This window comes from Salvelinus alpinus, chromosome 20, assembly GCF_045679555.1.
Source record: "Salvelinus alpinus chromosome 20, SLU_Salpinus.1, whole genome shotgun sequence".
Classification (NCBI taxonomy): Eukaryota; Metazoa; Chordata; class Actinopteri; order Salmoniformes; family Salmonidae; genus Salvelinus; species Salvelinus alpinus.
In genome coordinates this window covers 35,681,014-35,825,192 of record NC_092105.1, presented here as the reverse complement: position 1 = coordinate 35,825,192, position 144,179 = coordinate 35,681,014, and the positions used below count along the sequence as shown (strand labels likewise).

Sequence of the window (144,179 nt, the reverse complement as noted above, 5' to 3'; positions counted from 1 at the left end):
TACACCTCCTCTTCAGACGAAGAGGAGGAAGGCTGCCGTTACAAAAACAAACAGAACCAAGAGCATATACAGAAACTGATTTGTATCATCTGACCAAGGAATACTGCAGAAGAAAATCTGAAAATAAGAAAATATATAATATGAAATATGACATTTTGGACCTGAAAAGAAGCTGGGGAATTAATTATACCCCTTTAATAAATTCTCTATTCAGAGGAGGCACGATTATCTTGTATAGTTCAATTATGTCATTGTCACCAGATGGGATCCTCTGTCGTCCTTTCGGGGATGCTTGTGCTCCAGGCCCTTGTGGGTTTGGAAGATAACATTTAGGAGTTCTGCATGTTGCTGTCAGGCAACCTTCACCTAGGATGCCGTGCTGTTTGGAGCGTGAGCCCCTGAGTAGACACAGATGATTAATGCTCGGCGAGGCAGGAGGCACCTGACTGAGTCTTATCCATTGTGTGTGGAGGCAGGCCAAGAGGGAGCCCCAGCAATTAAAAAAGGACACCACTGGCTATGATGATATTACTCAAATAGCTTCAACTAACTTCAAATAAACCCCAGTGTCTGCGATAGATAGGCCTAATCAGGGTAGTTTTCTTATTCCTCAAATCAGCACTAATGCCAGTTGTGTCTGGGACTTTTCGGCTTTGTTTATAAAGGCGACACAATTCTGATATTTTTTTTTCAGTAGTCTTTTAAATAATCAGATCACCTCTGAAAAGATCTGATGTGATTGGTCAAAAGACCAATTAGTGGGAAAAAACATCAGAATTGGGCTGCCTGTCTAAACGCAGCCTTAGAGACACAATTGGTGAATAAGAGGATAATAAAATAGACCGTCGTTATAACCTAGACAACAGAAGTCAACAACACCATCAGCGTCGATTTGCACAGCTCTGCCAGATACATAATTGCAGCACTGTAAGGGGGAAAATATAGGGTTAGAAACAAATAATGATGAAAATGATCATCTATAGTTTGCAGAGAGATTTTCATGAATGGCAAAGTGTTAATTAGATACCCCCGGCCTCAAACTGTTGGAGCCAAGCATCACATTATACATCCATTCGCAGATGGGTCTTTGATGAGCAATCAGGTCAGATATTTCAATTGACGCACGTATCTCATGGTGTATTCAAAGTGTTAATTGTTACACTGAAGAGGAAGTGATAATTAAGAGATCTCTTGCTTTTCTTAATGGTGTCAGGATGCGACCGAGAGAGGAGGGAAAAAGGGATGGGGGTGTTTCAAAGAAAACAATTCTTATCATCATTTATTTGGAGATGAGTTGAGAACATGCCCAGCAGCTCACTGTTATGTCTGTCTCTGACTGCTGTTTAGGAGTTTGTGTTTGGTAGAGGCATTGTCAGAAGGTTGGCTGGACCTTTCTTAAAGCTGCAATATGTCACTTTTTTGGCGAGCTGACCAAATTCACATAGAAATGTGTGTTATAGATCTGTCATTCTCATTGAAAGCAAGTCTAAGAAACGGTAGGTATGTTCTATGTGCGCTATTTTAATGCTTCCGTTCTTAAGTTTTGTTTTTGTGTCTTTTACTTTTGATTTTGTACACCAGCTTCAAATAGCCGAAAATACAATACTTTTGGTTATGGAAAATATGTTTCACATCGATGGTACAATGATTCTTTACACTACACTTGTTTGTTTTGTCACATAAACTAAAATCAAGCGAACTATTAGAATTTTAGCAACCAGGAAATGGCGGAGCGATTTCTACATATTGCATCTAGATCACTTCACTTCTCCCTTTTTGTTTACAAAGCTTTTCTGCAGAAGCTTCCAACATATCTCACTTCTCCATAAAAATAAGGGGCACCAAACCCCCTCACAGGGTTGGTTAACTCTTGAGGTCCCTATTCTCTCTTGAGGTCCCTATTCTCTACTACCAACCTAGGTAAATCAGCCTTTAGTTTTAATGCCCCTCCCACCCCATCCCTGGTGCCAATAGGGCAGTTTAGAACACTGATGAGGGATGAATTCAAATCAAATCAAAACAAATGTATATTTGTCACATGCACCAAATACAACAGGTGTAGTAGACCTTACAGTGAAATGCTTACTTACAAGTCCTTAACCAACAATGCAGTTTTAAGAAAAATACCACACAAAATTGTTTTTACAAATAATGTTTTGTTTTTATTTATATTTTTTACTTATTTTTTTATTTTAATAATTCACTGAGGTTTGCAAGTGTTTTGGTTGATTGTGGTGCTTTATTAGGGTTGTTGAGATGTTGTGTGCCTGTATCTGCTGTATCCTGTAGTTAATACAATTCTTTCTGTTTTATTGATTTATTTAATAATCATGTTGTGAGTTGTTTGTAATCAGGGCACCATCTGGGCACCATTGTTTTTGAGGCTGGAGTTGGTAATAAACTGTAACGTCTGCTTCCAACTCACACTCTCAAACACATAGATCCCCTGAACGCAGCTCACTCTCCAGATCCCAATCACCTGAATTCTGATTCTACTGTTCACACAGCTGTATGTCATTTACACACCCTATTTAGTTCAGTTCTTTGCACCCTATCATTGTGAGGTATTGTTTGTTTTGATACACATTTCTATTCGGAGTGCTGGTTTTCCCGTATTAGTCCTCCTGTGTATCATCGTATGGCCTGCATCAATAACGACGCCTTTTTGCCTATTCCCTGCCTGTACTTTTGCCTATTGGATTTCCTGTTACCAACCTCTTGCCTGATCTCCTGGAGCACGTTACTAGCCTTTTCCCTGCCTGTACTGTTGCCTTTTTGGACCCCCTGTGTATGACCTTCTGCCTGCCCCTGGACCCAGCTACCTGCCTCCTCCTGTGGTCCTGTACAAATAAACACCTGCTGCGCCCTGCGCTTGAAACCAGCTCTCTGTCTCCCATCGTATTCATTACAGAAACTTCTGTCGTTTTCTCATTAGGTTCATATGGATTATCGTCAAATTGCATGCCTGCGTCATACAGGCCGGTATTTCTGAGTTAATTTAGTTGTTACGTCCCACACTGACCGAATACGTTTCAATTGTTAGAATTATATGTTGAAAATGAAGCAAGAAATTCCATCCCAAATTAGACTTGAAGACACGTCCTCAGCTGTCAACTTTTGTAGCTGATCAATTTATATCAGTTTCTGCAGTCTTTAATGATGAGCAAGTGTCAGTGGAGTTGGCTGTCATATGTTAATAATCATTCCTTCACAGGCCCACATTCTGTAGATGTCCTGCTGTTGTTTGTTTGATTAATTTTGGAGGCGTCGCTCGCCTCTGAGGAAACCATAGAAGCACTGCATCCAGAAATAGTTTAACGCAACCCAGGCCTAATCTGTTCTCAATCCAAACTGATTCCTCCTCATTTGACAGGTTGCCGTATTCTCTGTAATTAAGTAAAATCATTCATTAATATTCGCTCACCATCAGAGTGTGAGTCTCATGAACGTGGACGTGTTCAGCTGCCAGCGGTGTCTTCTTCCATTACCTCATAAAGATCCCTGAAAAGTACAGCGTCTTGGAAGTTTAAGCGCCATCATGGACATATTGTGTCGACAATACAGCTCCTGCTCCTCCTAACTTTCTTCTTCTTGCAATTTATTGCTTATTGCTTTTCAAAAATGTTGTTCTGACGTTTGGCTTGAAACACTCTTATTTTGTCAATCCCACCACATTGTAGAGGACAAATCATTTGAGAAGACATTTGACTTTGTTCTCATACACTGACTTTATCAATATTGATCAATATACATCTGAACGGTGGTGGTGGAAGGACCCATCTCTTGGAAAATTGTCCTGGGGCTCTTGTGAGGAATGGGAAACTAAACACGCTTGAACTTATCCTTTGCAGAAAAAACTGTACTGTATCGAATTCCACAGGAGCGGGAAAGCATAAAGAATCAGAAAGAAACAGCTTCCCAGGGACAGAGTAAAAATGGTCATGTTAGTTTTAAGTAAAGATCAAGAACAAGTGATTCTCGTTAATGAGTATCTGAAATGTCGGGGGATTGGCAGAGGGTACACGAGCAAGGTGACATTTATTCTCTCATACTTAATAGCTCTAGTAACATAGCCATCCTTGACTCCTGTCTCCTTCTCTCTGTCATTTAATTAACCTTTGCACAGATTAAAATGTTATCCGGTGTTATCTGAAAGCAGAGGGTGCAAAGAACAGCTTCTCGCTGAGTTTTAAGCCTATATGAAGTGAGACGTTCGGTTCGCCACAATCTATTCCCTGCACACTAGGGATACCGGTATAATATGTGCTTTGATATTCGAAGGAATTATCATTGGGCGATGAAAAGGAGAGTGAACAGGTTGGCTGGTCTGTCTTTTCAGAAGCCAGCTGATTAGCATGGCAGCCCTGTGACAAATCACTGGGGCTAGATTAAACAACTCAGCTGCTGATCGTAAGTGTAACAGTATAACTTTAAATCGTCCCCTCGCCCCGACACGGGCGCGAACCAGGGACCCTCTGCACACATCAACAACTGACACCCACGAAGCATCGTTATCCATCGCTCCACAAAAGCCGCGGCCCTTGCAGAGCAAGGGGCAACACTACATATTGGTTTCAGAGCAAGTGACGTAACTGATTGAAATGCTACTAGCGCGTACCCGCTAACTAGCTAGCCATTTCACATCCGTTACACTCACCCCCCTTTCAACCTCCTCCTTTTCCGCAGCAACCAGTGATCCGGGTCACGGCACCAATGTAACAGTATAACTTTAAATCGTCCCCTCGCCCCGACACGGGCGCGAACCAGGGACCCTCTGCACACATCAACAACGGTTGCCCACGAAGCACGGTCGTTACCCATCGCTCCACAAAAGCCGCGGCCCTTGCAGAGCAAGGGGCAACACTACATATTGGTTTCAGAGCAAGTGACGTAACTGATTGAAATGCTACTAGCGCGTACCCGCTAACTAGCTATCCATTTCACATCCGTTACATAAGGCCACTGCCTGTTGTTTCTGTCCTGCTCCCATCGCGTGGTCTATGCAACACTGGCACATCTGAATGGGCCAATTGTCATCATAATGTGTGGGAAGAAAGTCCCACAGCATAGGAGGAAAATCAATGCAACAATGCTTGGTTGTCATGCTGTGAACTACACATTCAAATCCGAAACTGAACTATATTATTTTTATCATTCAGGAATTCATACTGTTTTCTGAAAAGATCCATCCACATAATTAAAGTTTTTAATTGTAATTTAACCTTTATTTAACTAGGCAAGTCAGTTAAGAACAAATTCTTATTTTACAATGACGGCCTACCCCGGCCAAACCCTCCCCTAACCCGGACAATCCTGGGCCAATTGTGTGCCGCCCTATGGGGCTCCCGATCACGGCCGGTTGTGATACAGCCCGGGATCGAACCAGGGTCTGTAGTGACGCCTCTAGCACTGAGATGCAGTGCTTTAGACCGCTGCGCAACTCGGGAGCCTCCAAATGACAAGTTGACAAGCTGATAAGATGACAAGTTATCCAGCCAATTTGCAAACTTACAAGAAAACCCTTTATTTCTGTGTCATAACGCATTTGTTACACATCTGTAATACAATACCCCATATCGGCTTGTGTGTCCGAAGGAGTTTCAATACCGAAGGGTGTAACAAACCCTCATCCAACTGATTTTTTTTATTAGAACATTTCATTTTTCTACCATGTTTACCACCCATGAGAGAGGATAGCAGAGGCTACGGTAGAGATGATTCGGCTCCAGGATTCACAGGCCTATAAAGTGGGTTTATTGTGATTCGTGAGCTCCACATCTCCTGATATCATGATTGCCAGGATGTGCCTGGGAATAGACAGACCAGGTGGATGTGACGGAAGCAATTTAGTCTAGTGAAACCATACAGCTACTGTAACTGCTTGCATTGTACTAACCATAATTGGCAATAAGGTGAGGGCTGATACCGCACCATCTCTTGTACCTCATCATTGTCCTTCCCTTCCCTGCGACTGATGGCTATAAGCTATAAGCTTGGGTTGTCAGGGAGCAAAAACAGAATCGGCTCTGAAACCGCTGACACTCAGGTTTATAAAAGATTGATGTGATGCCTCCCAGCCCTGCACACTTTCTGTGTTGTTTGTCGGCAAGGAAACAACCAGGTACAATCCCCATGTGATATCTGGCATGCTGAATGTTTTATGACTCCGGAGTGCATCGGGACAGAGGTGCTGCGACGTTTGGCTACTTCAGGAAATTGTCTTGTGTTGCCCCATGGGACGAAAAGGGAATCATGAAAGAGATGCCAGAAAAAGACAAGAGATAGCAGCCACTTCTGCGTTTCTTCTGTTTCTCAATTTCTGTGACACAAAAGCTTGCTTGCACATTGACTCTGTACCGGTACCACCTGTATGTAGCCTCGTTATTGTTATTTTATTGTGTTACTTTACATGTTTTACTTTAGTTTAACTCTATTTCTTGAACTGCATTGTTGGTTAAGGGCTCATAAGTAAGCATTTCACGGTAAGGTCTACACCTGTTGTATTCGGCGCATATGACAAATACAATTTGATTTGAACAACAGTAGCCTACTGTCTCACACTTATTCATTTTTAAGATGTTAACAATTGGACCCCTGCTAACAATGAATGATTCATAACTATAACAAATGTTTCTATACATTGACATAACCAATTCATATAGTTCATGACAGGAATATAACAGAAGTAATTGTCATAATGTTTCATTCAAAAGTGGGAAAATGCTGTTGGGAAGTTATTTTGTCAAGTTTTGGTGGACTGTCTGTCCTGAAATAGCAAAGAACAGTAAATATGTGACAAGTTCCTTTGTTCACGAGAGGATGAATTTATGTTGCTAAAGAAAGATTCTCACAAATGAAGGAGTTCTTGTTGTTCTGGCAGTAAACCGTCCCTGAGAATTCCAGCAGCACCAGTTTAGGTGGACCTGTGTTGCTGCCATGGTAACATTTAGAATACATCTCTGATGTTGCCTGCCAGGCAGTATGCATGCATGTTATTTATATTGTATGTCTCCATACCTTATGTTAAACTATTAACCTCTTCCAAGAACAGGATGTTTTTCTCCTTCAAGAGAAAATAAAAACATTAAACATGTCAATTACACACAATGAGATTTTAAAGAACCCCCACTGTGCATCACACGCCACCTACGTATGTGCAAAGAAATCATCTTAATCATTGGAAGTAAATTCAACATTTTATTGACTCAATTTAGTTTGTACAGAAATATGTGTATCTCTTTGTTACGTCACCTGAAGACTAACTCTCTACTTAAAGTTGTGTATAGAGAGCTTTACTCATACTAAGTGTTCTTGCTGTGAAAATGTGAATAATCTTTGCTTATTTAAAATAGTCACAAGCTACCCTGTTAGTCTCTTTATCAGGATATATTGTGCATCCAAGATTGTCATCGTTGTGTTCCTTTTGATTATTAACTTTAATACCCATCTTTTTTCCTAATCATTTGATGTTTGAGTTGACTTCTACTGACGAGCTGTCACTTTTTGAAACAAACATAGCAACCATAATTAATAACAAGCAAGAGTCTATCTGTCAAAGACACCATTCACAGTGTTGTTGTTTTTTTCTCACATTTATTGGTTATGCTTCTTGCTACACGCTCTTTTTTCCTAATTAACAGCGCATATGTTATAGCTTTAATTACAACAACAAAAAAGGCACATACACAACAACAAAATCTAAAGTATAATGTTACTTGATTACCATAAGCCGTGCTATGGTGTGTGGGATACTTCTCGAGTTCTCATTCGGAACGTTCACAATCAAATGATCATGTACAAATTAAGACAATCTCACACCTTAAAAGTGTTCACAGACTGTTTAAATGAACTCCCACACTAAGCTGAGGTGAGAAGAACAGCTCTGAGAATAGCTCCGGCTTTGTCAGATTGCCTTATGTTTGACTTTATTTCCACCAAACTTTTATATTTTATGAGCACATATATTCGTTTAACCTTTACCCTCCTACTGCAATGTCACAATCTAGAGAGGTGTTCATGGGCTTTTACAGTATGATTTAAAAAAAATGCTATGTACTTACATATGGTTTTTCAAAATCATTTAAACATGTTGCATGGTAGGATCCTATAGGACCAAAACAAGCCATTTTGTGACCAAATTTTTATTTAGTTTGTCATTTTTTCAGAAGGGGGGTTACAGGTACGTGTGAACTGAGTAGACAAAACATTAGGAACACCTTCCTAATATTGAGTTGCACTCCCTTTTGCCCTCAAAACAGCCTCAATTCATCGTGGTGTGTAGTCTACAAGGTGTCGAAAGAGTGCTGGCCTATGTTGATGCCAATGCTTCCCACAGTTGTGTCAAGTTGGCTAGATGTCCTTTGGGTGGTGGACCATTATTGATTCACACGGGAAACTGTGGTTGTCGAACATCTCATTCCAAAGTCATGTGCATTAATATGGAATTGGTACCCCCTTTGCTACTATAACAGCCTCCACTCTTCTGGGAAGGCTTTCCACTAGATGTTGGAACATTGCAGCAGGGACTTGGTTCCGTTCAGCCACGAGCATTAGTGTGGTCAGGCACTGATGTTGGGTGATTAGGCCTGGCTTGCAGTCGGCATTCCAATTCATCCCAAAGGTGTTCGATGGAGTTGAGGTCAGGGCTCTGTGCAGGCCAGTCAAGTTCTTCCACACCGATCTCGACAAATAATTTCTGTATGGACCGCGCTTTGTGCACAGGGGCATTGTCATGCTGAAACAGAAAAGGGCCTTCCCCAAACTTTTGCCACAAAGTTGGAAGCACAGAATCATCTATAATGTCATTGTAAGCTGTAGCATTAAGATTTCCCTTAACTGGAACAAAGGGGCCTGAACCATGAAAAACAGCTCCAGGCCATTATTACTCCTCCACCAAACTTTACATTTGGGGCAGCATTGGGGCAGGTAGCGATCTCCTGGCATCCACCTAACCCATTATTCATCACTCCAGAGAATGTGTTTCCACTTATTCAGAGTCTAATGGCGGCGAGCTTCACACCACTCCAGCCGACGCTTGGCATTGCGCATTGTGATCTTAGGCTTGTGTGTGGCTGTTGGGCCATGGAAACCCATTTCTTGAAGCTCCCGATGAACAGTTCTTGTGCTGACGTTGCTTCCAGAGGCAGTTTGGAACTCAGTAGTGAGTGTTGCAACCCGAGGACAGATGATTTTTACGCGCTACATGCTTCAGCACTCAGCATTCCCGTTCTGTGAGCTTGTGTGGTCTACCACTTTGCGGCTGAGCCGTTGTTGCACTTAGACGTTTGCACTTCACAATAACAGCACTTATAGTTGACCTGGGAAGCTATAGCAGGGCAGAAATTTGACGAACTGACTTGTTGGAAAGGTGGCATCCTATGACGGTGCCTCATTGAAAGTCACTGAGTTCTTCAGTAAGGCCATTCTACTGCCAATGTTTGTCTATGAAGATTGCATTGCTGTGTGCTCGATTTTATACACCTGTCAGCAACGGGTGTGGCTGAAATAGCCAAATCCACTCATTTGAAGGGATGTCCACATACTTTTGTAAATATAGTATATCTCTATGACTATCACCCCCACTTATAGATGTTGGAGTTTCTAATAGAGCTGTAATACTAGTGACAGGCAGTGGGTATGTGTGGTGATGCTGGGATCCTTTGATGAGTGCAATCAGGTCTCTCTGTTCTGCACGTGGGCAACACAAAAGTAGCGTCTCAGTAATTGCTAGTTATTAAAGCTGATAATCAGCCCCGGTGTGCAATGAAGTATAATGACCATCGTTGATGGACCTATCTCTGAGGATGTGAAAAGCCCTCATGCAGACGTACAGTATGGGGGTGAAAACATAGGGAGTGCGGTCGTGTGAGAATTAAACTTCAAACCGTTTCTCAGAACCACAACGACTGTTGTGATCGACTGTCATTTACTCAACAAGTGGGGACTTCAGTGGGGTCTTCAGAGATGGAGTACTGCATTAGGGAAATTACCTCTTTACTTTGTTATTCCAAATTATATTCCATATAGAAATTCTAGTGCTGTAAGACATACAGTGCCTTCGGAAAGTATTCAGATCCCATGACTTTTTCCACATTTTGTTACGTTTCAGCCTTATTCTAAATTTGATTAAATAGTTTTTCACATCATCAATAAACACAATATACCCCATAATGACAAATCAAAAACAGTTTTTTAGAAATGTTTGCTAATTTATAAAATACAAATAACTGAAATATCACATTTGCATAAGTTTTCAGACCCTTTACTCAGTACATTGATGAAGCACATTTTGCAGCGATTACAGCCTTGAGTCTTCTTGGGTATGACGTGACTATACTTTCATTCATCTGATGACTGTTATTTATTGAATCAACTAACTATGTGTAATTGTTACCCAATTTAAATGAATCATGTAACAATTAACTCATTAGTAATTTGGGGCACCACGAGAGCGGTTGTTTAAAGAGTTACCATCTCCTGAATTAAACTCCAAAGGTCTTTACCTATCACATCCATAAAACTGTCAAAGCATTAATCATAACTTCTTATCATATCATCATTTTGAACAGTCGTAACCTCCTGCAACTGCAAAATCCACCTTACTGATAATTCAGTACTACACAAATTGGTTTATTTACAAATGTATTTATTTACTAGCTAACTAAATGATAACACAGGATAGCATACACACTTAATACATTAGGAAAAGGTCCCAAGCGGACTGACACAAAATGGTGGCTTTTTACACAACGACATAGAGAGAAAAGAGAGAGAGAGACACTTATCATTGATACATTTTAAAAACTATTCTCACAGTAATCATATACTTTGCACATGAACCACCGTCCGTTAGGAGTAAGAAATCATTCATGTATTTACGTGTGAATGCCTTCGTTCACCGTTTATCTCTGTCGGAACCAGCCATCCTTAGGAAGGGTGATGGGTCTTTTAGCGGCATGCGTGTAAGGCTCTGATTGTCCGAAAGGGTCCAGACCCATCTCTTCTACTGTTGTTCACTCTGGACGATGCTCCTGTCGTAGAAATTCTTACACAGGGACACTCAAAGTCAATCTTAAATGAATCATTGTTTATTGTCAGCGCTGGAGAGGTTCCAACCAACTCAATGCACCATAGTACAGATGTTAATCAGGAGCTCTGCCTGGCTGTCCCAGCAGTTGTCTTATATACAGCTATACACAGACAAGTTATATTTGCATGATTTAGCATCATTAATGAATCATTACCGTTTTGTTTCATTTGTGTGACAGACCAATACTGGTTCATAACATGTGACAGACCAATACCTCACAAGGCTTCTTCTCTCTAAACTGAGACCATGAAACTGAGATATCTTTTGTTCGTTCTCAAAACAAGGTCTGGGCGTACTGCCAAATTGCAGCTAAGCTACTGATAGTGAGGATTTGGGGAGTCAATCACATGCATGAACACAGACATTGATTTACAGAACAGCACATGAATAGAACACAGACATGAGTTATAAGAAAAACATAAACATTAAAATTCCCATTACACTCATTTGAAGATAGGCTAGCCAGCCATGCTGATGGTTCCCATGGGGTGATGAGAGTAGTGTACTACGGTGATTTGAGAAGAGTAGTACAGTGGTCCCACTTAAATTTAGTTTTCAACATGCTTATCTTGGGACAGCTAATCCGCTGTACCAGTGATTGTCTGAGAGGGGAGTTTTCTTCTACAAATCGTGTTGGTATTCAGGGTTCAAACCTCTTTGTACATGAGCTGCAACTCCCCGTCTTTCCTGGTCTAAATGTTAATTTATTTACGAATCCTTTTATGCACTCTGGTAGAAGGGGACGGTTCCGTCAGGCTGACACACTCTCTGACCTCACTCGGGAAACAAAGCACATTCCTCTAAACAGGGTGTGAACTGTCAACCCCCCAGCAGCTCCCTCCTCCCCTCTGTGGGTGAGAGAGGGTCTTTTTACTGTCATCCATTGCCAAGCTGATCTGACCCATTCGCATTCTCACAGGACAGTCATGACAGGTATGACACTTGGCACACCTGTATTTGGGGAGTTTCTCCCATTCTCCCACTCTGCAGATCCTCTCAAGCTGTGTCAGGTTGGATGGGGAGCATTGCTGCACAGCTATTTTCAGGCCTCTCCAGAGATGTTCGAGCAGGTTCAAATCTGGGCTCTGACTGGGCCTCTCAAGGGCATTCAGAGACTTGTCCTGAAGCCACTCCTGTGTTGTCTTGGCTGTGTGCTTAGGGTCATTGTCCTGTTGAAAGGTGAACCGTCGCCCCCACAGTCTGAGGATCTCTCTGTCTTTGCTCTGTTCATCTTTGCCTCGATCCTGATTAGTCTCTCAGTCCCTGCTGCTGAAAAACATCCCCATGGCGAGATGCTGCCACTACCATGCTTCACCGAAGGGATGGTGCAAGGTTTTCTCCAGACGTGACACTTGGCATTCAAGCCAAAGAGTTTGATCTTGGTTTCATCAGACCAGAGAATCTTGTTTCTCATGGTCTGAGAGTCTTTAGGTGCCTTTTGGCAAACTCCATGTGTGCTGTCATGTGCCTTTTACTGAGTAGTGGCTTCCATCTGGCCGTTCTACCATAAAGGCCTGATTGGTGGAGTGCTGCAGAGATGGTTGTCCTTCTGGAAGGTTCTCCCAGCTCCACAGAGGAACTCTAGAGCTCTGTCAGAGTGACCATCGGGTTCTTGGTCACCTCCCTGACCAAGGCCCTTCTCCCCCGATTGCTCAGTTTGGCCAGGCGGCCAGCTCTAGGAAGAGTCCTGGTGGTTCCAAACTTCTTCCGTTTAAACATGATGGACTGGGGGTCCTCCAGAGTGGCGCAGAGGTCTAAGGCACTGCATCGCACAGCTTGAAGCGTCACTACAGACCCGGGTTTGATCCCAGGCTGTGGCACAGCCAGCCGTGACTGGGAGACCCATGAGGAGGCACAAAATTGGCCCAGCGTCATCCAGGTTAGGGGAGGGTTTGGCCGTCCGGGATTGTCTTGTCCCATCTTGCTCAAGCGGGTCAGGCGCCTTCAAGCTGACTTCGGTCGCCAGCTGAATGGTGTTTTCTCTGACACATTGGTGCGGCTAGCTTCCGGGTTTAGCGGGCAGTGTGTCAAGAAGCATTGCGGCTTGGCAGGGTCGTGTTTCGGAGGACACATGGCGCTCGACCTTCGCCTCTCCTGAGTCCGTAGGGGAGTTGCAGTGATGAGACAAGACTCAGTACGACAAAAGAATGATGGAGGCCACTGTGTTCTTGGGGACCTTCAATGCTGCAGAATTCTGTTGGTACCTTTCCCCAGATCTGTGCCTTGACACAATCTTGTCTTGGAGCTCTATGTACAATTCCTTCGATTTCATGGCTTGGATTTTACTCTGGCATGCACTGTCAGCTGTGGGACCTTTATAGACAGGTGTGTGCCTTTCCAAATCATGTCCAATCAATTGAATATACCACAGTTGGACTCCAATCAAATTGTATAAACATCTCAAGGATAGTCAATAGAAACAGGATGCACCTGAGCTCAAAGTCTCTTAGCAAAGGTTCTGAATACTTATGTATATAAGGTATTTAATTTTTTTGGCAAAAATGTCTAAAAACTTGTTTTCGCTTTGTCATTATGGGGTATTGTGTGTAGATTGCTGAGGATTTGTATTTATTTAATCCATTTTAGATTAAGGCTGTAATGTAACTGTCACGTTGTGTATGTAGGTGGCAGGGAAGTCAAGCGCAGGAGAATTAAACTTGGTATAAATGGAGTATTTTAATAACTTAAAACATAAACTCCAAAACCAAAGTCCATAATAAAATAAATGTCGGTACAAGAACCTGTCGCACACCAATCCATAAAACATGAACATAACAATAAACAATCTCTGACAAGGACATGAGGGGAAACAGAGGGTTAAATACACAACAATTAATGAATGGGATTGGAACCAGGTGTGTAAGAAGACCAGACAAAACCAATGGAAAATGAAACATAGATCAATGATGGCTAGAAGACCGGTGACGTCGATCGCCGAGCACCGCCCGAAACAAGGAGAGGCATCGACTTCGGCAGAAGTCGTGACAGTAACAAATTGTGGAAAAAGTCAAGGAGTTTGAATACTTTCTGAAGGCCCTTTTTTATGTAGACACCCACACACAGATAAAGCTGAAAATGCTTATATGTCTCTAGGAATGGTATGTTTTATTCCTCTCAGAAAGGAGAGAAAAATAACCAGGGGCCTGTTGCACAAAACTAGGATAAGGGATTAAGCCAGGATATCTTGGTGATCCTGGCTCAATTGATCCGTAATCCGGTTGCACTAAAGATGGATAGGGGGCAGGAGGATATGTTATGGTATAAATTACCATGGAGATTTATTCTGTGGAGCTAGCCTGCTCCAGACCAGGCTAAATTCCAGGATCTATTTAATCTCATCCCTAATGTCAGTCAGCAGTCACCACAAATGGAAACCAATAGTTATTTCACTGCTCACTATACATTGTTATCACATATAACTAGACCCACTGTTATTATTTAAACGTTTGTGATCATTAATTTCAATGATTTTGGATAAAAAATGATTTTTAGATGATGTTGCTATCATTAGATAATTTACAGTTTCCCATAGACTATAAGGCTATATATAAAATGATAGAATATTAGGGCCACAGAGGGGAAAAAAACACAAGTCATAATATTGTAACCAGTTGTTTTAAAGGAGGACAGTTGTTAAAATGACAGATGTGGGGCATTTCGTGAAATTGTACTTCAGTATGGTTTCATAAACAAAGACATGCTGATGTGCCAGAATATTAAGTATCACATTGTCATAAGTATCAAAACTGTAAAAACAATATGTAGCTTTTCTGCAGAAAGAACCAGCCTCATAAATTTATGACTTTATCCTTTTTCTTCAGTGTGGCCCTAGTACTCTGTCATATAAACAAATACACATTCCATATGAATATAAAAACACAATGTGTAACATTATGTTCCTTTATTGAATAAGGACAAAACAAAGCAGGTAAACCATCAGCTCCTTTCGAAACTGAAGTCACAGTGACTCTACAAGATGGAAAGCACAGAATCCAAGCATATTATACAAAATGATACATACACATTCAAAGGTCTGTATATAACACACCCTGCATGTCTGCACACTAAAATAAATGCAGGACAAATCCATACACATCAACTGAACAGACAAATGAATGGATGCAGTAGCCTCCCTGCAGCCTTGTATTACACACAGTATACCGCACAAACATCATAAGAGGCCAAATTCGTCAAAAAACGAACCCCAAAAAACCCAAATTCCTCTGCCACCGCAGGACATATTTAACCAAAATTGAAAGCACACATACTAACTAAAATAATTCAACACATATTGGTCCCTCAGCAGCCGACCACTGTCGTCATCAGGGAAGATTGCCAGATTGTCCCAGTCCATGGCTGGTGGCACTCTGGGGGCCCTCTCCTTCCTCAGGCAGGCCACATTGTGGAGGACAGCACAAGCCACAGTAATATCACATGCCCTAACAGGGCTGACCCTTAATTTGTGAAGGCAGTGAAAGCGTGCCTTCAGGAGGCCAAAGGTCATTTCAACTCTGGCCCTGGTCCTGGCATGGGCATGGTTGTAGGCCTGCTGTGCTTCCTGGGGGTCTGTGAAAGGTGTCAGGAGAAAAGGCTGGCAGCCATACCCCCTGTCTCCCAGCAACACACCAGAGAATTCACCTGTCAACACAAAATCTCATCATTACTACCTCATAAACACAGTGATATTCTTGACACAGCCATGATGGTTATAAATAGGGGTTGTGTGGCTTACCTTGTGATAGGCACTGATAGATTTCAGAGGCCCGAAAGATTCTGGAGTCATGGACTGAGCCAGGCCATTTTGCCACAACATTGCTGATCACACAGTCAGCATTGCAGACCATCTGAAATCATAAGATGAGGAATATTACACCAATCAATGCACATCACTGGCAATGCAGAGTGTTCGTCAATGGACAATATCAAAAAGTTATGTTCACCTGAACATTAATGCTGTGAAAGGATTTCCTATTCACAAAATCGGCCTCATGGGCACCTGAGGGGGCTTTTATCCTTATGTGTGTGCAGTCCACTGCACCAATGACATTGGGGAAACCTGTCACACAAAGTAATGAGTATCCTACTATGTGTTAACAGTTGTCCTGTAATTTGTAGATCCTCTTACCTGCAATCCTATAGAACTCCTCTTTGATGTCACAGAGTCTTCTGTGGCCAGGGAAGGAGATGAAGACATCTGCTAATGCTTTGATAGCCAGACACACACTCCTTATTGTGCGGCAAATTGTGGCCTTGTTCAGCTGTTCTGCATCCCCCACTGAGTACAGGAAGGCTCCACTAGCAAAAAAGCGCAAGGCCACACAAACCATTTGCTCCACACTCAGTGCATGGCTCCGTGCAGTGCGGTGCTTAATCCTGGGACCCAGTAGTCTGCATAGATACCTGATGCCATCTGCAGAAAACCTGTATCTTTCATATAGATGGTCATCAGGGAAGGCCAGTGGGTCCAACCGGTCCCTGAAGACCCTTTCTCGCCTGAAGGCTCTCCTCAGCACAAGTGCTTCTTCATCCACCACATCTCGCACGAATGGGCATGCCATTGTCAGAGCAGAAAGGAACACACAATTTTGGGCCTTCATATAGGCTAGTGGCCACACCTGGTGCTGGGGGGGTGGGCAAAAGAGGGCGATGCCTTATAACGATGACTTGGTTGTACTGATTGCTGGGAAAATAAAAAAAAACTTAGAAAGATGCCACCGTCCTGTGTGCTCACAATAAGAGCTCATATGTCATGGCTCACTTGACTTTACGAGAATATACCTAATTTTTATTTTGAGCTGTGTCATCTTCTTGGAGCTGGGGGAGGAAAGAAAAATAATGATTAATACATTTGTGTTACAGTTAGCATACAGTGTACATTGAAGGCATATCTCACCTCCCTCTCAAGTTTTTTTATTTCAAGGTCCAGTTTCCTAATTGTCCTCTTTTTTATTTCGGACTCCAGTGCAAGATTTTCCATCTTTTTCTTCTTGTACTGAATGTCTATGTCTGCCAGTTCTATTTGGCGCCGGAGGTGGTTGCCATACAACTTTCTGATAGCTTGTGAGCTCTGTGAACACAATACAATTAGCGCAGCTGGAATTTGGCAGGATGTGGTGTCCTTTTATTAATACGCACTATGTTGCCAGGCTGGTTTTCCCACTGTATAGCATCTGGGTCCTGTAAAAGAAATTAGATTTTTTGATTTTGATGAGGACTCCTCACCATTGTAGAGTAAATAGTACTTTCACAGTCTTAACATGATACCTCATGCCTTCTGGAATCCAGAGAGATGGTCTCCTCCTCATCATCGTCTCCATCATGTGCTGTTGCTGCTGCACTGGGGCCTTCACCCTATCACATTTAATCGGATTCATATTGAAGCTAGTAGACAAGACATGCCAGGCCTACAGTATGCCTTTGATGGAGTACTCACTGGATCAGCATCGTCTGGTGCTTGTGCTGGTGGCTCTAACAGGAACACAGTGCTGCCAGACACTGCAAGGCAATAGGTAAACCAAAGTCAGACAGTCCAAATTGATTCAATATGAATGTGGTTGTATCCCATGTAGAGATGGAAGGACATACCTTGAATGAAGCGGGTGGCATCTTGGGAGGAACCTATGCTCGTCTCTTTCCCCCCAGGGATCCCCTCTAAGACGGGCCTGCCTTTATTTAGCTCCAAGGCCATGTCCTCTGCTGGGGTAAGGTCAGCCTTTGGTGACCCACCACCCGTGCCTTGTCTGTGGGTATTCTTTTTCACTGCTAAAACAGTACAGACAATGTGTGAGCAGGCACCTTCTGGGTACAATATATGCTTGTGCTTTGTTAAATATTAGTCAGGGACCATACCATTCTGCAGAATGTTCTTGTATTTGATTTTGACCTGCTGCCATGTCCGTTTTGGCCCGTTCATGTTTAATCTACACACACACACACACACACACACACACACATTTAATGGAGTCACACTGCAAAAAATTACTTGGTATTTTTGTCTTGTTTTCAGTAAAAATATCAAAAAATGTATCATAGCTTTATACAGTGTGATGGAGTTACTTTACACAATTTCACTCATATCTGCAGTGCATTTCAATTAAAAATTTAACCGTTTCATAATTACAGTACAACTGCATTTTTGGAGATGTGAATTAAATATTTGAATTGTAATTGTGATGTTTCAGCGGAGCGGTGAGTGTGTAATTGTGCACTACTTACGCATTCAGGCGGTCTGCAATACTTTGCCACGCTTTTTCTCTTTGCTTTATCACTGTGGCGGTGTTGCCTTTCTTCTTAATTATATCTTTTACCTCCTCGTATGCCTCCATGAGGATTTGTGCTTCCGACGGGGGAAAGTACGCGGCTCTAGTTGCCATGGTAAATCAGTTAATCTGTGATCTGTGGCGGGGTCTATTTGAGTGAGCCGTGAGCGCGCACCTATCCAGGATTGGTTTCACCTGGCTTAATGAATCCGTGTCTGCTCATCCTGGCTTGGTCTTTGTGCAACCAATTAAGCCTGGACGCACATGTTTTGGCTTCATTGAGCTCAGCTGAGTCATTTATCCCGGATGTCTTAATTCTACTTTTGTGCAACAGGCCCCAGTCTGATTGATTGGAGTTTGGACACACCTACTCATTCAAGGGTTTTTTCATTATTGTTTGTATATTCTACATTGTAGAATAATAGTAAAGACATCAAAACTATGAATTAACACATATAGAATCATGTAGTAACCAGAAAAGTGTTAAACAAATCAAAATATATTTTATATTTGACATTCTTCAAAGTAGCCACCCTTTGCCTTGATGACAGCTTTGCACACTCTTGGCATTCTCTCAGCCAGATTCATGAGGTAGTCACCTGGAATGCATTTCAATTAACAGGTGTGCGTTGTTAAAAGTTAATTTGTGGAATTTCTTTCCTTAATGCGTTATTTAAAAAAATATATATTGGCATTATCTTTATGTGTACTTTATATCTGGTTTAAGTTTTAAGTTTACACCAAAAATGGTTTATCATCCCAAATTATTATTTTTATTATTATTATTTTTATTATATAGTATACAGTACAAGTCAAAAGTTTGGACACACATACTCATTATATATATATATATTCTGGCATCCTCCAAGTTACCAACTAGTGAATAAATGATAGCTGGGAAGGTAAAGAACTTGAAAGGAACTTTGTTTCATGGGGATGCTATTTGAAAGTTCCTCTGTGGTTGCTGAAATTGTAGGAACGGTTTTAGGCAAGTGCAGACTATAACGCTACACTTAAAGTGGAAATGTAAGATTTTGCCACTGTTACCATAAACAATCCATATTAATTCTGTGTGATTTGAATAGTATGTACATTCAATTCAGTTTGAAAGATGTAAATTGTGTGCTGTCACCTGTACTAGGGATTGATACAATCTCACCAGGGATGTCAGTAGGTGTCACGCCCTGACCTTAGAGATCCTTTTTATGTCTCTATTTTGGTTGGTTAGGGCGTGAGTTGGGGTGGGCATTCTATGTTTTGTTCTATGTTGTCCTTTTCTATGTGTTTGGCCTGGTATGGTTCCCAATCAGAGGCAGCTGTCAATCGTTGTCTCTGATTGAGAACCATACTTAGGTAGCCTGTTCCCACCTGTGTTTGTGGGTAGTTGTTTCCTGTTTTGTGTTTTTTCACCTTACAGGACTGGTTCGTGTCGTTCACTCTCTTTGTTGTTTTTTGTCATTCAGTGTTCAGTTTATTTGATTAAATTTACTATGAACACTTACCACGCTGCGTGTTGGTCCGATGAGTCCTATTCCTCATCATCAGACGAAGAGAAGGAGTGTTGCAGTAGGCCTATGGATAAACATTCAGAACATTAAAACTTTGCTCATCAGAACCGGTAATATTCTGTTGCAGTGTGTAGCCTTGTAGAGAACTTTGCCCATCACTACAGAATATTTATGTTTGCAACATTTCTGGGCATTTTCTGCAACATTCCCTATGATATACAGTCAGGTCCAAAGTTATTGGCACCCTTGAGAAAGGAGCAAAAAATACTGTATAAAATAAATAATACAAATACTACATTTTTCTCCACAATTTTTTAAAATTATATTATTTTATACTAGTACCATTTCTCAGAGAAAGAGTGCCAAGAATATGTTAATGTTTTTTGTTGTTATATTAGACTGTTACAACACAGATTAAAATGCTTTAGTTCCATTGCATTTATTAGGTTTTCTAACGACCATACAACATCACACACTGATGGCTTTCTATTCATTATTGATTTATAATTCATTATCAAATAAGTTACACTCATTTCATTCCAGCTAGGATAATTGATTTGGTAATGTTGTCTTTGTGAAGTGTTTAATTGATAGATCCTATTTTTTTCTGTGGTTGGGTCTCTCCTTTTTATATGAATGATTAAAGAGAGAAAATGTAATCAGTCTCAGAACCCTGCAGTAGTTTTGCGTACAGTACTTCCATCTGACTAACCAAGTGGAGCGAGTGACGGCATCCCAATGGCCCCATATTCCATACATAGTTCACTACTTTTTACCAGAGCCCTATGAGGAATAAGGTGCCATTTGGGACACAGCCAGTGGCTTTGACCAAATGGCCAACTAATCGCCTCCCTCCCTCCTCCCTGTTTCAGATGACCCAATTGACATATCACACTTGGCACCTCACAGTATTAATGAACGTGTTTCATCATCTGTGATTAAATTGGATGCTTTATGATTCATCAGCAACATTTTTTGTGGGAATTAGAGTCTCTCCGAGGGGATTGACCATTTTAATTGCAGGTATGTGCACGGCACAACAGAAAAGAGAACGCGGGAGTTGCCTGCTGCCCACATAAATTCACCTGTGCATCAGCATTTTCACCAAAACCTGCTAGCAGAGGTGATACTACTGTAGCAAAAAATATTATTTTCAACATTACCAGCACTTCAATATCAGCATAATTTTGAACCCACGTACGATGGCTCCCTCCTTCAAAGCAGTTGTTGAGTGTGGCTGCATGGAGAGAGACAATCTGTTTTGTTCTTCTAAGTACTTTAATGGCTCTTCAACAAGCACACATGCTTCCTAATTCAATCTCTATGGAAATGGAGAATCACATTTTAATTTATGTAATACTCAACTGCCTTGCGAACATGCACAGCAATTTATGGAAATCAGACCCTTCTATTGAGCCAAAATTAAGAAATGATTATCCTTAGCTCCGAAGTGTGTTTTTCTAATAACCCGGTGTGGATTACACATTAGTAATCCATGTTAGTGTCATTTAGAAAACGATAGGCAGCTGAGCTTTTTATATTTCTCTACATATTTATGGAACGTCACTACGGTGAGTGCTGCTGACATCAGGGTTTCCGAATCAAAATATAGCTGTTACTTTGTGAAAGAACAAAATGTTCTGAGTCCATACAGATTCTTTTGATGTGATAATATGGCTTTGGGGTAAAAATTTTTAATGAGGCGTGGATTTCCTTTTAGAATGAGATCTGAGGCAGCAGCCCTGTCTGTCTGTCTGTCTGTCTGTCAGTCACACACACACACACACACACACACACACACACACACACACACACACACACACACACACACACACACACACAGAGAGAGGCAGGAAGGCAGTACTGCCACTCTGGCCTTTCCTGTGCTGCCCGAGCCTGGCTATGGGACGACAGGTGACTGGCATTGCCTCCTCTTCCTTTGCCTCCCCTCATAAGAGTTTTGAGCTGCACCTGAATGAAATAATAAAATCCACCTCTAGCTAGATATGAGGAAAAAGTCTGATTGACCCACAGCTTAAAGGCAGTTTTGCAAACCTCTTCTTTACTCTTTGAATCCGCCTGTGGTTCGCCTGAGAGGTAGTGGCGTGGCCAAATCCTTCTCCGGTACTGAGGGTGGGGGCAGAGGGAGAGACGGAGGAGATAAAAATAGAGCCTCATTACTCCATTATTGCAGCCCATTGTCTGTTGCTAGGCAATGGTATCAGATTAACACTAATTATCATTTTATCACACTTTTCTTTCCCCTGTCATTTTTTCTTATTTTTTTACTCTATCTCCCTCTCGCTCACTCTCTCTCTGTCTCTCTGCTGTAAAGTTGAAAATGTGATTTTGATCATTTGCACTGAGGAGTTACTTTAGGAATTCACATTAAGATATTTACATTCGGAAGCATTTAATTTTCTGATATTATGAGAAAATAATCAATAAGAGCGATCCAATATTGGTGAAGGGCTGATATAACGTTAGTCCCTTTCAGAAATACCAGTCATTTGGCACATCACATTAAAACACCACTGATATATCTAGTTTGAGAAGTGCAGGACATGAGTAGAATCCAGAGAGTAATACAATTGTCTTAATCTTTTAGTCTGGAATAACTCAATTCAAGGTCACCCACTGGGCAAAAACTGGTTGAATCAACCTTGTTTCCACATCATTTCAACACAAAATAAAAATATGTGATGATGTTGAATTAACATAGAAAATTGATTGGACTGGCAAAAGTTGTCAACGTGAAATCAAGGTCATTTAATCTTTTTTTTCACCCAACTGTTAACCTAAATCCAATGACATGGTGACATTTGTTGTTGATTTCATGTTGAATGTACGTTGGTTGACAACTAAACCAAATGTACAGTACCAGTCAAAAGATTGGACACACCTACTAATTCAAAGGTTTTTCTTTATTTTTACTATTTTCTACATTGTAGAATAATACTGAAGACATCAAAACTATGAAATAATACATATGGAATCATGTAGTAACCAAAAAAGTGTTAAACTAATATAAATATATTTAACATTTTTGATTCTTCAAAGTAGCCACCCTTTGCCTTGTTGACAACTTTGTACACTCTTGGCATTCTCTCAACCAGCTTCACATGGAATGCTTTTCTAACAGTCTTGAAGGAGTTCCCACATATGCTGAGCACTTGTTGGCTGCTTTTCTTTCGCTCTGCGGTCCAACTCATCCCAAACCATCTCAATTGGGTTGAGGTCGGGTGACAGTGGAGGCCAGGTCATCTGATGCAGCACTCCATCACTCTATTTCTTGGTCAAATAGCCCTTACACAGCCTGGATGTGTGTTGGGTCATTGTTCTGTTGAAAAACAAATGATAGTCCCAGTAAGCGCAAACCAGATGGGATGGCGTATCGCTGCAGAATGCTGTGGTAGTCATGCTGGTTAAGTTTGCCTTGAATTCAAAATAAATCACAGACAGTGTCACCAGCAAAGCACCCCACCCCAAAACAGATAAGCCATTCTAGTTAAATTTGTCTTTTGTTTCTGTTAGTCTTTAGTGACATGGATAGAAGTACAGTCTGCTGTCATTCTGATCTAAGAATATTACTCCTGCTTATTATGAAGAAAAAATACATCTGTTTAACTTTGTAAACTAAAGGTGTGTTTAGAATTATTTTTGTTGTATTAATGCTATTTAATCTCTCCTCAGCCTAATATTATTCTGTTTGTCCTGCGGGTACCTTTGCCACTGTTCCACACCTTGTGTATTGCGCTGTCATGGTGTATTTGTGTCGGTGTCACGCCCTGACCTTAGAGAACCTTTTTATGTCTCTATTTGGTTTGGTCAGGGTGTGATTTGGGGTGGGTATTCTATGTTCTTTCGTTCTATTATTTGTATTTCTATGTTTTGGCCGGGTAGGGTTCTCAATCAGGGACAGCTGTCTATCGTTGTCTCTGATTGAGAACCATACTTAGGTAGCCCTTTTCCCCACCTGTCTTTGTGGGAAGTTGACTTTGTTTGTGGCACTATAGCCTTTAGCTTCACGATTTTTGGATTGTTTATTGTTTTTGTCGGCATCATATAAATAAAGTAATATGTACGCTCACCACGCTGCACCTTGGTCCTCTTCATTCAACGGCCGTGACAGAACTTCCCATCACCAAGGGACCAAGCAGCGTGGTAAGGGGGACCAGCGCTATCTGGAGAAATGGACATGGGAGGAGATACTGGACGGTAAGGGACCCTGGAGGCAGGCTGGGGAGTGTCGCCATCCACGGGAGGAACTGGAGGCAGCAAAAGCAGAGTGGTAGCGTTACGAGGGAACATGGCCAGCAAGGAAGCCCGAGAGGCAGCCCCCCCAAAAATGTTTTTCGAGGCACACGGGGAGTTTGGCTGAGTCAGGTTGGATACCTGAGCCAACTCCCCGCACTTACCGTGGCGAGCGTCGTACTGGTCAGGCACCGTGTTATGCGGTGGAACGCACGGTGTCTCCAGTACGCGTTCTTAGCCCGGTGCGCTACATTCCAGCTCCCCGCATCTGCCGGGCTAGGGTGAGCATCCAGCCAGGACGTGTTGTGCCAGCCCTGCTCTCCAGACCTCCAGTGCGCCTCCTCGGCCCAGTATATCCTGTGCCGGCTCTGCGCACTGTGTCTCCGGTACGTCTGCACAGCCCAGTGCGTCCTGTGCCAGCGCAGTCTCCAGCGACGGTCTCAAGTCCGGGGCCTCCAGCGACGGTCTCCAGTCCGGGGCCTCCAGCGAGGGTCTCCAGTCCGGGGCCCCCAGCGACGGTACCCAGTCCGGGGCCCGCAACAAGGGCACTTGAAGAAACTTTCAAAGTTCTTGAAATGTTCCGTATTGACTGACCTTCATGTCTTAAAGTAATGATGGACTGTTATTTCTCTTTGCTTATTTGAACTGTTCTTACCATAATATGGACTTGGTCTTTTACCAAATAGAGCTATCTTCTGTATACCACCCCTACCTTGTCACAACACACGTGATTGGCTCAAATGCATTAAGAAGGAAATAAATTCTACAAATGAGCTTTTAACATGGCACACCTGTTAATTGAAATCCATTCCAGGTGACTACCTCATGACGCTGGTTAAGAGAATGCCAAGAGTGTGCAATGCTGTCATCAAGGAAAAGTGTGGCTACTTTTAAGAACCTCAAATATATCATATATTTTGATTTGTTTAACACATTTTTTTGGTTACTACATGATTCCATGTGTTATTTCATAGTTTTGATGTCTTCCCTATTATTATACAATGTATAAAATAGTAAAAATAAAGAAAAACCCTTGAATTAGTAGGTGTGTCCAAACTTTTGACTGGTACTGTAAATCAAAACTAAACGTTGGACTGGCATCTGTGCTCAGTGTGAAGGCACCAATTTTCCGGTTAACATCCCAGAACCTACAGTAAGCTAATAGTGTACTCTGACTGCAGGTTTTTCTCTGAGACGGAACCCATCCAGAGGACTGAAGAAAAAACTTTCCACCTGTACACGGAGTTCCTCCTCTGTTCTTTGAAAATGTGTTTTCCTGCTTAGGAACTAGAATGGGAGGTGTATGTAATGTAAGCTGTGTTTTTGTGTTAAAAAGAGAATCCTGCTGCTCACCCTAGTCATAGTGATTTATTCCTGTGGATCTCTGGCACCCGTGTAGGCCACAGCTCGGGGGCACACAGCATTCTTCCAGACCTGCCCATTGTTTCTCTATGCTGGCAGTAATGAGAGCTTCCATAGGAACAGAGCCCATCTTTCCTGTCAGGGTGAAGAATGCAGGCGGTGTGCTGTGTGCAAAAAGCCCACACACAGATGCACACAAACACACATGCACGAGCAAACACAAATACACTACAGAGAGGCAAACAAGTAACACATGCACATACATACACACAACAACACAAAGACAGATTTGCCGGAAAATGTAGACACACGCACGCATGCACGCACGTACACACATACACACCTTCCAGCGACACAGACACTGTTCAAACACCTCAACAGCCCATAAATCACAGTGTCATTTCACACTAGCCTCCTGCAGTTAAGGCAATTAGGAGGAGGAAAATGCACTTATTTTCCCCTACATTTAGCATGCAAGAACATAATAAATATAACATTATGCATATGTAAGGTCTACATTTCCTGAAATATAATGTGGCTATCTGTATATGTACAGTACCAGTCAAAAGTTTAGAGACGCCTACTCATTCAAGGGTTTTTCTTTATTTTTACTATTTTTGACATTGTAGAATAATAGTGAAGACATCAAAACTATGAAATAACATAATAATGGAATCATGTAGTAACCAAAAAAGTGTTAAATCTAAATATATTTTATATTTGAGATTCTTCAAAGTAGCCTCCCTTGTTGACAGCTTTGCACACTCTTGGCATTTTCTCAACCAGCTTCATGAGGTAGTCACCTGGAATGCATTTCAATTAACAGGTGTGCCTTGTTAATTTGTGGAATTTCTTTCCTTCTTGATGCGTTTCAACCAATCAGTTGTGCTGTCACAAGGTAGGGGTGGTATACAGAAGATAGCCCTATTTGGTAAAAGACCAAGTCCATATTATGGCAAGAACAGCTCAAATAAGCAAACAGAAACGACAGTCCATCATTACTTTAAGACATGAAGATCAGTCAATGAGGAAAATTTCAAGAACTTTGAAACTTTGAAAGTTCCTTCAAGTGCAGTCACATAAACCATCAAGCGCTATGATGAAACTGGCTCTCATGAGGACCGCCACAGGAAAGGAAGACCCAGAGTTACCTCTGCTGCAGGAGATAAGTTCACTAGAGTTACCAGCCTCAGAACTTGCAGCCCAAATAAATGCTTCTCAGAGTTTAAGTAACAGACATCTCAACATCAACTGTTCAGAGGAGACTGTGTGAATCAGGCCTTCATGGTTGAATTGCTGCAAAGAAAGACACCAATAAGAAGAAGAGACTTGCTTGGGCCAACAAACACGAGCAATGGAGATTAGACCGGTGAAAACATGTGCTTTGGTCTCATAGGTCCAAATTTGAGATTTTTTGTTCCAACCGCCGTGTCTGTGTGACGCAGAGTAGGTGAACGGATGATCTCCGTATGTGTGGTTCCCACCGTGAAGCATGGAGGAGGAGGTGTGAGGGTGTGGGGGGGCTTTGCTGGTGACACTGTTGTGATTTATTTAGAATTCAAGGCACACTTAACCAGCATGGCTACCATAGCTTTCTGCAGCGATACGCCATCCCATCTGGTTTGTGCTTAGTGGGACTATCATTTGTTTTTCAACAGGACAATGACCCAACACACCTCCAGGTTGTGTAAGGGCTATTTGACCAAGAAGGAGAGTGATGGAGTGCTGCATCAGATGACCTGGCCTCCACAATCACCCGACCTCAACCCAATTGAGATGGTTTGGGATGAGTTGGACCGCAGAGTGAAGGAAAGGCAGCCAACAAGTGCTCAGCATATGTGGGAACTCCTTCAAGACTGTTGGAAAAGCATTCCAGGTGTAGCTGGATGAGAGAATGCCAAGAGTGTGCAAAGCTGTCATCGAGGCAAAGGGTGGCTACTTTGAAGAATCTCACTTTTTTGGTTACTACATGATGCCATATGTGTTATTTCATGGTTTTGATGTCTTCACTATTCTATAATGTCGAAAATAGTAAAAATAAAGAAAAACCCTTGAATTAGTAGTGTGTCCAAACTTTTGACTGGTACTGTATATTAATTGAGAACAAGCTGGATTTGGGGCAGAATGAGAGTATTGCTATTCCAATTAAGAACATTCTAATAATTTGTGGCACAAACTGTTCAGGACAAAATGATGGGAACTTACAACATGCAATTTTTCAAGTCAACCATATTCTACTGTAGGTGTTTCCTTTTCACTGTAAGAGTTTCACTGTACGTGAGATGTGTAACGGTCAATAAACTCTCATCCATTCAGTGATTTCAGAACTTCTGTTCTTCCTTCTCTCTCCAACGCTCTAGAAATCCCTGGTTCTCCTTCCGTAATGTAATTCTCTGACTTTCCAACTCCCTAAATGTGGATGGCTCTTCACCTTAAGAGGAGCTATCCATCTATGATTTATTACGGTGAAGCACTGAGTTTCCATCTTCGCCCCTGGGTTGTCACTGCTGTTCTATAATTGGGCGAGCCGCATGACTGACCTAGCCAGTGTTGATGCTTCAGCCACGCGATAGCTAGTGCCAGCACCGACGCTGTCTTTCTTTGGGAGATTGCCTCCCTTTCTCCCTCCCTTGTCTTCTTTCGTTTTATTTTTCACCAACAGAGAGTGAAAGTAGGACGCCATTTGCGTCTCCTTCATTAATTGCTCTGCCCTTTCTAGCTCAACCACAAAACAACCCCCTATAAAAGTGACGAAGTAAAAGGAAAGCAACAAACAAACGAAAAAAGAAATAAAGAACCGCAGCCAGTGCTGGACCCAGCTTTGAGGAATGGGTCAAATTAATGAGGCTGTTGTATCTTGTGAGCTGGAGGGAGGTGGAGGCAGCTCACTCCTGCTCGCCCTTTGAGAAAGTCATAATGATGGTGCTCTGTCTCCCTCACTGTTCCCGGTTCAAGGGGGGATGCTGCTACAGGCTCTGGACTTGACCTGACCCCTATGACTGGCCTCAAAATGTAATTTGCCCTTGTGACCCTGTTATGTCTCCTGCATCCTCCAACCATCCTTCCAACCTCAGCGTGTCATCCCTTCCTTTTTTTACCTGGCTGAGAAGACCTCTAGAAAGCTGGGGTGGAAACCATCGATCTCTCCCCTCTACCTCTCCCATCTCTCCCCCTTTTCTCCCATAGCTGTGTATGTCTCTGTCAGGGGAGGAAGTCTGCTTCCAGGCAGGCAGGCCAGTTTGTTTCTCACCAACTCCACCCCTCATTTCCTTTCACTGTAGACAGTCAACATACAGAGCTTATGTAAAGCAATATTTACCTTTATAGGCTATGTCTGTGTTGGGCATCACTTATTAATGCATGGATCTCAATGGAAATGGAGAGGCATCCCGGGTCATGGGTGAGTATTTATGTCTCCCAGGGGAAGAACAGACCAATTAGCCAGGAAGACAACAATGTATTTCTGCTAATTACTCATGCTTCCTTTATGTCTGAACAAGAGGATCAACATTAAACAAAAAAAAGTGGGGGGGTAGCTGAACAAAACAACACTGACACAGAAAAATAGTTTAAACTCCCTGTATGCTATAGGACTGGGAAGTACTGTAAAGGTGTTTTGAAAGAGGACTGTGTGCTTATAAGACAAGGATTTCCCTAGAGGCCAGTATCTCTATGTTATAGTGTCAGTGTTCCATCTTTGAGGAAATGTGTTGCCTATAACAGGAACATGGTTGATTAGCATCTCCTTGATTATCTGCTAATAAAAGGTGTGTAGCCACCGGTATTAAAGGTGTGGACCAACCAACAGTAAAGGTGTGGACAGGCTCTGTCGACCCCCTGCCATTTGGGCTTTACACCTCCCTTCCTCAACTCCTCTCGGCTCCTCTCTGTTCCTGATACCACCCTGGAGCCCGAGCTGCAGAAACCAACCTTCCTCTTCCAGCCCTCCTCTCTGAAGCAGTGGTTTCCATGACAACCTCGGGAGCTCAGCTCGTAGGAAAGTTTATATCTTCACTTCTAGAAAGTCGGGTGCTCCGGGAGTCACAGAGGTGCTTTAGCTACAGGTGACATGAAGAGGAGCACTAAATATGCAGAAAAACAAAGCAGGGAGGGAGCGGCTTGGAGACGGATGGTATTTTTACGCTCCGTTCACCAACTCCCAACCCTTCTCTCTCTTTGCCACGAGGAGTCATGAAGTGGTCTCTAATGAGTGGAAAGGGATAGGCGTCAGGCACGAAGACATTGTCTATTGTGATAAGACACCCCCAATAAGAGAGTGGCTGCCATGGCAAGGCTTACTAGACTCCTACCAGAAAATGTGCTTTCTTAATCTGTCATTTTCAGATTCGAAGTCACCAGGCAGTTGATGAATTTCACTGCAGTTTGCCTTATCCTCTTTAAGTCCTATTCTCCCACTGTTGTTCACCAATGCAGATACCAACCGTGTTTCATTCCCTCTCTACTTTCTTAACATTAACCACACTGCCAGTTAACCAGAGGGGTGAAATAGGACATTGTGAGGAGCACGTCTGCAATTCCCCTCCACACATACATCCACGCACACGCAAACACACACACGATGTTCTATCTACTGGCTCTCTGCAACTGAGAGAACCCAGTGAACGTGTGATGTAGCTAACATATTTTGCCTGACTCTTTACGGTGGTTCTGTTCTACAAGGCAGACATTTTGCAAGGAACAGATTGGGAGCTCAACGCTCCAATTAAGGATCGGAGCGAGTACAAAAGCAGGTTATGGTAAGAGCTCCTGTATCGCACATCACGAAAGACTTCAAGTTTGTGTGTGTGTACCTTTGTTCCCCCCACCCACACTCAAACCCTTTGATATTTAGTGGCTCTGCACTTTTGCAGCAGCCACCTGCGAGAGGAAGCCTGAGCCAGATGATGTGTGTATATTGACAGGCAGCTTCACAGCAGGTAGCTAGCGCATCAGCTTGTTACAAAGGGAATTTCAGGTCTGTGCAGTGTGACACTTGGGGAATGTAAGGTGCTCAAAAGCACTCACACACACACACACACATGCGGCACACACACGCATGCACGTACGCACACAGACACACACACATGCGCAGACGCAGACACACACACACACACACACACACACACACACACACACACACACACACACACACACACACACACACACACACACACACACACACACACACACACACACACACACACACACACACACACACAAAGCTACAGTTTTTTGGTTTTCACCTGTCATCCCAGCACAGTTGAGGCGTTCGTTCACCTGGGCCAGGAGCAATCAATGCTACCTGCAATTATACTGCCACCTTACCCTCCCCATCATGGTGGCTGTCATAGGTTCTGTTGTCTGCTTATTAGACCAGAGACAGGGGCAGGGTGGGGGAGCAGTGGAAGGGGAGGGGAAGCAGGTCCATCCCCAACCCCTTCATGAGGCAGAACACAGATGTGTAGCATGGGCATCACCTGTCAGAGCCATCATCACATGACCTCCCCACCTGCCTCTCTCTCTCTCTCTCTCACTCTCTCGCCATGCAATTACTGATCTCATCACATGCTCGAGCCTTCTGCTCAGAAAATCCCATTGTCTTAAATTTGCAAGACCTTTCTGACCCGTCGTGAGGATGGGGAGTGGAAGGTAGAGAGAGACCAGGAGTAATGAGGTGAGAGAAAGAATTAAAGTACACTGCATGACCAAAGTATGTGGACACCGGCTTGTCAAACATCTAATTTAAAAATCATGGGCATTAATATGGAGTTGGTACCCCTTTGCTGCTATAACCGCCTCCACTCCTCTGGGAAAGGTTTCCACTAGATGTTGGAACATTGCTGCAGGGACTTGCTTCCATTCAGCCACAAGAGCATTCGTGAGGTTGGGCACTGATGTTGGGTGATTAGGCCTGGCTCGCTGTCGGTATTCCAATTCATCCCAAAGGTGTTCGATGGAGTTGAGGTGAGGGCTCTGTGCAGGCCAGTCAAGTTCTTCCACACCAATCTCGACAAACCATTTCTGTATGGACCTTGTTTTGTGCACGGGGGAATTGTCATGCTTAAACAGGAAAGGGCCTTCCCCAAACTGTTGCCACAAAGTTGGAAGCACAGAATTGTCTATAATGTCATTGTAAGCTGTGGCGTTAAGATTTCCCTTCACTGGAACTAAGGGGCCTGAACCATGAAAAACAGCCCCACACCATCATTCCTCCTCCTCCACCAAGCTTTACAGTTGACACTATGCATTCGGGCACGTAGCATTCTCCTGGCATCTGCCAAACCCAGATTCATCCGTTGGACTGCCAGATGGCGAAGCAGGATTCATCACTCCAGAGAACGAGTTTCCACTGCTCCAGAGTCCAATGGCGGCGAGCTTTACACCACTCCAGTCAACGCTTGCCATTGCACATGGTGATCTTAGGCTCATGTGTGGCTGCTTGGCCATGGAAACCCATTTCTTGAAGCTTCCGATGAACAGTTTTTGTGCTGACATTGCTTCCAGAGGCAGTTTGGGACTCAGTAGAGAGTGTTGCAACCGAGGACAGACAATTTTTACGAGCTACGTACTTCAGCACTCAGTAGTCTTGTTCTGTGAGCTTGTGTGGCCGACCACTTTGCTGCTGAGACGTTCTTGCTCCTAGACATTTGCATTTCACAATAACAGAACTTACAGTTGACCGGGGCAGCTCTAGCAGGGCAGATATTTGACGAACTGACATGTTGGAAAGGTGGCATCCTATGATGGTGCCACATTGGGGGTCACTGAGCTCTTGAGTAAAGCCATTCTACTGCTAATATTTGTCTATGGAGATTGCATGGCTGTGTACTCAATTTTATACACCTGTTGTTACGTTCCCCAGTTTCTGTGTTGTAGTTTGTGTATTTGAGTGTGTGTGTTTCAGGAGATGGCTTCCTGAATTCTCCCCAAGCAGCTGATTGGTCAGCCCCATTGATGATTGGAGCTGACCCCGCCCCCTCGTCAAGTTACAGCTGTATCCCATTAGACTCCTTCTCCAGCTATAAAAACCAGTGTTCTATTGCTCAGAAAAAAGAGATCATTGCTGAGAGATGATTGCTGAGGGAGGAGGCTGATGGCTGAGGGTGATGGCTGAGGGTGATATACTGTGTTGGTTGTTCTCAGAGGGAAATGATCAGTGTGTCCTGTATTGGTTGAGTGAGAGAGCTGATTGGTTATGTCTGTTGTGTGTAAATTGGACGCAGTTTTTTGATCATTGTGAAATTGTTTGTAAAATTCTGTTTTGTTTGTTCCCAGGGGGGAAGGGGAAGGCACCTAGGGAGTGCTTAGGCAAGAGGCCCGCGGGCATACATATACCCGTAGTATATTCACTGTATATGCACACTAGGTAAGACCTGGGCGGACCACCTCCTGTATTTTGGTTAGCGCACCAGGTGGTGCTAAGTTAGGTAAGTAGTGGGTAGGCAGGTAAGGTAGGAGAGGGGGCTTTGATATTTACTTTCTTTGCTTTGGTTCCGTCCAGCCCCTTTTCCCCATATTACCGTGTGAAGGAATAAATTCCTAGTAAACGGTAAATTCTCTGCCTTTTGTCATCCTTACTCGCACCTACAGTCCCATACCTCTTTCACTTCACGGAGTTGAGTTGTAGCAGGGTGTTGCGTTCCCTCTTCTTAGAGGCGTGCCTAACACCTGTGTCATGACGTTGGCCTGGGGGTAGGTTTATGACAGTCATAAATACCTCTTTCCCCACCCCTCCTTTCCTCTCCCTACTCTACTGATGTGACATTAGCAAGCCCCTTTGGTTAACATAGATTCTGGGAACATCAGAAGTTGGGGGGAAATGAACTGGTGGTACTTAAGGTATATTATGTCAGTTCGGTTGTCCTCTGGCACATTCTCATCTGATAGAATGACATAAAGTCTAAACATCAGAGGTATCGGATTCACATGGAATTGTTTAGTTCAAATGTTTGAATATTAAATTATTTGTGAAGAGATGAAATGTAATTTTAGCTTCCAAATGAGAGATTTGGGTTTTCATAAGTTTAGGGCTCTGCTCAACCAGTGGCCCGCCCCTGTGAAGAGACATGGGTAATAAACTTTTCAGACACACCCCTCTCCCTCCACTATATAAGCCATTAACAAAAATGTAACCTTCTGTTCCGGGTACATTAGGATGATGATCCAATGTCAGAAGGGTTCAGGTAATAACTACAGAACGAAGCCAACCTCAGCATAAGCTTTGGTTGCGACTGGTCTGAACTTTGAAATCTTATTGACTATAGAAGTGATACCTCCTAGACGTTGTTAGCAACAGCAGCTGCAAACGTAAATTAGGACAGAAAGAGTATCCAGCATGCAGTATGCAGCAGCAGAGACATTCTTCGAAGGACAACGGACCCGGTTGGGCAACACGGCCTTCCATCTACCACCAACCTACCGAAGCACAGCTCAGAGTAAATATTTATTGCATTTTCCTTTTTCAAATGGGCGGTAATGTAGAATGCATAAGATATTGTATTTACGATAGCACCGCTTCGCCCCTTTGTTCCTCAGTCTTCCCGCTCTTTCACTCAAACCCAGCCCTTTTCTTTTGTGTAACAAGCTGTCATATCTGTTCCGCCCGCTAGGGATGTTTTCCTTTATGACGTAATTTGTAATCAAGGTATGATTCTTTCCGTGTATATGTAATTCTGTGTGATTTAGTTAGGTATTTAGTAAATAAATAATTAAACCCAATTTTGTATGTCTGATTCAACTTGTTAGCCAGGGTTCGTGAAGATAACCAAGAATTTACAACTTTCAGATGAGACTGAAATAAGGTGACGATTAATATTGACTGCTATTGACGTAAAATATTATTAGTTCTTCAAGAGTTTATTCGGAAGATAACAGCTCTATAAATATTATTTCGTGGTGCCCCTCTCTCTAGTTAGTTACATTTACATGATTAGTTCAATCAGGTAATATTAATTACGGAGAAAGTATTTTATAGAATAGCATGTCATAACACTTAATCCGGCATAGCCAAAGACACGACACCTGTCAGCAACGGGTGCGGCTGAACTAGCCAAATCCACTAATTTGAAGGGGTGTCCACATACCTTTGTATATATAGTGTATGTCTGGGGTGCTTTGTGGGTTTGTGGCTGGAAACACATTGGAAGTTGAGAATCCTTGTCATTCCTAGCTGTCCATTCAGTGCTACTAGAGGGCTTGAGAGTTTCAGCACCATGGAAAGCGTCTATACTTTCCCTGCTTTGTTGAGTTTCCATCAGTGCTCTGTTATGCAGTTGGATGACCTGTGCAGTTGGATGAAGTTAGCATTGTAAGGTAATACAGGATATTATAATTTTATGACCAACTAGAGCATAGGAAAAGCATATTTTAAAGCATACTATTACATAGCACCTTTGTATTTCTGCCCCTTGCCAGGGAACAATAGACAGCAATTACCATTAAACAAGAGTAGTATCTCTTAAACAAGCTTCAGTTTAAGAAATGTTTTGATTTCTTACTTTACTTTCAGCTTGGCTATTATGAACTTTGGCCTGAATGTCTCTGTTGTCAGGGGACTGTGAAAAGCTAGTCTTAAAATAAGGAAGAAAATTAGATGTTTTATTGCTGTTGTGTTGCGCCGTGCTCCTCTGAGAGCGGTCTCCGCAACTCAGGAAACTAATCTTCTCCACGCGCTCTCAATAACACGCCAGGAAAAGGTGTGAAAAAGAAAAAGGAGAAGACGAGAGGAGAAGAAGACAGCAGGAAACAAAACGTCTACCGTAAAGTACGCAATTTCACCTCCCCATGCGAACATTTTCACACGTTCAGATTCCTCACCTCCAATAAGCAAGGAAATGGAGGCTGAATTTAGATCTCCCAGAACACACTCAATCTGATCACAACACATGGTTGGTAAGAGACCCCAAGAGCAAATCTGTATCACAAATGGCACCCTATTGCCTATATGGTGCAATAGTTTTGACCAGTGTCCGATGGGCCCTGGTCAAAAGTAGTGAACTATGTAGGGAGAAAGTTGCCGTTTGGGACACATCTCAAATGAACGTGATTACAGTTAGCTGACGGAATGAAGCCCTGGTGAAAAGGAGGTAAAGTTAGTTAGCTGGGTTGCTGGATGACTGGCGCCCTGTGGTGTGGCCAGCAGTGCCTTCCACCAATCTCATCAGCAGCTCTCGGTGGGAGACAATCAGAGGGCTTTGGAGAACTTTGTGTTCTAGAATTGTAGAACGAAGGAAATGATTAACTATTGTGCTGTTGACAATCTGGCTTAGGGTATGGCATGGGTTGAGTGCTATGTGTGTCTGTCCGCCATACAGTTGGGTGGTATTATTGTCCTTTTTAAATCAGGCTCTTTAGTGATGCCTTTTCCTAATGATGACAATGTATCACACTGTGAATGGAATGTAGCACTTGAATAGACCGGTATGACAATACAATAGTAGCCCAGTAAGACATCTATTTATCTTATCACAAAAGGAATGGCCTTCGACTGAAATCGCTTTGCTGTTTCATCTATGTATAAAGGTTTCCGCATGCTTCCCATCCGAAACAGTTCTTAGCAGTTTGTACATATATTATGGTGACATTTTGTAACTTTTTTTGTTAGTTTTGGTCTTCGGCAAGGTTTTTTTTTTGGCTGTTCGTGCACATAAAAATGTTTCTCGAGGCAAGCTGAAGTCGGCACCCGAAGTTTACACCCCTTTGTTGGTGATTGGTCAATAGTAGGGATTCTTTAATGAAGTGTTTGTTGTAATTCAACGAGGGACGACTTGTTTTCATGCAAATCTTTTCACTTGAGTAATACTGATACAAAAAAACGTCAAAATGAATTTGAGTTATCTTATATTAATTCTGACTATTTTGAGAAGGTGTATACTGGCTACGGTGTCTCAAGATGTACGAACAGTACTACTGCCACTTTCTCATTTTTCAAGCGAAGGTATTTTAAGAGAGTATGCGAGCACACTCGCGCGGTTCGCCTAGCCGAGTTTGGAGCATGCTAATGCCTTAAGAGTTGTGTCTGCGGCTCAGTGTCTGCATGCAAGCCCTCAGAGTAAAGGTCAATTTGAAAGCTAGTGAGCCATCTCATTGGACTCTCGCCTCAGGATAGGGATGGAGCATCCTAAGACATGCACAGCTACACAGCTAGTTGGCTACACCCCCCTGGGCACTGTTGTTGTCTATGGAACAGGGGTTAATCCATGAAGATGGAAGCGTCCTGTCCTGCCTCCACTGGCCGTGGCGTATCCACTGCAAAACTCTGCTGCAGGCCTTGTGACATATCATCATTATGGTGGACGAAAGGGGCCAATATTCCGTAATGGCCCTAGTAATAAAGTCCTGAACCAACCTCTGGCCCTCTACTGGGGGTCATACAGCTCAATCTAAAAACACCATCCTCCAGGCCTATAGTCCTAGTCCAGTGAGCAACCTCATTTTCTTACCACTTACAAGCAGCAAGTCCCAATCACGTTCTTCTATTGGTTTGAGGCCAAATCCGTCATCCCCCACTTCTCCCCACCAAACTCTCTAATTCCTCCCAGTCCCCCCCATCTCTCTCCCATTTCTCCTGTTCCCCACATTTCTCCCCTTTCAATCTTCCCCCATCCCCCTATCTCTCCCAGTCCCCCCCCATCTCTCCCAGTCCCATCCCAACAGTGGGAGTGTGTCAGTAATTAAGAGGTGGACTCACACCCAGAGGCCCCAGAGTACAGGAGAAGGGGCCTCCAACTCTCTCTCCACCCAACCGTTAACTGGCCAATGACAAGAGAGGAGAGCCAGGAGGAGAGGACGTCCTTCTCCTTCCCCCTCATATCCACACAGCAGCCCCACTCAAGGTGACAAATCCAGGATGGCCCTCAGAGGGATTGGCATAACATGGAGATGGGGTTGGGGTAGGGGGATGAGGGGGGTGATTGAAAGCAGATAAAATGGTGTAAATTAGGTTATGTAGAGAATGGGCACAAGGGGTATTATGTAATAAAAGAGCTCAGAATGCACTTTTTGTGGTTGATATGAGATGATAACTTTTTTGGACTGCTGCATTCTCATAGTGATGTAGTACCACTATTATGGAAGACATGCTATTGCAAAACGGACAAGTCTTTCTTGTGTCAAAGTGCTAAATTTGACCTTATGTTATATTAAATCAATCAACTCAATGTGGTTCTTTCCACCGTTTTGGCCGGTATGCTGTGTACAGTAATGACATCTCACTTCTAAGGCCTGTACGTCACTGAGCTGTGTGTGCTTGTGTTTGCTTGTGTGTGTGAACTATGTCAGAAGATGACACACACACACACATTGTCCTCGGCCACTGTCCCTCACCCCAGTGACCCTGCCAGCACCCCAGCCGGGTGAAGCGGATGAGGCAGGTGATCTCAGTTAGACCCCCGTGCCACTGGTGAGAGGACATCTGTCTGCCTTGCCAGTCTCTCCACACAGAATAACACATACAGTACACACCAAACACACGCAAACACATGCACACACACACAAACGACCACACAGTGCACAACAGAGAACGCCATGCCACGTATGTAACAGAGCCCGGTGGGTGAGCTCCCAAAAAACAACAGAGAGAAAGAAAATGGTTAGAAATGAACAGGGTTAGAAATGAACTATAAACTATAAGGTTAAGAAAACCCTTACCATCTTGCCCAACCTGTTTTTAATCAAATTGTTAAAAGCAAATAGATTTTTTTTTGTGCTTTCAGATTTTTTTATTGTTTGTTTCTTTCCATGTCCTCAAGTTGTTATATTTGACCCCAAGTCACTCTTTGAACAAAGAATTTAAGTGCTCACAACAACATACAACAGAAACCTGCTGCCTGCCATACGTTTCATCAATCACAGCATACTCACAAATCCTCCGGAAACCTAGCAACAGCAGGAGCCAAGCTCCACAGATTTAACGATTCCATTCCATTGGTGTGTCTTCTTAATTGGTGGTGTTTCCAAATATCTCTGTTATTTCAGAGTACAGGGTACATTCTGCCAGATCTCACTTTATTGGTATCATGAAAATCATGCTGCTTTCATCTACCTTTCATCCTCTTATTTTCAGACAAACGGTATGGCGGGGTGAAAATGTTAACTATCAGTAGGAATTATTGTGTAGGCAGAGAGTGATCATTAGAAGAGAAAGCAGATTTTTCCGCCATCAGATACCTTTCTGATTTACCATTGGAGACAGCACACTGGCTATAATGTTAAAAAATGCAGATTCTGACATTCTGTGTCGTCTCCTGTTTGATATCTGAGTACACAGATGTTAATAGGCCCATTTCTTGCTCTCTCTCGCTCTCTCATCCTCAATGCAATTAACACAAGCTAGCTGTTCTGTTTTATCTCTAATAAAAGAGCTATCAAATTGAATATGTCTAGCTGTCTACCAAGTTATGTCCTAATCTTAGGCTTCATATTGCTATATTTTTCGGGTGCTCAGTAAAAGTAAGATAACAATTTGAAAGTCAGACAAAAATTATGCCCACCAGCCATCTGGTTGTCACTTATATTCATATCAGTCTTGAATCACACTATAATTTTTGATCAATATTATCCCATTATAACAGAATCTCTTATTTTGATATAACAATTAACCGTGCAATGACAACACCATAACAGAAAAGCATAAAAATATAGAAAGTGCATACAGTAAGTGAAAGGACATTCTTTATGAAGAAAAACAGCCTCCTGTTTTTGCTTGGTGGATTGACCCTGCCAGTGCCATGACTCCTGATACAGAGACATTTTCAGTTTGTCAGTATTTATGGTCAGGCACCTCTTTGTACCCCTCCTCCCAGGAGAGGAGCACGGTAAGTCAGCCTCTCAGTTGGAAGATTAGATTAAACAGAGGAAAGGTCAGTTCCATCACTTTCCCCTCACATTAAGGACCTCCGTCACCTGTGCTGCTCAGAATAGCACCTCCGCCATTCTATTCTATCTCTCCACCACCATATGGCGTGATGAATGTGGAGTGTAGAGAGGAAAGAGGAGAGGAGATTGACTAGAACACGTTAGTTAACGGGATGGAATGACATTAATTCAGCTCTGGCAGAGCTGAGTAGCTGGAAAGATGTGTTGACCTCGCTACCCTTGTCTTAATGAATCTACCGACCGCCACACTGAAAACAAAGAGAACACACACGAGTGTCTGTTGTGTCTCTCCTTTTTCAATTATGGTTTTGTGATTGAACCGATGCAGCAGGCGTTTTGTTTCATAACTTATATAAAGGGAGTACATTACTAAAAGAGGCCCATTAGCGGTGTTATTTGCGTTGCTGGCTCTCCTAGTGTGTGATTTCCCATTGTTCCTCCTCTGAAACATATGCTGTTTGATTGGCTCTAACAGATGCATTCAATGTCCTACTTCCTGCTCGTGTTCAGTGAGACAAAAATGGGCTACACCAACATGATGATTTAATACGTCAACTTTTCTGGTTGGTTTATTGTCAGAATCAGAAATGTTTTAGCAGGAAATATTAGAGTCAGAAATGTTATACTTTCTACATTTACATTTTAGTCATTTAGCAGACACACTTATCCAGAGTCACTTAAAATTTGAGCATTCATCTTAAGATAGATGGGTCAGAAATCCACATATCACAGTCAAATCAAGTACACTTTCCCTCAATAAAGTAGTTATCAGCAACGTCAGTGCTAGTAGAAAGAAACAATTTTCTGGGATTAATTTAATATACTCTTTGAAGAGGTAGGGTTCCAGACGTATTCGGAAGATAGGCAGGGACTCTACTGTCCTAGCTTCAGGCGGAAGCTGGTTCCACCATCGGGAAACTTTCTCAATTTGAGCTAGGATATATAATCCCTACACTGTTAGAATTTTGAGAACTAAGCAATTTTTTACACGTTGGAGTGCAGACATACTGTATCTCATTTTCATATCGGCGATATAGCTAATATGTCGGCCAAAGTGACATATAACTACAATGGTTAAATGTCACAATTTTGACATATTCTAACGAGAACATGTTGGAATGGGGAGACAGAAAGCGTACTTTCTCCCGAAAGAGTCACATTCACGATGATGTGCCCATGGCAGCATGCTGCCATGTAATAAAGTCCTTCAAGTTTTTCTTCATCTGTTCCTTCACAACCTGGCAGCTGAGAGACATCTGATTGGACAGTCCTTATCGCTGTGGCGACTGCAGCTGTGGTATATTTTTCCCTACCTGCGCGGTGTTGAGACAACGAAAGGAACCCAAGTGTGTGTCATTCCCAAATGTTCCCCTGTAGAGGTGTGATGAGGTTCTAACATTGTCTCTCTGTCACACCAGCAGCCCTGTCATGACACACCCTAATGAGCAACACTTTACTGTCTGCCATTGATGAAGGCTTCCCTTCTTCTCTCTCACACAAGGGTACAGAAGTGAGACCAACACCTAAAGTCAACCCTGAACTATTCTGATTGGACCTGAAGTTTTTCCATGCAATGTGACCTGACAAAAATAAATCGAAGCCACCACTACACCTTGACACGTATACTACAACATGACAGTGAGGCCCAATGTAGCGAAAAGTTTCAATTAAACTTCCACTTCAAGACATCCCTGTGCTGAACTATTCTCCCACCTTTAATACAACCCAGCTTGGAAAGGCCCCAAGGCATGTCTGCCAACAGAAAATGACAAGACGAATTTAGACACTGTATAAAGTGAGTGAGGGGCGATGCCATACACGCCTCCCTCCCAGAAGCTTACTCAAACAGCTGTAAGAGAGGGCTATAGTAGTACTAAAATGAAGAAATGTAAGTCACCTTGGCTAAGGCGAATGAATAATGGAATGGAAAGCGGGCCTGGCCTAGTTGAAATGTTATCTGCGGGTGCGTCCGAAATGGCACCCTGTTCCCTATTTACTGGTGGCTCTGGTCAAAAGTAGTGCACTATCTGGGAATAGAGAGCCATTTGGGCAGCAGACTATGTGTGAGGCTGAACATGGAGAGGATGTCTCCAGTTTAAAGACAGACCTCCTGGGTGCTTCCATCTGAAACAGGATCTCACACACGGCTATCCTCTACGTGAACTTACATATCTTATTAACATTCGGTGAACACCTATCTGTGGTGTTAATACAAGTACTACATATATATCTCCATGTTCTGATATGTGTGGTGTTAATACAAGTACTACATATATATCTCCATGTTCTGATATCTGTGGTGTTAATACAAGTACAACATATATATCTCCATGTTCTGATATCTGTGGTGTTAATACAAGTACAACATATATATCTCCATGTTATGGTATCTGTGGTGTTAATACAAGTACTACATATATATCTCCATGTTCTGATATCTGTGGTGTTAATACAAGTACAACATATATATCTCCATGTTATGGTATCTGTGGTGTTAATACAAGTACTACATATATATCTCCATGTTCTGATATCTGTGAAATGCGGCTGGCTATCTATCTCATTAGACTATAGTAGACTGGGGAATACAAGGTTTTCAAGTATGGATGGTACATATGTAGAATAGAACACAACAGAATAGAACAGAATAAAATAGACTAGAATATAATAGATTAGAATATAATACAACAGAACAGAATAGATTAGAATTGATACTGCCGTCAGCTGGTCCGCCTTTTTAAACTCTATAAAAAGCTTCAAAAATATGTTAAAATGGTCTACAAACTAAACTGGTCACTTAATGCCAATGTCAAAAACCCATTACAGAGGTTAAAGTCTCTGAATTCTAATGGAATGTTAGGCCCACAGGCCTAAGCATAGAAAAAAATTATCACTAAGGGAATTTTTAAAATGATTCTAATCAATAAAACATAGAAAATATTAATGCATCATTTACACTGATGTAATTTACATGAGCAATAGTGACAATAGGGATAAATATTGTATTGTTTCTTATTATATGAACAAATTACCAAATGAATAATTCATTGATAACTGGTGGCTTAAGTATCACAAATATGCTGCTTCCACAATGAGTTAAGCTACGATGAGGGAGATTCTGATTGCTTCAGACATTTACAGTTAAGTAAACAGATTGCTGTCAATGATATAAAAACATTGAAATTAGAGCAAATGATCTCCAAATAGTATACTGATAAACAGGTAGCAGTCATCATATTATTGTACTGTTTATAACTAAAACATGTTTTTTCTTATTTTCAATTTCATTTTAGTTTTATTTTACCAGGTAAGACTGAGAACACATTCTAATTTACTCTGTTTCTTCCCAACACTCCATCAGAATGTGTTTCACGCTAGATTGGTTCTGACGACAAGCATCCGTTCACACACTCTCAACACATGTCGGTGTTGCCGCGGCAGCAAGCGCTAGCAGATGTAACGCTAGGATGGGAAGCTGCCTTCATGTCGCTGAAGAAGAAGACACAGCGGTACAGCAGAGCTGGCAGCCAGCTGTTACACTCCACAGACACAGCTCTCAACGGCAATGCTCTTCTCAACTACACCGTGTGTGTGGGTCAGGGGGCTGAGAGGGTGTCACGTCTCAAATGGCACCCTATTCCTTATATAGTGCACGACTTTTGACCAGAGCCCTATGCACCCTGGTCAAAAGTAGTGCACTAAATATGGAATAGGGTGCCATTTGGGACCCACACTTAGGCCTACTGTACACCCCAGCTCAACGTGATCACAAAACACACATCACCCATGATTCACAGGTCTGATGTGCGTTGGCACGACGATAGAGAGAAACGAAAGACGCCAGGTGGCTCATAGAGGTAGGCATCATCACTTTGTGTAAATAATCAGGTGTTAACCAAATTATATGCTTATTTTCATAGGTGCAAGAGGACGTGGTATTGTTCACAAAAGGTGGTGCTTAGATTCATCACTAATCAAGCCATTCTTACTATCTCCTAGATTTCCACCTGCCTTGAATGAATTAGTAGAGTCGCAGGCTACGTGTATCCAGTTTCTCACAACAATAGACAATAGATTAGTACTACACATCCCAGGCATTAGCCTTTAGTAATGCATTAGCAATCATACAGCTAGTACCTATACATCCACAGATATGAGAAGTATTAGTGTTGAAAATAGAACCATTTGATATACTGCATGAATAAGTAATGAAGTGTTGTCTCAAGAATATGAAGCTTAGATTTCAATGTGTTGTTAAAAGGCATGTCTTTGGAGATTTTGGCTGGCACTAGGGAATGGAGGGGAATTTAGTCGGGGTGGAACCCAAAACTCAGATGACATTTCATAAAATCCATAAGAGTCCCTGGCCTTTTGAGAGATGCCAAGAAACAGCTTCTCGGGGTGGAAAAAACAATTAGCAGCCTTTCTGAGGCGCAGGAAAGGAAAAAGGCACGGCATGCGTCTTTTGTTTTCACATCGACCTGTGGGGGAAGGTGTCTACAGCCACTTAAAAGGGGTATTGGCAGCAGTTAAAGCATGTAACACATTACACGGGTCGTTGTCGGTCATGCAGGCCTGCTTTTCTAGTCCCCACTTAAGGCCTATATTGTAAAATCATGAAAGCTATATGTTTAAATATAAATATATATAAATATATACACATATTTGCACATAAAGCATTTAACTTCCTTTTTTACCTGGGTTATGTCATTATCTCAATCCTCCATGTAGTGAAAAGGTCTATGACGGCCAAATCTACTGTCTGTTTGTCTTCCTGTATATGTTACATAAAGCTTGCATGTGCACGACTGTGTAAAGACCTATGTTGTGGGAATGTTTTATCCATCCACGTTGAATTCTAACATTGCTGTCACTCCTCAATGAGGATAACCGTCAATATTCCATTACACTCTGGATCTTTATCTTCCGAAGGATATCGCCGATTCCTCATCTCGCTCTCCCTGCAGACCAAAAAAGTACAGATATCTTCAAATATGGATTTCCACAGGCCCCTTCTCTTATTTGCAGATGTAGGATCTTAATTTAATCTATTTTGTTGCTGAGAATTTTTAAACTTTTAAAAAGGCTTCTAAAGTTTGTAATTTCCACTTTAAAATGCCAGACTTGATTTGCCCTAACAAAAAAGGTATCAACCCCTGCAAAAAAAAATCCATTAATTACAAACCATATAATAATTCACATTTCCTGTTGCTGCAGGATTATTTTCCTGCTGTAGCAAACTGGCTCAAATTAAGATCCTACATCTGTAGCCTGAGTATTCCATCCCTTCTCTTTCATTTCATCTGAAGGTTACTGCAGGGTTTAATCACTACTTGCTAATAAAATGGAATATCTAGAATGTTCAGAGCATACATCTATTTTTATGCATTCCATCCATGAAGTCAGTTCCTGTCTCTGTCCCAAATGTTACCCTATTCCTTACACGGTGCATTACTTTGGACCAGAGCCCATGGGCCCTGGTCAAAAGTAGTGCACGATATAGGGAATAGGGTGCCCTTTAGGACACAGCGCCTGGCTGGTCTGGAACCATGACGTCAGCTGTTTTATTTTATCATTTGATGCCATTGACCAGAGAGGTGTCCTGATGGGTTTATGGATTGGCCTACGAGCTATGGCCAGGCTAGTGTTTAATTCACAATCACACCTTCTGAGGCATATTTCACTCCTTAATCACTGATCCCTACTACTGCTCCCTGTGGAGCAACAGGCCGCAAATGACACCATTTATTACACCTGCTTATTTTCCATTTGAGGAGGGTGAATCTTGATTCTTCATTAATTTGTACATATATTAAAAATGGTACCAAAATATCCATCAAACTACTCATCAATACCATAATCCCATTTCTAAGTGAACACAGTAAACAATACAGTGCAAAATAAATTATGGTACATTAGTAATTTACTCCACATCTACATGGTAAGTAAAATTGGATGCAAATGAAGGAGAAAAAATAGATGCTCCAGAGTCTCTTCATACATACTGTGCTGAGGGGAAGGGAACCATATGCTGCTCGCTACATCACAGCAGCTCGAGGTCAGGGAAGGTTGAGGAAAACGAGTTGGCAGTGAACCATCAAGTCAGCCTCATACATACACCAACCACCATCAAAGACCCAGTCTCAACCAGGGGACCAGGGTTCCGGTCTAGAAGCACCCTTTTCACTGTCTTCAGAAGGCACATTCGGTACTTCAGTTTAGCTAAAACCGAGCCCAAAAGGACAATTCCTATAGATGGCTCCATAGAGAATTCCAATTCCAAGACACTTTCTATATCACTTTAGCACCAAAAATGTCCATTCTTTTCCATCACTCACTGATGAAGATATTAATGTATAATATTCATCCGATGTCTGCCATATTTCTGGATGACATGATGATGACATCGCTAGATGCTCCAGTGCGCACTGAGTGCTAGTGCGGCGTTATCGGCTCTGTAAAGCAGAAGACGGGCCACGAAATGGCGAATGCAAACATGGGTAGATTACGTTGAGAACAAGGGGCGTCCATCTTGGAAGCAGAGAGAGAGAGAGAGAGAGAGAGAGAGAGAGAGAGAGAGAGAGTATAACACACCAATCAACACCCCCTCAACCCCTCTTCCTCTGGATGCCCTCTGAAACCTGTCCAAGGATTTCTTTCAGGATGTTTTAGATCCTTGAAAGGATAAAAAAAACTGCCAACAATCAAACAGAGATCATTGAAATGGCAAAGGCTTGTTTATTTCTTTCATTTTTTCGCCTGCCTCCACTCCGTCTCCCTGGAGAAAGACGTTGCCATGACCCCAGAGAGCAGCTCTTAATGGCTGTTAATGGGTCTGTGTGATTACTGAGGCAGTGCCGACGCTGTGTTCCTATAGGCTACCTCTGCTCTCTTGTACCAGTGCTTCATTCTCATAGATTGTCGGTACCAATGCTACGTTCTCATTGGCTGAGGCTTTGCTCGCCAGCGGTGGCATGTCAGGGGGTTAAATTTCGGGGCACAGTGGTGGGTCAGTTAGGCTGGACCTGCATGGATTTGATGCTCAGCACCAAGCGAAACGCTTGCTTGGTCACTCATTCGACCAGGGACACAAAAAACGCTCTCCATGAAAAAAGGAGCGTTAGCAACACGTCTTCCTTTTTTAGCAACCTAGCAACGCCAACGTGGCACGGCAGCTTGCTGGATGCTTTCTCAAGGTGCTGATTGATCCTAAGGGTTCCTCGCCCGTTGTGTCTGTTCCTTCCATGCCTATTTCCTATGTAGTGCACTGCTTTTGGACCAGGGCCTATAGGGCTTAGGTCAAAAGTAGTGCACTCCATAAGGAATAGGTTGCAATTTGGAAAACGAACCATGACATTTCTTGCCGCATTCAAAAACGGCTCCGTTCTATTATTCAGGAGTCAATGGGTTGTATAACCAGGTTAAAATCACATTCACTCAGTATGGTCTCATGGACATTGATGGTTGAAAGTTAATAGGCGCTATAGACAGACAGCAGTGGCGGTGGGTGAAGGACGCAGCAACATGACCAAACTACAGTAGAGAGAAAGAGAGTGATCTTCACAGCTTTCTCTGTCACCTGCTGGCCTTTTCTCTCACAGCTCCTGGCATTATTATTTTGAGGCTCTGTGACAGACATTAATGAACACCACCCCCATTCCATCAGCACTACTTTCCTCTGCCGTGTTGACAGGGAGCGGGTGGCGGGAGACGGGTGGCGGGTAGTGGTGCGATTCTGCTGATGCCACCCTTCCTTCCCTCATTCGCCACAGGCTCTTATGCCAGCAGAAAACCTGACAGGATCTGTCTTCAGAATAGCAAGGTGGTGACGAACGAGATGGTGGATAGGGTCTGTGTGTGTGTGTGTGTGTGTGTGTGTGTGTGTGTGTGTGTGTGTGTGTGTGTGTGTGTGTGTGTGTGTGTGTGTGTGTGTGTGTGTGTGTGTGTGTGTGTGTGTGTGTGTGTGTGTGCGAGCTGACACACACAGGCATGAACAAACACTCACCCATTGCAATCACCAGTTTACCTACACACACATGCAGTGAGCATACACACACACATGCAGGTGCTGACATAAACACGTTGCGTACTCTCAACACATGCCTACACAAAACCATCATCAAGTGCGTTGTTGAAAAGACGGAAAGATGCAGTAAGAAGAGTTATTTACAATCTCTTGCATCCAATCAACCTAATTTGATTCTGCGTCTGTCCTTATCTGACGCCCTGCAGATAGAAGAGAAGAAGAGAGGGGACATGGTCGTCTCGCTAAAGCACATAGCTGAAACTGAAACAAGCCACTCGGCTCAACTCAGAGGAGAGGAGACCTGATTTACACTGTGTCAGATTATTTTAAACCCAGAGGTATTGTTCAAGCCCCCTCTCAGTCAGGGTTTATGTTTTCAGAGGGGATCTGTTTAAATCTGTAATGAGATTAGGGCTGCTGAATGGAAAGGAAGATTATGCCGGGATGGGGTCTGGCGAAGGAGAAGAGAGAGAGAAGTGTATCAATGTCTGTCCTTTTCCCCCAGTCAATCACGTCAACTGCCGTCACTTGGCTGTATCGATCGCCAACAAGCCGCCATGCGTTCTCATCCTGATTCCTGTCTCTAGTCAAAATGCCTGCTCCTGCTCTCTCTGTTTATTTCAGTTTCAACCGACTTGAGTTAAGATTTTTTTAAAGCGTAAAAACCTGGTGGGTGGATAACCCCAGTGAGTCAGTGACATCCATCCATCGATTGGCCATTTGTAAGTGATAGAATGGAGAATAGCTTTTATTCCTGTCAGGATGGAATTGGTTTTGGCTTCTGTGTGGGAGTGTGTGTGTCATTAGAGGGCTCACTCTTTCTCCTCGCCCGCCCACACGCTGAAGGGGAGAGCAGAGCGTCTGAGCAGAGCTTTCATCCCTATGGATGAGCCGGTAGATGCATGGTGGGAGGATGGAGAGAGGATGGAGTGCATAGTGGAGAGAGAAAAAAGAGAGAGGAACCAGGCTGCTGTGAACAAGACGGCAAGCACTGTGGTGTTTGAAGCACACAGAGAGAAAGAAGTCCGACATGCACATGAAGTGGAGAATGAGAGTTCATAGTGGTGCAGTGTGTGCGTGTGTTGTGTGTTGTGTGTGTGATTTGTGTGTGTGTGTGTGTGTAAAGCTTGGGCTGCGAGAGAGTGCGCTCACAACTTACACGAGGAGGACAGAGACCACAGTTACACCCAAGGCTGTAAAGTGTTATGCAACACAATGGCTCCAGTTTCCACATTGGACCTCTTTCAGCTTTGACTTAACACAAAAACAACTGCAGGAAATAACGGTGAATTTTACAATAAATTAGTGAAGACTGTTAGAAAAACCTCTGAAGTTTACACTCTTTTCATTTGCTTAGGAGACTCAAAGATAACATTTATACACTTGTACAGTACATGATATTTATGTATTTGAAATATGTTCTTAAGCAGTTCAGCAGAGTTGAGTGACTTTAGCTGTCTTTACTCACCCCAATAAATGTATTTCCTGTTACCAAGTTATTTACGGTTTCTATTCGTTTTCCATTTGGACCAATTTATCGGTGAATTCTGAAAAGCTATCCAAGGATTGTTCCATAGGGTTGTGTTTTTAGGGAGTGATATTGGTTCTTGTAGAATACATTTCATCTTCTTCCATGTTGTTATAGTGTTCTTAACAATGAAGTTGTTAATGTTTTTAGGTTTATCCTTTGAAAATAGACACATACAAATATTCTGGGGATGAGCATCTTCAACATGTACCCATTGTTCCTTGTTCGTGCATTTAACTATACAGTATGGGTAGTGAGTTGATACAATTCCAAAACTGGAAGGTTAAAACCACCCTCAGACTTTTTATTGTATTCATTTTATTTGCCCATTGTCTGTTATGCCAAGTTTACTTTTTAAAAGAATGTCTTCGGTGGGGTAATTGGTATTGCCGAAAATAAATCCTCAAACTTTGGGAGCTAAGCCATTCTAAAGAGTTTTATTCTACCTGTAAGATTTATGATAATACTGTTCCATTTAATTAGTTCTGCTTTCATATTGTTGAGTAATGGATTAAAGTTATCTTTATATATTTGTTGTTTTTTGTCACTTATTAAGTATCTAATATTTTTTGTGGTCCACTTAAAGGATTGCTGTAATCTGCAAACAAATTTAGTTTATATTCATGTTTACCAACACTGATGCCTGTTACCAGTAGGACTTTTAATAAAAATGCTAGCTGAGGTTAACTGTTTCGAATTCCAAGCACAGAGAGGACACATGGAAATGGATTTGGTTAGGCATTAATCATCAAAACACACAAAAAAATGTGGCATGGCATCAGTGAGATTAGAACCTTGGATCTTTTGATCAATATGCATGGTTTTAGTCCACCGAGCCACCAGGATGAAGCTAGCATAGCATTGTTTTTTACTCATAGGAAGCTGTTCATTTTTGTCTATTCAAACAGACCCCATTACAACGGATAGATCAGGTGTGGCCAATTAATGGGTGCTTCAACACACCTGAACACACTTAAAAAGATAAAGGATTAAAAAAAGAAATATTATGCTGAGAACAAAATGCATATGTTTTTCAATAACATTCTTAGATTATTGACTCGGTAACGGTAGTCCTTGTATATATTCTCTTTATTGTTAATTTTTGTCTTAATATTTATTTTTTTGCACATTTTTCTTACTTTTTACCTCTGCATTGTTGGGAAAGGCCTCGTAAGTAAGCATTTCACGGTAAAGTCTACACCTGTTGTATTCGGCACGTGACAAATACAATTTTATTTGATTCTTTGAACGTTACTAATGTTTTCTTGTGGTTTTTATGGAAAGTTTTCTTAATGTTCTGAGAACATGACTTTAAATAGAACCATGAGGAAACCTGTAGGAAATGTCATTCTGAAGTATTGAAATTCCCACAGAAGAACCTTTCCTTCACATTCTCTGAACAATTTGAGAACATTCCCAATGCCAAAGCAGTTGGAGAACATTCCTAGGACATTTACCAAAAGATGTATTAAATGTAACCATGTTCTGATCTTTTAGGAAACATTCTGTTAAAGTAATAAAATACCAAGAACATTTTATTTTGTAAAGTTCCTTAATGTGCTGAGAATGTTCCAAAGCCAAGCAACTATCCTGCACCAGAACTTTGTGGGAAGGTTGTATGCAAAATAATCATAGGACCACAACACTCACGCCAAGCTCTAAGGAACATATGGTTCACAGAACATTATGTGTTACTGGGACAACCCTATGATTGGTTTCACACTATTTCTGTTAGGTACAGTACTGTAACTCCTTCCAGGTAGAAGACAATAAAAGGAGGCACCAGTGTTTCTTCACTCCATTAGCGGCAGCATTGAGGGAGAAAACATGGCAATTAAAAGGTGAGAATCCTATGGAGGAACCAGTTCCATATACAAACCTCCAGTGAGATCACCCCTCAGCCCACTACTGTCCCTGTGCACAGACACACGCGCCCACATGCAAGCACACCTACTCCTATGACTTGATCCGAAAGGTGGGATGCACCTTTCATGTGGTCCTTTTCATTCCCCCCTCCATCCCTAATTTCTACTGCTCTCCGCTGCTATTTTACACACACACACACACACACACACACACACACACACACACACACACACACACACACACACACACACACACACACACACACACACACACACACACACACACACACACACACACACACACACACACACACACACACACACACTTCTCAGATAATACAATCTTCCAGGAAAACTTTCAAGGGAAAATAAAAAAACATTCTCAGAACCTCCCTCAGAACCTTTCACTTATGTTCTTAGAACGTTTAAAGTTCAGTTTTACCGGTCAGGAAATGTATGGCTTTGTTCCCACAGCCAATGTGAAACCAAAAACATACATTCCCACAACATCCAAGGAACCAAATGTGCTAGCTGGGATAGGACTGAAAGGGAGGAATAATGGAGCTGCTTCACTGCTAAGTAAAATCCACCTAATGTCCAAAGTCAACCCACTTGCTTCAAGATCCACGTCTCAGAGGAGTTCATCAAAATATTGACTCTCTAAACAGGGGTGATGTGACGTGGAGATGGGGTTGACGTGTTAGTGTCACTGCGGCACGGGAAGATCAAAAATAGAAATCACTTGGGCTGTAACGTACGCTGAAGTTAACTGTTATCAAGTAAAGGAGAGGTGTGTCGCATGTCTGTCTACGGTGAGCTTTGATTTCACTGAAGCCAACAACGTAACTGTGATTTATCTGTGTTTGGCATAAAGTTTCATCACAGATCTTAACATGGCATCACTGAGGTAGCCTGGTTAAACAAGACTGAAGTGAAACAACCAGAGTGAAGGGTTTAGCCATGGTTTAACCAAGCTATTACTGAGGCGGAGCACAGAGAATATCTAACCGAAGAAGGTGGTCAGGAGAGATACGTGGGATGGGCTGAGGGAAGCTGAGGGTTGGGATGTGGAATTGGAGACAAGTGGGAGTGGAGTTGTTGGGCGGGGATAGAATGACGGTCAAAGATAAAAGTATAAAAAATAAAGTCAAAATAAAACATGACAAAAAGTATGTTTGAATGACACTGAGGGGCAGCATTGTTACAGCTAATGCCAGTTTGCCTGAGGCTGATGCTGTGCAGGTGTTTGTACACATGTACACACACACACACATTCAAATGCACACATGTGCACATACACGGACACACACTTAAATAGTGCCATACATGCACTCAAACATATTCAGTTGGCCTTGCTGTTCTGATTTTTGTTGTCCATGATGTCTTTTGTTATTTGCATTGTTGTTTTCTGTTTTCCTTTGTCTTTGTCTTTTTTCTCTTTTGTTCATTTTCTTGGTTATGGGGGGTGGAATGGGTTTAGCCATGGTTTAACCAAGCGATTACTGAGGCGGAGCACAGAGAATATCTAACCTTTTGAGATATTAATGCACAATATATGCTAACTGTATTCTCGACATAACATGAACTACGGCGGATCAACAGAAATCAAATAACATACAGTATCTTTACAGAGAACAATCATTGAAGAACACAAACCAAGGTCCTACCATACCAGAGCCCACATTTGTATCCTGTGGCGTACAAGGTACTCTCTAATAATGGAAGGTAAACACGGGTGGTCATGGAGACAGAAGTAGTGGTCAGATGGCACCAATATGCAGAGAACTAAGAATAGACCTGATGAAGAGAGAGCGATGACCCCATCTGGGATCTGCACACATAGAGTGGCTCTGCTGTCAAATCAAAACAAAATCAACCCCCTCCAATATCACCACCAGAGAATAGATATATTGTAATAATAATGAAATGTGAAACCAACGCTCCCTCCTCCAATATCACAGTGTTTGCTGAAGCGATTCCCCCCTCCTCTCCCCCTGGCTCCCTCTCTCAGGGGCCTGTTCAGATGGGGCTCGATATGAGGTTAGGACTCAAAGCAGAGGATGAGATATCGCCCACAGACTGTTTGCTCTGCTGAGCCCGGCGGCGTCTACAAAAACAACGTCGGGCGGCTCCTGGAAGAGGAGCGAGTGAATGTTTGGCTATGCGGGGAACTTAATCCATTGTCTAAGACCTGAGGCAGGTGGAGCTGGAACCCCATTGGCTGGTTGGTGAGGACGTTGCCTTGGGAACAGCGGTGGGCTTTATGTCGAGCAAAGAAGGTCTCTGTGAAGGCTGGGGCTTCTGGGTAGAGCAGGAACCCTCAGCGGGCGAGGCACGGGTCAACAGGCTCTCACTGGTGCACCATGGGATATGTTCACCCCTCCACAGAGAAATAAAGCAGAGAGAGCCATGCAGATAAAGCTACATTATGTCGGCTTCAACGTCAACATCTGAACTCTGTGTAGTTTTGATGAGGTCTGTTAGGCTGGAGGAGCATGGAGTTAGTGTGTGTTTTGAAAGAGGTGGAGGAGAGGATAACCTTCAAACAGAACATGAACCGTGGGGTAGTGCTCAGAGAGAAACACACTGCTCTCCTCTCTGTCTCTGTGTCCCAATGATCTGCTTGCAAAGCTTAAAGCCTCCTTTAGATCCATTCGACTGGATAATGACGAAAACATGATTCTATTGAAACAAGATGTTAGAAATGCTCACAAGATCATTGAAAATCCATATTTTGCTTTAAATGATGATGATTTTGGTAATTATTATTGATCATGTTTAGTCACAGTATTGAATTACTTAGCTGTTGTGCTATTAATAGATCCCAGAAAATGCATGCATGACTGTAAGTTGCTTTGGATAAAAGCGTCTGTTAAATTGCATTTATGTATGTATATATGTTATAAATTACTAGAAATATCTAACTTTATCCAAACTACTGCCTGACAAAACATACGAGAAATCATATGAGTAGTGTACAAAAACAAAAAAAACTTTGTTGTACAACCGATGAAAACTCAGGTTTACATAAGTATTACGCAAACCAGTCCAATAACTGGAGTAAAATACTGTATATTCATACAGGACAGTATATAGTTATGGAACAGCTAATGTGAATCATTGTGGACTACTAGGGATAAATGTTTCAGAGTGAACTACATAAAGCTACAGCACTTTTCTACCATTCCACTAAAGCCTTTACAATACCCTACAAGAACTGGGGTGAAAGGGTAAGAACATGTTCCAACCCCTCAGTTCTCCTGTAGCTTCTCTGTCCATGGCTCCTCTACCTCGTAAAGCTCCGGGAGAAAGAGAGAGGCGTCTCTGAAGCTGTCAAACAGGGCCATGGGGAGGCGGGGGGGAGGAGAGAAGGCGAGAGGGAGGGAAGGGGGATGGAACACCAACACATTCTCTCTCTCTTTCTTCCCCTATGATCTGCTGCTTTGTGCCGGGAGAAGATAAACGATTTGGAGCTGCGTGGGATGCCCTCCCCCTGGAAGAGAGCAACAATGCCAAGATGCCGACGGAGGGATGGTGGTGGGGGAGCGAGGGAGAGAGTTTGAGGGAAGGAAGGAGACGGGGGAAGTAGAGAGGGTGAGATGAGGTTGGAGGAGAGGGGTGGTGAGGGAGGGGTAGGTGTTTAAGGGATGTGCAGATGCCTGTGGGCCTGTGAGACGCTTACAGGAAATAGAATCCGGGGTCCGGTGGAACAGGCATTGATTTCTCCCTGCAGCTCAGCGCCAGCCGCCGGTCCCCAGCCCAACGGCCCTCTGATACCGTTTGCCATTTTCCCACAAGAGCCCCCAAAGACTGCTTCTCACAAATCAATGGTAGGCTTTTTGGCTGGCTAGACCTCCGCCGTGTCAGAGAGGAAATAGCCAGGACAATAAATACTATCAGCAGTGAACATGATTAGTCCAATACAGTGGAGGTTCAGACCTCTTCTCCCTATAGAGGGGTGTAGAGGAAGGGGAATGCCCAGATGTGGTAGTATTGGTCTGTGTTTCGGAGGAGGGTGTGTGTGAGTGTGTGTGCGTGTGCATGTCCTACGTGCAAGTGTGTTTGAGTGAGATTGTGCATGTATGTTTTCAGGTGGTTTGTCACTCCCACTAAGTGCTCCTTTAAGGTCCTCTGGTGGTTCTCTAGTGCTGCTCAGCCCAGATCAAGCTTATTACACACTATGAAATGGGGATCGATTTCTGGGGCCTGACTCCTCCTGTGGGTGTCTCCGCCTAAAGAGCCCTCAAGGTAAAGTCTGTGATTTGGGCCTCTCTCTCTCTCTAATATGCAACTGCGTTTTCATTTTGTACCCTCCCTCACTGACATTTTAAATGGCATTTTATTGAATTCATTGTTAGTGTGCTGGGGACATTATTTGTTTAGCCAAGTCAACGCTGCCCTTCAGAAAGAAAGAAAGTAGGTCTTCACTTCAGACCACACAACATCTGCAATGCATCATAAACAATCAAGGTAGTCATCACTAATGGGTTAGCCCTTAGACAGATCTCCAACAGCTCTGAAATAGAATGTTGGTAATAGAATGTCGGAATAGAATGTTGCCTCAAACAGAGAGAAGGAAGACAGGTTAGCTAAGGACACAACATTTTTGTGTACGCACAGACAGAGAGACAAAAGTTGAGGTCCAAAAGGCTTCTACTCCCAAGCCTCCTGAACAGCTAATCAAAGCACTAACACTTTTCATTAACACTTTTCTTCTTAAAGCATTGTTGGTTAAGGGCTTGTAAGTAAGCATTTCACTATAAGGTTGTATTCGGCGCATGTGACAAATACAATTTGATTTGAAAAGCTCCTTGCATTGATTTCTTCTCTGAAATAACAGAGATTACAAAGACAGGCCAGAAAGACAACCCTGTGCACCTGGTCTGAGGCCTTATCCTCACGACTGATGATAATAGTCTCTCTGATAGGTGGACAGCATATTAATAGCAAGACTGTCAGAAGTAGTTAACACATAGAGGATGGGCAGCACTTGTCAAAGATGAGTGGCATCAAGAATCATGTGGGCTGAGTGAGTACATAAAGAAACACTATCCATGTTTCCATTGGCTTGACACAGAATTTCAAGCAAGCTTCACAGAGAAATACAATCAGATTCTATTAAAGTGGCCTTATGTTGAACAAACAAGGGAACATATTTCATCACACGTTACAATTTTCTTCACATAGAAACTGTTTTGATGGATTGATCAGCAAACTTTGGCAAGACAAAAATAACCAGTGTTTGAGGAGCCCAACACACCATCCTCTCATAGAGGGCTTGTATAATAGTTTCATTTTTACAGCAGTTGTATAACGAAGCATTTTGCTCCTCAGTTCGACACAATCCTATTTCGCTGGAGGTGTTGTAGCAAAATCCATAGCATTGCTTGCTTTCCCTGTGCAGAAGGAGCATCCACCACCCACTCTGTCCTATCTCTACCCATTCAGGAATCACTTTAATCCTGATCAGCCAGCCACACAGCACAGAGACACTAATCTGGCTGTCTGCTTTTCACCGCGACCGACAGTCAAGCTGCAGTCTCTTAAACACAGTTGATCTAAACAAAGGCGCTAGGCAGCTGTAAATACAGTATACCAGTTCTAGCTACATGCCCTCCACCATAGAGGGGTAATATCAAGAAAGAGAAGCAAGTTCCCCAAAAGTACTGCATCATGGGCGAGGACTGGAGTAATCTACAGTTATCTGCCATGTATTTAAGTTCTCCCAGAACTGTATCATATGCAGCGGATTCGTGTCAGGTTTGATTTATGACAAGCTTATCTGGCTCAAGGGGGAGGGGGGGGGGGGGTTAAGAGGGAAGAGCGAGGGAAGGAGGGGATTGAGACAGTTGGGAAAGGAGGGTACGGTTAAAAGTGTCACAGCTATTTTAAGTGGTGCAAAACTTAATGAAAAATGGCATTCGCGATGCCTTCTCGCTGCATATTCCAGTGTGTTTTCAAGTTTCACAAAGTTCTCCTAACATCATGTCTGTTAGGTTTTGTCACATTTGTGTGAAGGGAAGGAAAGGGAAGCAGCCCTCGCTTTTAACACACCCAAATGTTCCTTGTCTTCTCTTCTGCGCTCCAGCCGACTCTTTTATCAGTGCTAATTGAGCTTCTGAACTTCACAACACAACATACAGTATTCATACCAGGGGTATGTGCTTCATCGAGCTGCCGTTGAAAAACAACAAAGGAGCATCGGAATTCTCCGGCCTTAGTAAAATATGTTGTTCCGTTCTCGAAGAGACAGAAGTGTGTGTGGTGTGTGTGTACGCATGCGTCCCTGTGCGTGTTTGCGTATCGCTGCCCACATAACAACCCATCCAACTGTACTTTATGTTTGTGGCTGTAATACAAGAGGAGTAAGGCGAAGTTGGGGGTGGAGGGGCTGGAACCAAAGTGCTGCGCGTCGCCATGGAAACAGAAGCTGAGGGATAAGCCGCACTTAGAGTGTTAAAGCGCTTTACAGCCATATTTCTGTTTATGGAAACGCTACGGGACCAGCTAGCAGCCATTGATCAAGCTGTGAACAGCTCTACCACTGAACTGATCACATTGTGCCAGGAGAACCATATCTCAATCTGTCTCACATGCTCACACATTTGGGCTAGCAATAATGAGATGATCAACTTGATTGATAAACTGTTGAGAAAGAAAGTTGTGTGGCTTTTATTTCAGTCAGTCAGTGATGAGGCTATTGAACAATTGACAAGCCAGAAGTTCACAGAAAGGAAATGTCATTATCCTGAATACGTGAAGAAAAATGGAACTCCCTGAAACAGTTATCAACGGCATACCATTATATGGCATAGTTGGAATGTTCTTTGTGGTTGCTCATAGTATTCATTATCTTTTAACCCATAAGAGTCTAAGCTGGGGGAGGGGTTCTACTAAGCGATGGAATTGTTTTAAGAAGGTCATACCAAGGATCATTTTGCTATTGTATTTTGAATTTCAAGACCCCTTGAAGTATCCCAAAAATATATAAAAAAAATATTTGATAAAATGTTTTATTTGGCCTTTTATTAGCCCATACAAACGCATTGAATAACAGATTCACTACATGGAACAACAGACAATCCCACAAAAAAAAGGAAGTTTGTTCTGAAGTGTATGTCCTATATCTGAGAGATATAAGAAAGATCAGGATTTATATATATATATTTTTTTTTACATGTGCTTAACCCCTTATTTTTGGCACTAAACAGTCTCCATATACAGTGCCTTAGGAAAGTATTCAACTCTCATGACTTTTCCCACATTTTGTTAGGTCACAGCCTTACTCTAAAAATTATGTTTTTAAATTCCTCATCAATCTATAAACAAAACCCCATAATGACAAAGCAAAAACAGTTATTTAGAAATGTTTTCTAATATATATATAAAATATTACATTTACATAAGGATTCAGACCCTTTACTCAGTACTTTGTTGAAGCACCCTTTGCAGCGATTACAGCCTCGAGTCCTCTTGGGTATGATGCTACAAGCTTGGCACACCTGTATTTGGGAAGTTTCTCCAATTCTTCTCTACAGATCCTTTCAAGCTCTGTCAGGTTGGATGGGGAGCGTCGCTGCACAGCTATTTTACAATCTCTCCAGAGATGTTAGATCAGATTTAAGTCCGGGCTCTGGCTGGGCCACTCAAGGACAATCAGAGACTTGTCCCGAAGCCACTCCTGCGTTGTCTTGGCTGTGTGCTTAGGGTCATTGTCCTGCTGGAAGGTGAACATTTGCCCCAGTCTGAGGTTCTGGAGCAGGTTTTCATCAAGGATCTCTCTGTCTTTGTTCCGTTCATCTTTGCCTCGATCCTGACTAGTCTCACAGTCCCTGCCGCTGAACAACATCCCCACAGCATGATGCTAACACCATCATGCTTCACCATAGGAATGGTGCCAGGTTTCCTCCAGACGTGACGCTTAGCATTCAGGCCAAATAGTTTAATGTTGGTTTCATCAGACCAGAGAATGTTGTTTCTCATGGTCTAAGAGTCTTTAGGTGCCTTTTGGCAAACTCCAAGCAGGCTTTCATGTGCCTTTTACTGAGGAGGGGCATCCGTCTGGCCGCTCTACCATAAAGGCCTGATTGGTGGGGTGCTGCAGAGATGGTTGTCCTTCTGGAAGGTTCTCCCATCTCCACAGAGGAACTCTAGAGCTCTGTCAGAGTGACCATCAGGTTCTTGGTGAGTGACCATCGGGTTCTTGGTCACCTCCCTGACCAAGGTCCTTTCTCCCACGATTGCTCAGTTTGGACTGGGGGCCAGCTCTAGGAAGATTTTTGGTGGTTCCAAACCTTTTCAGTCTAAGAATGATGGAGGCCACTGTGTTCTTGGGGACCAATGCTGCAGACATTTGTTGGTACCCAGATCTTTGTACCTTGACACAATCCTGTCTCAGAGCTCTATGGACAATTCCTTCGACCTCATGGCTTGGCTTGACAAAACAGTTTTTTTGAAATGTTTGCATTATGGGTTATTGTGTGTAGATTGCTGAGGGTATTTAAAAAAATCAATTTTAGATTAAGGCTGTAACATAACAAAATGTGGAGAAAGTAAATGGGGTCTGAATACTTTCCGAAGGCACTGTATACTTCCATTCAACTGGTACTGGGGGAACTTCAGATGAGTCTTGTGAAGCCTGTGGGTGTCCTAGAGCAAAACAACCAACACTGTACATGTTCGTGAGAGTTTCATCTCTCCATAGAGGGGTCATAATAGTTTTCTAGGCCAAACCGTTCGGACGCTACAGACAAGCTACAGACGATTTTGTGAGAAGACTGACTTTTGGGATGTCTTATGGTCTGACAAACACCGCTCTAGCTCTGTCACCTTTCACCGCAGATGCGTAAGTGCGACATGGGTGGATGCGGTGGATTGAGATGCATCCAAAGAAGAAAACGGATTTCTCTAGTTTAAACTAACAGATTTTTATGGCGATTTTTGTATTATGCTAATTCGATTTCCGCAGGGGCGAGGACATTGATCTATTCAAGTTATTCAATGAATCGCAATTCCACAAGAAAGACTCCTTCATATTTTTTCTTCATAGCCCAGAATTTCTTCAAAGTAAAAGTAATTTTTTTCAGTGTAACAGCTACAAATAGAGCATGGACTGTCATTAATGTAGAGGAAATCATGTTGCTGGAATAATAACATATTAATAGGGAAACACTTTAGCTGGATAAAGGACATTAGGCATACTAAAGAGACAGAACGGAAGCCATTACAGAGGGGCTAGAGTAACTAAACTGAACGTGGCACTAGCAGTGCTTTGATGTGATAATGATGTTCTGTCTAACATTTTTACATACAGTATCCTATTTACTTGGTGTACTTAGAAACCGCATGGCAAAATTGATACTTAATACAGTTGGTTTCTTTGAGATTCATTAACCAACAGTGCAGTTCAAGAAGAGTTAAGAAAATATTTACCAAATAAACTAAAGTAAAAAATAATAAAAATGAACACAATAACATAACAATAACGAGGCTATATACAGGGGGTACCGGTACCGAGTCAGTGTGTGGGGGTACAGGTTGGACGTAATTTGAACATGTAGGTATGGGTGAAGTGACTATGCATAGATAATAAACAGTGAGTAGCAGCAGTGTACAAAACAAATGGAGGGGGGTCAATGTAATAGTCCGGTGGCCCCTTGATTAGTTGTTCAGCAGTCTTATGGCTAGGGTGTAGAAGCTGTTAAGGAGCCTTTTGGTCCAAGACTTGGTGCTCTGGTACTGCTTGCCATGCGGTAGCAGAGAAAACTGTCTATGACTAGGGTGACTGGAGTCTCTGACAATTTTATGGGCTTTCCTCTGATACCGCCTATTATATAGGTCCTGGATTGCAGGAAACTTTGCCCCAGTGATGTGAGTGCTTCGAGGCAGTAATAATTTATGCAGGTTACCTTTGCTTCCTTGGGCACAGGGACTATGGTGGTCTGTTGAAACATGTAGGTATTACATGAGTCTTTGAAAAAGCCACCTGTAGGTCCCAGTTTTCCTTCGGGATAGGGACGTGGGTGGCCTGTTCCGGACTTTCCAAGGAGGTGGCACTGATAGACACAGAGGGACACTTCCTCTGACACTCCTTCGAACAACCCAACAACCTCCTCTCTGTCCACGATATCCTGGGGTTATGGAACTGTAACCAGAGAAAACCTAAAACTATGGGGTGTGCAGGAGAGTCTAAGATGAGGAAAGTGATGTGTTCATGGTGGTTGTGAGCAACTGTGAGGAAAATGGGAATCGTGGTCTGGCACACCAGTCCTGTTCCTAGGGGACGGTTGTCTAGGGCATGGACTGGGATAGGGGGTTGTAAAAGGACTAGAGGAAGTGTATATAAAAGTGGGACGAAACCTAAAGTGGAAAATAATAAAGTACTTAAGTAATAAAGATTCCTCTCAGGAAAACAAGCAACATTTACAATGTGATATATACAGTGATGGAGTGGGGATTGGAACCAGGTGTGTGTAATGATGACGAGACAAGTCCGGGGTTGATGAGCGAAGGGCGTTTGCCAGCAGCAGTTTCGGCAGCAGCTAGAAGGCCGTCGACGCCGAATGTCTGCGCTGGATAGTAGGGGGAGCCAAAGTGAAGGCTGGTGTGATGGGCTATTTTGCTTCCACTGGCCCGGGCCCTTGTTAAGGTCAACGGCATCATGAACTTTACCCAGTACCAGGACATTGTAGCCAAAAACCTGATTGACAGGGGGCTGAAACTTGGCTGCAATGTAGGGGAGTAGTGAACTACATGTAGTTCAACTAGTAATTAAACTACAGCACATTTTGCCAGGGGTGCAACTTAGGTCTAAGAAGTCGGAGGTACATTTCTTTCTTTATTTATCCAGTCGGATAAAACCTAGTTTTAGTGTTTAATAGGCTAAATTGCACATTCGGTTAACATCTGACTCCAGAGTGTTCTGTTCTTGCAATTAGTAGTCAATGAAATTTCAAATATGATAATTTTTCACTAAGTAGTTCGGATGTAGTGAACTACTTTTTTAAAGTAGCTTTAGTCAAAAGCTATATTTTTCTTAAGGATAACTTTAGTGTAGCTTAACTTCTTCCAGTGTGAAGTAATTGGTAGCTTGGTAAAATACAGTGCATTGGGAAAGTATTCAGACCAGTGGCGACCAGTTGGCATGTTTTATTTTTATTGGGAGCATTTCTGTTTTGCATGTTATTTTGGCATTAATACGTGTCACATATATATATCATTGAGTTAATAAAGCCGCATACAAACATGGTCTCTTTTTGTTTTCTTGAGTAAGGCAGCTCCAAAATGCAGGTGTTTCAGCCTAGCTCAGTGCTTTCTGTGGTGGTGGGGCAAGCCAGCAGAAAATACGGAGCGTTGCGTCAACAATGAGTGGTTCTGAAGGAATCAGTATGGCTAACTGCAAGCATTGCAAAGCAATCACTAGCCTTCTATTCAGTTGAGTGGCTGTGTGGTCCCAAGTCTAAGATGAAGGGTCTCTTTTCCTAGTTTAAAAAGATAAACATTCAGCATTGGCCATGCTGTCAATGAAGCATGATTTGTGCCGTGCTCAAAACAACTTGGAACAGCAAAATCGGACTTTAGTGAGTTCAAGACAACTGGGAACTTGGGAAAAACTTTTTTAACTTTCATCCAACTCGGAAATGTAAATTCGGAACTCGGGCCTCTTTCTAGAGCTATGACCTGAAGATCACTGACGTCATCATGATTCAACTTTTGTTTCCTTTGAGTTCCCAGTTGTCTTGAAAGCACCATACATCTAGATAATGCCACACTTTGATGACAAAATTTGCCAACGAAGGGCTGCCGCGCCACCTTCCTTTTCAAGTGAGCACAGCACAACAAGCTGAGTCCAAAAATGTATTGTATGCTGCTTAATAAATTATGTAATATACCAAGGAGATATGTATACTGTAGCTAAGAAAGTAATACTAAGTATATGTTGTGTAGTAAGCTATTAGTAGCCCATTTGCCTCACCCTAATAATTTGGTCTATTTTCACCTCCTAATTTTGCCTACTGTTCTGACATGTACCCTATAACCTGTTTTTGAGAAATATAATCATCAAATATTGTAAGAGCTTTCATTGTCTGCTTTTAGGCCCCCTTTATTTATCCTACAGTTCAGACTTGGTGTACAGGGAGAACACTGTAAGAACGGCCCATGTTCTGAATTCTGTTGCTGTACATTTCAAAAGTGCTGAACAAATAGTTATTTTGACTACGTCCGTCCTAGCTCGCTCATTAATGTCTTAATCGAAATTACGGATTGCCTCTTATCCGCTTGTCATCCCCTTATGCCATAGTTTGTACATCTCAATTGTCAGTAGAGACCACATTTGTTTAAGCAGGTCAGCCATATCAGCTATGTTTTTCTAAAGGCAGTAAATGAGGCTCCGCTGATAGCCAGGGGTAGCAGTGGTAAGGTGTTGGGACTGCTTATGTAGGCCCTAACAGTTTGTGGGCACCGTTTGTCACCGTTATAGTTCAATTAATGCATTGTTTAGTGTTGTGTTGTGTAGTGGCTTTGCTGGCATGCATCCCACATTTATTTATTTTTACCCCACCAAAATGTACAGTTGAAGTCGGAATTTTACATTCACCTTAGCCAAATACATTTAAACTCAGTTTATCTACAATTCCTGACATTTAATCCTAGTAAGAATTCCCTGTCTTTGGTCAGTTAGGATCACCGCTTTATCTTAAGAATGTGAAATGTCAGAATAATAGTAGAGAGAATTATTTCTTTCAGCTTTATTTCTTTCATCACATTCCCACAACTTTGGAAGTATGCTTGGGGTCATTGTCCATTTGGAAGACCCATTTGCGACCAAGCTTTAACTTCCTGACTGATGTCTTGAGATGTTGCTTCAATATATCCACATAATTTTCCTGCCTCATGATGCCATCTATTTTGTGAAGTGCACCAGTCCCTCCTGCAGCAAAGCACCCCCAGAACATGATGCTGCCACCCCCATGCTTAACGGTTGGGATATTGTTCTTCGGCTTGCAAGCCTCCCCCTTTTTCCTCCAAACATAACGATGGTCATTATGACCAAACAGTTCTATTTTTGTTTCATCAGACCAGAGGACATTTCTCCAAAAAGTACAATCTTTGTCCCCATGTGCAAACCATAGTCTGGCTTTTTTATGGCGATTTTGGAGCAGTGGCTTCTTCCTTGCTGAGCGGCCTTTCAGGTTATGTCGATATATAGATATATATACTTTTGTACCCTTCTCCTTCAGCATCTTCACAAGGTCCTTTGCTGTTGTTCTGTGATTAATTTGCACTTTTCGTACCAAAGTACGTTAATCTCTAGGAGGCAGAACGCGTCTCCTTCCTGAGCGGTATGGCGGCTGCCTGATCCCATGGTGTTTATACTTGCTTACTATTGTTTGTACAGATGAACATGGTACCTTCAGGCATTTGGAAATTACTCCCAATGATGAACCGGACTTGTGGAGGTCTACAATTTGTTTTCTGAGGTCTTGGCTGATTTATTTAGATTTTCCTATGATGTCAAGCAAAGAGGCACTGAATTTGAAGGTAGGCCTTGAAATACATCCACAGGTACACCTCCAATTGACTCAAATTATGTCAATTAGCCTATCAGAAGCTTCTAAAGCCATGACATAATTTTCTGGAATTTTCCAAGCTGTTTAAAGGCACAGTCAACTTAGTGTATGTAAACTTCTGACCCACTGGAAATGTGGGTTGTGATACAGTGAATTATACCTGAAATAATACAGTGGGGAGAACAAGTATTTGATACACTGCTGATTTTGCAGGTTTTCCTACTTACAAAGCATGCAAATTAATTACTTAAAAATCATACAATGTGATTTTCTGGATTTTTGTTTTAGATTCCGTCTCTCACAGTTGAAGTGTACCTATGATAAAAATTACAGACCTCTACATGCTTTGTAAGTAGGAAAACCTGCAAAATCGGCAGTGTATCAAATACTTGTTCTCCCCACTGTATGTCTGTAAACAATTGCTGGAAAGATTACTTGTGTCATGCACAATATAGATCTCCTAACCGACTTGCCAAAACTATAGTTTGTTAACAAAAAATGTGTGAAGTGGTTGAAAAACAGTTTTAATGACTCCAACCTAAGTGTATGTAAACTTCCGACTTCAACTGTATGTGGACAACTACAAATACCTAGGTGTCTGGTTAGACTGTAAACTCTCCTTCCAGACTCACATTAAGCATCTCCAATCCAAAATTAAATCTAGAATCGGCTTCCTATTCGGAAACAAAGCATCCTTCACTCATGCTGCCAAACATACCCTCGTAAAACTGAGTATCCTACTGATCCTTGACTTCGGCGATGTCATTTTACGAAATATCTTCCAACACTCTACTCAGCAAATTGGATGTAGTCTATCACAGTGCCATCTGTTTTGTCATCAAAGCCCCATATACTACCCACCACTGCGACCTGTATGTTCTTGTTGGCTGGCCCTCGCTTCATACTCGTCGCCAAACCCACTGGCTCCAGGTCATCTATAAGTCTTTGCTAGGTAAAGCCCCGCCTTATCTCAGCTCACTGGTCACCATAGCAGCACCCACCCGTAGCACGCGCTCCAGCATGTATATTTCACTGGTCTTCCCCTTTGCTATGAGACTCGAAATTGAGCTCAGGTGGATCATGTTTCCATTGATCATCCTTGAGATGTTTCTACAACTTGATTGGAGTCCACCTGTGGCACATACCTGTCTATATAAGGTCCCACAGTTGACAGTGCATGTCAGAGCAAAAACCAAGCAATGAGGTTGAAGGAATTGTCCATAAGGCTCTGAGACAGGATTGTGTCGAGGCACAGATCTGGGGAATGGTACCAAAATACCAATACCTCCATCATTCTTAAATAGAAGAAGTTTGGAACCACCAAGACTCCTTCTAGAGCTGGCTACCCAGCCAAACTTAGCAATCGGTGGAGAAGGGCCTTGGTCAGGGAGGTGACCAAGAACCGATGGTCACCGTTACAGAGCTCCAGAGTTCCTATGTGGCGATGGGATAACCTTCCAGAAGGACAACCATCTCTGCAGCACTCCACCAATCAGGCCTTTATTGTAGAGTGGCCAGAAGGAAGCCCCTCCTCAGTAAAAGGCACTTGACAGCCCGCTTGGAGTTTGCCAAAAGGCACCTAAAGGACTCTCAGACCATGAGAAACAAGATTCTCTGGTCTGATGAAATCAAGATGGAACCATCAAGATGGTCTAAAAAAAAATTAGGTGGTCTTGGCTAATTTCTTTTGATGTCAAGCAAAGAGGCACTGAGTTTGAAGGTAGGCCTTGAAATACATCCACAGGTACACTTCCAATTGCCTCAAATTAAGTCAATTACCCTATCAGAAACTTTTAAAGCCTTGACATCATTTTCTGGAATTTTCCAAGCTGTTTAGAGGCACAGTCAATGTAAACTTCTGACCCACTGGAATTGTGATAGTGAATTATAACTGAAATAATGTATGTAAACAGTTGTTGGAAAAATTACTTGTGTCATGCACGAAGTAGATGTCCTAACCGACTTGCCAAAACTATAGTTTGTTAACAAGACATTTGTGGAGTGGTTGAAAAACAAGTTTTAATGACTGCAACCTAAGTGTATGAAGAAATCTAGAGAGGAACCAGGCCTCTTCTGGCTGAGCCGGGTAGAGATTATAACAGAACATGGCCAAGATGTTCAAATGTTCATAGATGACCAGCAGGGTCAAATAATAATAATAATTCTATGGCAAAGATACTTATATGTCTCCCCTTTCACCTGTGTCTAGTGTTAGCTAGTTACTGGCTAGCTAGATCTTCAACAAGCATGGAACAAAAGGGGGGTGGTTCATTCAATACTCTGATGCAGTTGTCATGTGCTGCTGTGAATTGCATCACAAGCGACATGCCAAACGGGAGATGTAAACAGAAAAAGTACATAATTCCTGCAATTTCAATGTTGTTTGAGTTGCTTTGTTTATCACCAAATTTGGTGATTTCATTGGCCTTGTCAGGTGTGATTCTAAGTTCTTCAGTTCAGCTTCCCATAGTGATGTGTTGTACCGAGAGTACTGACTGAAAGGGAACTAGTGCTGCCAAAAGATTTGCTGTGATTAATTGCAAATTCTGAATTTGCACGTATTTAGCTGTAATTTAAAGGGTAGGAAATATGAGTATTTACTCACCAATGTAACAACACAGTGTGGTCAAAGACTTTATTGTAGTCACGATCTGGCTACTTCAAAGTAAACAGTTATGTTTTTGGGTTATTACATATTTATTAACTTATTCAGATACCTTCTAAACTACCCACAATGCGCTATTTCTCAACGTCATATGGAGGATCTACTCCGTGCTACCAAGTTTGTATGCTAGCTCGGTAGCTAGCTCAAGCTCTTCACGGACTTTGTGGCTGTGTTAACTAATGGGAACCCGTTAGCATGGCAGGCTCTGGTGCCTTCTTGCTGTGGGCTCAAAATGAAAGAGAAAAATCCTACATGCCTGCTCTAATTGTGTAGTACCTCGTCTGTTTTGCTTTTTGTTTTGTCAACTTTTTTCATGTTCGCTGTGAAATTGGCTACGGGACTTTTCTAACTTTTTCCACCTTCCACCGCTTGGTGGAACGTCTGGAATCGATCTATTTCGGATTTTTCTGGCTATATAGCTATTGGATTTCCCTGACTCTTCCTCAGTCCGGTGAAGCTCCCGCCTCCCCCTCACTTTGGTAGCTCTCAGCTTGCACTCTTTTAAAAAAGATGGGCCTGCACTCTACCATCGGATGGGCCCCGGTCATCAATCTGTAAGTCTCTGCTTACCCTTTGCTTTTATTTGCAGTTATGTTTTAGTTGTGTTAGTTGTGTTCTAGCTGGTCTCCAGTAGTTGGGGCTCTAGCTTGCCGACCATAACATTGGTGGTTGGCTAGGCTAATAGCAAGTTGGCTTAAAAGCAAACATTAGCTGGCTGGCTAACTGCATATATCGAACATTCTTTGATAACTGGTTAGATGGCGTTATGTACTTCCAAAACGTTGGTTAACTTTAATGTAGCTATAAGGTAGGTGTTGATAGCAACTGACTGACTAATTCAGTGCTAACGTAACGTTAGCAACTCTGTTGGAGTTTACATTATAGGGAATAGGCTGGCTTGACGGGTCCTCCATATTACACCACAACCCGTAAAAACATTTTCTGACATGACATTCGGATTGCTGATCGTTTTTATGTAATAAAAACTTTAGGAAAGTGATGTGTAACTTTGCATTGGGACTTTTGTTGTGTACACTAATGCAAATCCATATAGTATGTTACGTTTATGCTACCTACCCTTTAAGATTGATACAAAAAGCATTACAAGAATATTGACGCCTTGATTTTGCCCAAAGTAACATTAAACTAAATGTGGTAAATTGATAATCACACTTTCTTTTACCTCAATGTCAACCTGTTTTGACATCGCATTGTTGTTTTTAGCTGTATACAGTAGATTATGTATTTGAGATGTTTTCAGTGTATTTTGAACGCTTTCAGACAATATGATTATTCGCAACTAAGAAAATAAGTGCACAAAATGTTAAATAGTTATACCAATAACAGATACCAATATTATACATTTTAGTGTCGAATTAAAATGTTTATTTTTTACCAATGTAACAGGACTAAACTAGGAGAAATTTACAACCAACACCCACTTGACATGTACAGACTTTGGCTAGCTCCACAGTTTGAATCCACCCCCTCAGTCAATTACTGACAAAGTAGAAAAGTTGTCTGCATTGACTTAAGTAAAATTACTCAGCAATTTAACAATTAACAGCACTTAACATCCTTCTTTATAGAAACAGCACTAACAACATTAACTAGGACACCTTTCTCTCTGCTGCTATATGTAAGGCTACGTCTTTACAATGTAGAATACGTAATTGCACTTTCAACTAGGATTCAATATATTTAGGTGACAAGGGAAAACCTACGGTGATTGCATGTATATCAATAAGCATTATTATAGTGAGAAATGCTTTAAGAAGTGGTAACTAATTACTGCATACAGTACGAGCGCGATGGGCAGCGTGAGAGTGTCTGGGGCTACAGAACAGACAGAGCATTGTGAGCGCCTAAGAGATGATGGTCTTCAACCAATGACTGATTGGGTAACACTGGAGAGCCACAAACGATCACAATCAAGGGGCAGGGAAAAATACATGTTATGCTATTTAGCGTCCTAATATATTACCACTCAGGGAGATAGGTCAAGGGGAATATTCTTATCCCCCCCAAAAAAAATATTTTCACACAAGGGTACATTTATTTCCCCCTAGTATATTTTTTGTCAGAGCTACGCAACAAAAAAGCAAGAGATTTATTTTACTACACAACAGTCATAGTAAGCTCAGTTCCCAGTTGAATACAGTCTATTTTGCATTTAAACCCCAAATAACTGAATAGTCTAAATCAACAAATAGTCGTTGGTAGCCCTCCGGGAACCAACGAACAGTCTGACATGAGTCGCTGCACAGTGCGATGATTTCATAAGAAAGCGCTGCCTGCCAGCCCACCGTTCTGTTTCTCCGATCCTACCAGGACACATTGGAGTTGGCGCCACCCCCGAGATGGGTGGAGCTTTCCGTCATGTGGCTTTGGAACAAACCATGGACTCGCCCATAGCTCCACCCATGATGAGATGCACACAGCCTTGATTGAGTCACTGACCAGAGATCCCAAATGCCCTCCTGACCTCCCACCAACACTCCCTGGTTCATCTTCCAGACTAGCCCCTCTCTCTCTCTCCATTTCCTTCCTTCTTTCTCTCGCTCTCCCTCTCTCGCTCTCAGAAGAAGGAGGTGTCGGATGAGAAGGCCCCAGCCAGCCTGAAGTCTTCTCTCATCAGGACACAGAAGAGACGCTGGGGGAGGGCCTTGGAGTAGGGCGCGGGCCGCGGGACACACGTACGCAGCAGGATCTCACGCCCTGCAGGGGGAGGGAAGTCTGGCACACTGGCACCTCCCATTGGCTTTTTGTCATCAGCTCCACCCCCACGTCCTGTGTCTTCATCCAATGGAGCCAAAAGGGCAGCCTGTGGGGGGGCGAGGCAGACAGATGGGAGGAGTCAACAGCTGCGTTTAGACAGACAGACCAATTCTAATACCACTAATTGGTATTTTGACCAATCAGATCAGCTCTGAAAATGATCTGATGGGATTGGTCAAAAGACCAATTAGTGGAAAAAAGACCAGATTTAGGCTGCCTGTCTAAATGCAAGTGGCTAAAATTCAGGTTGGCACAAAATTGAGTGGCTAACATTTAGGCTGGCACAAAATGGAGAATGTAGGGCCCAACACACAGTAGACTTTCTATAAAAGCCCAATAAAATGTGGAAACTAGAACACAATATATTTTTAGGCAGTCTAAGCAGAACCTTAACACATACTACACTTTTACAATGTGAGTATAACAGAGTGTGACACGCGAGACTGAGAAAAACATGCATACAACTCATTCTATCGCTTAATATTCTAAGTCGTGGGGGGAATGAAACAACCTCGACAGTGATCAGACCTGGCGCAAGTGAAAGCGGCTGGACTGGAAAACGACAGCAGCATGTTAACACAATCTATTTTTACTGAGCAGGAACAAATTACATAAATTAGAAGGCTGATTACAAATTAACAAATGCCTTCCCACATCTCCCAAACTATTGTCTAAGGCGAGGAAAGGAGAACACATTTAATGGATTGGAGCGATTCGGTGTGTGCTTCCAGATCAATGTATGCATTTGTTTTCAGTGGGGCACAGCATAGCCCTGGAGGGATGGCAACACAAGAAAGCTACGTGACGCTAAGATCTAAAGCCAAAAGGGATCAAACACACCACAGCAACCTCCAATACTTACATAGTAAACTAGCAGGCTAAAACTTGTATATAACTAACCAGACAGAAAAGAGCAACCTACCACTCCTGTGTACATACTAAACAGCAGGATACTGCTAACCTACTGTAATGTATACACTGAGTGTACAAAACATTAGGAACAAATTCCTAATATTGAGTTGCACCCCATTTTGCCCTCAGAATAGCCTCAATTCGTCAGGGCATGGTCTATACAAGGTGTCGAAGGCGTTCCACAGGGATGCTGGCCCTTGTTGACAGCAACGCTTCCCCCAGTTGTGTCAAATTGGCTGGATGTCCTTTGGGTGGTGGACCATTCATAATCAAATCTTATTGGTCGCATCCACATATTTAGTAGATGTTATTGTGGGTGTAGCGAAATGCTTGTGTTACTAGCTCCAACAGTGCAGTAGTATCTAACAACACGCACAAATCTAAAAGTAAAAGAATGGAATTAAGAAATATAGAAATATTAGGATGAGCAATGTCGGAGTCCGGAGTATAATTATATATGTGATGGCATGTTTAGACATTATGTGGATAGAATATGTAGTATATCTGAATAGGTAGGATTCTTGATATACATGGGAAACTGTTGAGCATGAAAAACCTAGCAGCTTTGTAGTTCTTGACAAATCGGTGCGCTTGGCACCTACTATCAAAGCCCGTTCAAAAGGCACTTAAATCTTTTGACTTCCCCACTCACCCTCTGAATGGCACACATACACAATCCATGTCTCAATTGTCTCGAGGCTTGAAAATCCTTGTCTCCGCCCTTCATCTACACTGATTGAAGTGGATTTAACAAGTGACATCAATAAGGGATCATAGCTTTGAGCTGGATTCACCTGGTCAGTCTGTCATGGAAAGAGCAGGTGTTCCTAATGTTTTGTGCACTCAGTGTATAGAGACATACCACTCCTTAGTATACATACTAAACCAGCAGGCTAAAACTAGTCTATTATAAACCAACCTCCACATCCACCAGAAAACACTTGTTTATCAACGCAGACCCATCATCAGAGAATGAGAGCAAATGGACATACAACAAAAATAATTGATTAGAGCTTACACTAACAGATAGGTGGTTAGAAGAATAGATGGAAGGGAGAAGGAGAAGAAGGTGGTTAGGTAAAAAGGTCAGGGGGAGGTTAAAAACACGGTAAGTGGCATCGCTTTAGGAACCCTGTGCTTCTCCATTGTGTTATGGAGGTCTGGAAATTGCAGCGGTTCACTCTTCCAAACCATTACCAGAGAAATAACTGTAATCTTTGTCTGTATCCCTCCCTCAGCTAGCCTGAACCTCAGTGGCAGCACTGCTTGCAGGTAGAAAGAGGGAGAAGTCATCGTGGAGACGGGCATGGGGGGTGGATGGATGGACTGGGGGGGGTGGAGGCAGCTAGGGTGGGGGGGGTGAACTAGGGGTGTAAAGGGGGGATAGGGAGGGTTGCTAGTGGTTACCTCATCACTGCTGTAGTCAGCGAGCTTGACATGGGTGAGGCAAGCAGCATTAGGAGACAAAAAACCCCACATAATACGATGGAGAGAACGAAAAAACATAAAATAAGAAACAGAAGAACAAACAACAAACCGACACAAAGTCAGGTGATTAAGAAGAGGATTAGGTTCTGCTTAAGACATGACATTCATCCCACCGAATGCATCACATGCAAAGCATACGCACTCAAGCCAGAGCAAGCGGCATTGCAATCAGACAACAATCAAACTAGTACTCTAGTCTTGTACTGGTAACATGGGTAAGATGAGGGGCAGGACATCTCTCCTCCCTTCTATTCTTCTCTGTCTCTCTTTCCCTCGTTCCCAAGAAACTCACCTCATTTGATTGGCTGATGATTTCATCTGATTTACATGTGCTTGGGATAATTACTAGCTTTCTTTCGAGAGCTTGGCAAAACACAGGCTGTAATTTAACACTCCGACATCTTGCTGGGTAAAAAAATAAATAAAGTGATTGAGGGAGTGAGAGTTTGCTGGAATCTAACTATTTTCTCACACCGTTTCATCCTCCAACACAAGGCACAGGGGAGAGAGCCAAGACAAGCATTCATTCCCTGTTTGCATTTTACTAGCAATTATTCTAAGGAACAGATCTGGGACCAGGGACTGCATCTGTTGATGAACTCCGGAAGAAGACACATTTATTGGCTTTAACTAACTTTCACATTGAACAAACAAATGTATGCGTCGTTGGATGTGCCAAGACCAAACCAGGCTTTGTATTTCAATGTGTTACAGCCAAGCATACACTTACTTTCATAACCAATACAGGTGCAACGGTACAGCACAATGCGAGAGGTCATTGCAAGTGCCTTTTAACTGATCATCTCAGACTATTCAGTCGGAGTATACTCAGAAAGACATGCAGAACAGAATAGACAGTAATTTGGTCCAGGTGTTTGTCAAATCATATCAGACTGAATAAAACAAGACATGTGTTTAATTGTCCTTCTGTTAATCATAACAGAGGAAACTACAGAGCATGGATCTTTGTCTGTCAGATTGCACAAAGCGATTTTTTGACAGAAGTCTTTATCATACTTGGTATGAGTTGCATTATGTGATATGCAAGAAGAGTGACTTAACTTAAGCAATTAAACAGTTTAATAAAGCGGCAAGAAGAAAGTAGTGATAAGTGAACACATTAGAACAGAGTCCAGCAGCAGCATGCTTTTTGTTACTCAGGCAGCATGCCCAGGAGCCCCTCAGGGCCTGGAAGAAGGGTGGGGTTGTAGGAGGGGAATCAGTCAGGGGGAACATAACATCTTCTGCCTGGGCCATTGGACAGACAGCAGGTGAGCCGATAGTGGTGGCGGGATATCCTGTGATGCCAGGATTTAGGAAAGGCCCCAGTGTGAGATGGTGTGTATGTTTGTACAAGTGTGTGTGTGTGTGTTCTGGATGGTGGTGACAGTGTGAGATGGTGTGCTTTACCCTCTGAGCGCTGACAAACAGCTTGTGGATGATGCTGCCGGCTGGGCCGCGCCCTGCTCCGATCACAGACACCTCAGGCTCCTCCAGCAGAGAGCTCACGAACCTGAGAGCGAGAAGAAGAGGAGATGGGGGAAGAGGTTCATTTCAGGGGAGCATAGTCAGAAAACACATGCAGGTATATTATATTTAAAAGACATGCAATTATACTTTTACCAACGGAATAACGAGAAGGGGTTGTAAAACTAGCTACAGTACACAACATGTGAAAACTACAGCCTTTTGGAACGCATCCCTCTCCCCTGACACAGCATCTCAGATACAAGACAGGACAGGCCATTCATTGTTGGAGAGAAAAGGGACAGGCTAGTGGCTGCATGGTGTTCCAGGCCAGCTCTGAGTGTCCTCAAAATTAGTCTGGCTCTGCCTGGTTCTACTGCCTGGGCCATCAGAGGCCCCTGGGACAAATTAACACTGGGGGCCTCCCTAATATAACCCCGTCTGTCTGTATATCTATGTTTCTCTCTCTCAATGCACCTGAACCTCTGATACTGTACGTAAATCCCTAGACAGACAGACACACACAGATGGATCTACATACTCTAGACACACTCACTTATTCACTCTCAAGATAGGCACACGCACACAAACACTATACTATGCTCCCTTATTACAATCTAAGCAGAGTGTGTGCCTGGGGAGAGGGTGGTGGAGTTTTAATATAGCACACAACACAGTACGTGTGTTTGCCCAACATTTATTAGCATCCCTACTCGAGCCCCCCCCCCCCACCCGAGCAGGGTGTATGATGAAATAAGAGCCGGCTTGTGATATTAATAAAGCGAGAAGGACGGGATGGAAGGTACACAAGAGGTACCCACTCCAATTCACATCCCGCCTCAACAGAGCCACAGATGACACAATCTCTATTGCACTCCACACCGCCCTCTCCCATCTGGACAAGAGGAACACCTATGTGAGAACGCTGTTCATCGACTACAGCTCATCGTTTAACACCATAGCGCCCTCCAAGCTCATCACTACGCTAAGGACTCTGGGACTGAACACTTCCCTCTGCAACTGGATCCTGGACATCCTGACAGTCCGCCCCCAGGTGGTGAGGGTAGGCAATGGGGATTTTCGCTATAAATCGACAGTTTCAATACCGGGAATAATTAATCTAACCAGAGAGTCCGGGGAAATACAGCAAAAATGTGCCCATTTAAAGCGTTCAAAACCAAGATATGGTGACTAAGCAAGGATTCTCCGCAAATAAGAGAGGTGCTGCGCCACCTTGTCAGCGCCACCATGTAAAGACTTCACAGAAAGTGAAACTGATATTTAGTAATGATAGAGTAATTGATTGGCAATTAAATTGTTGTGAATTGAGAAACAGGCCGTTCATAAATTCAGAGTGTTATCATGTTCCTCAATTAATTCAGCGCATTTCAACAGTTGAACCAGGCTACAGTATCTTGACACACAGCGGACCACCTGAGTAGGCTATAGCGTTGTCGGATCATACAAACTTTGTAACGGCAGTCAAACAAAAGTAAAATGACCAAAGTTGAAAGCTTGCTAGATACCTCCAACGAATGACAGAATATCTCCTATTTGGCAAAGTCAAGTTGATGATTATACAGACAGCAGATCAGCTCATGAATAACGGGGAGATGATGAGAGGGAACTGTTTAAATATCAAGGCATCTTAACAGGGACCAACTCAATTTATCCATTTTTTTAAATCCATATCTACTCTCATACCGTTTGATGGTCACATTCTCTACCGAAGCTCTCATATGGGCAGCAATACGAGACAGAGCAGACATCTTATAGCGGTATTTTGACTTGCATAGGCGAGACATGCTTTGATAATGCAACCTATGGATTACAAAATAAGGTTAGGAATTTTCAAGCGAGACAGGAGTCAGGATTTTGTGTTTCAGTGAGATTGGGACAATAGAAAAATAACCTGGGGTCTATATAAGGCTACTACGTGAGTCAATAGATAAATAATACACTTGATTTAGGCTACATTATTGCATGCCAAATGTTTCTGATCAGTGATAGATGAGCAAATTAATAAATAAGCTACCAATTCCATTTGTCCAACCAGAGATCAATTAACCAAATATATAGACAGAGATTCAGTGAAACATTTGTTGATTATCAGACAAGTCAGAGGTTTTTGGTCAAGAGTAGGCCAGGTTACTACACGAGTGAAGGTCAAGGAGACTAGCATGTATAACATGCTAGCAAAATGTTCTGATCAGATAATATGCATTTGGGAAGTATTCAGAACCCTTGACTTTTACCACATTTTGTTACGTTTCAGCCTTACTCTAAAATGAATTAAATGTTTTTGCCCCGTCAATCAACACACATTAATCCATAACGACAAAGCAAAAACAGGTTTAGACATTTTTGCAAAAAAAATTAAATAATCACTTTTACATAAGTATTCAGACCCTTTACTCAGTACGTTGTATCTCAAAATCATTGCAATGTGGTTAACCTTAATCTAAATTTTAAACTCTACCAGAGTGCCCTTAGATCATTTGAAAAGGCTGCACTTGACTGTTGCACTTGAATCATTCCCACAGTGAATTGCTAGGCCCGCTATGCTATGAAACCACACACTATTACAGAGACTTTGATATTACTGGCCGCAATTGATATGGTGAAAACAACGTATGGGGTGGGAGAAGTACAGAAACTCGCATCAATACCTTTGTCAGATAACACTGCTAAATGAAGAAATGACGCTATGTATTGCTAGTAATCAAGAGAAAACTAACTGAATGACTCAAACTCCCCAGCTTATGCTCTCCAAATGTACGTTAGCCGTGAGGGCCGAGATGCCCACGAATTGACTTTTGTACGTCGGGGGTTGCTATTCACGAGGACATATAGTTCCGTCTCACGATTCCTGAGCATGAAACGGCACAGAGGATGTTCAGTGTGCTGCGTGGCTATATTGACGAAAAACAGATTCCATGAGATCGAATGGTGGGCTTTTGCACAGATGGGGCTCCATCTATGGCGGGACGGCAGGCAGGCCTCTGCACTCTAGTTATGAATGCGTCTCCCTCTGCCATATGGAAGCATTGTATGATACACCGAGAGAAACTGGCGGCAAAAGAGCTGAGCACAGAACTGAGATATACTGCAGCAGGTAACTTCAATGGTAAACTACATCAAACCATATCCACTGCACGCAGGCCTGTTCACAAAACTATGTGATATGGGATCAGAGCATGACAATGTTCTATTTCACACTGAGGATTGGTGGTTAGTAAGGGGGAGGGTTGAAAAGATTTTCACATTGACAGAGGAACTTCTGTCATTCACAATGGATGTAAAAAAGAAAAGAAAAAAAGACAACTTTCTGTGTAAAGTAAAATAAAATGTCACCTTGCCTATGTAATAGACATCTTTGAGAAACTGAAAGCAAGCATGCTGGGGAAATAAAAAAAATATTCTATAGATGCGTAAATGCATCAGTGGATTCAGAGGAAAGAATTCTTATTGGAGTCTTACAAAGGTCTTACTTATTGGAGAGCCTTCCCACAGCTGAGCATGTTTCTAACAGAAAACAGCATCAGTAAGTGAACTGGGAACTCAGAAATCTCAGACTTCTGACTTCAGTGCATTAAGGACAACTTGGAACAAGGGAAAAAAACTAGCTCTGACTGGGAAAAATCCTTTTGAACGGTCATCCAACTTGGGCCTCTTTCTAGAGCTCCGACATTCCGACCTGAAGATCACTGACGTCATGAATTGACCTCTAATTTTTCAGAGTTCCCAGTTATCTTGAAAGCACCATAAAACTCCTAGTACCCTTCGCCAGCTCAAAACTGTGTGAAGCTGGACTGAGTGCTCTCGTTTGCATTAAAACCAAAAATCGATCCAGGTTGGATGTGACAGCAGAGATGAGTTGCACACTGTCGACTACGACTCCTGACTTTGAGAAGCTCCGACGCGACATGCATCAAGCATACCCATCTCATTAGCGGTGGTGAGATAAGACATTATGTCAGACTAATTTGCAATTGACTGTCATAGCCCCACATTCAAAGTATGTGATGGTGAGTTAAGACAATCAGAATGTTAGAAATGTTTTTCAGTTGACTGCAACAGCCCCAAATAAAAGTAAAAAGTTAACATAGGCTGTTAATGACAAATTTTAGGGACTCCCTCGGACACCGCCTGGTATAGAGGTCCTGGATGGCAGGGAGCTCGGCCCCAGTGATGTACTGGTCCGTACGCGCTACCCTCTGTAGCGTCTTGCGGTCGGATGCCAAGCAGTTGTCATACCAAGCGGTGATGTAGCCAGTCAAGATGCTCTCAATAGCGCAGCTGTAGTACGTTTTGAGGATCTAAGGGGCCATGCCCAATCTTTTCAGCCTCTTGAGGGGGAAGAGGCATTATCGTGCCCTCTTCACGACTGTGTTGATGTGTGTGGACCATGATAGATCCTTAGTGATGTGGATACGAGGAACTTGAAGCTCTCGACCCGCTCCACTACTGCCCTGTCGATGTGAATGGGGGCGTGCTCGGCCCTCCATTTCCTTTGTCTAGCTGACGGTGAGGGAGAGGTTGTTGTCCTCGCACCACCCTGCCAGGTCTCTGACGACCTCCTTATAGACGAGGGGTTCTCAAACTTGTTTAGCCCATGACCCCATTTTGATATCTGAAAATTCTCACGACCCCAACCATGTGAACATTTTTTGTCATTAACAGCCTATGGTTGGGGTCGCGAGAGTTTGGGAACCCCTGCCCTATAAGGAGGTCGTCAGAGACCTGGCAGGGTGTGGCGAGGACAACAACCTCTCCCTCAAAAGTGTTATTACTTTTCTATTATTTTCTTTCTCTCTGCATTTTTGGGAAGGAAGCATTTCACTGTTAGCCTACGTCTGTTGTTTACAAAGCAGGTGATGAATAAAATGTTATTTGATTTGAGAGGACAAAAGAACAACAGAGGGGAAGGAGGAGTAGTGGCATGGAGGGTTGGTTAAAATGTGCCTGCTGGTTTCATCAGGAGTAGGGCTGGAGAGAATCTACAGGGAAGTTAAGAGCACTGTCTGAAAACCGAATCGATAACACTTAAGCTATTCATGGTTTCGATTGGTCTCACTTGCAAAAGAGATTTTATCTCAATAGAAATAGACCTGCATAGAAATAGATAGGTTTGAAGCAGTTGGATTGATTTCATTTAACTCCATAGGTATTTTTGTATCTCCGCAGATCTATCTGGCCCTACTGGTTAACATTAAATTACTTCTGGTAGCGCAGAGTGCTTGCAATGCCAGGAATGTATGCATGCCTAAGTCGCTTTGGATAAAAGTGTCTGCTAAATGGAATATATCCTTATTATTTCAGGGCCTGCGGCTTTTGTCCTACTGTACCTCTCCATATCCTCTGCGTTGTCGCCCTGCTCTGCCTTCCCGATGCCAAACTTGGCCTTCAGAGAGCGGGAGCGGGCAATGACCGTCTCCACTGCTATCAGCTGGGTAATCACGTCCTGTTGAAGGAAACAGACACATAGACACAGTTACTAGGGTGGATGAATTGGGAGTAGAAAAAAAGTATACTGTGGCTACCTTGCAGTCCAACCAATGTGTTAGAGGTAGAGGTTAGGGATTAGAGACTGTTGGGGAGAGATCGTCAATCTTGCCAGGTCTCCCTTGAAAAACAGGATTTATCCTGGTAAGATAAAGGCTAGATGGAAAAAAAAGTTGTTTCCAGTCACCTCTAGTTTCTTGTAGTCTGGGCTGGGGTGGCGCAGCAGCTTGCTGGCATGAGAGGTGGCCTGCTGGATGGCCTTCCTAGCAGAAAGGATGTCCTCTACTGACTCTGTATGGGAGAGAAGAGAGGAAGTTGGTGAAATATGAGAGAGGGATAGATAAAGAGACAGACAGAGCAACAGGACCCTGCGGTCACTAACCCTCCTCCTTCTCCTTGAGGATGGCAGCATGGAGGATGCAGGGCAGGAGATGGCGGGTCAGGTCTGCTGGCTTCTGTACCGCCAAGTAGTGCAGCACCTGGGGGGGAAGGGAAGAATATCAAAAGCAAATTCTCTCTCTCCATCTCTCTCTCTCTCTTACAGCAATTATGATTCCAGAGGTTGTCAGGGACCCGGCAAGGTACTTGACATTTCCAAAGGCATTGTTCTTTTACAAAACTGGTTCATCGGCTTCTTTTGACTTATGGAGGCTGTCTGCCGCATAAACGCAATTGTGTTGGCGAGAGGCAGCGCTGCATTTTAATGACCCTCCTCTTTATACAACACAGGGTCATTCGTTATGTTGAGTGAGTCAGTGATGAGATTCCAGGAGCTCAATCTGATTTGGTATCCCTTAATAACACACAACCCTTCAGGCTCTCGTGCACAGGGAGAGAACAGGGATAGAAGGAAAGGCACAGTACAGCGCTCTTAAGTTGTCGCAGAGTGACCTTGTGGCGATGATCTTGACTGCAATCAGAGGACTGTGGAATATAGAAGCACACCTGTCATCTACCTACTTAAGAGGACAACTTACTGGAGCAGGAAGAAAAAATAAATAAATATATATATAAATCAGCAGTAAATTAATTCCAAACTAAATTGTGCACCTGGAATTTCCCCAAAAGAGCCGGCTGGCGGCAGCCATACGGATGAAGGACGCAGCGCTATAGGCTAGATGACCGACCTTCACGGCCCGGCAAGGTTCCCCTGAACTCAGTTTAAACTCTCAGGGAGGGGACCCATGGCAGGGAGGGGAGGGACACCTTGTGTGTGTGTGTGTGTGTGTGTGTGTGTGTGTGTGTGTGTGTGTGTGTGTGTGTGTGTGTGTGTCTTGTAGCAGGGACACCTTGTGTTCTGACCTACTTCCTATTTCTAGCAGCGCTGCATGGTGATTGGCTGAAACAGGGACAAACAGAGAGAGGCAGAGTGTGTAGTGAACCTGGCAGTGTTTAGTTCTCTGGGCTGGCAGCAATGAGCTACAGAACAGGTGGAGGTGTCATTCACTGAGTCTCAATCTAGCAGTTCAAAGGGGGGGCCTTTTGAACTGCTAGTTATATTAAATCAGTCAGTGAATCACAATGCAAAATGGCTCTGGGTAAAAGTTGTTCTTAGGCACAACTTATCCTCCCCAAATCCTAACCTTGAGGGGAAAACCCCCAAAATGAGCTTATCCCCCCTTTTAGTTGTTCCTGGTCTGGTAACCAAAGACTCTGGAACTAACACGGTATGATGTGATTAATCAGTTGTAAAAAGGTTTAATAAGGGCTCTGATGGGACCAGAGTTTTTCTAAAAATCAGGTCACATGGTTTTAAAAACTCCTGGCCTTTGAGAGGATGAAAATCATGTCAAACTGCAGCAACCTTTATATTTTAAAGCTAGACTAAAAGGGGCGTTTTCATCTACACACACACACAGAGACACCAACATTATTGGACAATAGAACTCACAGGGCTGAGCTTGCTTCATGCAGGTCTGCTTTACGCAGGTCTGCATCGTGTAGGCCTGCACTACGCAACTATAGGCCTAATTTAAAAAAAAGACCTCACAGTCTATGTCAGATATTGAGTTTATTGATTCATTCCAGTTAATAATGTTGGATCGAAAATGTCTAGGTTGCCTAGTCACCCAAAGTTTGAATATAAACTAAATTGGATCCCATTCACATATTTTCAAAACCCAAAAAATTAGCTAGCTATAAAAACACAAAATGTTACCGGCCCTGCAATGCACAATACAATTCTTAAAGCTCAGTACCTTCTCCGCCTCCTTGGTGTCGTCAAACAGGCGTCTCTGTCTGCGAGCGGGGGTAATCTTGGCTGTGGCCCAGGCCTCCATCCACATGTTTCCCGGGATCTTCATCCTGGCACTCAAGTCACCCCTGACCACCGTGTCCCCGTTCTCGTCCACCACCACCTCCTCAACGTAGTCCCTGGGTGAGTACCACCTCACAAAGTCCTCCAGGGTACAGCCAGGGTTCGCTGCCTAATATGGACACGGACAGACACAGGCTTGTTACTGTCACCGTCATAGCCAAGTCATGTTCTCAAACCCCACAGATGTTCAAGGTTTTCAACTATATTCTAATCTTCCAAAGCATATATACGCACTCAAGAGAAGTCAAAAGTCTTCTAAAAAACCCTGGCGATAGTAGCAGAAAACACACATACATCTGGCTGATGTCATCGCCACCTCTAGTGCTTCAGCTCCACTCCAGAGCAGTGCTCGCTGTCTGTGAGCTCATGACTCAGAGACAGGTGATGATTCAGGTGTAGCAGACAGCATCAGTCTGTTAATGGCCCTCAGAGGGACTGAATCTGAATCAGAGTACCTGCTGCTGTGAAATAAATCAATGTCTCACTGTTTCCCTGCTTCCTCTGGAAACCAACCGACTGACCAACTGAACAAGACTAACTTTTGTGTGACCTTTCGCTGATGTGCGTTAGTGAGATTCAACACAGTCATTTCTCTCCTTCATTCACACTCCATAATTAATTAGAAGCCTGCCTTACTTCATTTCCTTTATTTTTTTTCTGTGGTAAGTTTCGTAGCGAGGAGACAGTTCCATTTCAGTGCAGCGGCAGTAGATGGATTGATGAGAAAGAGGATAAAGCGTGAATAACTGAGACAGGAGCTCCTCCGTAGCCTGGGGGTCCAGGGCAGGGGGCTTCTCCTCTACTGCAGTCCCCCTAAAGAAGGTGTGTGTGTGTGTGTGTGTGTGTGTGTGTGTGTGTGTGTGTGTGTGCATGCCGGGATTCGTGCGTGTGACATATTCAGTTGAAGAGGGGGAAGTTACGTAGTGCTTGGCTGTCATATTCCTAAGTCCCCACCATTCATCAGTGGTCCATCCTTGGCATTGCGCCTGCAGGGACCGGGATAATTAAAGCTAAAATGCCAGATTATGCTTGGCTAAGCACAATTACATACAGAGCAGGTCGGCCCTGACCATGAAACATTTTGAGACCATTCCAACTCAACTATGGGCTCTGGCTGAATACACAACATTCTTCTTCCTCTAGTTTTTAACCCATCTCCCTCCTCCTCACGTCAGCTGTTGTCGGAGCTCAGAAAGAACAGAAGAAGAAGAGGTCGAGAACATACAACTAACTCCAAAGTAGAGCATTTAGTGGGCCAGCTAAAAACAGACCGGGGTAATGCAACAGAAAGTTGCAACTGTGCCCCCTGAAAGAACACTATTTGTCAACGTTTGTTACTGTTGGGAACAAAGGGGTCGAGCCTGAAGTCCCATCAGAGAAGTTTAAAGATAATGACCTGAAGTTCTGAACCTCTTGAATCCAACAGCTTGGAGTTGGCAGGTGTGGCTGCACTCTACTCAGCAGAAAAATGGGGTACGTTTCACTGTATTCATTGGACAATAAGGTGACCATAGAGATTAATAAAGCTTACTTTAGCCTGAGTCCATTCTTTTTTTAAAGGGACAACTATTAAATGTAACTTGATGAAATTAATTTGAGACACATAGCAGGATTGTAAAGAGCTTTGTAGATTTGTCTGCATGACGAAGGAAATTTACATGAATCATCAAAAGCATTTGTGTGTTCAACCTTCTATCAACTAATACTTTTACAGGCATAACATCAACGACTACTATTCAATAATTCAACACGACGGAGGCTTATTTTCTAAATGGAAATTATTTGAAGCACTAAAACAGAAATCTATACAGTACATCAGCTCTCAAAGACCTCTTCACATGTCCAAATCCACACACCTCACGCTTTCTAATAAGAAAGAAGCCTTTCATTGATATTAATAACACAATTAGCATGCCCTCCACTATGCCACCGTGTGAGACGAGGGAGGCAGCGAGACTGTGAGAATCAAATCAAACGCCCCCCAGTCTGACACATTGACTGACTGAGGACGGAGAACACTAATAGGCTCCTGTGCCACTCACCCAGTCTGGGTGTCAGTGAGAGTGAGTGTGCCTCTCTCTGTGTATGTTTCTCTGGGTTTGTGTGTGCCAGCATTCATTTCAGGGCGTGTGTGTGTGTGTGTGTGTAAAATACGTGTGTGTGTGTGTGTGTGTAAAATATATATGTCAGGGTGGGGTATGTGTCCTCACCTTAAAAGACTCCATGTCTGAGAGCAGACAGGCACTCTGCATGCGGGCGCGGAGGTGGGCACCCTCGGCTGACGTGCCTAGTTTGGCCAATACCTCCGACTGCTCCTCTAGAAGGTCTTCTGTCATGGGCGCTGGCTCCTGGGGAGTGGGGAGGAGGACACTCAGGGTTTCTGTGTTTTATGGGTTTTAGTGTGTGCATGAAGAAGCACGTGTGTGTGGATTGGTTTCCGACACACAAGGAAGCCAGAAACTGACCCCTTAAGTTGATCCATAAGGTCTGTATGTTACAGTACTTATTAGTGTGTGAGAGACATGCTGCAGTGACAAGGATTGGCCCGGTCATTCACTCTGAGGAGAACAGAGGAGAACAGAGGAGACAGCTCGTCATGTTCATTAGCAACCTGTGGAACAACGGAACACTTGGGGTACCGCCAACCCCATGCCAAAACAACCACAACGCCCTGCCAATCTCCCATCAGCTCCAGCTAATGAACACTGGTTCTATCTTGTAGAGCAATGTCCACAGTCCTGTCTAGTGTCCAAGTTGCTGAAGGGCAACTGAACACTGCATAATGTTCGCTAAGGTCGGACTCGGTTCCACCACTGGCAAAGTCAGTCATGATCACCGGCCAATCAGGTGCATAGCGAAAATTGTTATGCACCTATTTGAATGAGCAAGAAAGACTGATTACATGTAGAGGTAGGTGGTGGTTGGCCAAACTCCGCTTGCTTGATGAGTAACCTTGCTTGAGACTCTGGAACTTGAGTTAGCCAGGGCTTTAGCTCAGAGGACTAACATTGTCTTGAGTCACACAGATTACCCAGTAGGTTTGTTATGTACAAAATAATCACTATTGTTCAGATAAACCTGCTAAAGAAGAGTCCCTAATTTCATAGAATCCTGATTCTGCTCCCTGGCTTGTAATAACTCCCTAATAGCCATTACTTATACATTCTATAACCTGCTTTAATTGGCCATTCCTGCCTTTTGCATTGCTGCCATTATGCAACTGTTTTCCAGCACAAAGCAGGCTTATATAACAATGGGCTCGATACAACACCCAAAGGATTTCTGAGCGGAAGTAGCCCAATGTAAGGCTGCTGTACCTACCTTTTTAAACAACAACCGCATACCTCTAAATGCAGAAGGCCACACCATGCAATCATGAATGGAAAGGGGGGGGGGGGGGCAGAATCCAACTGTGCCTTTCTTTCTTTACCATCACAGCCTCTAATGCATTCTACCCAGTGGGCTCAGACTGACTAATGCACAGTCGGGTCTGGGAGAAAGAAAAGACTAAAAGCCTGTCCCCTCCTGAGCAAGTTTCTAATGAAATAAAGAAAGACCTGAGTCAGAGGGGACCATTAGCTGCGGCTCGAGAGATCCGCATCCTAAATTGCACCCCATTCCCATATATAGTGCACTACTTTTGACCAGAGCCCTATGGGCCTTGCCCCTTGTCAAAAGTAGTGCACCATATACAGTATAGTATGCTATTTAGGACACGGACAGTGTGGAGAATACAAACAGGGCAGACAGGAGCGGCGATCAAAAAACACTTTACCCAGACTAATTAAAACTAGGGAAGGAAGGTGAGAATGCCGAGCAGAGCATGAGTAGTAGTGGAGCAGAGGCATCCACCTCATTACAAATAGTGGCAATGCCATGAATCTAAAACACCCATCTCTGCCTACCCCTGTCCTCCCCTTCTACCCTGCCCCTGCTGTTTAAAAGTTCGACAGAGAGGGAGAAAGAGAAAAGAGGGAGTGCGGGAGAGAAAGAGAGAGAAAGAGAGCGAGAGAGATTGACAGGGGTGTCAGAGAGGAAATGGTTGAAAGGTAATAGAAAGAAAAAAACAGACAGGCGAGTAGAGATGGAGACAACAGATCCAGACAGAGACAGAGCAGCACAGATGAGCAAACAGACGTACAGATAATCGATGGATGTAGGAAGAGAAAGAGAAAGAGAGAACATGTCATTGAGAGGACAGACAGCGAGAGAAAGAGAAAAGAGAGAGGAAATGGAAAAGGACTGAGGGGTAGTGGGAGTGATATATGAGAGACAGAGACACAAAAGTTTGGAGAATGGTGTGGATAAAGAGGGAGAGAGATAGATAAAGACAAGTGCAAAAATCCCTGCATGATACACCGAGACAGCCGGAGACTGAGGCCGTGTCTAGACTTGACAGTTAATGAATGCAGTTTGTGTATTCTTCACAGACACATCTTGCGTCTTCAGCTACATTTAAATGTATCCACCATGTCCACAGTCAGTGTTGCCAATTTAGCGACTATGTCGATATATTTAGCAAGTTTTCAGACCCCCTCCAGTGACTTTATTGGTAAAAGTGGATAGCGTCAAATTCAGCTACTTTTCAGGCTACTTTTGGGGAGTTTCGACACCGAGGATTTCTCTGATTTTAATAGCATTTTGCGACTTTCCCCAATCAATTCGGCCGCAAACAAGAGTGGGAGAAGCTGTCTCTGCAACAGAAGTCACTGCAATGGTTCAGAGACAGGCAGAGAAGCACAAGGGGAGGGGGTGCAAGGCAAATTAGTCCACATTTGGTCAGGATTTTCCAGACTATATTCAAATGCGAGTATGTAGTCTGCAAACGGTGGAATAGGCTAAATATTATAACACAACAACTTAATGGTAGTAGCTAACTACTGTAGCTAACAAGCCAGGTAACAATCTGTGGCTAGCCAGCAAGCAAAGCTAAAGGGATTGCAAACGGGTTAGAATAACTCGAGAATAGAGTTATTAGAATAACTATAGAAATAGTTGTTAGCTGGCTAGCATTCATGAGGCCAGCAAACACGTTCCTCACACGCTAGGAATGTATTTCCGCAAATGTTATAATGCTCTTTCCCAAAACCCAAGTGTTCTGGACTCTGTATACACCAGGGATCATCATTGAGATTCAGCCGCGGGACAATTTTTTCTTGAGCGGATGGTCGGGGGGCAGGAACATGAATACAAATCATTTGTAGACCGCAAATTGACCGCAAGCAGCCCAAACAGATATGTTTAACTAAAACATAATCATTTCAAACCTTGCTTACATTTGTATACGATCACGTATTGTCTCTATTATGCGTGGGAATACTTGGGAACAGATTTCTTAAATTAAAATCCCTTGGAGCTGATTTCCTGGGGACTTTTACAATCTTTTATGTCCAACAATGAAAATTCCACACCCAATTATTATTACAAACCTCCTGAGGGAAAATGGCTCGATAAGGTGGTCAGCCAGATCTGAACACAATCAGACCACAATGCAACTTCAGTGCGTCTAGACCTGATCTTCGATCTTCGTATTCTGATAGCAGAAGTCAAATGTAAGTGTCAATTGTAGACACGGCCTGAGACTGTGTGTGTGTGTGTGTGTGTTAGCAGACACAAGCTGTGTGAAAACGTTGGGCCCATCTAGAAGTGCTGACACTAGTTTATTTTACACTCACACACTCCATCCATCTCTCCTCCACGCAGCACACGGTCGTTCCGCTCTCTTAACACGGCAAGGCGTCCATCCTCGCCCACCATCTGCAGCGTTTGCTATGTGTGTGTGTCCCCGTGTACTGGGTCTGTGTGTCTTCTTTGTGTGCGTGTACCGTGTATATGTCCGTGTACTGTGTGTGTGTGTGTCGTCTTTGTGTGCGTGTTATGCATTTGTGGATAGATAGCAGCTTCAGACAGCCCGGGCCACCATCTCCATTCCTGCATCTCACCTCCTAGTGTTAATCATTGAACAGTGTCAGCCTCAGCCTTGTGCAATAATTAACTCTCCTATTCATCCCAGTCTATAATTGATGAGGGGTAGAGGAGCTACACATCTCTCCAGGCTAGCTCTGGGCTCACACACATAGCAGGGAATGTAGAGGGAGGGAGGTAGCACTATCAGAGAGACTCATAGCATAGAGCACATGTGCCAATCTTGTTCCACGTAGGGCCAACGGTCTGCAGGTTTTCGCTCGTCCCTTGTACTTTATTGATGAATTAAGGTCACTAATTAGTAAGGAGTGCCTCTTACCTGGTTGACTAGGGCTTAATTGTAAAGGAAAAAACATAAACCAGCAGACACTAGTCCCCCCATTGAATGAGTTTCACACCCCTGGCATAGAGGCTGATCACCAAATGGAAGAGGATATAGCCAATTATAACAAGATGTATTGTAGTATCTACCTGCCCCCAAATGCCTTCTACAATAAGAGGCTGATCACAACCTTTGTTGAGTTGATTCTGTCAGGCTAAGTTCCACATCATGCTGCTCTTGGCTTTTACCATACTTATTAAGATGAACCCACACACATTTAAAGCTAATTATGGGATTTATGTTACAACAATTTCTTAAAAGTCTGTGATAATGAATTAGGCACTGTGTGCAGTGTGTATTGGTCAGGGCAACCGTGTTATAGTGATTTATGGTACCATAGTAACAATGAGTCACAGTACCACTACAATGTTGTAATGAATACTTCAATGAGTCACAGTACCACTACAATGTAGTAATGAATAGTAACAATGAGTCACAGTACCACTACAATGTAGTAATGAATAGTAACAATGAGTCACAGTATCACTACAATGTAGTAATGAATAGTTCAATGAGTCACAGTATCACTACAATGTTGTAATGAATAGTTCAATGAGTCACAGTATCACTACAATGTTGTAATGAATAGTTCAATGAGTCACAGTATCACTACAATGTTGTAATGAATAGTTCAATGAGTCACAGTATCACTACAATGTTGTAATGAATAGTTCAATGAGTCACAGTACCACTACAATGTAGTAATGAATAGTTCAATGAGTCACAGTACCACTACAATGTAGTAATGAATAGTTCAATGAGTCACAGTATCACTACAATGTTGTAATGAATAGTTCAATGAGTCACAGTATCACTACAATGTAGTAATGAATAGTTCAATGAGTTAGTGGTGCATATTGTACAGTACATCTGCCATGGCTGTCTATCTGTCTGACCTGTGGCATTGTTAATGGCATGGTCAGTATGGGGACATATTGGTCCTAGGAATCATTTTACAATGATATGCACTGAGTATACCAAACATTAGGAAACAATTAAAGGGTGCTTGAAGCCATCAGTCAATCACATGAAGATTGAAATGGCTGTGTGTGCTTGTGTGTCTGACCTGAGTAACAGGGATGTACAGGGGTTCCTGGGAGTTGAGCAGAGTCAACTTCCCGTGGGGGTGGAGCCGACCCTCTGGCTTGGCCACTTTGGCCCCGCCCTTCTCTCCGTCTGTGGACCCAGCCTCCTTCATCTCCTCCGTGTCGCTCAGGCACTCAAAGAACTCGTCCTCGCCCTCGCTGTCACTCCACGAGTCCCACGACTTCCCAGGAGACACCTCTCTGCCCATCTCCGCACTCCCTGGCCCCAGGCGCCCATTCTCAGTCCCAGTCGACCCTGACACCTTCCTCTCCCTCCCTCTCTCCCTCTCCTTCTCCTTCCCTCCTTCAGCCGTCTTCCTCCCATCATCCCTCGCTCTCTTCCTCTCAATGCAGCAGTTGAGCATCTGGGGGGCAGAGATGGACAAAGAGTGATGAGTGCAGGGAGTCAGGGAAACAGCAGCAGATGGCAAGCTTTTGGGCGGTGTGTGTGTGTAATTCTATCCGGTATAACCCCATCCCTTTGCCCCTTATCGAGCCATTTCTCATCATCATGTCCCTGTGTGCCCACACTAAAGTCTTCTCTTCCTCCTACACTGAGCTCCAAACCTCTACCTAGTGCAGGCTGCAGCACTTTATTACTATGAATAGAGTCACTTCCTGCTCTAATACTGATGCATGCCTAGCCTAGGTGTGTGTGTGTGTGTGTGTGTGTGTGTGTGTGTGTGAGAAAGAGAGAACAGAGAGAGAGAGAGAAAGGGAAAAGAGAGCAGAGAGGTAGGTATGTAGAGGGAGAGAGCGCGAGAGCGATACAGAGACAGACTCAGCTTATGAGTCAGAAGCTCTCTGCCCAGTGCAGGCTGGGCACCTCTTCCTCTTATTAAAGTGATTGCAGATAAAGTGGCTCTCTCCACCTTTCCAGAAAGATATTACCTCTCCTTCCTTCCCTCTCATCCTCGCTCACACTCTCTCCGGACATCTTTATTACCACCTCTCCCTACTTCCTTTTATCGCTTCCTCTCACTCTCCTCAATCCCTCCCTCCCCCAGGTGAGGCGTGGGCAGCTGAATAACAACACAGTTTATGGGTCTGGTTCTGTCTGGGGCCTCTGCAGACATCTGGCTGGGCCGTGGGGAGTAGGGCTGGCACAAAAGTTGACTGGATGACCACAATGCAGCAGCAGGACACATAGAAAAATTATTCATCGAACAGTCTTGGAACCGCTGCTTGGTATTGAAATAATTTCCAAAGTAATGTAGAACGTTCATTCAAATGATGTTAACTGATTTTATTTTGGGGGGGGGGGGCTGTTCTTTTCATTCTATTTCTATGGCAGCACATGCAGTCAGGAGCGGAGGAGAGGAGAAAATGTGTCAAGAACAACCCCAACAATTATAATATACAGTACCAGTCAAAGGTTTGGACACACCTACTCAATTCCAGGGTTTTTCTTTATTTTCACTATTTTCTATATTGTAAAACAATAGCGAAGACATCAAAACTATGAAATAACAAATATGGAATAATGTAGCAACCAAAAAAGTGTTAAACGTAGCTACCATTTGCCTTGATGACAGCTTTGTACACTCTTGGCATTCTCTCAACCAGCTTCATGAGGTAGGTCACCTGGAATGCATTTCAATTAACAGGTGTGCCTTGTTAAAAGTTCAATTTGTGGAATTTCTTTCCTAATTAATGCATTTGAGCCAATAAATCCATCATTCCTTTAAGACATGAAGTCGATCCAGAAAATTTCAAGAACTTTGCCATTTTCTTCAAGAGCAGTTGAAAAAAACCACCAAGGGCTATGATGAAGCAAAAACCATCAAGGGCTATGATGAAACTGGCTCTCACGAGGACCGCCACAGGAAAGGAAGACCCAGAGTTACCTCTGCTGCAGAGGATAAGTTCATTAGAGTTAACTGCACCTCAGATTGCAGCCCAAATAAATGCTTCACAGAGTTCAAGTAACAGACACAGCTCAACGTCAACTGTTCAGAGGAGACTGCATGAGTCAGGCCTTCATGGTCGAATTGCTGCAAAGAAACCACTACTAAATGACACCAATAAGAAAAAGAGACCTGCTTGGGCCAAGAAACACGAGCAATGGACATTAGACCAGTGGAAATCTGTCCAAATTTGAGATTTTTGGTTCCAACCGCCGTGTCTTTGTGAGACGCAGAGTAGGTGAACGGATGATCTCTGCATGTGTGGTTCCCACTGTGAAGCATGGAGGAGGTGGTGTGATGGTTCTTTGCTGGTGACACTGTCAGTAATTTAATTAGAATGCAAGGCACACTTAACCGGCATGGCTACCACAGCATTCTGCAGCGATACGCCATCCCATCTGGTTTGCGCTTAGTGGGACTATAATTTGTTTTTCAACAGGACAATGACTGAAAATTCACCTCAAGGCTGTGTAAGGAAAGTGATGAGTGCTGCATCAGATGACCTGGCCTCCACAATCACCCAACCTCAACCCAATTGAGATGGTTTGGGATGAGTTGGACCGCAGACGGTTGGAAAAGCAATCCAGGTGAAGCTGGTTGAGAGAATGCCAATCGTGTGCAAAGCTGTCATCAAGGCAAAGGGTGGCTGCTTTGAAGAATCTCAAATATAAAATGTATTTTGATTTGTTGGAACACTTTTTTGGTTACTACATGATTCCATATATGTTATTTCACAGTTTTGATGTCTTCACTCTTATTCAACAATGTAGAAAACAGTAAAAATAAAGAAAACCCTTGAATGAGTAGGTGTGTCAACTTTTGACTGGTACTATAAGAATATTTTGAAAATAAATACGCAACGCAGAGGATGAGAGGACGAGAGTACTAAAAACTAAATAGAGTACTAATGGTCAATAGGGAATTGTCAAGGGAAATAGTTGGGTCTCAGTTCAACAGCTGTTTAGAATCTGTGGAATGTCAGTCCTGAACTCAGAGCTACGTTTTCATTGGTCTGTACATTGAGTCTGGAGCAGGATCCTTGTTATTTGGCCATTGGCCTAGTTGTACTGTAAGGACTTCTGATTGGTCAACTCCAGGCTAGGGTGGGGGGTTATAAATGGCATCCTGTTACTTTGTTCTGTGGAGAAAAGCTGAGGACAGGGGAATGAACATCTACCTCAAATCTACCTCCTTCTCAAATAAATATAATTTTTTATTTTCTATTTTCTCCACCGATTTGCTTTGGGGTTTGTGTTATTGAAGTACAACAACTGCAAACAATACTGTCTATATTTATTTTCTTGCTATTAAAACAGTTTTTGCAGTGACCGTGGTCATTTGGCAGGCCAATTACTGTCATCCAAAATTCCATGACCGTCACAGCCCTAGGGGGGAGACACTCCTACCTGTCGTCTCGCTCTCTCTCTCTCTCGCTCTCTCTCTCTCTCGCTCTCCTACCTGTCGACTCGCTCTCTCCTACCTGTTGACTGGCTGGCTGTCTCTCCTACCTGTCGACTGGCTGTCTCTCTTCTACCTGTCGACTGGCTGGCTTTCTCTCTCTCTGGCTCTCTCCTACCCGTCGGCTCACTCTCCTACCCGTCGGCTCACTCTCCTACCCGTCGGCTCACTCTCCTACCCGTCGGCTCACCCTCTCTCCTGTCGGCTCACCCTCTCTCCTGTCGGCTCGCTTTCTCTCCTACCTGTCGGCTCCCTCTCTCTCTCGCTTTCTCTCCTACCTGTCGGCTCGCTCTCTCTCTCGCTTTCTCTCCTACCCGTCGGCTCGCTCTCTCTCTCTCTCGCTTTCTCTCCTACCCGTCGGCTCGCTCTCTCTCTCGCTTTCTCTCCTACCCGTCGGCTCGCTCTCTCGCTTTCTCTCCTACCCGTCGGCTCGCTCTCTCTCCTACCTGTCGGCTCGCTCTCTCGCTTTCTCTCCTACCCGTCGGCTCGCTCTCTCTTTCTCTCCTACCTGTCGGCTCGCTCTCTCGCTTTCTCTCCTACCCGTCGGCTCGCTCTCTCGCTTTCTCTCCTACCCGTCGGCTCGCTCTCTCTCTTTCTCTCCTACCCGTCGGCTCGCTCTCTCTTTCTCTTCTCCCTCTCTTACCTGTCCACTCACTCACTCACACCCTCTCCATCATAAACTTAAGACAGAGGCATTATTATCAACAGTTTTACCTTATTCACCCTATCCTCTCCAGGATAAATTTAGACTCAATTGAGTGAACACTCGGAGGAGAGATGTACTTCTTTTGTACTACCAGTAAAAATGTTTGTACATGCTATTGCTACCAGACTAATATGCAAAACCAAAACACACAGAACGATAGAGATCCTGGTGTACAAGTTGCTGCTGCTGTTACCACCATCTTAATCCATCATTCCTAAACAATTAATTTCTGCAGATAGTCTGCTTTGTGCTGGATTAATGCTTTCATGTAGCTATTGTTTATGTTGGTGTGTGGGGCTTATAGTGGTCTTTATCATTACAGAGAGCTTTGTTGTTGTTGCAGGCCTTAAAGAGGGAAAACTCGGACAAAGCTGTTATTAATTAGGACTGAGTAAACAGTCTTAGTAATAATCATAGTGAGGTCTGTATGTATACAGTTGATAGACTGGGCTAGTCACCTGGAGTTTCTGGTGCAGGAGACAGCAGCGAAGGTCTGGAGGACCACTGGCCAGTCTGAAATAAAAGACAGGGAAGGGGATAATTCAGTATACAGTCCCGGTGTATACCCTCAACATCATTATTGATGGGATTCCGGTTTGGGTTCAATCCAATTTGATGAGGGTTCAATCCAATTTCTATTTCTATTCCCTCTGTAATCAAGTGCAGTGTTTCCCCTAGGATTTTTTTCAACAGCGGTGGGAAAGGTAGCGGGAGGGGGGGGGGTCTTTGCTGCAGGGGTCTGGGCGCATGCCCCCAGGAGATTTTCTTGTAGAACGACTTTGAGAAGGTGACAAAAAACAACAACATTTGACACCAAAATGCATGAAAATTAAATGATGTTGACACCATATTAAATATAACTGATGGGAGCCAGTGCACTGTAGGGATATGAGCAAGCGGTGGCTGTGCGCTCGTGGCTCTGAATCGTGCCACTGCTCGCTCTGCTTGCTACAAATATATGATGTAACTTGTTTCTCTGATCTTATAGGGATAGTGTGAGATTTGGGGAATTACCATTTTTTATGTCTCTGCGTGCAGTTTGAACGAAGTTGAAGGTAGTTTCACAAGCCATTGCTAACTAGCGCAATGACTTGAAGGCTAGGGGAACAGCTAGCACGTTGGTAGTCTACAGGAACAGTTAACATGCTAGATGTTCCCATAGACATGCAGTCATTGCGCTAATGATAGTTAGCAACTTCCTTCAAACTGCATGCAGAGACATAAAAATGGTATCCATGAGTTCATCTGACTCTGGATAAGTAAAGAAATGGCTTAGTTGCCAAAATGTCACACTATCCCGTAATTTTTTTTAAAAAGCACACCGCTGCTAAATTAAAATATAGACTCAGCAAAAAAAGAAACATCCCTTTTCAGGACCCTGTCTTTCAAAGATAATTCATAAAAATCCAAATAACTTCAAAGATCTTCATTGTAAAGGGTTTAAACACTGTTTCCCATGCTTGTTCAATGAACCATAAACAATTAATGAACATGCACCTGTGGAACAGTCGTTAAGACACTAACAGCTTACAGACGGTAGGCAACTAAGGTCACAGCTATAAAAACTTAGGATACTAAAAAGAAGCCTTTCTACTGACTCTGAAAAACACAAAAAGAAAGATGCCCAGGGTCCCTGCTCAGCTGCGTGAACGTGCCTTAGGCATGCTGCAAGGAGGCATGAGGACTGCAGACGTGGCCAGAGCAATAAATTGTAATGTCCGTACTGTGAGACGCCTAAGACATCGCTACAGGGAGACAGGACGGACAGCTGATCGTCCTCGCAGTGGCAGACCACGTGTAACAACACCTGCACAGGATCGGTACATCCGAACATCACACCTGCGGGACAAGTACAGGATGGCAACAACAACTGCCTGAGTTACACCAGGAACGTACAATCCCTCCATCAGTTCTCAGACTGTCCGCAATAGGCTGAGAGAGGCTGGACTGAGGGCTTGTAGGCCTGTTGTAAGGCAGGTGCTTCCCAGACATCACCGGCAACAACGTCGCCTATGGGCACAAACCCACCGTCACTGGACCAGACAGGACTGGCAAAAAGTGCTCTTCACTGACGAGTCGTGGTTTTGTCTCACCGGGGGTGATGGTCGGATTCGAGTTTATCGTCGAAGGAATGAGCGTTACACCGAGGCCTATACTCTGGAGCGGGATCGATTTGGAGGTGGAGGGTCCGTCATGGTCTGGGGCGGTGTGTCGCAGCATCATCGGACTGAGCTTGTTGTCATTGCAGGCAATCTCAACGCTGTGCGTTACAGGGAAGACATCCTCCTCCCTCATGTGGTACCCTTCCTGCAGGCTCCTCCTGACATGACCCTCCAGCATGACAATGTCACCAGCCATACTGCTTGTTCTGTGCGTGATTTCCTGCAAGACAGGAATGTCAGTGTTCTGCCATGGCCAGCGAAGAGCCCGGATCTCAATCCCATTGAGCACGTCTGGGACCTGTTGGATCGGAGGGTGAGGGCTAGGGCCATTCCCCCAAGAAATGTCCGGGAACTTGCAGGTGCCTTGGTGGAAGAGTGGGGTAACATCTCACAGCAAGAACTGGCAAATCTGGTGCAGTCCATGAGGAGGAGATGCACTGCAATACTTAATACAGCTGGTGGCCACGGCAAATACTGACTGTTACTTTTGATTTTGACCCCCCCCCTTTGTTCAGGGACACATTATTCAATTTTAAGTTTGCTGGATGTTAAGTTTGCTGGAAATAAACACAGTTGACAGTGAGAGGACGTTTATTTTTTTGCTGAGTTTAGTTTGTTGCGTAATAAATACGATAATGGTCTCACCCGTAGACGAGGTAGTTGTTCTCCCAGCGGTATCTCATCTCCAGGACAAACTCCTGCCAGAGGTGAGCCACCGCCCTGACCCCTCCATGGTAGAAGTTAACCAGACACACACACAGAGCCAGGCGGTATGTCAGACTGTCACTAGGAGCAGACTTCAGCTGGTTGTACAGGTTCTGGATGGAGACAGTTGACAAAGAGAATGCAATCAGGATGCAGTACTACAGAAAATTACACTAATCAATCATGGATTTTCTGAATGTGTAAGTTTGACAATTGAAAATTGTATTTGTGAGTTTCGTTCAGTAAGGAACAATCTCGTTCACACTGAAAAAAGACAATGAGTGCTTTTATCAGACAAGTTCAGGTAGTTAAATGTTTTTTTGGAATGTCATGCCTGCTGAACACATCCCTGATGTACAATGTCTGTCTTTGAGAACGATAGAGAGATAGAGATAGAGGGCAGACATACATAGTCGTCAGACTCCTTCTCTTCTGGTTTCCCATCAGTATTCAATTGAGAAGCCTTGCTCTCGCCGTTCTCTGATGATGACTTGTCTATGGCGGCGTCTGGGAAGAGATACTGAGACACACACACACAAATATGAGCTTAACCATTCTCTTACATAGGGAACATCCATTCCATCTCACCGTTTGGACAAAAAAAAAACCCTCAAGGAACAATTCTGCTACTAACAGAGTCTGGTTTAAATGTTTTATTCACCTCACTGAGCCTCTAGGCCAATGGCAGTGTGTGTATCCCAAAATGGCACCCTATTCACTATTCAGTCCAATACTTTTGACCAGGACCCATAAAGGCCCTTAGGGACTTACCAATTGAGACTCCAAGTGTCTTCACGGCTGATTAAGAAACTGTTCCACACAGCAATGCCAGTGGAGCCTGGCTGCAGACTCAGCTCCCTTTCTCTCCTCTCAGTGAATGGCTGGAGCTCTCTCTCTCACAGCCACTGAGGCAGAGCCACTTGTGTAGTATGTCAGCCAGACTAAATCCCCATAAGCCTTCAGAGGGCTGCAGTAGACATCTGAGCAGGCCAAACACATGGCCTAGTGTACCCATCAGAGCTGATGCATTGTTTATATGGGGTTTCACTGTGTGTGTGTCTATGCGTTGCCCCTCTCACCAGCAGTATGGAGTTGAGTACATCGTTGCTGAGCGGTGATTCGTCGACGCGGCGGTGGCGGCGGATGCGTTTGCGGGCACTGTGCACCATGTTAGAGACAGACAGCTTGGGGATGGGCACGGCCGTGGGCTCTGTCAACTTAGACAGGGCATGGCTGATGTCATCTGTAACGACAGGGGAGGGGGAGAGAGAGAGAGAGAGAGAGAGAGAGAGAGAGAGAGAGAGAGAGAGAGAGAGAGAGAGAGAAAATATACACAGGGAGGGAATGAGGGTGGGCTCTGACAGAGTGAGCATATGCTCCCTTCACATGCACCAGCAAACAAACAAAAATGGAAAGACGCAAGCCAAGGGTGCATCTCAATAGTCCAAAGTGGCTTCATGTTCTACTCTTCCTTTCCTCCATCAGCACTGAGCTTTGCACAAATCCCCTTTGGGCATACACCATATTGGAAAATGAGAGGGAGTGATGTTAGACTATTGAGACACACCCCAGTAGCCATAGCACACACTAATAGAGGGAGTCGTATTACCTTTGCCTTCCTCCTCAACTGGACCCCGTCCCAGGATCTCCTCTGTTGACTCCTTCTTAGAGCACAGCTTGAAGAACTCCGTCAGGAAGTCACCTGGGATGGGCAACATGAGGTTTTATTACATTAAATTCAAAGTCAAATAGCTTTATTGTAGGGTTGGGCAATGGCAACCTTTGTCGTATCGTGCTTAGGTACCCATAAAACATTGTGATATACGATGCTCTCTCGATTGGCCACCCAAAAAATTAATCAGCTAAAACAGTTGCACTATAGTGCGAAATTGAATGCAACTGGAAGAACCATGACAAAAGATAATGTTGTTGAAAGCCTGGGTAGAGGCTATGTGCCGGCAATGGCAAATATTTTCCAATTTTCCTTTCTGGTGGAGGAGCAGAACAGGTTTGTTTGTGTGTGTGTGTGTGTGTCTGTGTCTGTCTGGCACGTACATGCTGGAGCAGTAACTGTCTGATGAGGACCGGGCTTTCTTACTGTAGTGAGCTAGGTTATAGGCCTACATCACGGGCTGGATAGAATCAGTCTACCGTCTTCAAAACTGGACAATAATAGCTTTATTTGCATCATAAAATAATATAACAAACACTATTATTTATTTTTCTCTCTCTCATAAAGCTGTGACTGAGAATAGCCTATGCCTAGACTTCAATTCTGGTTATTTTTGAAAGCCACAACAACTTTAGGGCAACACCTTCGTAGGCTACAATATTTGGGAAATAAGCTACTGTTCATAACTTTAAACTTGTTTTAAAGCTTTTATGATAGGCCTAGTAGGAGGATAGGTTACTGGCCATTTGGTTTTCAACCTCGCATGGAAGGATTTTTCCAGCCAGCATAATTTCTTTCTTAAAAGTAATTTCTTTCTTAAAAGCTTGAACTTGATTTAACTTGACATTCTATTTTCCTATTGATATCGTTTGTTCTCTCTAATTATTAATACTCTGGCTACCTTAAGTTTTTAGACTATTCAAATAACTTTTGGAGATGGAACTCTGTTACATCCATTGCTTGATCGTAGCCTTCAATCATATTCATAGTCTATCGAATGGAGAGAGAAAGGAATATAGGACACGTTTTTTTAAACAGCTAGACACACGATAGTTACATTTACATTACATTTAAGTCATTTAGCAGACGCTCTTATCCAGAGCGACTTACAAATTGGTGCATTCACCTTATGATATCCAGTGGAACAACCACTTTACAATAGTGCATCTAACTCTTTTAAGGGGGGGGGGTTAGAAGGATTACTTTATCCTATCCTAGGTATTCCTTAAAGAGGTGGGGTTTCAGGTGTCTCCGGAAGGTGGTGATTGACTCCGCTGACCTGGCGTCGTGAGGGAGTTTGTTCCACCATTGGGGTGCCAGAGCAGCGAACAGTTTTGACTGGGCTGAGCGGGAACTGTACTTCCTCAGAGGTAGGGAGGCGAGCAGGCCAGAGGTGGATGAACGCAGTGCCCTTGTTTGGGTGTAGGGCCTGATCAGAGCCTGAAGGTACGGAGGTGCCGTTCCCCTCACAGCTCCGTAGGCAAGCACCATGGTCTTGTAGCGGATGCGAGCTTCAACTGGAAGCCAGTGGAGAGAGCGGAGGAGCGGGGTGACGTGAGAGAACTTGGGAAAGTTGAACACCAGACGGGCTGCGGCGTTCTGGATGAGTTGTAGGGGTTTAATGGCACAGGCAGGGAGCCCAGCCAACAGCGAGTTGCAGTAATCCAGACGGGAGATGACAAGTGCCTGGATTAGGACCTGCGCCGCTTCCTGCGTGAGGCAGGGTCGTACTCTGCGAATGTTGTAGAGCATGAACCTACAGGAACGGGTCACCGCCTTGATGTTAGTTGAGAACGACAGGGTGTTGTCCCTTAAAGAGGTGGGGTTTCAGGTGTCTCCGGAAGGTGGTGATTGACTCCGCTGACCTGGCGTCGTGAGGGAGTTTGTTCCACCATTGGGGTGCCAGAGCAGCGAACAGTTTTGACTGGGCTGAGCGGGAACTGTACTTCCTCAGAGGTAGGGAGGCGAGCAGGCCAGAGGTGGATGAACGCAGTGCCCTTGTTTGGGTGTAGGGCCTGATCAGAGCCTGAAGGTACGGAGGTGCCGTTCCCCTCACAGCTCCGTAGGCAAGCACCATGGTCTTGTAGCGGATGCGAGCTTCAACTGGAAGCCAGTGGAGAGAGCGGAGGAGCGGGGTGACGTGAGAGAACTTGGGAAAGTTGAACACCAGACGGGCTGCGGCGTTCTGGATGAGTTGTAGGGGTTTAATGGCACAGGCAGGGAGCCCAGCCAACAGCGAGTTGCAGTAATCCAGACGGGAGATGACAAGTGCCTGGATTAGGACCTGCGCCGCTTCCTGCGTGAGGCAGGGTCGTACTCTGCGAATGTTGTAGAGCATGAACCTACAGGAACGGGTCACCGCCTTGATGTTAGTTGAGAACGACAGGGTGTTGTCCAGGATCACGCCAAGGTTCTTAGCACTCTGGGAGGAGGACACAATGGAGTTGTCAACCGTGATGGCGAGATCATGGAACGGGCAGTCCTTCCCCGGGAGGAAGAGCAGCTCCGTCTTGCCGAGGTTTAGCTTGAGGTGGTGATCCGTCATCCACACTGATATGTCTGCCAGACATGCAGAGATGCGATTCACCACCTGGTTATCAGAGGGGGGAAAGGAGAAGATTAATTGTGTGTCGTCTGCATAGCAATGATAGGAGAGACCATGTGAGGATATGACAGAGCCAAGTGACTTGGTGTATAGCGAGAATAGGAGAGGGCCTAGAACAGAGCCCTGGGGGACACCAGTGGTGAGAGCACGTGGTGCGGAGACAGATTCTCGCCACGCCACCTGGTAGGAGCGACCTGTCAGGTAGGACGCAATCCAAGCGTGGGCCGCGCCGGAGATGCCCAGCTCGGAGAGGGTGGAGAGGAGGATCTGATGGTTCACAGTATCAAAGGCAGCCGATAGGTCTAGAAGGATGAGAGCAGAGGAGAGAGAGTTAGCTTTAGCAGTGCGGAGCGCCTCCGTGACACAGAGAAGAGCAGTCTCAGTTGAATGACTAGTCTTGAAACCTGACTGATTTGGATCAAGAAGGTCATTCTGAGAGAGATAGCAGGAGAGCTGGCCAAGGACGGCACGTTCAAGAGTTTTGGAGAGAAAAGAAAGAAGGGATACTGGTCTGTAGTTGTTGACATCGGAGGGATCGAGTGTAGGTTTTTTCAGAAGGGGTGCAACTCTCGCTCTCTTGAAGACGGAAGGGACGTAGCCAGCGGTCAAGGATGAGTTGATGAGCGAGGTGAAGTAGTTAAATCAGTGTCCGATATAAAATAGGCCACAACAAATAGGAATAGGCTAAACCATCATCTGTCACATGATTTAGTCACCATCGACCTAACCCTACTTTACTGTCCAACAAATCTTAAAAAAGACGCCTTTTGCATGTAGCACCCAAAAACCCCACTATACACATATCTGGTAGGTGAAGGACAATGGAAATGCATACTGCTCTACATGGGTATCCATAGGATTCTATAATGTTTCTTTAAGGTCAGTAAGTATTTTTGTGAAGGTCTTACCGAGCAAACACGTGGGGCTGTCTGCTTTCCTGACTCGGACTGACCAATGAGGGGCCTGGAGCGGGTCCAGGTCACTGAGGTCACACAGAGAGCACGGTCAGACAACACAGGGGAGGAAGGCAAACTGGCCCTGGATTGTTTCAGTGGTTCACATTTACCATTATAGTCAAGGTCAGGACTGAACAATAGCTATTAAAACATGGAGCTCTGAAAGGAGGAAAGGTTCCTTGTTAGTGTGGTTTATTTTACAGCCTGGAACCTACTGGTGTTAGTATAGGGATTATATAGTGGAAAGAGTAATTACATGATAATCATCTATTGACTTTTTGGTTAATTTGAGATCCTTGAAATAAGAACCACTAAATATCACTTGCCATATAATCTACACTGAGTGTACAAAACATTAAGAACACCTGCTCTTTCCATGACACAGAGTGACCAGGTGAATCCAGGTGAAAGCTATGTCACTTGATAAATCCACTTCAAATCAGTGTAGATGAAGGGGAGGAAACAGGTTAAAGAAGTTTTTTTAAGCCTCGAGACATGGATTGTGTATGTGTGCCATTCAGAGGGCGAATGGGCAAAACAAATATTTAAGTGCCCTTGAACGGGGTATGGTAGTAGATGCCAGGCTCACCGGTTTGTGTCAAGAACTGCAACGCTGCTGGGTTTTTCACACACAACAGTTTACTGTGTGTATCAAGACTGGTCCACCACCCAAAGAACATCCAGTCAACTAGATACAACTGTGGGAAGCATTGGAGTCAACATGGGTCAGCATCCCCGTGGAACGCTTTCGACACCTTGTAGAGTCCATGCCCTGATGAATTGAGGCAGTTCTGAGGGCAAAAAGGGGTTCTTACCAGGTATATTACCCATTCAGTCAGGGAATGTAGAATTTAAATTTCAAGTTGACATTTTTTTTTTTTACGCCAAAATACCATGTATAACATTTCTATCCCAGAATGCCCTAAGGGGATTCAACAATAAATACAACCATCAAAATAAAACCCGAAACATATTTGGAGGAGGACCATCTTAGGCTGGGCTAATCTCAGTCTTCGAATCTCTTCAGAGGGCTGAGATTAGTCTCGATGTCTTTATACAGTGAATGTCATGAACATTTAGGATGAAGGCCCTCGAAGCAAACCACAAACACTGTTAATAAGATGCGCTGGCTCACTGAGCACCACTTTATCACTAAACTGAAAAGCGTAAAGTCATTCAGCTTTAATGCAGTTGAACAAGCGAGTGGTGTTGCTAGGGCTGAAGTACTTGTTATATCAACTCCCACACAACTCCTCCACATCCGCCCTCAACACCTACACTGTCTGGCACACAGGAAATTATTATGGGCAACAACCTTTCCCAATGTTTTAAAGGGAACTTATTTCATTGTTGGCATCACCTACCTGGAGGTTCCCTCTCTCTATCTATCTCAATGCTCACTTACTTGATGAGTTTAAACTGGCTACTGATTCTATTTATTGAAGACGACACCTCCATCTTCCCTGTCTAAATACCTGTCATTCTGTGGGGGGACAAACAATGTTGTTGATAGATCATAGCTCAGGTTGTTGAAATGTATTTTCAGTGTGTGTCAACCAGCAGGGCAGAAGAGAGAGGGAGGGTGGTGGTGGATACTTACGAGTACACATCGTTATCCACCACGATGCCTTCTGTCAGGTGGGGCCAGGTGGTCGCTAGGTGAAGCTCACTAAGCAACAATTAAATACAGATATGTTTATTTTGCATAATCAACTTCACATTATGAGATTAATGAATTACATAAAACAATTAAAGGCTCATACTAAAAGAAACAAATAATACACATGACCAATGATGTAAATTGCTAAATCAAGCATGAATTGTTTTATCGTCATGGCTACAGTACCATCGATCCTACCTGATTGGATCCTCACACGCTCCGAATGGCAGCTTCCCGAACTCCACCCCTCCCACCTCACCTCCGAGGAGAGCGTCGAAGTCTGGAGGCAGCAAAAAAAACACTTACCTTCATTGTTCAAACATGACTTTGATTCAGCACACAATACGTCCACTTAGAAGTAGCAAGAAGAACCCAAACCGTAAACACTTTTTACGCTTTATCATCTTCAATGCCTTGAAGGCAGGCAAATTCATCCCATAAAAACTAAAGGTCCAAATATACTCTGGTCTCTCAAACTAGAGCTCACCAGTCCGATTCAAGAGGAGCAGAAATAGTGACTGTTTGTAAGCCGTTTAAAAAGCTCTCCGAGCTCTTACCTTTTACCGCCTTCCCTGCACCACTCAAAGAGTTGAGCATCTCTTTGCAGCACTAAAATGTACCCTGGAGAGCAGCACTTAACATGACCGTGGGAAGAATCATCCACTATTGAAGTTGGTGCAAAGAGATCGAGTGGATTATATCAGTTTCCTAAAAGAGTTGCCAATGCGCGTGGAGGCGTTGAAAGACCGGTTCCAATACACTATGGGCTAACCTATATAGGCCTAGAACCATTTTTAAGTTCAGGAGTAAAAATATAATAAGTCACATAATAAGTTGCATGGACTCACTGTGTTCAATAATAGGGTTGAACATGATTTATTAATGACTAACTCATCTCTGTACCCCACACATACAATTATCATCTGTAAGGTTCTTCAGTCGGGCAGTGATTTCCAACATATTCAACCACAAAGACCGGGGAGGTTTTCCAATGCCTCGCAAAGAAGGACACCTATTGGTAGATGGGTATAAATAAATAAAAAGGAGACTTTGAATATCTCTTTGAGCATGGTGAAGTTATTAATTACACTTTGGGTGGTGTATCAATACACCCACTCACTACAAAAGACAAAGGCATCCTTCCTAACTCAGTTGCCAGAGAGGAAGGAAACTGTTCCGGGATTTCACCATGAGGACAATGGTGGCTTTAAAACAGTTACAGAGCTTAATGGCTATGATAAGAGAAACCTGAGGATGGATCAACATTGTAGTTACTCCCCAATACTAACCTAAAAGACACAGTAAAAAGAAGGAAGCATGTACAGACAAAACATATTCCAAAACATGCATCCTGTTTGCAATAAGGCTCTAAATAAAACAGCAAAACATTTGGCTAAGAAAATTAACTGTGTCCTGAATAGAAAATGCTATGTTTGACGAAAATCCAACAACAGATCACAGAGTTCCACTCTTCATATTATCAATCATCGTGGCGGCTGCATCATATTATAGGTATGCTTGTAATCAGCAAGGACTAAGGAGTTTTCTTTTGGGGGAGGGGGGGTAAAAATAAACGGAATAGAGCTAAGTACAGGCAAAATCCTAGAGGAAAACCTGGTTCAGCCTGCTTTCCAACAGACACTGGGCGACAAAGTCACCCTTCAGCAGGACAATAACCTAAAGCACAAGGCCACATATACACTGGAGTTGCTTACCAAGATGACATTGAATGTTCCCCTTCGTAACCTAGTTACAGTTTTGACTTAAATTGGCTTGAAAATCTATGGCAAGACTTGAAAATGGCTGTCTAGCAAAGATCAACAACCAACTTGACAAACCTTGAAGAATTTCCTAAAGAATAATGTGCAAATATTGTACCATCCAGGTGTGCAATGCTCTTAGAGACGGAGTATCTTGTGTAGATCGTCAACAAAAAAAAGACAATTAAATCCATTTTAATCCTACCTTGTAACACAACAAAATTTAGAAAAAGTCAAGGGGTGTGAATAGTTTGAAGACACTGTAGCTCCTTCCTGTTTTATATTTTGTGGTTTTACTGAACAGATAGGATGTGGTTTTATAAGATCAGCCAGGTAAGGTAGGAGGAGTGCGACTGGGCGAGTTAGACGGGCAGTGGGCTGAATTCGAACCAATATCGACTCTGGAATACACAGTGCCTTCCGGAAAGTATGCAGACCCCTTGACTTTTTTTCCACATTTTGTTAGGTTAAAGCCGTATTCTAAATTCCATTGTTTTTCTCCCCCTCATCAATCTACACACAATAACCCATAATGACAAAGCAAAAACATTTTATTTTATTTTACATTTTTGATAATTTATTATAAACTGAAATATCACATTTACATAAGTATATAAGAATTCAGACCCTTTACTCAGTACTTTGTTGAAGCACCTTTGGCAGCGATTAAAGCCTCGAGTCCTCTTGGGTATGACGCTTCAAGCTTGGCACACCTGTATTTGGGGATTTTCTCCCATTCTTCTCTGCAGATCCTCTCAAGCTCTGTCAGGTTGGATGGGGAGCGTTGCTGCACATTTATTTTCAGGTCTCTCCAGAGATGTTTGATCGGGTTCAAGTCCGGGCTCTGGTTGGGCCACTCAAGGACATTCAGAGACTTGTCCCGAAGTCACTCCTGCGTTGTCTTGGCTGTGTGCTTAGGGTCGTTGTCCTGTTGGAAGGTGAAGCATCGCCCCATTCTGAGGTCCTGAGCAGGTTTTCATCTCTGGACTTCGCTCCGTTCATCTTTGCCTCGATCCTGACTAGTCTCCCAGTTCCTGCCGCTGAAAAACATCCCCACAGCATGATGCTGCCACCACCATGCTTCACAGTAGGGATGGTGCCAGGTTTACTCCAGACGTGACGCTTGGCATTCAGGCCAAAGAATTCCATCTTGGTTTCATCAGACCAGAGAATCTTGCCTCTCATTGTCTGAGAGTCTTTAAGTGCCTTTGGGCAAACTCCAAGCAGGCTGTCATGTGCCTTTTACTGAGGAGTGGCTTCCGTCTGGTCATTCGACCATAAAGACCTGATTGGTGGAGTGCTGCAGAGATGGTTGTCCTTCTGGAAGGTTCTCCCATCGCCACAGAGGAACTATAGCTCTGTCAGAGTGACCATCGGGTTCTTGGTCAAGACCCTTCTCCCCCGATTGCTCAGCTTGGCCAGGCTGCCAGGTCTAGGAAGAGTCTTGGTGGTTCTAAACTTCTTCCATTTAAGAATTATGGAGGCCACTGTTTTCTTGGGGACCTTCAATGCTGCAGACATTTTTTTGTTCCCTTCCCCAGACCTGTGACTCGACACAATCCAGTCTCTGAGCTCTACGGACAATTCCTTTAACCTCATGGCTTGGTTTTTACTCGGACATGCACTGTCAACTGTGGGACCTTATAGAGACAGGCGTGTGCCTTTCCAAATCACGTCCAATCAATTGAATTTACCACAGTTGGCCAATCAAGTTGTAAAAACATCTCAACAATGATCAATGGAAACAGGGTGCACCTGAGCTCAATTTCGAGTCTCATAGTAAAAGGTCTGAAAACTTAGTTAAATAAGGTATCCGTTGTTCATTTTTATTACATTTGCAAAAAACAAAAAATAAACTGTTTTCGCTTTGTCATCGTGGGGTAGTGTGTAGATTGCTGAGGACATATTTATTTAATCCATTTTCGAATAAGGCTGTAACGTAACAAAAAAGTCAAGGGGTCATAATAACTCGATACATTTCTTCCAGTTTAGTAGGCTGTGTGGTTGTGTTTTTGGTGGTACTTACCAGGGGGCTGCTGAGGCCAGGAGTACTGCTGCCAGTCTTGCAGGACATACGTGAAGCGGATAGCGATGTTGATGGGAGGAAGAGGAGTCAGGGGACAACCCTGGAGAACAACATAAGACAGAGAAGAGAAAAAGGGAAAAGGGCAGAGACAGAAAGAGTCAAGATGATGTATTATCTTGTTCTATCCATCATATGTAGATTTAATCCAAGTAAAAATTCCCTGTCTTAGGTCAGATAGGATCACCACTTTATTTTAGGAATGTGAAATGTCAGAATAATAGTAGAGAGAATGAATTATTTCAGCTTTTATTTCTTTCATCACATTTCCAGTGGGTCAGAAGTTTACATACACTCAATTAGTATTTGGTAGCATTGCCTTTAAATTGTTTGACTTGGGTCAAACGTGTCGGGTAGCCTTCCACAAGCTTCCCACAATAAGTTGGGTGAATTTTGGCCCATTCCTCCTGACAGAGCTGGTGTAACTGAGTCAGGTTTGTAGCCCTCCTTGCTTGCACATGCTTTTTCAGTTCTGCCCACAAATTTTCTATAGGATTGAGGTCAGGGCTTTGTGATGGCCACTCCAATACCTTGACTTTGTTGTCCTTAAGCCATTTAGCCACAACTTTGGAAGTATGCTTGGGGTCATTTGAGGCGGCAGCGTAGCCTAGTGGTTAGAGCGTTGGACTAGTAACCGAAAGGTTGCTGACAAGGTCGTCTGTCGTTCTGCTCGAGGCCGTCATTGAAAATAAGAATTTGTTCTTAACTGACTTGCCTAGTTAAATAAAGGTAAAATAAATTGTCCATTTGGAAGACCCATTTGCGACCAAGCTTTAACTTCCTGACTGATGTCTTGAGATGTTGATTCAATATATCCACATAATTTTCCTTCCTCGTGATGCCATCAATTTTGTGAAGTGCACCAGTCCCTCCTGCAGCAAAGCACCCCCACAACAGGATACCCCCGTGCTTCACGGTTGGGATGGTGTTCCTCGGCTTACGATGTTCATTTTGGCCAAAAAGTTCTATTTTTGTTTCATCAGACCAGAGGACATTTCTCTAAAAAGTATGATCTTTGTACCCATGTGCAGTTGCAAACAGTAGTCAGCCTTTTTTATGGCGGTTTTGGAGCAGTGGCTTCTTCCTTGCTGAGCGGCCTTTCAGGTTATGGCGATATAGGACTAGTTTTACTGTGGATATAGATACTTTTGTACCTGTTTCCTACAGCATCTTCACAAGGTCCTTTGCTGTTGTTCTGGGATTGATTTGCACTTTTCACACCAAAGTACGTTCATCTCTAGACGACAGAAAGTGTCTCCTTCCTGAGCGGTATGACGGCTGCGTGGTTCCATGGTTTTTATACTTGCGTACTATTGTTTGTACAGATGAACGTGGTACCTTCAGGCGTTCGGAAATTGCTCCCAAGGATGAACCTTGAAAGGCCTTGTCAAGCAAAGAGGCACTGAGTTTGAAGGTAGGCCTTGAAATATATCCACAGGTACACCTCCAATTGACTCAAATTATATCAATTAGCCTATCAAAAGCTTCTAAAGCCATGACATTTTCTGGAATTTTCCAAGCTGTTTAAAGACACAGTCAACTTAGTGCATGTAAACTTCTGACCCACTGGAATTGTGATACAGTGAATTATAAGTGAAATAATCTGTCTGTAAACAATTGTTGGAAAAATTACTTGTGTCATGCATTGCCAAAACTATAGTTTGTTAACAAGAAATTGGTGGAGTGGTTGAAAAATTAATTTTAATGACTCCAACCTAAGTGTAAGTAAACTTCCGACTTCAACTGTATCATAGAATTTAATTGTAGGGACTGAGTGCCCGGACCCAGATTAACCCATGGCTAACCCATGGCTGAACAAGCATGCTCAATGGAGATTCACTATTGAAAGTACATTCTAATCCACTATGCTTACTGTCATTCCGGGAAACCAGTCTTACAATTATTTATGGGTGACCCATGTGAAAGGCACTACTCATAAAAGCCCATGTAAGGCAATAAGTAAGCCCTGGCCCTTCCATACTCACTATTTTGGACTTGAAGATGTCCAGTAGGCCTGAGAGATGGTTGTATTGGCTGGGCACTTTGCGGAGGTGGACCATCTCAAAGTCGGTACGCACCCCCAGGCCCTGGCACTCCCCATGGTACATCCTCCTCCACTTCTGCTGGATCTGAACAAACATGGGTACCTGGCTGCATGGCATCCACAGGGATAGAGATGTTAAAGGGGATAGGTCACTTCAAATTCTAATTCATTCAGATGTTTTGTGTGATGGTAGCCACACATTGAAATCCTGTTGCTACTGTAACTACACCTGTTCTTGTGTCAAGACGAGGTAATGTCCTATGCCATCAGTTGTGAAGACATAGCTATGTGCATCAACTCCAAATTAATGAGAAATATAAACACCATCTAGTTGATTCATTTTAGATTTTGCTCATCTTTCCCATTCGTTTGGGATTGAGGCATTCAGTTGGAGCTGCACAACAGACAAATCATGATGTTTGAAAACTTCAAAATCAAAGTTTATCCCTTTAGAGACATGCAAGGCATCTCTGGTATCAATGTGGAAGAGCAGGCACACACTGACATCCTGTAACTACCTCAGCATCCCTGATATACCACAGCTACACAGCAGCACCTGGTGCACAATAGAGAAATTACAATCAAAACATACACCACCTAGTGGATTGAACAAGTATGGAATTTAAATAATAAGCCTTGTTATATCTGTTGATTAATTTTTTTATTTCCAGTCACAAGATTGTGGTAAAAAAAATGCAGTAAATGCTCTATGCATTAGTAATGGAACAAGTGCTCATGCAAGAAAAGAACTTGAAGCTATACAGTGCCTTCGGAAAGTATTCAGACCCCTTCCCTTCTTCCACATTTTGTTACGTTACAGCCTTATTCTAAAATTGATTAAATAAATAAAAAAATTGGACGTGATTTGGAAAGGCACACACCTGTCTATATAAGGTCCCACAGTTGACAGTGCATGTCTTGGGCAAAAACCAAGCCATGAGGTCGACGGAATTGTCCGTAGAGCTCCGAGACTGGATTGTGTCACGGTACAGATCTGGGGAAGGGCACCAAAACATTTCTGCAGCATTGAAGGTCCCCAATAACACAGTGGCCTCCATCATTCTTAAAGGGAAGAAGTTCAGAAACATCAAGACACTGCATAGAGCTGGCCAAACAGAGCAATCGAGGGTTTTGGTCAGGGAGGTGACCAAGAACCCGATGGTCACTCCGACAGAGCTCTAAAGTTCCTCTGTGGAGATGGGAGAATCTTCCAGAAGGATAACTATCTCCGCAGCACTCCACCAATCAGGCCTTTATGATAGAGTGGCCAGACGGAAGCCACTCCTCAGTAAAAGGCACGTTCCAGCCCGCTTGGAGTTTGCCAAAAGGCACCTAAAGACTCTCAGACCACGAGACACAAGATTCTCTGGTGTGATGAAACCAAGACTGAATTATTTGGCCTGAATGCCAAGAGTCACATCTGGAAGAAACCTGGCACAATCTCTGTGGTGAAGCATGGTGGTGGCAGCATCATGCTGTGGGATGTTTTTCAGAGGCAGGAACTGGGAGACTAATCAGGATCGAGGCAAAGATGAACGGAGCAAAGACAGAGAGATCCTTGATGAAAACCTGCTCCAGAGCTCGCAGGACCTCAGACTGGGGCGAAGGTTCACCTTTCAACAGGACAACGATCCTAAGCATAGAGCCAAAGACAACGCAGGAGTGGCTTCAGGACTTGCCTCTGATTGTCCTTGAGTGGCCCAGCCAGAGCCCAGGCTTGAACCCGATCGAACATCTCTAGAAAGACCTGAAAATAGCTGTGCAGCAACGCTCCCCCTTCAACCTGACAGAGCTTGAGGGGATCTGCAGAAAAGAATGGGAGAAATTCACATAATACAGGTGTGCCAAGCTTCTAGCGTCATACCCAAGAAGACTCAAGGCTGTAATCGCTGCCAAAGTTGCTTCAACAAAGTATTGAGTAAAGGGTCTGAATACTTATGTAAATGTGATATTTCCGTTTTTAATTTGTAATAAATTAGCAAACATTTCTAAATACCTGTTTTTGCTTTGTCATTATAGGGTATTGCGTGTAGATTGAAAAAATACAATTGAATCAATTTTAGAATAAGGCTGTAACGTAACAAAATATGGAAAAAGTCAAGGGGTCTGAACACTTTCTGAAGGTACTGTATGTTCTGATGGTCGGCTACACGCTTCCTCCTCTTATAACCACGTTATTAGTGTCACTCTGCCTCACAGTAAACTCCCAGAGACACAGTGGGAGGCCAGGTGACCTTGCTGCTACCACAGAGCAGAGCTGCAGAGCCACAGCACTCGGAGCATCTACAATGGTACCATCTCCCATTTAGCCCAGTGTTGCCATGGATACCAGCTGATCTACCGCAATACGATGCCACGGAGAGCTGTACTCACCACCCACAGTGTTGCTATTTTAAAACATGCTTGTGTCATCAAACAGAAACACACACAAAGGGCATGTTGCCACTAGATGTGTGAATGTGTAAGAACTAACACTGTTTTCCCTTAGCGTAGATTCATGAACACATTGGCAGTATCAGCCCTTTTCTTTGTCAAAGCAAATTCTGTTACCAATATTAACTTGATTTTCCATAAGAACATAAAGTGATGTTCTGGCATACTAATGTAACTGTGAATTTTAACAATTATACTGTTTCCAAAGAGTATTAGTTAATATAGTATTCACTGTTGCTCTGAGTTACTGTCACCTACCAGCCTGTGTTGGCCAGAGAGATGGAGATGGAGCTAAGTAGCAGGTTGCACTTGGACTCACTGATGACCGCCTCACAGTTGGCCCCGGGGGAGATGACCACAAACTCACGCATGCCATACCTGCAAACACAGACGGAATACTTTAAAGAGAGCAGACAGCTACCATCTATCTATCCATCAAGTTGAGTCTCATTCAAACCAAACTCTGTAATATATTTCTCAAAAAGATCAGACATCCGCTGGATTTGGTGATAACAAAAATCAATAGCAGTTGTGAATGTCTATCTTCAGTCATTTTAATTCCCATCTTAAAATAAATGTAAGAGGTAAAGGTTAGAGGTCGGAGGTTAGGAGACCTGGAGTACTGTACTCACCATCTGACGAGGCAGTGGGCCCTGGGAGGGAAGTCATTGTTCATACAGAGCAGGTCCTGCATGGCTGTGGGGAAGGCATCTGGGGAGAGAGCAGAGTGGGAAACTTCATTTATATACTTCATTTATATTCTAACATCCACTACGATTTTCTCTGTTGCTGGAGAGCAGAGCAGTGGTCCAGACAAAACTGTGGAGTTCATCCATATAGTCTCATCATATAGTTTCTGTGTTGGAATGGTGTGGGAATACCCTAACAGAATGGTGTGGGAATACCCTAACAGAATGGTGTGGGAATACCCTAACAGAATGGTGTGGGCATATACCGGTCATTACAAATATTAATTTGAGTAGTTGCTGATTGGCCAGCTCATCCTCCTCTAGACCACTGATTTGCCAGCTTATCCTCCTCAGAGGATGACATCATACTCTGTGAGGAAATAGCAAGACTTTTTAAATGGTCTGTTTGAGATACAGGTGGGGTTTTTGAAGTGTTTTTGTCCAATTTATGCTTTGGCCATAAATACACGTATAGGACGAGTCACCAACATTATTTGGGTATGAGTTTACAGAATAATTACTTTTAGAAGTGAAATTATCTGCAGCCAAGAAAGGGACCTCTAAAATTTTAGGTTGGAGACCGCATTATTGGTCACACCCACTACACTAAGTTTGCTACCACTGCTGAAATAACTCCTAGGGGAAACACTGAGTGACAATTCCTATGAGACAGATATGATAACAGGGATTATAAATAAAAGCCGCAGCGGCAATGTACCCTCCTCAGGTTCCTCCTTCCCCTCGCCCTCCTCAGACTCCTGCTTCAGGCAGTGGTGCGTTACGGAGAATTTAAAATCAGCAAAATTGATATCCTGGGTCTTCTCCTCCCAGGTACCACTGGTGTATTCACCCTGGATCAAGACGACAATCAGGGCATCCATGAATGAATTCAACAAGCTTACCAGATCGCTGCTTATTAATGCATGGTGCTTCTTACATAACATTAAGGTCTGATTGAATGAGGGTTTATTGTTACCTTCTCTGGTGGTTTGCTTGAATTGTTCCCAATCAACTTCCAGTCATTCAGAACCTCTTCTACTCTGGACACAAACCTAGCAAACAACATGGGGATCATAACATATACCAGCAGAAGTCAGAGAGCAGTGTTCACACAAGCAGGCGTGCACGCACGCACGCAAGCAAGCACGCACATACACAATCCCGAAATAAATGGCTCTGGGAAATACTGTTGATAAGGAACGCATTGGAGCAGGTAGCATTCTCCTGGCATCCGCCAAACCTAGATTCGTCCGTCGGACCGCCAGATGGTGAAGTGTGATTCATCACTCCAGAGAACGTGTTTCCACTGCTCCAGAGTCCAATGGTAGCGAGCTTTACACCACTCCAGCCGACGCTTGGCATTGAGCATGGTGATCTTAGGCTTGTGTGTGGCTGCTTGGCCATGGAAACTCAATTCATGAAGCTCCCGACTAACAGTTCTTGTGCTGACGTTGCTTCCAGAGGCAGTTTAGTGTTGCAACCGAGGACATACGATTTTTATGAGCTACGCTCTTCAGCGGTCCCGTTCTGTGAGATTGTGTGGCCTACCACTTCGTGGCTGAGCAATTGTTGCTCCTAGACATTTCCACTTCACAATAACAGCACTTACAGTTGACCGGGACAGCTCTAGGAGGGCAGAAATTTGATGAACTGACTTGTTGGAAAGGTGGCATCCTATAATGGAAAGTCCCTGAACTCTTCAGTACGGGCCATTCTACTGCCAATGTTTGTCTATGGAGATTGCATGGCGTAGGGCTCAATGTTATACACCTGTCAGCAAAGGGTGTGGCTGAAATAACAGAATCCACTAATTTCAAGTGTTTCCACACACCTTTGGCCATGTAGTGTATGTAGGGCTCTGCTGAGCTGTCAACATTGGTAAGAACGGTTGCTTTCTAGCCGATTGAGCAATGTGATTGACAGCAGGAGACGAGAACGTTGTCTGCCATATACTCAGCATAGTATGCTAGCTATATGGAACAGGCGAACTATATTTGGCCAGCCATAAATAGCTTCTAATCCAATTCTTCTATCTAGTCTGAGTCTGATGATGATTCACAACTAACGTTACTGTTGTTGTTGTTAGCTAAAGCTAATTTAGCTAGCCAGAGATCTCCAGTATCCACCTACCTCTCCCACTCCGACGCGGTGGTAAAATCAGTGATCTCGAAGACCTCCGACTCCGGCTGTAAAGGAAATAACGTTAACATCCAATATTTTCTAAACATTGTTAATATGATGCAATGTTTACTTTATAAACTGTACACCAGTACTGTACTCACGTCACTGTCAGCCGCCATCATGAATTCCTGTTTATGAATTTTGCTGTCCGTTGCATTATGGGATTCTTGTCGATGGAGTCTCTTCCGCAATTAAGCAATGACGTCACCGAATTTGACACATTTTACACCAAAAAAAAGCTTTTGACACAAGGCTCGTGCTTTGAACCACTCGTAATGAAAATTGACAATATTTACCTCCATTCGAATCCTTTGTTTTAAATTCCTTTATTTAATGCAGTTTAATTTGTTCATCTAGTAGTAACAGTAGTAGAAAAATATATCTTACTTTTACAACTTAGTCTTGAAATGAATATCAGTCTGCATATTGTCAAACACTCAAATCAGAAAAAATCTAATGTTATTTATCACATGCGCAGAATACAACAAGTGTAGCCCTTACAGTGAAATGCTTACTTACAAGCCCTTAACCAACAATGCAGATACTTACAAGCCCTTAACCAGTTTTTGCAGATACAATTATTGCTTTGATACATATTGTAATATATTTGTTATTAAAGGTGATATGATGGCATAATAATAAGCCTTATTGGAGACGTGAAATGCCTTCATGGACACATGTTGCCAGCAGATGGCAGCAAATAGTAACACATGTGACATTACACAAGGTATTTACCGAACACACAATGCCAGTTCCGTAAGTGCCCGTGACTCGTCAGTTCTTCCAATTTATTCGAACCGAGGTAAGCAATCTACACACTTAAAGAAAAAAATATTAACTGTGCTCAAAAGCTAATGATGATGTAAGGTAGGCAATGTCTTTTACTGGAATGTTCATTCGGGAATTTTACCAAAAGTGAAAGAGTGCTGTGTGTTTTTGGTGCATGGAAGTTGCTGCTAAAGAAGGTACTGTAACAAACTGGACTGCAATGTAATTAATGAAGTATAATAATGTTTCTGCATGCATAATAACACAATTTTATGTTCTTATTATTCTAGGTTCCACTGTAATTCAGAGGGAGATTACATCATTTCAAGCATGAAGTCAGTTGTCAGCATTTCTTCCTCAGTTAGGGCTGTGTGTCAGTATTCTCCTAACTATTTTATGACTAGTAGTCGGGGGTTAATACGTCACTCAGATTCACTTGGAAGAATATTGAAATCGGACGTTTCTTTTAAAGCCAGACTGGCACAACTATGTGTAAAAAGTAGTTTAGGCTGCTTCCATAACACACGTGAGATGGGGGCGGTGGCGCAACAGTTAAGTAACCTCCCATTTGCAGAAGAGAAAGACTACGAATTAAGGGTTCACCTGGAGAAAGACATTTTGCCCAAAACAGCTGGACAGCCTTCCATTGACACCCAATTAGGAACCAGTGCTTCACCAACAAAACTAGGGCACTTAAAAGTGGAGCCACTTTCTGTCAAATCCCTTTTTGAGGTTGAGGTTTTACCTGAGTTGTTAACACGTTTGAAAGAAGCTTCCAGCAATGAGAGAACTGAGGGTCTGGCAACCTTACTGGGAGTATGTGTTGAGTTTGGTGTGGACTATCAAAGTTCAATTGTCTCCAGATTGAAAGAGGAGTGGAGGACACACCTCTCCAAAACAGACATTGGGGTCATTCACCTGTGCCACCTTGGAGAAGTAGCCTATAATCTGGAGGGGAAGAGGTCAGAGATTGTCGAGCAGGTTCTCGACTCCGTGAGCATCAGCATTGATGAGGGTGAGGCTCTCACCCAAAATGAAACCGCTCGTGTGTACTCCTTCCTTGCACTACTCGAGGACCCACACCGTTGCCAAGATCTCATGTCAAGACTGCACAGACACACAGAGAAATTGACACACAGACTACAAGCCATCAACATCAGTGACATCTTCCACTCCCTGGTGGCATTACAACAGAGGCAGGCCATTGCACTGATTGTGAAGCTGAGCAGACGGGCCTCTAGGGTATTCAGATCGTTCCAAGATGAAGAGCTCATCAAAGTTCTAGCTGCCTTAATGCATTTCGGTCAGCATGATGAAGACTTCATAACAGCCATGGAAAAGCACCTGCCAGGCAAAATAGTTGACGCAGACCCCGAACTCACAAGCGTGGTGATGGAGTTTTGCCTTCAGATGAGGTGTCGCTCAGAGCCCATATTCGAAGCTGTGGCTGAGAGCTTTATTTGCAACTCAGAGAAGTATACCACATCCCAGATAGCCCGGCAGATCATTGCCATGGGGAGACTGAGCTACCTGCCCCAGTGCTCCAGTCAGATGTTTAAGAAGCTGGAGAGTGTCCTGTCCTCTCGCTTCTCTCAGTTCCAGCCCAGGGCTCTGATTGAGGTGCTCCACTCCTGTATTCACCTGGAGAGGTTTCCACTCAACTTTGTGTCCAAAGTCTTCAGCCCCTACTTCCTACAGAGGTTGCAAGGTAGGCTAGTCAGTTTCTGTCTGTGTGTGTGTAAAAAAAAAGTGAGAGCAAAAGTAAAAGGGCTACATTTGAGTATGTGTGCACAATTTCATGCCACGTGTGTGTATGTCTATGTAACAGGGTCAGTTTTGTCCTTTCCATTCAGTTGCAAATTAAATTCCTCCAGATGATGGTCAGAAATACTCTTTGGTTTAAGTTCCATCGTACCAGCAGCACAGTTCTGTCACTGTCCACAGCTGAGCTAGCCAGAGTCATGTTATGTATGTGTCTGATGAAGGCTGCTATTCTTTCACAGCACAAGGGGAGCTCCTGGACAAGCATGCCTTAGGCCAGCTAACCCAACTCAACCTCTCTATCTCACTCGAGTGCACCTACCGGGTGAGTACCTCCCTAATAACATTGTAAATATACAAATAAATCATACAATAATTATGCAAAATTGTCTGTCAAATTAAAGCCCTCTGACTCTTACAATAGGCCTTCACGTGTCACACTGAATGAAAAATATTATTTTGAAGTAGTTGGATTGAACACTAAGTTCATTCTGATGTATATACTGTATATTATACTGTGTTCCGTACAGGGCCCGAGATTACCTTACCATCTCCATGTGAAGAAGTTTTCCTCCATGGACCACTCCTTTGAGAGCCCTGTAGAGAGCTACCTGTACAACCAGGTGAAGGGCCCTCTTAACAAGCTGCTAGAGGGAAAGACCTACTACTCTACCAGGGTCTTCACACAGCCTGGATACACCATAGACGTGGAGATCTGTCTGGATGAGGAGGGGTTTGTCCTGCCTCTCTCACAGTGGGACCACACTCATAGGAGGTTAGAGCCATTGGAACTTTGTTAGAGGATCAGTCTGACAGGGCGCTGCACAGACTCATTCCCTGATCTACCAATCACCCTGTTTTGCGAAGTGCCCAATAAGTGGTCCTTATTTCCAAAGATTCAATTCAATTGAAATACAACAATTTATTCCAATGAGCAAATCTTCACAGCACCTTGTTCAGGCAGATCCTCGGACACAGAGAATGATACTTATTGCATTTCACGACTTATCACCCATTGAATAAAATGGCCAGTCAGATAACAGGTGAATTGTTTTCCTCTATGTAGGATTGCCTTGTGCCTGGATGCTCAGGACCGCTTCTGCAGCAACACCCATCACCTTCTGGGAAAGGAGGCCACAAAGAGACGCCACCTCTGCAGAATGGGCTACGAAGTGGTTCAGGTAGGGGAACTCCGCTCCTGGTTACAGGCTAGAATAGACACACAATGTGAGGTGTGTGGAATGTGTGTTAGTACTGTATGTGCTTTGAATTCATCTCTATAATCAATGTAATGTGTCATTTTCTGTGTCATTCTGTGACTGAGTTACATTTGTCTAGGGGTATTTATTTTCTCATGAAGACCTATCTGACATTGGTCTTTGTCTGTATGTTCCCAACCAGATCCCTTACTTTGAATTTGAAAAATTGAGAACACAAGAGGAACGGGTACAATATCTTCATAAGAAGATATTCCCCACAATCTTCAGGTTTTACCGGTGACTTCTCAGATAGGATAGGAGGACATTGTGTGACATCACATCCAAGCTCCTTGACCTCTGACCTGACAACATGGCCTTCAACAAGATGAACTAGGATGTTTCTTAAACTGTCTACTAATCATCACAGAAAACATTGGATTGGATTAGGCATGAACCTTCCGTTTATAAACAGAAGGTTCATAATACTTTAATACTATTGTTATGACAGTGTTGGGCTAGAAAAGTGTTAAGTCATTGTACATAATGTGATGGCATTTTTCACAAAATATGGGCTATGGTGGTAATAGGTAAACTATAAACTGCATACTTCCATATAGGAGCTTTCTGCAGTCTGTTAGTTATACACTGACTCTATATTCATAAATAAAACAGGTTTGTGTTTCCATGTAAGCTTGAAGGTACTGTATATTTTGTACAATGCACTCTATTTTCCAATACAAAATGTGTAAAACCAGGTTTCAAACTACCATGGGAAAAACTCTAAGTTCCATCGCTGTTATGAGCTTTTGTAAACAATACACATGATTTGTATAAAGCCTCACTAAGTTGAAGGGGAACATAAAGTAATAGATTAAAGGGTACTGAAATGCTGACAGGCATATGGACCAAAGCATGTACAAGGGGTGCTCTGCGTAACAGGCTTTATTTTGAAGACAAAGCTATACCCCATACATGTCATGTGAAATATGAGCATAATACTGATTAACTACAGAGCTGAGTGTCAGAACAGCTTGTTGTGACTGAATCAACACATTTTTGGTGTAATATGATTACTAATGCACAGTGGTGTAAAGTAAAAATTACTTTAAAGTACTAAAGTAGTTTTTTGGGGGGTATTTACTTTACTATTTATATTTGACAACTTTTACTTTTATTCCACTACTTTCCTAAACAAAATATTGTACTTTTTACTCCTTACATTTTCCCTGACACCCAAAAGTACTAGTTACATTTTGAATTCTTAGCAGGACAGGAAAATTGTCTAATTCACACACTTATCAAGAGAACATCCCGGTCATCCCTACTGCCTCTGATTTGGCACTCACTAAACACAAATGCTTCATTTGTAAATGATGTCTGAGTGTTGACGTGTGCCCCTGGCTATCCGTTAATTAAAAAATCAAGATAATAGTGCCATCTGGTTTGCTTAATACTTTCACTTTTGATACTTAAGTATATTTTAGCAATTACATTTACTTTTGATACGTAAGTACATTTAAAGCTAAATATTTTTACTCAAGTATTATTTTACTAGGTTGACTTCCACTTTTACTTGAATCATTATATTTTAAGGTATCTTTACTTTTACTCAAGTATGACAATTGGGTACTTTTTCCACCACTGCTAATTCATACAGGAAAAAGGAACGTTTGACAGATATCACTTCTAATTGTAGGAATGCACTCAGTATTGCCTTTATTTGTTTGAGAGGCCCATTCAGACTGGCAATTAATCTACTGTTGGCCTGCCTGGCTGACTATCTCCTTGGTAACAGAATGTAAACATTCGAGCTACTTAAGAGGGGAGGCATGCACACTGCACAGGGAAGGAGAGCAGGCATACACTGAAGAAGCTATTTAAACTAGGAGGAAGTTTACTTATAAAACAGCTGCTATTAAAATGCAGAACACTATATTTGTTTGTCAAAGAACATTGGAGTAAATGTGAAGCATGAAAATTGGGCAAAGGATTGAGCACGATATTTCAAAGTCGGAGACCAAGAATACTGAAGGTGAGTAAAGTTGTTCATTTCACTCTACTGCTTTTCTTTTTCAAGACTTCTTGCTTTAACTATGTCCATTCTGACTGACACTTTTAGTACTATTCCATTAATTGGTTCTAGAATGCTAATCTGTAAAGAACTCCCAAAATGGTTTAAATGACTAGTTGTCAGTCATGAATCCACTAGGATGCTGGTTAATGTTCCAGGGATGAATAGTTGTTGTTATTATGATGCCAGTCAGGCTTGTGGTTTGAATTTGTTCTAGTACTCTCTCATTAACTCGTTGTTATTGTCTAAGTCACATCATGAGTCAGTGGTCATGTCCCTAATGGCACCCTATCCCCTATATCAGTGTTTCCCAACTCCAGTCCTTGAGTATCCCCAACAGCACACATTTTTGTTGTTGCTCCGGACAAACTCACCCAATTCAACTCATTGAGGGCTTGATGATTAGTTGACAATTTGAATCAGGTGTGCTTGTCTGGGGATACAACAAAATGTGTACTGTTGAGGGTACTATATATAGTGCCTTCAGAAAATATTCATACCCCTTGACTTATTCCACATGTTGTTGTGTTATAGCCTGAATTCCAAATTGATTAAAAACATTTTTTTTATCATTCCATCTACCCACTATACCAAATAATGAATGTTAAAACATGCTTTTAGAAATGTTAGCAAATTTGTTGGAAATGAAATACAGAAATATCTAATTTACATAAGTATTCACACCCCTGAGTAAATACATGTTAGAATCACCTTTGCCAACGATTACAGCTGTCAGTCTTTCTGGGAAAGTTTCTAAAGCCTTATTTACATTGGCAGGTTGAAGTGATTCAAGTCAAATTTGAGCCATGTCACCAAATTACTATTGTCTGAGCTCTGAACACGCACAAATCCAATTTGGTCGCTTGTAACTTGCTGTTTGGACAGTAATTATTCCAAAACAGATTTGAAAAACAGAACTGATTTGAGCATTAAGGCCTGTAGTGTGAACAAGGCAAGAGCGTTGCACATCTGGATTGCGCAACATTTGCTCATTATTCTTTTCAAAATTCTTTAATCTCTGTCAAATTGGTTGTTGATCATTGAAAGACCATTTTCAGATCTTGCCTAAGATTTTCATGCAGATTTAAGTCAAAACTGTAACTCGGCCACTCAGGAACATGCACTGTCTTCTTTGTATGCAACTCCAGTGTAGATTTGGCCTTGTGTTTTAAGTTATTGTCCTGCTGAAAGGTGAATTCATCTCCCAGAAAGCAGACTGAACCAGGTTTTTCTCTAGGATTTTGCCTGTGCTTAGCTCTATTCCGTAAACATTTTTATTGTGAAAAACTTCCCAGTCCTTAACGATTACAAGCATACCCATAACATGATGCAGCCACCACTTGAACATATGTAGAGTGGTATTCAGTAATGTGTTGTTTTGAATTTGACCCAAACATAACACTTTGTATTCAGCACAAAGTTAATTTCTTTGCCACAGTGTTTGCATTTTTACTTCAGTGGTTTATTGCAAACAATGCATGTTTTGGAATATTTGTATTCTGTACAGACTTCTTTCTTTTTACTCTGTCATTTAGGTTAATATTGTGGAGTAACTACAATTTTGATCCATCCTAAGTTTTCTCCAATCACAGCCATTAAACTCTTAACTGTTTTAAAGTCACCATTGGCTTCATGGTGAGATCCCTGAGAGGTTTCCTTCCTCTCTGGCAACTGAGTTTGGAAGGAGGCCTGTATTTATGTAGTGACTGGGTGTATTGATACACCATCCAAAGTGTAATTAATAACTTCACCATGCTCAGATGGATATTCAATTATTGCTTTTTATTTTTACCCATCTATCAATAGGTGCCCTTCTTTGTGAGGCAGATAGACATTTTAGCTTTTCATTTTTTTGTAAAAATGTCTAACAACATAATTCAACGCTATCGGGTATTATGTGTAGGCACCGTAGTGCATTACTTTTGACCAGGGGCCCTGCATCAAAAGCATTACACTGTATAGGGCCCTCAAACATAACTCTGGACATCAAAGCCAGTTCCACAGCTTTTCTTCATTGTTCCCCTCTAATTTAGAGTGGACTCCAGGTGTGTGCCATTAATTATCATGTAGAACAGAAAACCAGTAGGCTCCATACCTTGTAGGGTAAGCTTTTAATACCGCTGGTATAGGGGATATAGGATACCATGTGAGAGGCAGTCATTCTCTGATACACATGATACAGTAACGAGAGGAAATGTCCTCCACTCCACTGTCCCTCTCCTACTGGGACTTATTATATTATAGTAATTATTATAAGCAGGTGCGCTAGATTAGGGTTGGAGTGAAAACCTCCTGGACGGTGGCTCTAAAGGAACAGGGATGGAGAGCCCTAGAGGCTTGCATCAACATTCAACACAAACATGCTGAAGCCCCACACCATACATGGAGGGACCAGATCTTGAAAAAGGAGAGTAACCACGTACCAAGTGTCCACAGCAAACAAACCAAGCTGAAAGGCAGCAAGCTACAGAGCAACAAAACAACCTTCACTGTTATCTCTTACATTCATCCTTCTGGCTTCTATTCATGCCAACTTGTCAACAGGACCCTTGTGGATGATGGAGAATAGTGAGAGAAGGGGTCTGGGGGCTGGTATTGAGGTGCTGAGGGGAGAGCTGGAGGTGGTAGGCCTGGGACTGGAGGAGCTGGGAGATTGTCCCTGGGAGGAGGTGGATGTTCCCCGCATGGAGGGGGGCTGTACTCCCCTTATCACTGCCTGCCAGAGGGGCTTGACTGAGGTAAGCACCATTGGGGAGGGGAATTTGGTTTAGGGGGAGGTCTGTCTAGTATGTTAGTCTGCTTCAGAGACCCTTTGACTGAACTGATAAGATGTGATTAGTATTCTTATTGTTAGTGAATAAGCCTATATATTTGAATGGAAACACAGCATGACTGATATGCTTTATACAGACTTTGTTCTGTTTATGTGGTTGCATGTTTATTAGTCTTGCACATTGTAATCTATATTCAACAAAAGCATCACTGTGTGAATGAAGGAATATTTAAATCAGAAACAGTTTAACATACTGTGAGGATGTGAATAATCCATTTAAACACAGGTGTTGACAGACGAAAAATTCTAGACTATTTATTCCTCTCAGCGTTACAGTGACATTACTCATCAGTTGTATTTTTCTTCGCAATAACAATAACATGGTGTCATGTGACATTGACGGGGGGTGAAGACCCATGATCATTCTCTGGAGATGCACTATCAAAACAACCACATGACTTTGTTAGTAGTGTGTCTAAGGCCACAGGGAAACAATTGATTGCATGTGTCCCAGGCGTTGGGTCTTTCTGGCTTTTGTTTTGACTCTGTATGATTTAACAGATTTCACTGTTGCCATAGCAAAACATGGCATTGTACTATGTACACGGAGAAAACATGCAATAAACCCCATACTATTATGCTGGCTATCATTTACTTGACCCGTGGCATTTTGAAATAGGGGACCAAAGCATGTCATTAACCCTACCCTACCAATAAAACATAGGAGGGGGGGGGGGTATTTTAATGTAATTTTGTTGTCAGGTTGTACACTTCCTTCTGAAAAGAGGAGCCGATGTGACTCTGTGCAACCATAGCAACCAGACACCACTGCATGTGAGTCTTCCAGTCCTCCAGGAGGTGCTGTTATCAGCCATGTCCAGGGCTCTGCCCCACCAGACCCAGCTCCTCCAGGCTGCCTGGCAGGGAGACCTCCACTCCCTGCAGCACCTCCTGGTAAGTCCGCCTCCCCCCAAAACTCCTTTACAACGCCTCACCATAGACCACACACACACACGCGCGCACAAGCACACACCAAGCGCGCACACAGTCACTGCCACCACTCCCAACGCCCTTTACATTGTGTAACTGGAATTGTGACACACAGCATCAGGTGCTTGTCTAACAACGGGGTAGGCTAGAGTTTAGATTAGCACAAAGGACAGCATTGTGTGGATGCAGCCGAAGCAGCTATGAGCATTTCATCTGTAATCATCTCCAGGACATTTCTCATTTGACCTATCTTTGTTCGTAATGTGTAACTCTCAGGCACCAGTGCTGAGCCTATATCTCTGTGTCTGTGTGTGTTGCAGGCCCAGACTGACCTAGTGGACGTGAACACTCAGAACCGCGACGGGCTGACCCCTCTAATGCTGGCTGTGAGGGACGTCGACCTGTTTGAGGAGCTGGACGTCCGGTTGCCATGGGAATACAGACCTGTGGAGGTGGTCAGGGAACTGCTGTCTCTCTCAGCGTAAGGAAACCTGCAGCAATGACAATATCGCTTTGGTTTTGTTATTACAACAGCCTAAAACATTACATTATTACAGAACCTAATTGCAAAATGACCTTGATACTGCAATACAATTTTATTACAATCTTACAACATAATAATATATTCCACCTCCCAAGCTAACAACTTCCTTGTTCCACTCACAAATACTTTTTCACATTGCCCCTGCATTTTTATTGGTCTATACGCTGCCTTCCGCTCTATAAATTATGTTAATTATTCTCCCTCTTTCCAAACAGTGACCTGGGGGTGTGTGATGTCAACGGCTGTTCTGCTCTTCACTATGCTGCTCAGATAGAGAGCCCCCTGAAAGACGAACTCATCCACATGATGGTTGAGTCCCTCAGACAGCCAGGTATAACATGACTTTCAACCAAGATGGTCAGACAATGTTGTTACTACAGTTATTGCTGTGTAATTACGTGACATGACTTTCAACCATGATGTTCAGACAAATCCAACATAACACAACCCAGATTTTTGGTATGGTTTGATATATTCTCTGTTTACTTTTGAGGATATTCCAGGGAAATACTTCTCTATCCAAGTACAAACCATGTGATCTGTTTGTTATACACATACTAGTACCACACCAAGTCTGCTTGTTTGTGGCAGTGCATTCTTATGACATCACAGCACTCAGGTCATGTACAACATGATGCCTTTAAAGTTTTCCTCTAAAGTAGATTTTTTCAAATCAATCCTGACAGAAACGCAATACAGATTTGACTTATCTATTAGCTTAGTGTATAGCACAGGCGGCTGCTGAGGGGAGAACTGCTCATAATAATGGCAGAAACAGCACAAATGGAATGGCATCAAACACATGGAAACCATGTCTCTGATACCATTCAACTTATTCCGCTCCAGCCATTACCATGAGCCCCTTCTCCCCAATTAAGGTGCCACGAACCTACTGTGGTGAATAGTATTGATTTAGTCGATCCGTGCAGTGTGTACTTGCGTAATCAAATGTTTTCCTGAGCTTGGAGGAGTGGTCAAAACCAGCACTCATATGGGAAATCCTGGTGAATTCCTGAGGGGCTGAGTGTGTGAGAGGGCCTTGTTTCCTCTTGTGCTCACTGACTCCACTAACTCCACACCTCTGTCTCATTCTGCCCTGGTCAACAAACAGCGCCCACGCCCCTGGACCTGCAGTGCTTCCACCCTGATGAGCTGAGAGTAAACTCGGGGAGTTCCTCTCCCTCTCTGACCGATGAGCTGAGAGCAACAAACTCCCCCAGCCCCTCTCCCTCTCTGACCCAAAATGTCCTCATTCAGACTGCTGCCAGCACAGAGGTAAGTGATCGTCCGGTCGTACAGTTATGTAAGAAGTGTACAAGTCTATCATTTTGTGGGGATCTACTTCATAATGTGATTTTGTTCACTATCTGTTAACACATTTTAAGATCATCAAATATATTACAAGACAAGTTAGTTGTATTGCATCCCCAAAAAATTACTACACCATAGCTTCTGTCTCAAATGCATTATTTATTACTTAACCAAATAATGCCCAAATATCCTTAATCAATTAAAAGGCTTAATCCATAGTGGCTCTTCCCCTAAAGCAATGGGGCCCAATTCACCAGAGACCTGAGTTACATCAGTGTAATTGGCTGGCGGGGAGTCCGTGTTCTGACTAGCTGACTCTTAGCTATATCCTGACTTTGCTTTGAAGTGGTCTTAACAGGTGAGACAAGGGCAGGGAGCGCAGCTGGCTACTGTCAGGTGTCTAATGACCCAGCCCACTTATTGAATAGCGGAAAAGCAGATGGTTGAAAGAGGCTATCCCAGGGGCACACAAACATAGCAGACTGGGCCCCCCCAGGGAAATTAAATGGGGTGGAGTTGTTAATCAGATGTTTACCAATCTAATTCGTTATAGGCTCTGAGAAATGTCAGTTGAACATAACCACTAGCTACAAGAACAGTCACCATCGTCCTCCTAACTGCACTTAGGACAGTTATATCATAGATATTTTTGTGGATTCATGCCAAATGCCACAGGGTTTAAGGCTACTTATGATCATTCTTATTTTCCCATTGTAGGATTTGCTGGAGTCTCCAGAGTACGTTCCTTTATCCGCCCATCATAAAGCCATCAAACAAGGTAAGCTGTATTTCCCTATTGTGCACTCTCACCTACAGTAGGTAGGGTCTTGGACAGTGACTCCTTGTGTCTCTGGTCTGTGTGCCCTGTTGGCTCTACACAAGACCACCCCCTCTTCCCAAACACACCCTTCCCCTCTCTTCACACACTGGGCCTATCCCACAAAGAGACAGCCACAAAGGCCAGCACTGCCATGGCCCAAGCTGATTGGGTCAGTGTGCTAAATCACTCCCCTCAGGGAGACACAATACAGACTCCCAGCTGGAAACCTTCCTGACTCCTGTCAGACACACACAACAGAACAGAGTAGCTCAGAGAGCGAAAACGAGAGCGAGCGAGTGAGAGGTGTACAGCCCCTCTCAATCTGTCATATAATCTGAGTAGGCTGAGATGAGGGTAGATTGGACTAACTGGCTCAAACAGGTAACGTCTATTGTTTCTTATGTTGTTCTCCAACCACTTTGTTTGGAAAGTACTGTAAATGCTAAATGTCATTTGTAGTTTTCTGCACATAGGCTGTGTATAGAAACAGTTGTGTGTAAAAACAATGTGTAAATAGTGTAAAATGTTTGGCATTATGCAGTGATAATTGTATTATTGGTTAATTTTGATCTTGGTGAAATCCTACTGAGTTTATCATAAACAGTGTCATGGTGGAGCATCTGGGCTCCCGAGTGGCGCAGCGGTCTAATGCACTGCATCTCAGTGTAAGAGGCGTCACTACAGTCCCTGGTTCGAATCCAGGCTGTATCACATCCGGCCGTGATTGGGAGTCCCATAAGGCGGCGCACAATTGGCCCAGCGTCGTCCGGGTTTGGCCGTCATTGTAAATAAGAATTTGTTCTGAACTGACTAGTTAAATAATGGTTAACTGGAAGGAAAAAATCGGATTTGTCAGTGGACTGTTGTGATACCAAATGCTATCCTACGTGTAACAGAGGAACCATTCACTGTTGGCTTGGGACTTTTGCTGTTGACACACAGTAGCAGTAATGTCCCTGCTGTGTGTGAAAGGTACATCAACCCCTACTGACCTCAGGCTGTGTTGGGTCCTGTAGATAAGGGGCTCTCCCTCTCCTTCCAGAGCGCCATTGATGCCCTGATGGACATGAGGCAAGCCTACCAAGATCTGGGGAAGGGTAGCAGGTGGGCATGCACACACGCTCCATGTTAATTAGAACGGCTATAAATTAATACAACAATACAGTAACCACAGAGCAAATTGACAGTCAGGAACACACCCAAACACCAACACCTGTTCATACACACACACAAACACTTATGCACACATCCTTGCTATTAACAAGCACTCTCACACACATGAACAAACAAATCCACCGTATGCTAGTCCCTCCTTGTGTGTACTTCACCCCCCCATCCCTCTTCCACACCTCCCTGTCACTTACATAAATACAGAATAAGAAGTGTACAGTTACACGGTCAGGCCAGCAGTCATCATGTCAAGGGCATGCCAATCTTCCCAAACAGAGAACAGAGGGAGACCGAGAGAAACAGAGGGAGGGAGAAACTGAGGGAGAGTCTACTTTGCTTTCTGAAACAGATCATTGTCTGTAGGGCTCTTACTGCTGAAAGAGGTCCAAAGGGATCCTGGGAAAATAAACCCCTTTGAAAAGTTCTCACTTTACAGCATCAGCCCCTGGCCAGCGTCCTTCTGCTGTGCCCTCTGTCCTGCGTCCACACAGAACAGAGAAAGTGCAATTGAAAGGGAGGGACAGTGTTCATTATTAGGAAATTATATAAGGTTACCCTACTTCTCAGCTCCAGGCTTTGTGAATTATAGATGATTTTAATGAACCAAATTATTTGACCAAGATTACCTGTGAAGAGCATTGTGAGGTGCAAAGGATTTATTCTCAAATCTAATTTGTTCTCTCTTCAGTCAAGGTTCGTCTCTACCCAGTCTGTGGTTCAGAGCCAGACACTTAGACAAACTGGATCCTACACCGGGGCTACTGAAGACCACAGGAAGATCATCCTGCCTGCCTGTTCCCCCCAGGCTCAGATGTGAGGCTGTGGCCCCCAGCCCGGTGGCCCCTCACCCAGCCCAGCTGAGCCAATCTGCCCCCGGTCTATTGGAACCTCTCCTGGACTCCAGCTCTCTGGTCCAGGCCCGAGTTCACATCCAGAACAGTTAGTAATATAATAATGATGTGTCTGCTAAAGGCTTAGAGGACAGTATATGGTCAGCATGTTGTTGATTCATTTGTTTAGGTAAAGGTCATGCTCATGCTCATGAATGTGTTTAGAGAAGTACTCTGTTGAGGAAATTAGTTGCATCATTTTATGTTTGTAAAGCTTGGCATGTTCTTGTCTTGCAGGGCTTGGGTGTGGTGAAACGGAGAAAAAAAGCAGTGGTCGAAAGGTAGGTCAACTCAAATAAATCATGTTTTATTCGTACATCACATTTTCATACAGCTTCCTTAGTTTGTAAAACCACCTGCAATCTGCTATTTATTCACCTTTTCCTATCATCTCTGTCCAGGGCTCCTTCCCTTCCCTGCTTCCAGGCCCCATCAGGACCCCCAAGCTGTTAGCCCCTCTGGAGGGGAGGCATAGAAACGGAGGAGTGCTGCCCGGCCTGAAGCACCCTTCTCCCCTAAAGCCCATCAGCCTCGTGCCCCTGATGCCCCTGACCTCCATGTCCTCCCTGACCTCCAGGCTGAGGAGGGAGAGGCTGGCCAGGACCAGGGTGAGCCCCAGAGGGTCCCCAGGCACCAGGGGGGGCAGCGAGGAGAGCAGCTTCAGTAGCCAATCCTCCATCGACTTGGAGGTAGAGGTGGATGACAATAGAGACATACGAGAGACTACAGCAAAACAACACGCTGGAGAGACTTTTGAGGGAAGGTTGCAGTTGGATCTAGACTCATCTGGAAAGTTTAATGTTGGAGATTACAGTGAGGATAATGCAAACCATAGGAATAGGGAGTCGACAAGACATCAGGGTGCCTTTCCTAGGGATAACAAGGAAGGAGTATCTATCAAATCTGACCCTGGAGGGAGAGGGTACAAAGCAATGATTGAGTTGAGGCACCAACTTAACCCCGATTTGACAAATTTCAAAGATGTTAACAGCACTTCATGCTTTGAGAGGGACTGTGAGGGTGAGGTTGTGGCAGTGGAATGGACAAAGGTGATGTGCTCAGGGGGTCTCTCAAAAGAGACCACAAGTACTGAGCCAACTACCACATGCCCCTTTGCATCTAAAAGAAATGGAAACAAAGAGATTCAAGTTGATGACAATGCAAAGACTAGTGTTGTGGATAACACCAAGTATCAATGTCTTCCTTCTACTGTGAATGTCACACTACCTGAATTAAACCCTCCTACAGAGAAAAAGATCAAACCTATCAAGCCTGCCAAGAACAAAGAGAGGAGAGGCAGCACTAGTGTCCAAACCAATCAGTCTTTCAACATCTTGGCACACAAAGATCACATTCGGGGGAACAGCAAGTCCAAAAGCAACCTGAGGACTTCACCCATTCCTTCACAAGTCAAAGGCAAAGTCAGAAAACCTCCTGATCTCATCGTCAGTGGGATAATCTCTACAAAGACTGGTCAGAAAAGCACAGACTCAACCTCTGTCAGAACGAGGGTTACAGAGCCCGTACATCCAAGCTGCAAAAGGCTGAACAACGACAAAAAGGCACTTAAAATAAAAGTCCCTTGTCAGAAACATATTCAGCAGAGGGAACCGAAAAGTGCCAGACAAGCCAAGACTGGGTCACAACTGGGGACCCTGAGGGCCAAGTCAGCCGTGGACTACATCACGTATAGTGATATCTTCCAGGAAATCAACACCAGGGATGAGGGACCAGTCATCTATGAGATGTTTGCCGGCCCGGTGTTTGACAACATAAGAGTTTCCAGTTCATGTGAGAGGACCAGGCAGGTCCTGTCTGCCCCATCTAGGAAGACCCAAACCCACAGGACCAAACACACATGCCCTAAACCACTGGAGAGCAGAAGAGTGAGGCGAAGCCCAGTGGATAAGGCCAAACAGAGGAAGAACAGGGCTATTAGGCCTATATCCAGGGGAAAGTCGCATCTGATGCCTATCGCCATCACGGATGACAAAGACGACGTGGTGGTTATTTCTGGGCTCGACTGGCAAATCCACATCCAGACTAAGACTGAGCTGGTCCTCGGTAAAGATGGAGAAGAGACCCTCTCTCCCAGCACACCAGAGTTTCAGGAGCTGGACCAGTTGTCACTGTCAGTGATAGAAGAAGTGCTGTCTATGTCCAGCCATGCGCCAAACCCACTAATCTCTCACCACCGGCTGAGAGACAAAACCTCTCCCAGTCAGACAAAGACTAAACTCACATCTCATTCGGACCCAGATGATGATCACCTCCATGTGCTGCACAATAGGGGACCCATGGGGAACAACATGTCAGAAAATGAGAAAAACAAGGCAAATCACTTTGACCATTCATCCACCCCATCCGATTGCCCAGTGCAGCCTAAGATCAACACCTGGACCTCGGGTAGCTGTGACAGCAGGACAGTGTCCCCTGTGTTCCAGAAGTTTCTGGATGACGTGGGGGAGGGACCACTGACCGATGACCTGCTCCGTTGTCTGGCAGAAGAGCTGATATCACTGGATGAGAGAGATGGTGTATGTCCAGAAAACAACTATGACTCAGACCAGAGGGAATTTAGAAACGATTCTGAGCTGAGATGTGAGAAGTCATTACTGGGGGTAAGTTGGCACTAGAGTACCTACACCAATTACAGCTAATCATATATACACACACACACATACGCGTGGTTATGTGTGTGTGTGTGTGTGTGTGTGTGTAACTTCCTACCCTGTGCGGTTGTCCATTAGGATTTTACATCACCTGGAGAAGTGCTCAGTGGGTCTGGGTTGGTAGTGGATGATGCCATCACCTGGAGGAAAGGAGAAGTGCTGGGCAGAGGAGCTTATGGAACTGTGAGTATATGTCAGCTTCTCAATTGCCTTGGAGAAAAGGAAAAGTTACATCACAGTAAAGAGATCCAATCATGCCAACACCCAAACCTTGCTATAGTTGTATAATTCCATATCAAAACCAGGCTATCTTCATCTTATACATTCAAATTAAACAGTTGAGCTAATCTCTAGGGTCTCAAATTAGCACCTGAGCCTGTCTGTAATAGGAATTTTAAAACTTCATATTTACGCTGTTTTTAGGTGTTCTGTGGACTGACCAGCCAAGGTCAGCTGATAGCCGTAAAACAGGTGGCCCTGGACGCCTCAGACCTCGAAACCGCAGACAAGGAGTACAACCGCCTACAGGAGGAAGTAGACCTCTTAAAGAACCTCCATCACGGCAACATTGTGGGATTTCTGGGCACCTCTCTGCGGGACCACATAGTCAGCATCTTCATGGAGTATGTCCCGGGAGGCTCCATCGCCAGCGTGCTCCACCGCTTTGGTCCCCTTCCGGAGCGCGTCCTGGCCCTGTACACCCGTCAGATCCTGGAGGGGGTGTCCTACCTGCACCTCAACAGGGTCATCCACAGGGACCTGAAGGGGAACAATGTGATGTTGATGCCTACGGGAGTAGTCAAGTTGATAGACTTCGGCTGCGCCCGCCGTTTGAGTTGCCTCACTCACACACACAGTCACAGTGACCTCCTGAAATCGGTGCACGGCACGCCCTATTGGATGGCGCCAGAGGTAATCAACGAGACGGGTCACGGCAGGAAGTCGGACATCTGGAGCGTGGGGTGCACAGTGTTTGAAATGGCCACGGGGAAGCCGCCGCTGTCACACATGGACAAGATGGCAGCGCTGTTCTACATCGGGGCGAGGCGAGGCCTGATGCCCTCGCTGCCTGACAGGTTCTCAGAGGACGCCAGGGATTTTGTTCAAGTCTGTCTGACCAAGTGAGTTGATTTACAATTCTGTACTACATATAATATTTTTAAAGGCATAGTTCAACTAAATGACTGGATGTTTCCTTACCTTGAACGTGGTCTCCAAATATGAGGATTGGGATCTACACTCTGGGTTTATATAGAACGCTACGAAGACTAAAGTAAAACAGTGTGGATTAACATTTCAGTAACTTAATTAGATTAACAATTACTAAGTCAAAGATAAATGTGACAACTCACCAACAGTCAGTAAATCATGATAATAAAAGGGCATCCAAGTTGAATAACATATTATTTTGTCCTCTTTGCAGTGACCAGAAACAGCGCCCGTCTGCAGAACAACTATTGGACCACCCGTTCATTCCTAACAATGTGATCTTAGTTTAGGACCTACACTCAAAGCTGTTAGGAAATAGCGCCAGAAGTGCCAATCAGGAACACCTATCAATCATTTATATAACAAGTCCAAATTGTATATTTAAATTCACTTTCAAATGTATTGCTTGAAACTTAGATACTTTCCCTAGACTATTACACAAATAATTCCTTGAATATTTGGGGCACCTTTGATACAAAGAGCATTTGTCAAACATATTGCATCCATACTTTTCATATAGCATACAGTAAATACCAATCATACAACATAGGTCATGTTTTAAGGTAGTGGTAACCGTAAGATTTATTTGTAGAACAAAAAAAACAAAAATGGATGTCAAGGTTTGCATTTGCCTTCTTGTTGAGACCAAACCACTGTAATAATGTCTGTGCCCAAGAGTATAATCACTATCATTACTGGGGAAATATACCATCTTGGCCTCAATACAAACTGTCTGCACACTGAAATAAAGGACTAACCAGTCAAAGAACAGTTACTAATGTGTGTCCAGAATTGAGAACGATATACTCCATATATTAGGAAACTGACCCGTTAGAGAACAAACAGCATACAAGCCACCGTACTGTATCAACACTGATGGAACGTTAAGCCCTACAGCCTTTACTGCTAGCCTGGTCCCAGATCGGTTTGTGCTCTTGCCTACTCCATTGTCAAGCCATATTGTCACGCCATATTACATAAGGAGTTAGCAAGAGAGCAGAAAGACTGGCACCCAGGCTACTTTTCTGCTGTTGTTTTCTTTCACCAGACATAAACAATACTATATTACTTACCTACAGCTTTGTATCTATGGGCTACAGCGTCAAGCCAAGTAACAATTTGTGTAAATGCTCTTCACAGCAAAGGTTAGGCATGTAACCGTTATAGCACTATTATTATTGTCCTCTTCTCATGTATGTCTTTAGTTTTTTTGTGAGGCAAAGCCTTTGGCATCCAGCTTAAGGTAATCTTGGAAGTCCAAAAATAAAATAAAATAAGTGTATAAATTGCATGGCCTCTGACAACATGCCAGGTGGTTGGTACTGTTTGTAGGGTCTGGATTGGCTGAGTTGGAAAGGTCGAAGTTCAAGTGCCATCTCCTGGGTGCCAGCCATGTGTAGTACAGGCTCTAAGCACAACACAGGAATGCGGCAGTCAGAATCACCGATGATAGGACTCCTACATCAAGTTACAATAGTATTTTTCCCCAATATATATATCTTGTTATAGTTACAAGCAGCTCCAAACCTGAGTATTTATGGTATAGCTTTTTAAACATACAAAAATGTATGTACATTTATCTTTACTTTCTGTAAACAGCGTCAGCTTTCTGCGTTATCCCTTTGATGATTGCATGCAGATCCTACATACAGTATTCAGCATAAAAAAGGAAAAACTAATTCAAGAGAAATAAACAACTAAAAATCCAACTTCCATTGGCAGCCATGTTTGGCCTGCCTTTACTTCTGTCTGAGTTAAGCCCCCTCCTGCCACAACAGAGGGCTACTTGACATGTTTTCTCACCAGAATGGATAACAGCTGTGGCAATGCTGTTTAAATTATTATTTAAAAGAAACTATTAGAAATTGCACCTTTCGTGCATTTTCAGTATTTATACTTTTCCCCCCTCCGAACATGGAGATTTAAACTCGGATGACCCCCTAACACTCACACACGTCCGCATTCCAAGACCCATCTTGAGAATATGGAGGACAAAGCAGCAATTACACATTGAAAGGGGCAGGACTATACCAGCACTTCCAAAAGACCAGATGATCAGGAAGCATTCATTTCTCTCTTTTTGCCTCAACCGTTGAGATGTCCTACACTTTCCGTTATATTTTTTACTTTACCTTCCTATGCTTTGCTACAAAGGGTTCATGAGTTAATTCCTTGGGCACTTGAGAGAATCGAGCATGTCAAAAGTGTTTGTAGTCTGCCCGCTGGCAGCAAACGTCCGGCCAGCTCCCTCAAGACTGCGGCTCTCCACTGGCTTCTTGTCCAGTTTCACTAGGGCGTTGAGATGTTCGTAGCCCACCTGGTATGTGACAGGGGGAGGAGGGGGGAAGGGAAGGTTAAAACCAGAGCTGTGACTGAGACGACACACACTGTGACTGAGACGACACACATTGTGACTGAGACGACACACATTGTGACTGCAGCTGAACAGAGGAACAATGAGAGGAGGAGGAACTACCTGCGCCGCCCTTGGAGCTTTTGCTCGTTTTGGAGGAGTGGTGGTTGTGGCTTGCGACGTGTGGGTGCCCCCTCTTGCGGGAGGAGCTGGAACCAGAGCTAGGGGCCATGCCCGCCACCCCTTCAACACCCCCCAGCCCTAGGGGTCTCCGGAGGACGGCTGGCCCGGCCCCCACTGGCCCCTCGGGGACCCCTCGGCCGTTGCCACTGTTCTGTGCTGCATGAAGGTGAGAGTGGCCGTGCTGCTTGTGGTGGTGGCGGTGGGTTGAGTGTTCCCGGTGCTTCTCCTTGCTCACGAGCGGGCTGGAATGTTTGCTCTTGGCCCCGCCCTCATCAGAAGAGCTGTGGCGCTCCGAGGACACCTTGATTTTCATCTTCAGCTCCTCTTTGCTGGCCACGCCCCCCTGAGAAGGAACTGGAAGGCGGAGTTTGAGTGAGCCCCCCTTGTCCCGTTTGTCAGAGGGGACCTTGTCCTGGCCTGGCGTGGCCAGCTTCATTTTAAGAGGGGAGGCAGTGGTGCTGCTGCTGCTCCCAGGGTTAGGGTGGAGCTGCATGAGTTTCCTGTGGTCTGATTGGACAGAGGGTATATATGAGTCCCTGCCCTCAGGCTCAAAACTCTGCTGCTCTGCCCTGCGTTTATGCTGCACCGCCAGCTCAGCAGCGTGCTTCTCTCTATACTTGTCCAGGGACATTTTCTGAGCCGGCGGGGGCGGTGGAGGGAAAACTGGCTGCTGTTGCTTCCCCACACCCCCTCCCGACCCAACCTTGTGTTCATGTTTAGTAGGGTTGAACTCTACTGTCTTATCTGGTCTGTTCGGGTTCATTGGAGCACCCTGCTGGAGGCCAAGTGCATCTGTTTTGAGGGAATAGCTTCCTCCCTCCAAGCGACCCCCCGTATCCTGGGGCCAGTCGCTGGGGGCTGTGAAGGTGTAGGAGCTGCCCTGCATGGACGCGATAGAGTCCAGGGAGAGGGGCCCACTGGCGTGCCCTGGCAGAGGGACAGGGAACGATGAAGCGGCTTTGGAGAAGGCTGAGTTGGAGACCCCAGGGATGGCATCTCCCAGGGAATGTTCGTGGACCAGGGAGGGTCCTGGGTAGGGGTCGTTTGCCTGAGAGCCATCTCCCTTGGTCTTCTTGGCAGCTTGCGTGGTCTGGCAAGTGGGAGAAGAGAGAAAGATGGCGTGAGGAGGCGATTTTGCAAAGGGCATTATATTTTACATTTACATTTAAGTCATTTAGCAGACGCTCTTATCCAGAGCGACTTACAAATTGGTGCATTCACCTTATGATATCCAGTGGAACAACCACTTTACAACAGTGCATCTAACTCTTTTAAGGGGGGGGGGGGGGTTAGAAGGATTACTTTATCCTATCCTAGGTATTCCTTAAAGAGGTGGGGTTTCAGGTGTCTCCGGAAGGTGGTGATTGACTCCGCCGACCTGGCGTCGTGAGGGAGTCTGTTCCACCATTGGGGTTATATAAAACTGTACAGCAATAAAACTACACTGAATTTAAATCAGCAGACAAGACGCTCTACAGTGTTTAACGTGAGTAAGAGGTCTTAATGATTCACTGGTGAAAAACGGAAGCTTACCCTCCAATTTCGTATCCTCTTCAACCTGCTCGGTGTCTTCTCCAGAATCTGAAGGAACTCATGCGTCAGTTCTGAAGACAAGGAAAGATCACACTTGGTTTTAACACCTAATTCATAGGAATGACATATCGCAAACATTTCTCATTGACGAAAACAAACTATTCTTCTAAACTAAACCACAATGTAACTGTGGCTTTTCGACTATGAGCATGAACCAGAATCAAATCCTCACCATCGAGAAGCTCCAGTGTGACAGAGTTGTCCACGTACTCCCACCAGTGTTTCCCGTCAGTGGAGACAGGGATCTCCCAGTTGGACCATTTACAGGCCAGGTGGATGCAGACGCAGGCGATTACTGTGGGCTTGTGTTGCAGGCAGAAGGTGGTGAGGTGGAGGCTGCGTGAAGAGAGGCCGGAGCACAACGGGTCACATGGACGAGAGGGAAGAAAAAACAAAGAGGGGAGGGGGGAACAACGTTAGTAACAGGTGCTTAGGGCTGAGGTAAAACATAGTATTAGAGAAGAATAAGAATCATTATAAAAGAAATGTTAGACACAGATTGACACAGTTGCACACTTACCAAAATAACAAACAATGACTGACATGCAGAATAGATCATGAGTCAGTTTCACATTGTGGCTACCATCCTAGTGTTTACCACAAGGAGCTGCAGATATAGCAATAACTTCAATTCTAATTAAAAAGATGACTAGTATGTTTTTTTGTGTGGGGAAAGTGACCGAATTTCACCCTTCATTGAAACATCAACCACCAATAAATAACACACAAGGTGAACATTTTATGGCAAAGTAAACTCAAGTTAATTCAAACAGACACTCATTCTGCATTCATCACTCATGACTAACTGGTTATGGTGAGACATGCATAGAAATGCCTTCTGGTCAACTCTAATCCAAGTTGGTTTGAGTTCTAAAGAACCTGAGTAATAGAGAACTAGATCGAGCTACAATACTGAACCGTACAATATTTTCTAGCACAGAGAGCTAGGTAGCCTACCATTTGAAAGACCGTGGTAAAAGCTGGATGGTAACCTTGTGTCACAACAAGTACAATGCCTGGACGCTAGACATAACGCATATTATGGATTTTTTTGTCCATCTCCTGTATGACTGCGCTGCCTGAGCCTAGTGCGCACACAATCCTGAAAAACAACAGATTAGAAGTTCCAGAATTCACCATGGTGACTAACCTTAGTATTTCTATGGTTTGGATTCTAAAACAGACATTCCCATTCAAGTCGATTATATTTCTATGCTCCTACTTGCTGTGGCTGGTTATTGGGTTCAGTTCAGGCATTAAGAAGCCATTTATCCTCGAATTACAGCGATGTCTCAGGCACAGCGGCAACCTCCTATTCTCCTTGTTCACTGTCTATAAGCCTCTACAGTTCTAACGTGTCAAACCCAGCCGAACAGGCCGCTTTTGGAACACAACGTTGTCTTTGGCTCTTTGATATTTGTTTCTATAAAAAAAAAAAAATATATATATATATATATCCATACGATTGCTGAATTACAACACTTTAATTAAGACTAGGCCTAACAAAAAAGCAACTATCAAAATCTACGTCCAGACACTGTAGTTTGTTTTGAGGGCATTCAACAGTTGGAAACAAAAAGGCTATATTTAAATCCCAACCCAACATGTCATGTTAAAAGTAACCCTTTAAGGACCTAGTTCTACGAGAATTTGCAGAACATGAACTGTGAAAGGTTGTTTGTACGCGAAGAGCCAGAAACCAAGAATAATACGTATGATAATGGGCAGATGTGGCACCAAATCAGTATTTTACAATGCAATGGTGTATGAAAACATGAATTCTTCTCTTCAAATCTAATAAAAACTTGCCATTTGAGCAGGTCCTTAATGGGTTAACATCAGAAATGTAAAATTGGCACTTCCATTTCTGTTTTATATACAAAACAGCGCATTCGGGAAGTATTCAGACCACTTGACCCTTTCCACATTGTTACGTTACAGACTTTTCCTAAAATGGATTAAATCATGTTGTTTTCTCTCTATCTACACACAATATTACAATGACAAAGCAAAAACAGGTTTAGAAATTTCAGCAAATTCATTAATTTAAAACAGAAATACCTTATTTACATAAGTATTCAGACCCCTAGCTATGAGACTCAAAATTGAGCTCAGGTTCATCCTGTTTCCATTGATCATCCTTGAGATGTTTCTACAACTTGATTGGAGTCCACCTGTGGTCAATTCAATTGATTGGACATGATTTGGAAAGGCACACACCAGTCTATATAAAAGGTCCCGCAGCTGACAGTGCATGTCTGAGCAAAAACCAAGCCATGAGGTTGAAGGAATTGTCCGAAGAGCTCAGAGACCGGATTGTGCCGAGGCACAGATCTGGGGAAGGGTTCCCAAAACAATTACTGCATCATTGAAGGTCCCCAAGAACAAAGTGGCCTCAATCATTCTTAAAAATTGAAGAAGTCTGGAACCACCAAGACTCTTCCGAGAGCTGGCTGCCCAGCCAAACAGAGCAATTGGGGGAAAAGGGCCTTGGTCAAGGAGGTGACCAAGAACCCGATGGTCACTGACAGAGCTATAGAGTTCCTCTCTTTGGCCTGAACACCAAGTGTCACATCTGGAGGGAACCTGGCAACATTCCTACTGTGAAGCACGGTGGTGGCAGCATCATGATGTGGAGGTGTTTTTCAGCGGCAGGGACAGGGAGACTAGTCAGGATCGAGGGAAAGATGAATGGAGTACAGAGAGATTCTTGGTGAAAACCTGCGTCAGAGCGCTCAGGACTTCAGACTGGGGGCGAAGGTTCACCTTCCAACAGGACAACAACCCTAAGCACACAGCCAAGACAACGCAGGCATGGCTTCGGGACAAATCTCTGAATGTCCTTGAGTGGCACAGCCAGAGCCCAGACTTGAACCTGATCAAACATCTCTGGAGAGACATGAAAATAGATGTGCAGCGACGCTCCCCATCCAACCTGACATAGCTTGGGATCTGCGGAGAATTGGAAAAACTCCCCAAATACAGGTGTGACAAGCTTGTAGCATCATACCCAAGAAGACTCAAGGATGTAATCACCGCCAAAGGTGCTTCAACACAGTCCTGAGTAAAGGGTCTGATTACTTAAGTAAATGTGATATACAATTTTTATTATTATTATATGTTTGCAAAAATGTCTAAAACCCGGTTTCAGCTTTTATCCTTGTGGAGTTTTGTGTGTAGATTGATGAGGGAAAAAATAAATTTCATCCACTTTAGAATAAGGCTGTAATGTAAAAAAATGTGGGAAAAGTCAAGGGGTCTGCATACATTCCGAATGCACTGTTTATGATATCATTCCACGAAAAAGTATTTGGTTAACTGACTTAAAAATTTTAAACTTAAGAAAGTACTTAAATAAAACTATTTTGTGAAATTGGAAAAATACAAATAAAAAGAAAATAGGGTATTGGTACTTACCGGGATGACTTCTACGTTATGTTTACATCTGTGTAATCTTTAGCTGCTATTCAGGCTACCAAAGTGTCTTTTTAGACATATGCACTTTTGTAACCGAGCAAACGTGAGGTTCTAGCGCACCACTACACTTCACATTGTGCATTCAACCCTACTGTGCCAACTCTGGTCCCTTGTACAATACACCGCACTGCAACCGGGGCCGGTACCGCCAAACGCCCCCAACCCGGGGGGCAAGGAGGGGGCTGGCGTCCCACTAGCCACCGGCGCATAGAGGGCCGTTGGACACTGAAAGGGTACCCTGCATTAAAGGAAGCTATAGTGTGCAGTAGTCACAGTGCAACAAAGGAGGGTCAGGATAACAACCTGTTGGTAGCCATGAAATAGGAAGTCTGTGCCAGATCCTTGCTTGCTGCAAGTGAAAGAAAAAGAGGGTAAGTTTTTGCCAACCAGTAAGCTCCGGTAAGGGTTATTATTAGAAGTTCACAAATTGTACATCATGTTTTGTGAACTCTAAGGTCAACAATGACTTGTTGCACAATCATTATGTCAGCATTATCTTCCCTCCCACCCACATTAGAGGTTGGGTGGGCTAGAGGGCATGAAAGAGCAAAGAAAGAAGCCTCTACCTCTCACTAGCTGGGAACATTTCACCACATCAGTGTGTGGATGTTCAATAGTTATTTCAAATCCTGTAACAAAATACATGACAGGTGAGTTTCAACAGTAGCAGTTTGTAGATGAAATGTATTAAAGTAATGTTCTATGGTTCTTCCCCTCGATTCTTTATCACAAGAGCACAGTCAGGATAACATGTGGACTATGAAAAGGAGTTCTCATTTCTTTCCATCCAAATAAGGGCGAGTATATTGGTGTTGTATAATCAAAATGGCCAGATGGTGGCCACATAATTAGAGTATTTCGTAGTCATAGAGACCACAGATTGGAACATGCTTGGTTGGGACTGCTGTTTGCCAAGATCTGAAATTCATCATAACAGAAGAACATTTTGACCTGCGCGGGTACAATAGAATTATGGCATTGAGGAATGATCAACATGTTACTATGACAAACCTAATTTAAAACAGTCTGAAAAATGGAAATTCACCAATGCCTGGCAGCAATGAACCAACAGAATATTCAAACATAATATTCAAACACTTTGTAGACAAGATCAAGCTCTCACTAAATGCTCACTCAGTCAGACTTTACTTACCTAAAGTCTGCAGCACTATGGTTTCAAGTATCACCAGCTCTTGAGCTTGCTGGAGGTATGCCTGAAGTTCAATAGACAATCATTACATGACATGTGTAATGTGTCTTATCCATACCTCTATTTCAAAGCTCAATTCCAAACTGTAACAGTATTGTTTTCTTAGTGTCAGTGGTTTCAACTCAGTCTCGCTACTAGGAATAATATGAGCACTAAGATCTTGCTGAGACTGGACTGAGACATCAGTCTGACAAACCCGGAATATTGTCAATCTAGACTCGCCCTCTGGTGACAAAGGAGAATATACACCGAGTATACCAAACATTAGGAACACCTAACTAATATTGAGCTGACATCAATAAGGGACTATAGTTTCACCTGGATTCACTAGTCAGTCTCATGGAAAGAGCCGATATTCTTATTGTTTTGTATACTCAGTGTATACTAACACTTTGTATAAACCTTTACACTCAAACCTCAATATAAATCACACAAAAGAAAGTGTTCAAGCCATTGACAAAATGGGACAAGTAGGGAGGTGGGAAGGGAAAATAAAACCTACAATACCCATACTACCCAGACTTACATTACTCTTTGTATCAAGCGGGGTCTCTTGAGGGTTTAGACAAGCATGGGCAACTTTAATAACATGCTCAAGTTTCCGAGGTTGCTCTTCAACTTTCGCAGCTAGGAATAAGGTGGTTGGAGAAATTGTCTGTAACAAAAGAAATTGATTTGAATATATTAATATGTAAACATGTAGCAAATTGTCTGTATGGAGAAAACAGACAGTCAGACTGACTATACATAATGGAGGGAAAAAAATACTTACATTTCTGTGGAATTTGGTGAAAGAGTGGAACATATAAAATCTATGCATGTAAACAATTGCTGTATTTATTGTAAGTTGTGAGCTGGAGAAAATGGGTTAAGGAATTCAAATATATTTCAACTTACGATGTTTCATCAACTAGCTAAAATTATGTATTTTAGTCAACAGATCACAGTTGCGTTTACAATCAGTCCAATTGTGATATTTTTTCACCAATTGGTCCTTGTACCAATCAGATCAGCTTTAAAATCTGATGTGATCTTTTCCCCCACTGATTTATCTTTTGACCAATCACAATTGGGATGCCTGTATAAACGCAGCCATTGTTATCCATGGGGTAAGCCATTAGTTACTTAATTAAATCAAGTCAATGAGATGTTGCAACTCCTAATCATTTGATCCACGTTGTGTTGACAATGCCGGCTAGATACTAGCGACCTATTAGTTAAGGTACAGCAGTTAGATACATTTTATCCAGTAAGCAAAATACTAACATGGCAACCGAGCAAATGAAATTGACAAATACAACAATGCACGTTCTGCTTTACCTGATTGAACTTGCTCGCGCTAACTAGCTAAGCAACTTAGTCACAACTAACTAGGTAGCTTGACAGGACCGTTCAATGCTACTATAGCTCTACTATAGCTGACTACTGACTAGTGCAACTATCACTTGTCTAAGCGAAGGAACTATGATAAACATCGGCGTTAGCTAACTAACATTTCAGTTATGGTAACTAACAAGTAGTGGGCTAGTTAGCTGCTAGCATTGCTAGTTTGCTAACCAGCGCTAGAGAGATGCCCTTCATGTTGAATGTTGGTTGATGTTTGCTAGTCACACTTGGATGGGTAATAACCTACACCACACTGGCACATTTGAAATGTTCTACTATGACAAAATAATGTCGAACATAACCTGCCTCTAGCGCGTGCCCCAGACACGGGCCTACAAAGAGCGCTATGTAAATCCTCCTTCCTTCGACATCTGATGACTGAAAGCTTGTTTATAAAGGATACACGTTGAGTCTCTGGCCCATATCTTGAATGAGGTTAGCCGCCTGCTGTCGGTAAGATAGCTCCCTGTCCGGATCCACTCCCGAACGGCGGGACGGCGTGGCTTCGATTTGCTCCCGGGTGAAAAACCATTTTGAAGAGGATCCCCGGCACGCCGCCATAGCTCTCCAGCTTTCACACAGCACACCAAGACCCGAATGGACGCATGCGCGGCACGTACCGGAAACGACAATAGTTTTTCTTCGATAGCTTTTTTTGACACAGCCAAACCAACTGGTAGTGCATCAACATAAAATTTACCCGATTTCAACGTCCCAAAAAAATACATATTTTCAACATCCGGTTAATACGTATTTTCACCTTTCATCCAGAACCTAATATTAACCTAACTTCAACATCTGGAAAACACCTTTTCAATGTAATTTTGCTTACTGGATATTAAGCTTGAAGTACGCGATGGACTGCTGATCGACGTGATAACTCATGAGGAACATTTCAACAGAAAAATTTAAGCATTGTTCCATACTTTTAAGTAAATTTGATACTCATGATTGGGAATAATAATTCAACAACCTCTCAGACTCACTGCAGAATTAAATGTTCAGCCATGTTCTCCAAACTTCAAATTTTGAAGTTGCTCCAAACGTCAAATTTCAAAGTGTTTTTCTTGCTCCTGCTGATCTATATTGTTCCAATTCTCCAAACGTCAAATTTTGAAGTCAAGGGTTAAGTTGAGGCACTCATTATGAATGGTTAAGGTTTGGGATAGGGCTAAAGCTTCTTCAGGATTGGTGGGTCCCCTGCGGGATGGTTGAGCTAATGTAGGCTAATGTGATTAGCATGAGGTTGTAAGTAACTGTCACGTTCCTGACCTTATTTTCCTTTGTTTAACTTTGTTTAGTTGGTCAGGACGTGAGCTGGGTGGGTAGTCTATGTTATGTGTTTCTATGTTGGGTTAAATGTGTTGCCTGATATGGTTCTCAATTAGGGGCAGGTGTTTGACGTTTCCTCTGATTGAGAACCATATTAAGGTAGGCTGTTCTCACTGTTTGTTTGTGGGTGATTGTCTTCCGTGTCAGTGTTTGTTACCACACGGGACTGTATCGTTTGTGCTAGTCTGTACCTGTTCGTGCGTTCTTCGTGTATATGTAAGTTCATATGTTCAGGTCGGTCTACGTCGTTTTTTGTTTTGTCATTTTCCAAGTGTGTACTTCGTGTTTCGTCTTGTCTGAATAAATTCATCATGTATTCCACCTACGCTGCATTTTGGTCCGATCCTTCTCGCCTCTCCTCATCCGAGGAGGAGGAAGAAATAGACGAACGTTACAGAATCACCCACCAACCAAGGACCAAGCGGCGTGGGAAAAAGCAGCAGCAGCGATCGCAGGATTCCTGGACATGGGAGGAAATATTGGACGGTAAAGGTCCATGGGCACAACCTGGAGAATATCGCCGCCCTCGTGAAGAGCTGGAGGCAGCTAAAGCCGAGAGGCGGCGGTATGAGGAGGCAGCACGGA

The 144,179-nt window shown here is 43.4% G+C and overlaps 5 protein-coding genes across 9 annotated transcripts; 2 read left to right on the top strand and 3 right to left on the bottom strand.

The window, feature by feature from the left end:
* Window positions 1-14,952: 14,952 nt before the first annotated feature.
* Window positions 14,953-18,695, bottom strand: LOC139546755 (putative nuclease HARBI1). 4 transcript variants are annotated; one of them, XM_071355500.1, is made up of 12 exons: window positions 18,305-18,693; window positions 17,939-18,009; window positions 17,675-17,851; window positions 17,523-17,584; window positions 17,354-17,440; window positions 17,225-17,266; window positions 16,983-17,156; window positions 16,868-16,903; window positions 16,215-16,769; window positions 16,030-16,145; window positions 15,822-15,933; window positions 14,953-15,727 (listed from the first exon to the last, which is right to left on the bottom strand). In XM_071355500.1, exons 9-12 carry the CDS (start codon window positions 16,684-16,686, stop codon window positions 15,357-15,359), a joined length of 1,071 nt encoding a protein of 356 aa, XP_071211601.1. In that variant the 5' UTR covers window positions 16,687-16,769; window positions 16,868-16,903; window positions 16,983-17,156; window positions 17,225-17,266; window positions 17,354-17,440; window positions 17,523-17,584; window positions 17,675-17,851; window positions 17,939-18,009; window positions 18,305-18,693; the 3' UTR covers window positions 14,953-15,356. The 4 variants fall into 4 exon arrangements, with proteins under 4 accessions (XP_071211601.1, XP_071211605.1, XP_071211604.1 ...); XM_071355504.1 differs by lacking the exon at window positions 16,030-16,145 and having other exon boundaries at window positions 18,305-18,695; XM_071355503.1 differs by lacking the exon at window positions 16,030-16,145 and having other exon boundaries at window positions 16,868-17,156; window positions 18,305-18,695.
* A 49,670-nt stretch (window positions 18,696-68,365) lies between these two features.
* rab3gap1 (RAB3 GTPase activating protein subunit 1) lies at window positions 68,366-114,081 on the bottom strand. Its single transcript, XM_071355499.1, has 24 exons — window positions 113,984-114,081; window positions 113,832-113,887; window positions 112,678-112,753; window positions 112,420-112,552; window positions 111,645-111,723; window positions 111,271-111,390; window positions 108,521-108,686; window positions 106,479-106,578; window positions 102,891-102,972; window positions 102,633-102,701; window positions 100,985-101,058; window positions 97,409-97,501; window positions 96,879-97,042; window positions 96,209-96,319; window positions 95,740-95,912; window positions 93,391-93,445; window positions 88,843-89,226; window positions 83,680-83,817; window positions 81,351-81,578; window positions 79,535-79,631; window positions 79,340-79,443; window positions 78,996-79,111; window positions 73,591-73,693; window positions 68,366-69,826 (listed from the first exon to the last, which is right to left on the bottom strand). The coding sequence occupies exons 1-24, from the start codon at window positions 114,002-114,004 to the stop codon at window positions 69,581-69,583; spliced, it is 2,988 nt and encodes a 995-aa protein (XP_071211600.1). The 5' UTR covers window positions 114,005-114,081; the 3' UTR covers window positions 68,366-69,580.
* Window positions 114,082-114,595: 514 nt separating this feature from the next.
* Window positions 114,596-118,389, top strand: LOC139546753 (FAST kinase domain-containing protein 3, mitochondrial-like). Its single transcript, XM_071355498.1, has 6 exons — window positions 114,596-114,684; window positions 114,941-116,358; window positions 116,654-116,736; window positions 116,942-117,186; window positions 117,478-117,592; window positions 117,813-118,389. The coding sequence occupies exons 2-6, from the start codon at window positions 114,981-114,983 to the stop codon at window positions 117,909-117,911; spliced, it is 1,920 nt and encodes a 639-aa protein (XP_071211599.1). The 5' UTR covers window positions 114,596-114,684; window positions 114,941-114,980; the 3' UTR covers window positions 117,912-118,389.
* Window positions 118,390-119,450: 1,061 nt separating this feature from the next.
* map3k19 (mitogen-activated protein kinase kinase kinase 19) lies at window positions 119,451-132,835 on the top strand. Its single transcript, XM_071355496.1, has 14 exons — window positions 119,451-119,642; window positions 122,226-122,419; window positions 123,217-123,408; window positions 123,765-123,925; window positions 124,204-124,319; window positions 125,100-125,263; window positions 126,017-126,077; window positions 127,136-127,223; window positions 127,978-128,228; window positions 128,417-128,460; window positions 128,581-130,800; window positions 130,930-131,034; window positions 131,275-131,972; window positions 132,275-132,835. The coding sequence occupies exons 1-14, from the start codon at window positions 119,582-119,584 to the stop codon at window positions 132,348-132,350; spliced, it is 4,431 nt and encodes a 1,476-aa protein (XP_071211597.1). The 5' UTR covers window positions 119,451-119,581; the 3' UTR covers window positions 132,351-132,835.
* On the bottom strand, window positions 132,612-142,868 carry LOC139546751 (cyclin-T2-like). 2 transcript variants are annotated; one of them, XM_071355497.1, is made up of 10 exons: window positions 142,666-142,868; window positions 141,649-141,730; window positions 141,403-141,531; window positions 140,820-140,880; window positions 140,233-140,295; window positions 139,970-140,015; window positions 136,362-136,525; window positions 136,130-136,200; window positions 134,537-135,686; window positions 132,612-134,377 (listed from the first exon to the last, which is right to left on the bottom strand). In XM_071355497.1, the coding sequence occupies exons 1-10, from the start codon at window positions 142,821-142,823 to the stop codon at window positions 134,310-134,312; spliced, it is 1,992 nt and encodes a 663-aa protein (XP_071211598.1). In that variant the 5' UTR covers window positions 142,824-142,868; the 3' UTR covers window positions 132,612-134,309. The 2 variants fall into 2 exon arrangements, 1 of the variants encoding a protein (XP_071211598.1); XR_011669266.1 differs by lacking the exons at window positions 132,612-134,377; window positions 134,537-135,686; window positions 136,130-136,200 and having other exon boundaries at window positions 136,387-136,525; window positions 139,607-140,015.
* Between the last annotated feature and the right edge of the window lie 1,311 nt (window positions 142,869-144,179).

Bases quoted from the DNA above. Each gene is read 5' to 3' on its own strand.
- LOC139546755 (XM_071355501.1), bottom strand. From the start codon at position 16,686: ATGAAGGCCCAAAATTGTGTGTTCCTTTCTGCTCTGACAATGGCATGC. The intron at 16,146-16,214 runs GTAAGAGGATCT...TTTGTGTGACAG, and splicing joins GGAGTTCTATAGGATTGCAG to GTTTCCCCAATGTCATTGGT. The intron at 15,934-16,029 runs GTGAACATAACT...TTATGATTTCAG, and splicing joins TTCACAGCATTAATGTTCAG to ATGGTCTGCAATGCTGACTG.
- rab3gap1 (XM_071355499.1), bottom strand. From the start codon at position 114,004: ATGATGGCGGCTGACAGTGAC. The intron at 112,754-113,831 runs GTAGGTGGATAC...GTTGTTTGCTAG, and splicing joins ACCGCGTCGGAGTGGGAGAG to GTTTGTGTCCAGAGTAGAAG. The intron at 102,702-102,890 runs GTAGGATCGATG...ATTGTTGCTTAG, and splicing joins GCGTGTGAGGATCCAATCAG to TGAGCTTCACCTAGCGACCA.
- LOC139546753 (XM_071355498.1), top strand. From the start codon at position 114,981: ATGAAGTCAGTTGTCAGCATTTCTTCCTCAGTTAGGGCTGTGTGTCAG. The intron at 116,737-116,941 runs GTGAGTACCTCC...TGTTCCGTACAG, and splicing joins CACTCGAGTGCACCTACCGG to GGCCCGAGATTACCTTACCA. The intron at 117,187-117,477 runs GTTAGAGCCATT...TCCTCTATGTAG, and splicing joins TGGGACCACACTCATAGGAG to GATTGCCTTGTGCCTGGATG.
- map3k19 (XM_071355496.1), top strand. From the start codon at position 119,582: ATGAAAATTGGGCAAAGGATTGAGCACGATATTTCAAAGTCGGAGACC. The intron at 123,926-124,203 runs GTAAGGAAACCT...CTTTCCAAACAG, and splicing joins GAACTGCTGTCTCTCTCAGC to TGACCTGGGGGTGTGTGATG. The intron at 128,461-128,580 runs GTAGGTCAACTC...ATCTCTGTCCAG, and splicing joins AAAAAAGCAGTGGTCGAAAG to GGCTCCTTCCCTTCCCTGCT.
- LOC139546751 (XM_071355497.1), bottom strand. From the start codon at position 142,823: ATGGCGGCGTGCCGGGGATCCTCTTCAAAATGGTTTTTCACCCGGGAG. The intron at 140,016-140,232 runs GTAGAGGCTTCT...TTTCACTTGCAG, and splicing joins ATGTTCCCAGCTAGTGAGAG to CAAGCAAGGATCTGGCACAG. The intron at 134,378-134,536 runs GTAGTTCCTCCT...GTCACATACCAG, and splicing joins AAGCTCCAAGGGCGGCGCAG to GTGGGCTACGAACATCTCAA.